The 144,179-nt window shown below is 42.6% G+C and overlaps 4 protein-coding genes across 4 annotated transcripts; all 4 read right to left on the bottom strand.

Annotated features, from left to right (window-relative positions):
• Positions 1 to 15,713: 15,713 nt before the first annotated feature.
• C5H6orf89 (chromosome 5 C6orf89 homolog) lies at positions 15,714 to 57,656 on the bottom strand. Its single transcript, XM_054980616.1, has 8 exons — positions 57,498 to 57,656; positions 52,081 to 52,287; positions 49,200 to 49,365; positions 25,421 to 25,572; positions 25,176 to 25,315; positions 22,678 to 22,804; positions 20,840 to 20,963; positions 15,714 to 19,794 (listed from the first exon to the last, which is right to left on the bottom strand). The coding sequence occupies exons 2-8, from the start codon at positions 52,267 to 52,269 to the stop codon at positions 19,709 to 19,711; spliced, it is 984 nt and encodes a 327-aa protein (XP_054836591.1). The 5' UTR covers positions 52,270 to 52,287; positions 57,498 to 57,656; the 3' UTR covers positions 15,714 to 19,708.
• Positions 57,657 to 71,249: 13,593 nt separating this feature from the next.
• Positions 71,250 to 95,204, bottom strand: RAB44 (RAB44, member RAS oncogene family). Its single transcript, XM_054979295.1, has 13 exons — positions 94,249 to 95,204; positions 91,321 to 91,467; positions 90,301 to 90,391; positions 89,234 to 89,329; positions 88,090 to 88,277; positions 87,347 to 87,395; positions 86,563 to 86,648; positions 84,031 to 85,205; positions 80,757 to 80,838; positions 79,463 to 79,577; positions 76,982 to 77,083; positions 74,039 to 74,115; positions 71,250 to 72,162 (listed from the first exon to the last, which is right to left on the bottom strand). The coding sequence occupies exons 1-13, from the start codon at positions 94,416 to 94,418 to the stop codon at positions 72,078 to 72,080; spliced, it is 2,463 nt and encodes an 820-aa protein (XP_054835270.1). The 5' UTR covers positions 94,419 to 95,204; the 3' UTR covers positions 71,250 to 72,077.
• A 1,585-nt stretch (positions 95,205 to 96,789) lies between these two features.
• LOC129329792 (EF-hand calcium-binding domain-containing protein 4A-like) lies at positions 96,790 to 104,243 on the bottom strand. Its single transcript, XM_054979430.1, has 3 exons — positions 104,179 to 104,243; positions 97,576 to 97,804; positions 96,790 to 96,980 (listed from the first exon to the last, which is right to left on the bottom strand). Exons 2-3 carry the CDS (start codon positions 97,777 to 97,779, stop codon positions 96,855 to 96,857), a joined length of 330 nt encoding a protein of 109 aa, XP_054835405.1. The 5' UTR covers positions 97,780 to 97,804; positions 104,179 to 104,243; the 3' UTR covers positions 96,790 to 96,854.
• Positions 104,244 to 106,011: 1,768 nt separating this feature from the next.
• Positions 106,012 to 115,962, bottom strand: CDKN1A (cyclin dependent kinase inhibitor 1A). The gene is made up of 3 exons (XM_054980926.1): positions 115,906 to 115,962; positions 109,437 to 109,836; positions 106,012 to 108,717 (listed from the first exon to the last, which is right to left on the bottom strand). The coding sequence occupies exons 2-3, from the start codon at positions 109,825 to 109,827 to the stop codon at positions 108,668 to 108,670; spliced, it is 441 nt and encodes a 146-aa protein (XP_054836901.1). The 5' UTR covers positions 109,828 to 109,836; positions 115,906 to 115,962; the 3' UTR covers positions 106,012 to 108,667.
• Between the last annotated feature and the right edge of the window lie 28,217 nt (positions 115,963 to 144,179).

Below are 144,179 nucleotides of genomic sequence, written 5' to 3' on the forward strand. Positions count from 1 at the left end.
ACTGTTAAAAATGGTAACCTATAGTTTGGCCCTTAGCCCACGTTCCAGGTCAAATCATTGCCCATGGTAGCTAGGGGCATCAAACTGGTGGAGGCTTGTGACATGAGAGAAGGTTATGGGCAAGACGTGTTCCTGCTTATGTCTCAGGTTCATGCCACTACTGCCAAGCTCCAAGGTAAGCTGCAGAGGCACCATCTCTGGAGCCCCCCTTGCCTCAGCAGACATGACCTGGGAGGTGAAGCACATGAGGGTAAGGGCCATGGCTTAGTGCTAGAGCATCTGCTTTGCATGCAAAAGGTCTCAGGTTTAATCCCTAGCATCTCCAGTAAAAAAAATCAGGTAGCAGGTGACGTGAAAGACCTATATGAGACACTGGACAGCTGCTGACAAAGCAGACAGTACTAACCATGACAGACCAATGATTAGACTTAGTATAAAGCAGCTTTATGGGTGTGTTCACTCCACTGATGCATGCCACTGCTGCCAGAGTCCCAGATGGGCTGTAGAAGGGCACTTGATCTGGCCTTGCCCATTTTGCACCAAACAATGATGTTCCTGGTATATATGTATCAATTTGTTCTCTTAGCCATTTAACCTCCATTGACAGGCAGTGGTTCAAGACCTCTATGGCATTACCAGGAGATTTGGATAGGGAAATATAGAGTTGGGTGTTATCTGCATATTGATGATATTCAATTCCAAAGCTGTAAATGATTTCTTCTTAGGGCTTTACATAGAGGTTGAATAGTAAGAGGAATAAGGCTGTGCCCTGTGGAATCTCACAGGACAAGTCCCACACTAATGACAACTGGTCTCTGTTAGCTCAGTTTTGTGCACGGTTTCCCCCAGATTGGAGGGCTGTCATTCTATAAGACTGTAGCATTGGATAGAACCTTATATTGGGGTCATCTTTACCAGAGCTATCCAGACTATTAGGAGTGAGCTTGATGGTAGTAATGGACAGATGTCTTGCTTGCCGTCAGTGGCAGAAAGCAGGATGGGGGGCAGATTAGAGGCGGAGAGTTTTTGGCCTAAACCTAATCCCCTGCACACATTGGAAGTAGGGTTGCCAGCTCCAAGCGAATGCCTGGAGATCTGGTGGTGGACCCTGGGGAGGGAGGGATCTCAGTGGGATATCTAATGTCAGAGACCACCCTCCAAACCAGCCATTTTCTCCAGAGGAACTGATCTCTGTAGTGTGGAGAGAGAATTCCAGGCTGCATCTGGAAGTTGGCAACCTCAATCAGAAGACTGCTATGTGCTTAGTGTAAGGCAAGAGTGTTTATTGAATTCTGTGGAAAGAGCTGCCTTACTGTGGGGGAGGGGATCAGCCAAAGGGCCAGAAGCTACATTATATAGCCTGCCTCTTTGCTTTGTAGAGTAGAGCCTGTTGTATCTACCCTCTAACAATAAGAAAACTCACACACACACACGTGAGGTATTAAAGCATCTTGCTTTGCATGCCAAAGGTCCCAAGTTCAGTCCCTGGCATTTTCAGTTAAAAGGGTCAGGCAGTACGTGATTTGAAATACCCTAAGATACTAGCATGAATGCGTGAAACTGAGATTCTGGAAACCACTGCCAGTCAGAGTAGACAAGTGGCCCTGGTAGACCAATAATCTACAAAAAGGCAGCTTCGTATGTGTCCATGGTCGTGGGTACTTGTCTGAAATTCTGGAGTGAGGCTCCCTTTGGTGAAAAGTATAATCCCTGTGAATTTCCCTCCCGGTAGAAATGTGTTTCCCATCAAAACCAATAAAAAAAGATTACTGAATTAACAAACCTGAACATGAGATATAATTACACAAATAGAATTTGTAAATGAACAAAACAAGGTGAACTGCAACAGAGAGACTGCACATCACTAATGGATACAATGACCTCATGTGAGTATAATACAAGAAAGTTCTGGATTTCTTGCAAGACATACATTTGCCTCTACCACAACATCACATATAACTAGGCCTTTTCATTGTCTGCAGACTCACGATCAATAATATATGCGTACCTTCTGCTCTACCAGACCAGTTTTTAGAAGATGAACAGAGATTAGCGGGAGTAGTTTTAAAAGACAATATAGCAACCCCAACATATTGTACTTAGTTTATTGGCCAATAACCCAGAAGAAATTATTCAGAGTGAAAGCAGCTCAGGGAACATTTTGAAAACTCATTAACAGTAGAAAAGAAACTCGATATTCAAAAAGAGCTGCCTAAACCCTTGCTTGCAGCACTTCATCAGGAAGAGTGAACATGCCAAGGGGGTAAACAAACACGTTAGCAAGCATTCAAATGGGAACAGGAAGGATTGCGTCCACATAGTGACAACTCTCTGTTGAGCTCCCTTTACCGCTGAGAATGGAGTCATTCATAGTGACAACTGAACAGCCATGCCACTAGAGAGCTTTTCTAATACCAACAAATGATATATCATGATATATCAGTGCATGTATATTATATCAGTAGAGAAAGCCCAAATAAATCTTTCAGTGGTATGGCAGGGAAAATGGTGGCTACAGGAAAATGGCAATGATACAGACAGGACCAGCTAGCCAGCATGCAAATGCTCTTGGACTGTGTTCTCGTCAGAAACAGCATGCCAAACCAGGTTTTAGAAAGACTGAAACAGAGAAGGGGAAAACCTGAGATGTCAACAATTAGAGGACAACACTGTATGAATGCTCTCCGAAACAGCACTCCAAATTGGAAGCCAAAGTGGAGCAAAGGGTCCATGTGGAAGCAGCTTCTGTATGAGGCCTACATGGCTGCCTTGGATTCTCCAGGGATCATCCATTCAGAAATGGCTGCTTCCACCACAAGAGGATGCTTGATTTGGAACTTCTCAAATGTTGTGAAAACTTCCAGTGTTTTGTGTTTGCCTTCAAACCTGCCTACCTCCATGGCAATTATGACATTGGTTCCCCCTCCCATAACAGCCATTTAGTGGTGGTTCCCCCTACTCATTCTCAAAATTCCGTAAGTGTCCACAGGTTCTGCAAAGCAAGGGATCCTTAGGGCAGGACATTTCTACTCCTGTTGTAGCCACAGTCACTATAGGTGGCACCACGCACTTTATTCCATCCCATAAATGTTAATTACGAGTGGAACTTACATTGTGAGGCTGCAAGATATTGTATTACTGATATGACAGTTCGTTCAGTGCAGCCATGTGAATCCAGATAATATTAATATTGCCTTCACAGTGGTAGTGAACATGCATGTTAGAAATGAAAAATGATTTAGCAAAGTGGTTTCTGCACTGCACAGTCTCATCTGTAATTGTTCCTTTTGGCACTAATCTCTGTAGCACCAAATTACAAATCAACTTCCCACCCTCAGCCCAATGAACTTGCCTTCTATGAGCCTGCTAGACAAATATTAGGTAAGCATATGAAGAATGTGGTTCTCATTATTAGATTTAAATACTTTAATACAAATATATGGTCCAACTATAATAAGCCTGGTCATAACAGAGGGAAAACAATGTGGCTAAATAACAGCTGCATGTGCTTTATATTTGACACATTATCGACTCTGATCCAAAAGGACAGGCTTTCAGTGAGGCCCTATATTCCTGTACATAAAAATTTAGGAACATATGAACAGTCCGATTGGCTCAGATTTGTGATGCAGATATCCTAGTTTATCCCCTGAAAGGACAGCTACAGCCAGATGTTTCAGAAGAATGCCAAGACACCAGTGGGCAGATATAAACTAATATGTGTGTACGGTGGTTTTACCAAAGAACTTGATGTTACCTGAAGATAAAAAGCTTCATTCTTTAAGCATGAAATACTTTCTGAACATTCTTACACGGTTACCTAAATAACCAATACCTTTGTGAATCTTCCTACATCACATTATCAGATTGTGCCAGAGTGCCAACTTGTCCAGTTGTTTGGGATACTTTTCAGTTTATTGTCTGAGGATGTGGACAGAATCTTTGGAGGTTTTGAGGTCTACACCTGCTTGTATAACCTTTGCCCTTCCTGGCTAATTAAATCTGCTGGCGGGGAGAGGGGGTAGACTAGGTCCAAGAGGTGCTTAATGCTTCCTTGAAAGAAGTTGTGGTCACCCCACCCTTGAAACAGGCTGTGGTGTCTCCTAAAGAAGCTTACCCTGGATCTAGGAGATCTAAGCAACTATTGACGAGACTCAAATGTTCCAGCCTTGAACAAGAGGATTGAACAGATGGTGGCCAGACAAATTCAAGCTTTCCTGGATGAGACAAATTGTTTAGATCCTTTCCAATCTGATTTTCAACCTGATTGTGGAACTGAAACAGCCTTGGTCATCCCGGTGGATGACCTGTGCTGGGAGATAGACAGGAGGATCCAACTCTGTGGATTCCCTTAGACCTCTCAGTGGTTTTCAGTACCATTGATCATGGTTGTCACCAATATACAGATGGCACTCAGCTCTATCTCACACTCCTAACTAATCCAAGGGAGGCTGTAGAAACCCCAAACTGATGCCTGTAGGTAGTTTTGGAGTGGATGCAGGCTAATAAACTGAAGCTTAATCCTGACAAGACAGAAGCGCTTCTGGTGAGCAGAAAGTCTGACCCAGGATTTAAGATAGCAGCCATTCTAGATGGGGTTGCACTCCCCTTGAAGGAACAGGTCCATAGTTTGGGCATGCTCTTGGACCTAGGCCTACTTGCTGGATGAGGAGGTGGCCAGGGAGTGCCAGTTACCAGCTTTATCTGGTTAACCAGCTGTGGCATTTTCTGGGCAGAAATTATCTGTTCACTGTGGTCCATGCCCTGGTTACAGCTAGATTAGATTACTGCAAAATGCTGTATGTGGAATTGCCCTTAAAATCTGTTCAGAAACTTCAGTTGGTGTAGAATGCTGCTGCCAGGGTACTCAAGCTGAAACAGAAGGGAACTCCTCCAAACAGAACCGCAGAAAACAGAGAGGTAGTGCCTCACGGAGGAAAAAAAGCCAATTGTATAGTACAAAATCCTAATTTAATTGCTTTAAAGTGCAAAAGGTGCTATAGAGTGAACTATACATATACTATTTCATGGAAATAAGGTCAAAATTTCATAACTACAATAAGTAAGTCAATTCAATAGCCATAATAGGTATAAATGGAAGAGATAAGAGAATCAATCTATTACACTATACACCACTGGTAGGGTCTAGTATAGAATACGAAGTATAGAAAGTCCCATGTATAGTAACAGAAGTTTCTCTTTCTATTGTAGCAGATGTTTCCGTTGTCGGGTATGCACAAAAGGATCAACTGTGTATTCTTCCTTCTATCCAGGATGTGTTCAATAAAGCTCAATGTTTCTTAATCCAGAGTGGTCATTCCTTTACCCAAAAAATGGTGGAGCCAATGGGCATGGGCCAGCATTACAGTCCCATTTCGTGTATCACACTTGTTCACAGGCTTATAATACCACAACTATTTCTAGAAGACAACACACACTTATTTAACGTATACAATTCCAAAGACAATGTACACTCAAAGAATCTTATATTCCAATTCAATGTTAACAACTCCCATACCTTACTTGCAATGTTTGGAATCACAATTCATCCACCTAATGGTGTGGCTTTCAATGGAAAATAACCATGTGGACGTCATACATCATCACTAATTTATATTAGTGTAATAGATTGATTCTCTTATCTCTTCCATTTATACCTATTATGATTATTGAATTGACTTATTATAGTTATGGAATTTTGACCTTATTTCCATAAAATAGTATACGTATAGTTCACTCTATAGCACCTTTTGTACTTTATAGCAATTAAATTAGGATTTTGTACTATACAATTGGCCTTTTTTTCCTCCATGAGGCAGTGCCTCTCTGTTTTCTGCGCTACCAGGGTACTGACTGAACAGGTCCTAGGAACCATATCAGTCCAGTCTTTGTCCATCTATACCAGCTCCCAATTTGTTCTAAACACAATTCAAGGTACCGATGCTGACCTTTAAATTCTTATATGGTTTGAGACCACTAAAGCCCTGCTTCAGTGAGATTAGAAGAGTGACAACCCGGGAAAGGCCTTCTCTGTTGTAGCACCAAAATTCTGGAACTCTTTGTCCCCTTCTGTTGTCATCTTCTGGCAGTGGGTGAAGACATTATTGTTTTGCTTGACGTTCCCTCAGTGATTCCCTCCTTCATGCCCTATGTTTTGTTTTAAACATTTTGTTGTTTTTAAGCCTTTGCGTGTTTTTAAAGCTGTGTTTTTAACTTTTTAAATGAGGTGTTTGGGTGGTTTTTAATGGTTTTATAATGATTCTTGTATGTATGTTTTAATTTGTTAGCTGCCTTGGTGGCCCTTATGATAGCAGAAAGGGGGGGGGATATAAATTTTGTTAAATGTGCCATCAAGTCACCTCCAACCTATGGCAACCCTATGAAGGAAAGACCACCAAAACATCCTATCATTAACAGACCTGCTCAGATCCTGCAAACTGGAGGGCATGGCTTCTTTTATTGAGTCAAGACATCTTGTTTTAGGTCTTCCTCTTTTCCTACTGCCTTCCACTTTTCCTAGCATTATTGACTTTTCCAGAGAATGGACCTTTGGACACTTACCGTGAAGGGTCCTTCTGCTCTGATGGCAGGAGGACATCTTGGGTTGTTTCCTTTTACCCAATCAGGGAGGCAGGAAGTTAAAAAACAACTCTCTTCCTCTTTCTCTTGGAGACTAGGAACGCCCCCTTGTGCCAGTTCTGGGGACTCCTCTAAGCAGTTGAAAAAACTATCAAACAAACACATGGGGAAAAAAGGCATTCCGAAATAACCAACTATCAAAAAACTGGCACTCGACTAGAAAAACCTAGCCGTGCACACCTATGTACAGTATTGAGTGTGAAAAAAACAGCGGTAGGCGGAAGGTAGAAGGAGAATTAGACTCCAGACATTCAGGTGTAGTTCATGAGGGCAAAAGATAAAAAGAAGGAAGGACGAGGGAGCCCGGGAGAGGCAAGATGTCCTCCTGCCATCAGAGGAGAAGGACCCTTCATGGTAAGTGTCCAAAGGTCCGTTCTCCCTCTGAGGCGGAGGACATCTTGGGTACTCCCAAAGCAGTCATCTATCTCCGGGTGGGAGAGGCTCCTCGTCTTGAACTACATGCTGGAGAACTCTCCTTCCGAAGGATGCATCCGCCGAGTCGAAGATGTTCATTTTGTAGTGCCTCACAAACGTGGAAACGGACGACCAGGTGGCTGCCTTGCAAACCTCTTCCACGGAGGCATTATTGAGGAAGGCTGCGTTGGCCGCAGCGCTTCTCGCCAAATGAGCTGTAATTCCCTGTGGCATGTCTCTATTGCATGCTTTGTATGCTTCCACAATGCAGGAACGGATATTCCTTCCGACAGCTGCCGACGACATCTTCTTCCCTTGGTTGGGGGGAGAAATATTGATGAAGAGGGAGTCTGAACATCTGATCGATTCAGTCCTAGATAGGTATGATTTGAGAGCTCTACGCACGTCGAGGGTGTGCCAGTCCCTTTCCTTTGGATGAGATGGGTTAGGGCAGAAGGATGGCAGGTTGATCTCCTGCGCCCTATGGAATCTGGAACAGGTTTTGGGAACAAAGATAGGATCAGTCCTGAGAACCACCTTGTCCCGGTGAAAAACGCACAGGTTAGGCTTGATTGACAATGCTCCCAGTTCCGAGATCCGTCTCGCTGACGTAACTGCCACTAAGAAAATAGTCTTGAGGGTCAGCCATCTCAAGGAGATTGTGCGGAGAAGTTCAAAGGGAGACTTGGTTAAGGCCGAGAGGACAACGTGAAGTCTCCATGTAGGGAAGCGATGCACGACTGGGGGACTCAGTAAGGTAGCGCCCCTGAGGAAGCGGTGGATGTGAGGATGTTTTGCGAGCCGAAAACCCTCTAGGACAGGAAGGACCGAGGACAATGCCGCCACCTGCTTACGAAGTGTGGCCGGCTTAAGTCCAGCATCCAGGCCCTGCTGGAGAAAACTCAGGATCATAGCAATAGATGGACGCAGAGCGCTGATTTTCTTCCTCCTGGCCCAGCAAGTGAAGGCCTTCCAGGTGGTATTGTAGATCCTAATCGTTGACTTCTTTCTGGATGCCAGAAGGGTAAGAATAACTTGTGGAGGGTACTTCAAGCTGGTAAGGTACCGCCTCTCAATCTCCATGCGGTCAGACACATCCATTCCGGGTGAGGATGCCACACCGGACCCTGTTGTAGGAGATCCGGGACTGTTGGGAGCTGCATCGGAGGTGATCTTGCCAGCATCTGTATCATGGAGAACCAAGGCCTCCGCGGTCACCACGGAGCCACAAGGATCACTTCCGCCCGGCGCTCTGCTATCCGCCTCAGGAACTTGGGAAGAACCGGGATCAGTGGAAAGGCATAGAGCAGCCCCCTGGGCCATTGAGAGGAGAGGGCGTCTGTCCCTTCTGACTGATGGTGCAGGAACCTGGAGAGGAACCTTAGGACTTGACAGTTCGTAGGAGTGGCGAACAGGTCCATGATCGGGGTCCCAAACTGCTCCACGATCAGGTTGAAGACCTCCTTCTTGAGTGCCCACTCTCCCGGATGGATGGACTGCCTGCTTAGCCAATCCACCTGTATGTTGGCTACACCGCTGATGGGCTCGGCCTGTAGTGAATGAAGATTGGCTTCCGCCCAATGTAGAATTTTCATGACCTCTCTGTGTAGCTTGGGAGATCTGGTGCCCCCCTGGTGATTGATGTACGCCTTGGCAGAAATATTGTTGGTCCGCACCAGGACATCGTTGCCAACGAGGTCTGGGCCGAAGAAAGACAGGGCGAGACGAATGGCTCTTATTTCTAGAATGTTGATTGGCAGAGCAGTCTCCTCCTGCGACCACATGCCCTGTGTGGGTTGGTTCTCCAGGACCGCCCCCCAGCCTGAGAGACTGGCGTCGGTGAACAGCTGCAGCCTGGGAGGATTGAGGAACGATTTCCCCTGACGCAAGTTGGATGCAGACGTCCACCACCTGAGACTGGATTTGACCTTCCGAGGTACTGTCAGCTGCTGGTCGCATCTCAGCGCAATCAGAGACTGGAACGGTCTGAGAAAGGAGACAAGTTCCCACGTGTGTAGGCGGCCCCAGTCCAAAGCCTCGCAGTCCGATACCAGGATCCCCATCAGCTTGGATAGCTTCATCAGAGAGACTGAGCTGCAGCTCATTACCAGGGTGGCCATCTCCCTGGTTTTCTGGATCTTCTCTGGGGGGAGGTAGAAACGACCCTTCTTGGTGTCGATTAGCATGCCAAGGTGAAGCAGTTTTTGGGAAGGCTGAAGGGAGCATTTTGACAAGTTGATCAAAAAACCGTGTGCTTGCAGGAAGAGAATTGTGGTCTGTGTATCTGCCGCAGCTTCTTCCCTGGAGCCTGCTCTGAGAAGCAGGTCGTCTAAGTAGGGATGGATATGAATCCCTCTCTCTCACAGCCGGATGACGGGGTTGATGAGCATTTTGGAAAAGACCCTGGGGGCTGTTGCAAGCCCGAAGGGAAGTGCTTTGAACTGGAAATGGAGGCCGTTGACGTGGAACCTCAGGAACCTGCGATGGGCCTGATGAATTGGAACATGCAGGTACGCCTCGGTAAGGTCTATGGAGGTGAGGAATTCTTCCGAACGTAGGGATTCCGCGATAGACCTGAGAGTCTCCATGCGGAAGTGCCTCAGCTTTATGAATCAGTTTACGAACTTCAAGTCCAGAATAGCCCTCCAATCTCCGTTTCTTTTTGGTATGGTAAAGAACAGGGAGTAAACTCCCGAGACCTTGTTCTCGTCGAGGCACAGGTTCGATTGCTCTGATATTCAGGAGGTGCTGTACTGCTTTCAAGGTGATAGATCTCCTTTGAGGGTTTCGGCGTAGGGGGGATGATAGAAAACGATCCAGTGGGAGCGATTTGAACTCTATGGAGTAACCCTTTGAGATTATTTCCAGTGTCCATGCATCTGCCTCCGAGTCCTCCCAGGATTGAAGAAAGAATTGTAGTCTTCCCCCCACCGGATATGGCCGTGAGTCAGGACTTCTGATTTTTGGTTTCTAAGTCCTGCCTTTCCCCTCACTGTGGGTGCTGTCTGTTGGATCTAAAACTGGCATTGGCCCTCCTGAACGGCTGTTTGTTGGCACCCCAGGAGGATCGCTTGGTGTCTTGACGTGGTCTTGCCAGGGAATGGTGCGTACGAAAGGACTGGTTGCTAAAAGGCCGCTTATCGTATCGCCTTACCGACTTGGGCAAGGCTTTTTTCTTGTCCTTGGTCTCGATGAGAATCTTCTCCAAGGCATCCCCAAACAGCTTGTCCCCCTGGAAGGGGTAGGCCATCAGGATGAATTTGGATCTGACGTCAGCCGGCCATGCTCGCAACCAAAGAAGCCTCCTAGCCACCACCGCCAAGGCCATGGCTCTGGAGGAAAAGGTAAGCGCGTCCAGGGTGGCATCTGCCATAAAGGTGGCAGCTTTTAAGAGTCTATTCGCACCTTCTAACAGACGCTTTTGGCTTTCAGGTAGCAGTTGGATCAGCTTGCAAAGCCAGACTACCGATGCCCTGGACATGATGGATGCTGTGGAAGATGCCCGAATTGCCACGGCAGTCGCCTCATGCGCTTTCCTGAGCGCCACTTCCGCCTTTTTGTCCAAATTGTCTCTGACAGAGCCTTGACCATCTTCTGACAGAAGCCCGGATGACTGAAGAGCTGCCACCGAGGCATCGATCCGAGGAACCTGCAAGAACTCAGACGTATAAGAGGGTAAGGCATATAATTTTTTAATAGTGCTTGAGCATTGTTTAGTAAAAGCGGGGTAAGCCCATTCTGCTTTTAACTGCCTTTCGAAGTACTCCGGAAAGGGGAAGACCTTCTCCTGGGTATCAGCCCTGGGAAAGAACTCTTTGCACCCTCTGGGTCTTGAGGAGCCCTTACTTGCCCCCTTAGGCGCTTCTTCCCCCTCTTGCTTCTCCTGAAGCTCTAGAGCTGCCAGAGCCTTACTCAGAAGGTATGGGTAGTCCTCTGCTTTAAAGAGTCTATCTGACTGGTCAGGCATGAAAACTTCCTCTTCCTCTTCCTCCTCTGAAAGAAAATCCCTTTCTTCACCTTCCTCGCTGTCAGAGGATGCTCCCCCCCCCGCAAGAATAGCCCCGTCTCTGGGTGGTACAGGGGCGGATTTTTGGGCTGCTTTGATAGGCCACTGGCAGTGGGTGTGATGCACCTTACTGGGGGAGGAGGGAGGCATGGAGGAAGACTCGCTTGCTGCCTCAGTAGAGGGCTGGCACAGATTAAAAATTTCTTCCCTCATGGTCTGGCATAGGAGGGTCATGAATTCACCTCTTAGGAGGGAACCAAGGTCGCTAGGTACATTACCCGTCCCTTGAGCTTCGGTGCTGATTGATTGCAGGGGCCACCCTGGTGTAGAAGGGCCTGCTGAGCACTCTCCCAGATGGAGGTTGGTAACCACGGCACCGGGAGCAGCGCGGGATTTGGTGCGGGCGCCATTTTCGTTTCCCGCCAAAACCGCGGCTGCATCAACTGGGCTGCTGACGGCGTTCTCCCCAGGTGGTTCGGACGCCGGAGGATCCTGCTGCTTGCGGCGAGATTTTTTAGATGAAGTACGCGGCTTTGCAGCCGGAAAGGTGCCGGGATTCCGCTCAAGCCTGGGCGGCAAGACAGTACCGGTTACAGCAGCCAATTCTGCCACCGATGCGGCCGTTGGTGAGATTTCCTCCTCACCCTCCATGAAGCTGTCTTCGGAGTCCTTGGACTCCATGGACTCCGATGGCTTGATGTTTTAGGACAGAAAGGTAGAAGGAGTAAGAAAAAAAGCAAGATACAGTGAGAGAGGAAGAGGGAGGCTAGAAGAAAGAAAGAACAGTAAGGTTAGAGAAAAGAACTATGGGCTGACAGAGAAAACTGTAGGCCCAACTGCTCTCCCTGGAGGCAGGAAAAGAACTGGCACAAGGGGGCGAGGAAGAGGAAGAGAGTTGTTTTTTAACTTCCTGCCTGCCTGATTGGGTAAAAGGAAACAACCCAAGATGTCCTCCGCCTCAGACGGAGAATCTTGTCTTCTCATGATGTGACCAAAGTATGATAGCCTGTTTTGTCATTTTAGCTTCTAGGAAGAATTCAGGCTTGATTTGATCTAGTACTCACTTATTTGTCTTTTTGGCCCTCCATGATATCCACAAAACTCTCCTCCAGCACCACATTTCAAATGAATCAATTTTCTTCCTGTCAGCTTTCTTCACTGTCCAACTTTCACATCCATACATAGTAAAGGGGAATGCCATAGTTTTGATTATCTTGATCTTGGTTCCCAGAGAGACATCTTTATTTTTAAGGATATCTAGCTCCTTCATAACTGCTTTTCCAAGCCTCAGTCTTCTTCTGATTTCTTCATTGCAATTTCCCTTTGGGTTGATGATTGAGCCAAAGAATAGAAAATCTTGAACAATTTCAATTTCCTCATTTGGCAACTTTAAAATTGTGTAATTTCTCAGTAGTCATTATTTTTTCTTCTTGATGTAATCCTGGTGTGGCGCTTTCGCCTTTAACCTTCATTAGTAGTTGTTTCAAGTAATCAGGTTGCTCATGATCTAGCAACCTGAAATTTGGTACAAGAGTAGTGCAGCATACCCTGGTCATGAGAAAACATTCAGTATTGGATATTTTATTTATATAGGTCTCTCCCAAAACAGGGGAGAAATGTCTAATACACACATGTGAATAAAATACACACATACATGAATAAAATTGGTACATACAGGGTCCAGAAATCCTCATTCCTAGAGCAGTATATAAGATACATGTGTTCCTTCCTGAAAATGTGAGGGTGAGAAGAAAAATACCTCAAAATGTGTTTTAGGATACCTAGAAAACTGAAGGTTGTTACACACACAGCCCAGCAACCTGGTTACTTTAAATCTTCAAAAATGAAAACTTTTTTACCTCTGTCAATACTTGGGACATGAATTTACCTCAGGACAGATACTAGCATTCCAGCACAAAGCAAGCTAAGCTTGAAATGTGGATGCAACACTGGGAGAGTTCCACTGGCTTTTCAGACAACTATTCTCGTGAGATATGTAGTTGAGCCATTTAAATGTTGTCTAAGCCACACATAAGAACTATTCATGAATAAGTGGTCCATTTATGGTTGGAAAAACAGTACAAAGACCCTTTTGGTGTGGAAGAGTCCAATATGCAAGTTTTGCATGTTTGCTCTACCCATACATGTGGCCTTTAGATCTCTTACAGTGCAATCCTAAGAAGAGTTACTCCCGTATAAGCCCATTGATTTCAATAGACTTAGACTAGAGTAACTCTTCCTAGGATTGCACTGTTAGTAACTTTTGACGTGGTTGACCATCAGCTCCTTCTGGATGACTGAAAGGCATGAGAGTTGGGGCATCAAAATAAAGTGGGTAGTTCAGGTCTCCTGGAAGAAATTAACAGCTTCAAGAAGGATGCTGTTGGCATTTCATTATTAACATAGGGGCCTTTCTAGACTAAGTCCCACTTTTTGAAAAACAGGTTGCCAGAATAGCGAACAATGCCTTTTTTCATCTTCATCTGAGGCCTTCATCTCTCCTAGATAGGTATGACCTTTGTCATGTTAATCCGCATATGTGTAACCTTCAGTTCACTGTTGCTTTTGGAAACAACCCACAAATGTCAGATGGTACTAAATGCAGCTACCTGCCTTTTGTGTGGGACAAGATTCCACTATTACATTCAACCAATTTTACTGCAGTTGCACAAGTGCTTCTGGATAAAATACAAGGTGCTGATTTTATACTTTAATGGTTATCACAGTCTGAGTGTATATCTGAAGCTTTGTGTATGCCCACCTGCACATTAGGATCAACAACAGGCATTATTGGTAGTGTCTTCTCAGTATTTAATCAAATATGTAGTATTTTTATTTATTAAAACATTTTAATGCCATCTTTCCACTCAATTTAGGATCCTAAGGCAGTGAATAATCAAAACAAACAAGCTTTTAAAAATGCAGATAACAATTTAGAACAATAATTAATGAAACACATAAATGGGAAGGAGGGATCACTGAGGGAATGCCAAACAAAACCAGAAGTCTTCACCCACAGGCAGAAGACAATGATAGTAAGGAAAACCGAAGTTTCCATGATAACACACATCAGGCTTTCCTGAGCAGGTAAGGAAGGCAACTTTAACTACTAGATTTCATACAGGTTGCAAAGCATACTTTTCAACGGGCTTTTAATTCTTAGAAAGGGAAGTGATTTTTCTGGCAGCAGAATGCAGAGCTATACTATTACTGGGTTTTGTACTTCACTTGCTGCGAGCCACTCTAAGCGTAGAATGGGTAGAATATAAATATCTTTGCAAAAGATATTTTTTTTAAAGTTAAATGGGAATGCATACGTACAAACACACACTTTCCCAATTAACCATTTGGTAGGAATTTCAGAGTCAGAGAATGTAATGTAAATTAGTGGGATGCCAACCCTCTGGACACCTTCATTTTAAAGAGTGTTCAATTCATTGCTGTGATTGAAAACTTTGCAGCAGGTCCTGGAACAAGGTTGCCAACCATCTACAGAAAAAAATCCTGTCCTTTTAAGAGGATTCAGGTGTAGCAATGAGCCACTATTAAAGGGGAAGGCCACTCTATCCAGAATAACTGTTCAATAGGTCCACCTAGTGAGAACGTTGTGAGCATTTATGACCAAACGTAGCAAAACTATCACTCATACCTTAATTATGTTGAGCCTAAATTACTGTAATTCACTTAATGTAAAGTTACTAAGAAGCTACACCTAGTGAGGAAGGTAACTATCTGTTTTCAGGTCACTAGGCTATCAAGAGCACATTGTTACTGCCTCAGAATTTACAATGGCTCCCTATTATCTTTCAGACACAATCCAATGTGATTTATATCTATAAAGCATTAAACAGCTGTGGGCCCATACTTTTGAAATCACCTGCTCCCTTATGTTCTTCCAAACTCAGTTCAGGGTATCTCTTTATCATATAGTTTGTTCCTACCTCTTTCTGATCCAAACCCTTTACAAACAAGTTTCCAAATTCAACAAAGTTGCAAACACTGCAGCAAAAATGAGTCTAGCTAATAACTTCATGCAGCTTGACTTAGTTTTCAGAATGTGTTGTACACACACAATGCATGTTTCCTTGGCAAAGAAGCTGGACTTTTTTTTTTTTGGCAGAATGCACGAATCACTCTGCCTCTTCAGCACTAAACAGAAGGGTGTAGTTGCAGAGATTACTAACACACATTCCCCTCTTTCACCCCACAGGTTTTATTAACCCACAAATTAGCAAGGCATGGTTTGTGGGAATACTTTTTTTAAACAAAAAAAAAAGCCACATAGGGGAAAGTGCATCAACAGTTTATTTAATTGCAAAAAGTAAAAATACCCCACCCTCAAACATACAGATCTGACTTATTTACACTCTTTTTACAGGCATTTCCCAAGTATATACAAAAAGTTGCAATATATTAATTTATAATTGCCCATAAAACTCTGTATTAATTGCATATTTACATTCTTTCATTACAAGTGAAATACAGTTCTATAGTTTGGGGCTTATGCTTGACCAATATACAACACTATTTCCCTCTCACTTCAGTGCCATTATATGTACAACAAGTCAGCCATTTTACCCATATTCCCTGCATGGACAAATGATGTTAAAAAAATAAGTCATTTGTTCAAGAAAAGCAATAGGAAAGCTCTTCCTGAAATAACAGATTACAAGATTACTTCTTTCCTTGCAAACTTGAAGTCCTCCTCCTAGAAGAGAAGAAAGCAGTAAGTTACACAGCACCTTCCCCCATTCTTCATCAGGAAAACCCATGTTCTCCCTACAGCTTTTCAGAAAGACTAAGAAAGCCAATGATTACACTTTGCATAAAGGTTGCATTGATCTTTTGAAACTAGTCTAAAACTTGCAGTTTGAAAACACTATGATGACTTGAACACCAAATGTACATTCAAGTGAAGATGAACCGGATGTGCCTAGGCAGCTGGGGACTCCTCTACTTACATGCCTTGCAATTAATAAGCCTGTCCCCACTACACTCACCTCTTCCTGCCATCATGTCATATCAACTCAATTCACCGAAGCAAAGTGATTTGTTCCTAGGAAAAAACTTCTTATTACTAAGAGAAACTGGAAAGTAAGCTTCCTATCTTGGCTGGTGAATATTAGCAATCAGTGTGCCATCTTCAGGCATCACAATATGCCTAGCCTTGGGATACTAGTCACAAGATATAAGAATGCATTGTGAGACAAAGACATTAACCTCTACATAGTTTGGCATAGCAGAAAAGACAGTTTGCTTCTCCAAAAAGATGAAAAAGTATATAGCTATAGTCACATATGAAACCCAAAATACTTTGTACAAGAAAGCGGTACTGGCATACAACAGGAAAGCATCAAAAGATTGCAGAGATGTGAGAAACAGCAAAAGTCAGTAACTGTATCCACTTAATTTCTGCTTAGATGTTTTATAACCAAGTATTTGATGGACATTTTATTACCAAACTTGGAATTTTCCCAACTTCCTAGAGTTCACACATCATTCCTGTTGCAGATTTTGGGAAAGTTTCCTTCTGACTGTGCGTCACAAGCACCAATTACTCTGAAGGGCTTTTTAAAAAAAAAACAATGGACTTATCTGAAGATCTGGGTCAAATAATCAGACGCTCAGTCCAAATTTTAATTCATGACAACTTATCTTCCTGCAGGTTCCTTTCCAAGCTCATTCTGCACGGCTGCAGTAAATGCTTGAAAGGGCAACACTGTTCCTCTGGCCCTTGCAGAAACAGATAGGTACAGGTGCTAAGTCATGCTCTAGAATGAGAGCTGGCATTCCAGATAAGACAAGAAAAACTGTGATCTGATGAAATGCTCTTAATCAGCTGAAAATCAGAGAACCTGGCCCTCTGGTTCCTGTTGAGCAATTACTTCTGCTTTTAATTCATTGCAGCTTGTGGAAGGGAAGGGAGAAAATGTACGGGAAGTTTAAAAACAAATGATGTAAACTCCAGAGGGAATGAGGCTTGGCTACGTGCACAGTACCTCCTAGACACAAAGGCAAAAGCCTGCAGAAAGACAAAGTGCACGTGGAAAGCCAGTCGCAGGCAGGACAAACTCATTCTCTCTTGTCCAACAGACCATTTCCTGATCTGCCTTGGAAGAGAAAAAAAATTATGAGAACGCTAATACAGCATATGTACAAGCTGGCCTGCAAAGCCACAGCTGTCTCAAGATCCTGAGGTTGATAGATTTTTACTCTTTTGCAATTAAGCAGTCAGCATTACTGATACAATTCCCTAAGTACAGGGATTGTACTACCAAACTGGAAATGGTGCTCATAACAAACAAAATAGATTAACAATACAATCATCCTTGATCACATTTGATTTAGATGAACACAGAAACCAAGACAGAGTTGCTTGTAATTTTTCTTAAAAAGCAGTCAAAATAAATAAATCTCAGACCACTGTTGGTCAATCCAGAAATAGGGCTTTCAACCCATTGCTTAGTTAAGTGTCTAATCAAATGAGATCAGCATGGTTTCCTGAAAATTTGCAATAAAATTAGGTGCTCGTCTTTCGCTCAGGAGTAAAAAAAAAGCAAATATAGTAGCTTGGATCCTAACTATGTTTTCCAACGTAGTTAGAGTGACAGTTTCCAATATACAGAAAAAGAAGAGGGAAAACATGGGGTGGTGATGGCAAAGCATAGCCAGTTGGTCAAGGAAAATACTGGAGAAGGAAGCAAACTGAAAACCAACCCCCCAAAATCCAATACACCGATCTTTAAAACACTAGTCTCACACTACAGTCTACAAGTCACTGATGCATGCCTGATGAACAGCATGCTTATAAATAAACAGTTTCAGCTGTGTTGGTTTGCTGTAGAAGAGCCAGTCCAATAGAACATTAAAGACCATTTCCATGGTATGAGTTTTCAAGAGTCAAGCTCCCTTGGAAATCTTGTTGGCCTTTAAGATGCTACTGGACTCAAATCTTGCTCTTCTATAATTAAAAATGAAGCATTTGGCACAGAATAATTGGTCTCTGATTCTGACAGGGACCTTTAACTGCTATTGTAATCTATATATCCAATCTAAATTTTCTAGCAACAAAAAAATAGTCAGGCTGTTCAACCTTCTCCATAAAACTGAGCTCTATTTACAAACAAATAAACATTTTCTTCTTGTTTGGAAAGTTTTGTTGTTAACTTTAAAAAGATCCCCAATAGCATATAAACATATTCAAACAGATGCCCCAGCCCGCATTGCTCAGCTCTGACTTCAGCCTGCCTGACACATCTGTAAATTATCTTAACACAGCAGGAACTTAAAGATTCACCCATGGGAAGCACTTCTACAACTGTAGACAGTACATGCTTGAAACTGATCCTCTCTAAAGGCACTGGACAGAGCAGCCTATGAGCAGCAAGAGGAAATTCACAAAGCTTGGAAGGAGCTCAAGAATAATCAACATGCATTCTAAAACATGGATTAAGACTCAAGAAAACAACAAAACACGGGGAAGAGGAAGAGCACAAGCATATGCATAGCACAGTCCTTGTAACTGCCTGTTACAATCCTGCCTCTAATTACAGTAATTAAAGAATCCACCCATCAGCATTTTTAAACAAGTGCTGGACAAAAGCATTCAAGCAAGTATGTATGGAAATCTTTTAACACCATTTCTAGTCTTAAGATGGATATGGCTGCAGCAAACGAAAGGGCAGACTGATTTGGGGTGCCCAGCTTAAACACTTCAAAAAGGCCTAATTTTCAGAAGAATCATTCTCAGTACTTTCTGCAAAAAAAAAAAAATCAGCCCTGTAGCAAATCGTATCAAGCAGCCAAATTATTCGTCATTTTGAAAAAATCTCAGATTTGGCATTAAATTGATCCAGTCCAGGGAAACTGTAACAATATGTATTTCAACTCATTAGTGAAGAGGGATGGAAAAGAAACTTGCATAGTGCTTTCCCCTCATTAGATATACAAACCCCACCTTAACCACACACACCGAAAAGGATGACTACATAAAGTCACACATGTGGGTTGTTAGGGGAGAAAATGTAGTGAATTTTTACTGGAAAGAATGATGCTTGGATATTGTGATAATGCAAGAAGGTCATCACAACATGGCAAAGGTAAAACAAACTGCAACTGCAGATGAATTCCTTGTGCTGAGGCTGTAACACAGAACCAGGCCAGACTAGATTCCTCCTGCAGTTGTGTCCTCAGGCCTCAGATTACATTTCAGTAGCTCACTTCCTTTTGCAGAAGTGACTGAGAGACTTATAAGCAGCCCTGACAATACCTCTACAGGATGTCTGGAAAGAAGTATTTAGTGAGAATTCCCTCTGAACAGAACAGCAGTGCTCACAAAGAGTAAGTTACACATCTTCTCCCATCCCCAAACCCTTCTACTGACTTTCAAGGACAGATCTATATAAAACCAGAGAGAACTGGACTCCTCCAATTACTTCTGATACTTTTAAGGAAGGGTCAGTTATCTTGAAGATTGGTGAAGATGCCTTTTTAAAGTGCACAGCCTCCCTCCTTGCAGATGTGCAGAATAAGGGAAAATACATCCCTGGAAATTGTGGCTATATCATCCGTATCTCTTCTGTGCTCTGCTTCCTTGTCTTTGATTGTGCAGTATTCCCATATTGAAACCGGCTTTTTTCTCAAGCATTTTTAGCTGGCAGATCCATCACAAACAACAGTAGGTTCCGATCCCATAGAGTTAAAACTTGTTGTCCAATGTTTCGCATCTGCAAAGCCTTCAGGATGGGAAAGGCAAAGATACTGCATGAGTCTGTTCTATAGTAATATTGTTTTTAAAATGGCAATGCACCTGACAAGCTTTGCCCCCCATGAATTAATCTGATCTTTCAAAACATTTATTTACACCGTTTAACTTGAATGTTATCAGGTAGTTTTGTCTCTCCCATCCCACGGTAATGAACTCAAAAACCCGTACAGTCTTTTAAAAAGAATCCTTGATTAACCCTTCAGGCCTATATTCTAGGCGACAGAGAACAGAAGCATTCTCAAAACATGCCCTTGCACTACCCTATAATATGGAACTTTAAAGATTTACAAATCTTTGTCCCATCAGTCCTTTCTTTTTTTCAGTCCTTTCTTTTTTTTACCAGCAATTAATCCATGTATTTTGATTTAAGAGAGTAACAAAATTATTATGACATGAACTTTCCCTGGGCAAGAACCTACTTCATTAGGTGAAATATGGCATTGCCCTACAAAAGGTCATACCATAAGACATCTGTTAATCTTCAAGGTTCTGTAGTGCCATATTTGTTCTACTCCCCAAATGAAACCTGTAGTAGTTTCCTGTTCATTCTTCAGATGTATGCCTCTGCTTTCATGTGTGTGCAAAGAACAGCACAGTGGTTAATCAAAGAGGGGATGCCATGGACACTGGCCTAGATACATCCTGACATACATCACACCCTTTCTCTAAATAGCTGTTTGCCTTCTTGACTGCTGCAGTGTACTAAGCTGATGCCTTTCAGCAAGCTTCCCACAATGGCAAGGCATCCTTCCAGAGTGAGAAACGCCAAGTTAGACCATATTGTGAACACAGAGTTCATGTTTTTCCCAACAGACAGGGCGTGGAATACATTTTCTTCTCTATTGCCTAATGACACTTAGAACATTTAGCTGGGCACAATTACCATGTGCTTTATCTATACTAGACTTTATTTTCCCTGGTGCATTAGATACAATATACAGCACTTAACAAGGCTCAGAATACTGTGGGCCATCCCTATGCTGCAGTATACAGGGCTACAGGGCAGTACTCACCAACATCTCCAGCTTCCAGCTCTACCACCAGCATCTGGCAATGCTGTCTGCACAATGATGAAGGAGCAGCATTTAAGGTAAGCCGGCCACTTCCAACTACAAAGGTGCTCTGCAGTCTGTATGTCTGAAAAATATCCAGAAGGAACTTCAATTATCCTCTCTGTCCTTTTAGTTTCACAGGAAAATAACAACAATAAAGCAGTGCTTCCCTGAGAGACTGAAGCCAGAGTAAGCAAAGATGCAAGGAACGTGTTTATTACAGGACTGTTCCACATCAAAAGTTAGTCAAAGCAAACAGCCCCATAACCATCATCTAAGAATTTTGCATTTTAAATGGAAGAGAAATTTGATGCTGGCACTGTGGCATCTATGTGCACCTTATCTCTGCTGCTTATCACTGACTTTATCTGTGAGGAGAAAGGCACACAGAGTGATTGCCACCACCATTTGTCTGGAACTTGAGAGCCCCCAAGCATGAAGCACATTGGGGCAGTTGCTAAAAAATGCTCCATGTGCACAAATCTCTATGATATAGAAAGGGAACTGCTGGAAGCAATCCCCACCACCAGCTGTCTGGAACCCAAGAACATCCTATATCCAAGACCGGCAGTGTAAGCTGCAGGGAATGGCTCCTTGCATTCACTGGTGTCTCCAAGAAGACATGGCCTTAGATTCAACAAACTGTTTCCTTGGACAGAACGGCCTAGGAAGTGCCACCGTCTCCCTCCTGTTGCAGCCTAAATGTACCCCTGAAATGTTGTTCCTGTGGGTCCCCTGCCCCACTGGAGCAATATTTCCAAGGGACGTTTTGAGCTGCAATGGGAGAGAAAAGGAGAGAAAGTCATGATCCGCAGGCAGAAATCCTTCTGTCTGCAGAAATGCTTCGTTGGATCTAACACAGAGAATGGGCACTACCACTACTACCTAGGATCAACAGCCCCCAGATATGAGAAAGGCTACCATACAGAACTACTGTACAGAGAAATATAATGTGGATAAACCACAATATTAGCATACTCCAGTCCTGTCCCCCAGTGTCTGAGGTTTCACCACCAATACAATACACAATACAATATAGTTTTCCTTCCAATGGAGAAATCAAAGAGAATTATTATCCTATTTCACTGAATCCATAGCTAGGAATCCTGGAGTCCAAGGTCACATAGGGAGTATTCAGTGGAGCACCGAACTGAAACCAAGATCCCGAATTTGAGGGTAACACCCTGACCATCAGTATTATTAATAATGTAGGGCAGTGCCAAGGTCCCCACTCACACATAAAATGCCTACCTCATTTAAGGAATTACAAAAAAAAATTGTGGAGGAGAAGGTTAGAGTACAGGAAGACAGTAAGTAAAAAGGTAACTATCTGTACTTCAGTGCAACCTAAATAAATACAGTTCATTGGTGAAAGATGTCAACACAAGCAGAGTTCTAAGAGTTACTGTACTAAGTAAATAAAAGTACAATTGTTATGTTTAGGTGGATAGTGAGAAACAAGGCACACAAAAATCAATGCTTACAGCCTCATTCCAAAACAAGACATCAAGAAACACAAGTAGTATCTTGCATCACCTGCTTTGAACTTTCAGCAAGACATATATACTAGAATGTACCCTGGGAAAAAGAGGATACATGAATGGAGTGAATGGAGAGAGGCTAGCACAAGACCTATGTAACATATGAATGCTAATCTTTTTCACGGGGACATGTTTAACTTTATGATCTGCAAATAATACCCTGATGCCTCACTTCTGAGAATTCACAAGATACTTCCAGCTGTCTGGATACTGGAATGCACATGTCACAAAGGTGGAAATCACCTTTATAACACTTACTTTATCCTGAAGCTTTGGGTGGTGGATGAGAAAACAGCTTTCCAAAGAAACCGTGTTTGCGAACCGCAATGAAGAGAAGATAGGGAAAATCTCCTCCATAATCTGACTTTTATTCAGCTTTTTTCCCCTACAGAGTATAGAAGAGAGTTATAATATTATACACTAATATTTCTCCTCAGACCCAAACTATTTCAAAAATCTGTGTTTCTAAGTCAAGCTAGTGGTGACCCCAAACATTTGTAATCAGGTTTCCCTCCTCCCATTTTTAAATGAAGCAGCCACCAGGGACTGAATAGGGTTATGGCACTGCAACGGGGGCGGGGTGGGGTGGTTAACATTTTTCATGCCATTTCCCTAACCTAATCCCCATCTCCCACCCCGGAACTACTACATGCTCTGGGAAAGAGAAAGCACAAATATCCATTTTTCAGGAGTAAAATAAAAATTAGTGTAGTATAATTTTTACCAGTGATTGAGTTTAAGATGGGGACTCTTGAATTAAATTCAGATCACTTATCTTCTCCCAAGAGAACAATGTGATCAAGGAACCATATGGCTGATGCAACAATAACAATATTTTTTGAAACCTCTTTGGAAAAAAATGTCAAATTCATTTAGAAAATTATATTCTCAAGAAGAGAAATACAGTCACCTTGCCCAACATTAACAAAAACCGCATGGGGCTTTGGAATTCCCAGCCTGTTCATCCTTCCAGGAAAAGGGAGGGTAGAGATACATTTTAGAAATCCCAGTGCGGGGTCCTGCCATGATTCATAGTTTGATATTCTGTACCCAAACTGTCCATCATAAGTTCAAGAAGTGAGAGCAGTACTGAGTGATACAGAACATTGTATTCCACAACTACGGAATGCTCCAAGTATATAATCTTTATGCTCCTATGTGCAAACAACTGCATTCTCTCTTCCAACCCAATCATGCAAAAGGGTGCCACTGCAAGGCTCATCTACCTGACAGTACATGTGTTGGGGAGTAGAAGCTGACAGCTACATCTATCAGGATCTTCTTCACAGTGGCACCAAGATTAGGGGATTCCCTTCTGAGATTGTTTAACCCTGTCTCTAATGGTACTCCTTCAGAGAACAATTCAGGATTGCTTCTATATACAGCTTTTGTTCTGTCCCTTGTAAATGACTAAAAAATTGCAGCAGTTTTTTTGGCTGGTGTGGGGGAGAAAGAAGGCTACTGCATGATGTTGTAGGTTTCCCTGTTCACTGCATGGTTTCTTAAACCTCCAGGAAGATCATACACAAAATAGGTTTGGGATCAGTGTGCACGAAAAAGTACAAATTTCTGTGTGGAGGCTCTGTTGCCACTGTGAATGCCTTTGCGCTTCTAGGTGCAATTAGCACAACATAGGGAATTGTACCTGTGTGGAAGCAACTCAGGAGAATTAATACCTGCGCTCTTCAATACCGCTGATCTTTTGGTACAACTATAATGTTTTACTGTTTTGTCTTTCGTTGTATTGTTGGCCATGTCATAGATTCTTATAGTTCAAAAAGCAGGATATAAATAGTTAAATAAACGAGAATTTGAGACTATATAACTAACTTTCTTTAGGACTCAAGTTTAACGTGATAATTCTGAAGATATAAAATATAGTTTCACATCTTTATTGCAGTTAAGCAATCAATGCGATCGCTGCCAAGCCAGCTACCATGCAGCACTCTCATTATCAGCAGCCATTGTGGCGATTTAGTGGCTTTGGTGCCATCCACTACCTTAACTAAAAACCTTAACTCTGGGTGACTATAACATTCTTCACTTGTACTTTCCCTCTTTCTCATACGTATACAGAGAAATTCTTGAGCCATGCTCTGCCTCAGTGCAGTGATTCAGCTTCCGGCTGTTCAGTCCCAAGAATTCAGTGCAAATGATCCACGCATTTAAACTTGGGGCAGTGTGTGTGAGGGGCTAGCAGATTCCATCCATAATGGGAGACTTGCCTGAATCCATAAGTCACCTTTACCTGGTTTCAGTGCAGTCTACACCAATGATATTTTTGGTGTGTACCAAGGCCTGTACCATCCCCCTACTGTCCTTGGGAACAGGTGGAGGGCTTGAGCTACCCTTTGCAGGGCACAGGAACTAGAGAGTCCTCTAGGCCATAGTGCTCGCAGTTTGGTGACACAGAATTCTACACCTTCTGCAAAGGCAAAACAAGGCCTATAAGCATGGGTCATTCTCCAGAATAAGGTGGAAGCCACAACAGTTTTAATGAGCCCTCCCAACCCACTCTTACATATGTCATATTCCAAGCTTGAATGAAGCAACTTTGTGTCTAGATGGCACCTACAAGGCTGAATAAGACATATTTCCCCCTACAGGGCAACAAATCCACTGTGATAATTCCTAGTGTTTTCTCCCCTCTTCCCCCAGACTTCTGGCAGACTACAGTATGTCTCTCAGTTAGGTATATAGTCAGAGCAGCTCTGGAAAGAGGAAGAATATAACTTCAGAACTCTATTCAAACTCACCGGAAAAAGTGAAATGGAAGACCCTGTTCTGGATGGCTGCTCCCAACTTCAGTTGAATCTTCATGTATCACAAAATTTATCAGATCATGGTACAGGGACTGAAACCGCTTCATTTCGTCATAAGACTGATACTGTCCTGTCTTATGAGAAAGCCAGTAGATGAAATAATATTTGAACAATCTACCTTTTCTCATAAGCCTAAGGTATATCACCCTCTATCATCCATCCTACACTTAAAAAGTTACCTTGATAAGAAGAAGCTCTGATTGCAATACATTTCCTGATAGCTGTCCTAGGTTAGCTGCTGCCACAAGAGTTTTCATGGAACAGCAGCAAGAGCAATTGGCAGCCAGAGAAACATTCCGTCTACAGTCCAGGCTCCACCAGTCTTGACATTCTTTGAAGGGAAAGGACATAAGAGTTTCATGAACTCCAAGATTTCACTTAAGCAAATAGCAACGGCTTCCAAACAGTATACTTGTCATCACTAAGTCCACTGTGGAATATCATGAAATTACAAATCGCTTCTAAGGGTAATTCACTGAACAGGAATCTTTAAGCTTGATATGGACAAAAAAACTGGACAGGAAACATATGATGAACCTCAGACAGAGATCATACTAGAAACGCCTCCAGATGGCAATATTTTGTAGTCCTTTTGAATCTCTGAAGTCTGACAATATTGAATACAGGATTAAAGTAAAATAAAAGGCTTACATGTTTATTAACAGAATACATTAAGTGAGCAAGAAAGAGTGTGATACACAAACCATATCTGAAAAACAGGAGCGCAGTTCCTAATCAATTTAACTGGAACAAGGAGTGACAGCAAGAGCTCAGCTCCCTTTAAAGCAAATGGCAACACTTTTAACACTCCCCTAGAGAATCCATAAGTTTGATCAGAGGTTTATCTTGAAACCTCCCATCACAAAACTATAAAATAAGTAAAGTTTTAGCTTACATTCATTCAGTTTTTTCTTAATGTGGGCACACAGAAGGATCTGAATTAACACTAATGTCTACATCAAGCAGAGTGGAATAGCATCTTTTCTCCCAGCTTGGTATTTTCCTCCTTTGGAAAAAAATGCAGGTAACTATAGCTCAAAAGAAAATGGTGAAGCTTTTTATTGTTGTTTTACTTTTAAGAGCAGTATTCTTTCAAAAGACAAAATAAGCCACTCAGTTGTAGTACATGTGGTTTATTAATTTGGAACTTGGAATGGTGCACTTTATGTACCATCACCAAAATGTAGACAAGAAAAATATAGTGTTTGTTACTGGAAAATCTGCAGCAGAAACTTTCTGCAAAGGATGTTTGAGTCTGACTTTCTATTTCTCTTAAGTATGCAGATATGCGCATGCACACCCCATTCTCAGAACCTAGTGCAGAAAATCACTGTCTCCTCCACAGGCAAGTCAGATGCAAGGAGACAAAATTAAGAAAAAAGCATTTGCCAGTGATGAGAGGCAAAGATTCAGAGCTCTGTCAGAACAGCCTAGGACCAAAGAACGGTAATTATAGTAGCAAAGGACTATAAAGACACTTTTAACAACTTTGGCATCTCTGACAACTGTTTCAGAAGATTTACACAATTTGCCAGGCTAAGATTTAGCACAAGACAAAGCAGCACACAAACATCTCTTTGCCTAGCTGTACATTAATCACACTTATCAAATAGTGCCCAATTTTGCTTTGCTGCCAGTCATGGGTATTTGCATTCTCAGCTGCACAATTCAGATTTATGCTTGCCATAATGAAGTAAACACTCAAAAAGTAGTCTAAATGGGGTTTTTTTTTGTAAAAAAAAAAAGAGAGAGAGAGAGATTTATCATTGAGAGTGTTCATTTGTGTATTAGAATGTGTGTGACCTGCATGAAAAGTACAGTAAAAGGGAGAGTCTGGCTTGGATTTGGACACCAAGAAAGAAGGGGTGACTGATCGATGAATAATAGACTGAGCAAAGGGCCGGGACAATGCACAAGCAGTAGTACAAAAGGGAATGAATTGGAGTTTTACAAAGTATTCACCTTCCCTTCCCCCCCCCCCGCTCCCGGTTACACTCCTGCATTCACTCTTCCCAGGCACACTCAAGAATTATTTTTGCATTAAGTGCAGCAGACTTTGTATGTGATCAGCTTGTAGATTCACAGAAATGTAAGAGTCTTGCAAGTTTGCCTGCAAGAGTTTACTCATTATGAAGTGTTTTGTGACTATTTTTCTGTAAAAAATATCAGAATCTAGATGTTTATGGTGAGGCTTCTAGTAGTCAAAGTGAGAAACTTCTTCACCATAAAATCTAGTTCCAACCCATGATCCTCCAAGTCTCTGTACTTCTGCATCTCCATATTAATTTACCACCATTACAACATTTTGAGACTTAGCAGCTCTCAGTTTCTGTACTAATAGAATCATGTTGCATATAAAGTGATGAGGTTGTCTTATATGCTACCATAGGCCACCAATAACAGTTATCTCCTTCCTGTCTTTTGTTTCTTCTTATTTTCAGCAATCCTCTTTGAGAATCTGTATGGATAGTCAGTGAAAGATGTTCTTAATTTCTTAAGAGATCATTAAAATCTTCCTGAAAACAGGAAAATAATAAGAGAATAGTAATAAAACACTTCAAATAATAAAGTGCGTACACAGACTAAAATTCAGAATAGTCTTGGAGGTATGGTCACCAGCTATCCTAGCTACATGATTAGATCCTAGAAATGAAAGAGCCAGTCGAATAGATGGTATCTTTCAGATTTGGGCATTTATATAAAACCTGGCTGCCCTAGTTCTTGCTCTTCTGATCAGAAATTCACAGCATGAATGAGTGTGAGGACAGGGTGTTGCCAGAGCTCAGTACAAGGATTTGAAAGATAAGAGCCAGTGTGGTGTAGTTGTTAAGAGTGCTGGATTAGGATCCAGGAGGCTCAGGTTCAAATCCTCACTCTGCCATGGAAGCTCACCAGTTGACCTTAAAACCAGTCACATACTCTCTGCTAACCTACCTCTCAGGGTTGTTGAGAGGATAAAAATGGAAGAGGGGAGAATGATATTGTCCCCATTGGGACTGTTCAAAGGCACATAGCTATAGCAAGAGGGAATGAGTGTAGTAGAACCTCTTCCTTCCTACTGAGGCCAAAGAAAAGAACAAACAGCACAGACCCCTAGAATAGCCAATTAAGATACTATATATCGTGAAAGATCATCTTCCTCATGCTTAAAAATAGGCAGGCTAACTTGTGCCGATCTGCAGATCTTGTTTGCCAATTTAAAGAGGCCACATGCATGCAACAGATCTGAGAAATCAACCTAAAAGTTACTGTTATAAATTAATTGCTGTTGCTGTGACAGGAAAAAAATGTAGCTGAAGTCACACAATTCTTTCTTCAACAAAAGATTTTATTTGGACAGAGTACAGAGACAACGACATGAGTTAAAAATCACCATTTTCCCTCCATGTTACGACCAAGCACCACTTTTCTGGGCTAAAACACAGATAAGCGTCTCTTGGCCTTCTTTAGTCAGCATATCTTCATCCTGCATTCTGTTCTGACTCCAGGACTAGTCAGCTTTCCTGTTAGCCTCAAAGGAACTAAGATCCTTAACTTTTATTGATTCTTTTGCTGTTGCCCAGAGGTGAGTGTAGACCAAAGCTGCTTGTCACTCAGTCTTGAACTCCATTTCTTATAACACTATGGTTACCCACTTGTTTGTCACCAAGCTATTTTTACAACTGCATATTTTCCCTACAGAGTTCCCTATACAATAATGAACTTAAATGCTGAGAAGCATAATAGGTACAGTACCATATAAGGCACAAAAGAAACTATGGCCAGGAATGTACCAGAAGGATCTGAGTCCAACAGCAACTTAGAGAACAACAAGATTTCCAGGGTATGAACTTTCAAGAGCCAAAGCTCTCTTCTTCAGATATGGGTAGGGACAGAGGCCCCTTTGAGTCTCTCTACATGAGACCTCTTACACAAGGGCACTCAAGTGAAGGGAGATGCAATGTTAGCTGAAAGCAGAGTTCGAAAGGCTTTGTCAATTTCACCTCTCTAGAGCAGTAGAGATCACTCCTCATAGGGTTTGTTTATTTCATCTTAGCCTCCCAGAAGGGAGGTGAAATTGACAGAGCCTCCTCAGATCAGAATGGAAGAATCTGGGAAGAATTCCTGTTGAGGTGGAATTCAAAAGGATCCCTGCTAGTTCCAAAGAACTGTGCAACTAGTTCCATTTACCCACGGGGGCCTTGGATGTGTTTCTTAAACGGAGAGGAATTCCAAAAAGGGGAAAAAGTAAAAGGCAAACTGGGCGTGCCTAATCCCTTGTGCACGTCTGAAATAGGTCTTTGGATCTTGGCTGCATGAAGTATCTCACCCATATTTATTTAAAAATTGGATAAATCAGAATTGAAGCTGACAGCACAATCCTAAGGAGAGTTACACTCTTCCAAGTCCACTGACTTTAATGGAGTTAGAAGGGTGTGATTCTGCTTAAGATGGCACCGCGAGTGTATAAATTGTAGTCTAATAATTGCACAGACTGATACTGCCTATTCATTTTTAGATCTTTCATTTCATAGGATTTAAACCATGTAACAAATTAGCTCAAGAATGTGAAAAGTAACATCCATTTTAGAAATTCTTTTGCATGTCAGAAGCAGGGTAAGCTCAGGAACACCGTGTCTGAGCCATGTATTTTCTACAGGTTGGCTCACATTTGGATGATCCAACCTGCAGAATCTGTCATATGTATCCACCCTAAATAGCTCTGGTAACAGCTTGCACAGTTTTTTGGCATGATTAGTTGCAAGTGTCGTGCCGTTGATCAGTTAACTTATGCCAAATTACTTAGTTTACTTGATTCAAAAGGAATAAAGGTCCTTGCTAGCAGATGAGCTCACTTCAGTGGGATGTGGCTGCCTTCTTTGGATTTATGTAGTTTCACAAATTCATAACAATAGTAATATTCTTAGTTTATTTTTACAGAGCATATAACAGATTGACAAAAAATAGAATAAAAGACAACAGCTGTACAATGTTCTGCAACAGAAAACACTGCACCAAGCAACGCTTACTCCTCTACCCCACCCCACAGCACATTCTCTAATTCAAATTCAGAAATGAACAGATTCCTGCAGATCTGTCCTATTCAGGGTTTAATCCATCTCTACTCCTAAAGATTCAATCTGAAGATCTTCTTTTGAAGTCTGAACTTCAGTGAAGCAGAACCCCAAGTGTAGAGAAGGAATGTTTCTCTCCTTCCCTTCCTCCCACTCCCATTTTTCTCTCTGTCTGCAAAGATCACAGAAATATCATAATCTTTCCAAATACCGTCTAGTGACATTTACTAAGAGGAAAATCATGGGGGTATATCCACCAAGGCCACTAGATCTGTGAAACTGCAGTGAGCTTCTGTAGCATTTAGAGGTGCGGCGGGGGGGGGGGATTCCCAATGCCCACAGACTCTTCTGACACTAAGAGGGAAAAATAAGTTTTAAAATGAACTTGCTTGGATTGTTCATCAGAAATCCTGCTGGATACAGTTCAGTCCAACAAGCACTCCACGAACAGGTGGTAAAGAATTATGTTCAATTACATATGTAATCCAATCTAGTTTGATTTTGCAATCACCCTTACCCAGAACTTAAGTGTAAAATACTCACAAATATTCTATCTTCAACTTCTTTACCTACTATAGAGCCAAGAACTGTATGAACCTGTTTCTTTTCTTTTTAGGGACTAAAAGCAGTGGGGTTGGGGGGGGATTTTTCAGCATATACACACACAAAAGATTAAATTCTCTCACTTCAGCAAGTTTTCTGCTTCAAATTGCAGCCTCAGCGACTGCAGTGTATTTTCTTTTTAATTTCCCCTGCCCCAAATCATGGAACTACCTGTTATAAACTGGGAATAAGATATTTTATATATGTATGTGTGTGTGTGTGCGTGTGTGCGCGCGTGCGTGCGCGCCTTCTTACAGAGAAAATTAATTCTTTTTCTGCATGGAGACTGGTTCTAGACAAAAACTAGAATTTCTATAAATAGGTTTACCTTTCAAATCCAGAGCCATACAATAACAGGAACAGTTTCTGACTTCATTGAGACATTTTAAAAACCAGTTACAAGAAATTTTCCATCAACAGTTCCCCTAACATAACCTACAAGTTTGAGTAGCACAAAATGCCAACTTTCAAAAGCAGAAGTCTGGCGGCAATGGAAAGCTCCCAGTGGTTAAAGTACTGAACTGAGGTCCAATCTACAAGATACATTTTTTTGCAAGTTTGGTCCAGGTTTCCCAGACCTGACTTGTTTTCCCTGCAGCCACAGAGCAGCTGTGAGGAATGCCATTTTAAAAAAAGAGACTGATTCAGCTCAAAACTTGGGGAGAGGCTCCTGCATCCCCCCTTGCTGTTTTCCTGAGGTGAAATGGTCCTGGCGGGCAGTTTAACTTAAAAACTATGCAAATAACTCCCTACTGGAGCTGTTTGGGGTCAGGAAAATGGCGTGGGCAGGACCCCTCCTTTTCCCATACCACAGCTTCTGCTGATTTTTCAAATGACATTCCCTGCAGCTGTTATATAAAACCTTGACCCAACTCACCAAAAGCTCTCTGATCCCCATAGGATCAATTTCTAACTCAGCTGCAGACTTACAGACTTTGCATAACCTGAAGGGTGAGGCACCATTTATTACTCCTCCTCCTCCTCCCTCATTACTTTTGTCACTGGAAGCTTTCAGAGAAAGCTGATAAAATGTTTGTAAAGCTCATTTCTGTATGGTGTGCCCTGCCTCAGACAAATTTTGATCATATGTGCAGATGCCAAATCCATGAACAACCATCAATTTCTTTAACAGTGTCATCATGCCAGCCACACAGTCACTTTACAGCATTTCAGAATCTATTCTGCTTCCCAATTTCTCCAGAGTTCCACATGTGCAAGGAAGTCATGGGAAGGAGAAATGGTTTTTGTCCATCATTTCTCCATTTTTCCCCCTGTGAACATTCTGCGATTTTTTTGTGAAATCACTGCCCAATCACTGCTGGCGGGTGTTATGGTCGTGCAGAATCAAAAACTACGGTTCCTCCTTTCCCCCAGGAGATAATTGGTCTGTCCGCTGGTAACCATTCCCACCCTCCTCAATTGTTTGAATTCCTTTTCCATCATTTTTATCAGTAAAGTGTATTAAGGGTCATAAGGCTGCTTCTCCATTTACTTCCTTCCTCCCGGGTATGCACACACTCTCTTATATTTTTTCCAAAGCCTAACATTAGGAACAAGTCCTAACATTGCTGCTTATTCCCTGCTGGCTTTAAAAGCCACGTAAGGGTTAAATGGCTGCTTTTAACTTCCTCTCTCCCGGTGTTTCAGGCTTCTCCTAATGCCAAAGAGGAAAAAAACCCAAGTGTTTTCCACAGCAGTTTGCGAAACAAACGCCCAAGTGCCCGGTGAGTCCACCAGAAAAGTTCGCGGGCAATGTGGAGGAGTTTCCTGTCTTCCTAGCCCAGTGCCAGCTGTACATCAGCCTGCGCCCCCGAGACTTTCCTGATGATAAGACCAAGGTGGGCTTCATCCTGAGTCTCTTGAAAGGCCAGGCGGCCAAATGGTCTACCCCTCTGCTCCTGGAATCATCGCCGCTGCTGCAAGACTACACTGGGTTTGTGGAGCGGCTCCAGCAAACGTTCGCCAACCCCGTTAAGGCTGAGAGCGCCAACCGGCGCATCCGACGGCTCCGTCAGGGACGGGGGTCCGTGGCCACTTACGCGACGGAATTCCAGTTACTGGCTCAGGACCTTGCGTGGAACGAGGCAGCGCTGCAGGACCAGTTCATAGAGGGCTTGTCTGATGAGGTTGCAGATGAGCTAGCCCGAACAGAACGCCCCAGTTCCCTTCCAAACCTTGTAGTGCTGTGCCAGCGCATTGACCAGCGCCTGGAAGCCCGGAGACAGGCGCGCAGCGAAGGGGCCTGGCGGGGAAGGGTGCCCCGGCCGGTGCCTGCAGGCCCCTCCTCCACCCCCACTGCTCCTAAGGGGGCGGAAGGGGAGGAGCCCATGCAGCTGGGCGGCGCCCGACCCCATCTTACGGCCGCAGAGAAAGCAAGGCGACGCACCCAGGGGCTCTGCTTGTACTGTGGCGGGGCCGGCCACTATGCCAACGCCTGCCCGGAAAAGTGCCACCCAGAAGGTGCCGCAAAAGACCGGCCCCGGCTCGCGGCGACCCACGCGGACCGGGGTGAGAGGTTTACACCAATGGGGCCCTTGACGTTGGAGGGGGACACCTCCTCCTCCACCTAGAAATCCAGTTGCCAGACGGGCGGCGCGTGGAAACCCGTGCCATGGTCGACTCCGGCGCTTCCCGGAGTTTCATGGACCGGCAGTTTGCCCATCAGCACCACATCCCGTTGCATGAAAAACCCGTTGCTGCCCTAGTGGAGGCCATCGACGGGCGGCTACTGAAATCCGGTCCAGTAACCCACGAGACTGAGCTGGTGGAGGTAGTTGTGGAAGGCCACCGGGACCACGTGCAGTTCAATGTAGTCTGCATGCCGCACTTCTCGGTGGTGCTGGGGCTGACCTGGCTCGTGGGCAGCAACCCGCTCATCGACTGGAAGCGCCAAGTCGTCCAGTTCCCGACCAGGAAGCCGGATCCCCTCCCGAAGCTGCTCACCAGCGCAGACGCCAAGGTCCAGGGATCCCTGCTGCCACCCCGCTATGCAGAGTTCGCGGACGTGTTCGAGGAGAAGGGGGCTGATCAACTACCTCCGCACAGACCCTACGATTGTGCCATCAACCTGATTCCTGATAAACCCCTTCCCAGCGGACGCCTGTACTCGTTGTCGGAGCCAGAACGAGTGGCCCTCAAGGACTTTTCGGCAAGAAACCTAGCGCGGGGGTTTATCCGACCCTCAGCTTCTCCGACATCTGCACCAGTCCTGTTTGTCAAAAAGAAGGGAGGGGACTTGCGGTTATGCAACGATTACCGGGCCCTTAACCAGATTACAGTCAGAGACCACTACCCCCTACCTCTGATCCCTGACCTCTTAGAGCGGCTCCGAGGAGCAACCCGGTTCACTAAACTAGACCTGCGGGGAGCATATAACCTCATCCGGATACGGTCAGGGGATGAATGGAAGACAGCTTTTGGGACTCGTTACAGCCAGTTCGAGTACCTGGTAATGCCCTTTGGCCTATGTAACGCGCCAGCGGTCTTCCAGCGTTTCATCAACGACGTGTTCCGGGACCTCCTCGACCACTATGTCATCGTGTACCTGGATGACATTCTGATTTACTCCCGCAACCCTGCCAGGCATGGGGAGCATGTGCGTTCTGTGTTGGAGAGACTTAGACAGCATGGGTTGTATGCCAAGCTCGAGAAATGCGAATTTGACCGGGAAGAAGTTGAGTTCCTGGGACACCGAGTGTCCAACCAAGGAGTACAGATGGATCCCGCTAAGGTCGAGGCGGTACTCTCCTGGCAGACTCCCCGAAACCGTAAAGAGGTTCAGCGCTTCTTAGGGTTTGCAAACTACTACCGACAGTTCATCTCTGACTTTGCTGCACTAGCCGTCCCCTTGACCCGATTGACACGGCCCCGCCTGCCATTCCAATGGACCCAGGAAGCCCAACAGGCCTTTCAAACCCTGAAGACCCGGTTTACGACTGGACCGGTCCTTGTATACCCAGATCCGAGCCTCCCGTTCATAGTGCAGGCTGACGCCTCTGACACCGCTTTGGGGGCAGTCTTAGCACAAAAACGCTCCTCCCACGAGGTGTCCCAACCATGTGCCTTCTACTCCCGACAGCTCACCCCAGCTGAGCGGAATTACACTATCTGGGAGAGGGAGCTGTTGGCCATCAAGGCTGCCTTTGAGACCTGGCGGCACCATTTGGAGGGAGCTCGGCATCCGGTGGTGGTATATACAGACCACCGTAACCTAGAACATCTGCAAACCACCCGAAACCTAACGCAACGCCAAATCCGATGGGCGTTGTTCTTCTCCCGCTTTCAATTTACTATCCAATACATCCCTGGCTCACAGAACAAGTTGGCGGATGCCCTGTCCCGGAAACCTGAATTCAGCCGGCAGGCAGGAGAGAAGCCGCCAGCCACAACCATTCTGGCTCCTGAGTGGTTTGCAGCTACCAATGCCCCAGATGCCCTGCAGGATCGGATCCGGCAAGCTCAAAGCACGGACCCCTGGACACAACGCATCACCCAGGGACTACAGGACCCCGCGCAGCCAGACCCCCCAGGCTACCTCCTGCAACAGAGCCTCCTTACATATGAAGGCCGAGTCTATGTTCCCCCAGGTGCTCTACGAGGGGAGGCACTGCAGCTTGCTCATGACACCCTAGCAGCTGGTCACTTTGGGAGATACAAGACCTTGCACCTATTGTCCAGGGATTTCTGGTGGCCCCGTATGCAGGTGGACGTGTTTCGCTACGTGCAGTCCTGCGATACATGCCAGCGGGCCAAAGACCTTCCAGGGAAGCCAACAGGACTGTTACAACCGCTGCCCACACCCAAGGGGCCCTGGGAAACTGTTTCCATGGATTTTGTCACGGACCTGCCACCCTCTAAAGGGCATACATGCATTGCGGTGTTTGTTGACCTGTTCACCAAGCTGGCCCACTTCGTACCTTGCCCATCGCTGCCTACAGCCAAAGATTTGGCATACCAGTATGTCCAAAACGTGTTCCGGCACCATGGGATTCCCCGGCACCTGGTCTCAGATCGGGGGGTGCAATTTACTTCGCGTTTCTGGAAGGCCCTCCAGACACTGCTCGGAACCCAGGTTCACCTGTCCTCGGCCCATCATCCACAGTCCGATGGGCAGACGGAGCGGACCAATGCCACGTTGGAGCAATACCTGCGCTGCTATATAAACTACCAGCAGGATGATTGGGCAGACCTCCTAGCCATGGCCGAGTTTGCGTACAACAATTCAGTGCATGCCTCCACACGCCAGACCCCATTCCTGGCCACCTACGGACGCCACCCACGTTACTTTCCCAGAACAACGCCAAACTCATCAGTACCGTCAGCAGATGACTTTGTCCAGGAGCTGCAGGCCCTACACCTGGTTCTGTGGGAACAGTTAGACCGCGCCAAACGGGCCTACAAAGCAACCGCGGACCGGCGACGCCGGGAAGGGGACCCTTTGAAGGTGGGGGACTCGGTGTGGCTTTCCACTCGGCACATTCGACACAGCGGCCCTCCCAGAAATTGGACCACCGGTTCATCGGGCCCTACCGAATTACCGCCCAGATCAATCCTGTTGCCTACCGATTGGAGCTCCCGCCAACACTCCGGATCCACCCCGTGTTCCATCGCTCCCTGCTCACCCCGGTAGCACCTCCACACCCCCTCCGTGAACCTGTACCGCCGCCTCCCCCGGTCCTGGTGGACGGACAGGAAGAGTACGAGGTAGAACGGCTCATGGACTTTCGCTGGCACCGGGGCCGTCTGCAGTACCTGGTGGAATGGAAGGGCTATGGACCCGAGGACAGATCATGGGAACCAGCCGAGAACCTCCACGCACCCCGCTTCATCCGCCAATTCCATCGGACCTACCCTAGCAAACCCAGACCCTTCGGTGGAGGGGGCCTTGGGAGGGGGGATGGTGTCATGAGTCAGCCCCAGCCCCGACTGGCCACCTTACCTACTGCCTCAGAGTCCTCCTCAGAGGATGAGCAGGAAGGGCCAGCAGAATCTCCTCTGGAGTCGGAAGCCCCTGCAGAAGCTATGGGAGAGGAGGAGCAGTCAGAAACTACTGCTGCTGCTCCAGAGGGAATTCAGCAGGAACAGCCTGGAGCTTCTGCAGAGACTGTCAGGGACGAGGAACAGCCAGAAACCTCCACAGAGGCTGTAAGAGACAAAGACTCCCCCAGGGCTAGAGCGAAATCCGAGCCTCTGGGGCCAGCTGAAAGGAGGAAACTTAGAGATAAGGCAGCGTTTCTGGAAAGGCGGAGGAGTAGCCGGCTATTAGCACAACGCCGGGCAGAGCTGTTCGAGGGAGAGGCAACAGCTGGCCCTCATTAGAACAGCAATAAAGGAAGACGCTGAGAAGACCAAGCGTGGAAGCAACTCAGCTCGCCACTCCCTGCTACCTGGACGTTCGTGTACCTTGCTCTACTGCTTGTTTGGACTTGACCTTGGCCTGCCTATTGACTACTCTTCTGCCTGCCGCTCTCTCACTCCCTGACTGATAGCCTGACCCTGGCACCTGGCCTGACTCCTGGACCCTGGTTTGCTGTCTTGCAATACTGAACTCCTGCCTGCTGTGTTCAGCCCTGCAGTACCAGTGAGCCTCCTGCCTGCTGTGCCCAGCCCTGTGCGCGACAGCTGCAGGGAAGCTGCCAGGAGGGAATGGAGCAGCAGCATTCTAACCCTTTCCTGGCTTAGCTTTAAAAAATAAATGAGAGTGGAACAAGCACAAAAAGTTCATGTCTTCCCCCAACCAGCAAATATGGGTGGTGGGGAGGAATGAGTTCCAACACTGCAACATTATGATGCATACAAAAAAAAATCTTTTTTAATGATGTTAGTGTAACCCCTGTGAGGTTAATTGGTTTAGCCCAGTTGGGTGGAGTCAGAAGCTAGAGGCAGGCTGCAGAGGAGGAGGCTGTTTGCTGGGGAGCTTAATAAATTATAAGCTCTTATCGCCTTGAATAAGGTAATCAAATGTTGTATGTAAAATATGATTTAAAGTGGTGTTTGTGTCTTGTGTTTGGTTGGTGTTACTGGGAGTGTATTGTTTTTTGCAGGGCTATAATTCCCCAACAAGAAGACAGAAGCCTGGGGTACAGTTGCTTCGAATGGATGAGAGAGGACTCATCACTTCTTGGATGTTGAACTGTTTGCCTTTTCAAGGACATTGTTGATTTGGAGGGGTTTTTTTTGTATGGTTGCACTTAAGAGTTATTTTTTTAAGTTGTATTTTATTAATTGTTAAAAAGTTTAAAAGAAAAAAAGTTATTTCTTAAAATTTTGTGAAAGTTGCTTCCTAAGCCCCATAGAACCCATGAAAAGAGAAGTTACATTAGCTCTAGCCCTCACAAAATGCAGCTTCAAACAGACGCATCTCAATTCGTCAGCAGACACCAAATCGCCTCAAGATTGTGCAGTGCAGAATGATGGGACCCCAAGCCATTTCAGCACCAATCAGTGTGAATGCTCAGCATCGCCGGCTTAAAAGTGTGCCATGAAGAATGGGCCTAACAAAGCTACTCTTCAGAAATTTAAAACATTCTAACACCACTGGAATACACTGGGCATTAAGCTTCAGAGAGCCAACCTTATTCGTGATCACGAAGGGAATTTTCCCAATGAATCTCCCCCAACCACCTACACAAGGGAAGAATTTTCTGCTTTTTAGATTCTCCCAATAACGCGAAGCTGGATAGTTGGCAGAAGTTTCAAATAAATAATTCAACAGCTAAATTAGAGTAAAAAAAATCTGTATATAAAAGTATGTTTTTAAAAAACCACCCATCCCTAAAAAGCCAGTCTGGCCATTTAAAAATATGTGCCAACACGTTTCTGTTACTAGGCCCTAGTTATATTTGTAATAAGGGCTGTTTACAATGAGATTCAGTACACTTGCCAACAACATTACAGAACCCTCAAGAGAGCTTTGGGGCATCATGTTACTGTTCACACCACAATGGTGTAAAGAAACTGCAGATGGGCAGGTGCAAATGGACAGCATCCCCTTGAGGCATAGTATTTTCTGGTGGGAGAGAAAGAATCTTTGTGCACACCCTTCAGCAGACCCAATGGAGGCGAGGCAATGGATTTAGTCTATAAGGATCTGGAATCTGGCTGCAAGTCAAACATGCCTCAGGCTAAATTAGGGTGGACAGCCAAAAAGATAGAAATTGTTGCTGCAGATTTTCCAAGATGAACTGATCTTACTAACCACACCCTTGTTCATAAATTAGGACTTGGAGGTGCCATTCAAGGGTGCTGTAACACGAAAAGATCCCTTGCTGCTTCTATCAACCATATTCCTTCAGTAATAATTTATTGCTGACAAGACAGACTGCTGGTGTACCTTCTGAAACTGCCTTATTAAACATCTTTCCCAACCTTGTACATCCCTGAAATCATCTCAGGCTTTGTATCAAGTTCTCGTCAACTATGAATTTCTGTTTCTGGCTTTTCCAAACAATCTGACAGAAATACACACACCCCACAATTATTTCTGACCTGTTTTTGCCATGCCAAGGTATTCAGCAATTTGTGAGAAACTAATACTATTAGAGAGTATCTGCATAGTACTATCACTTTTTTAAAAGCCAATGGGAAAAACAAATGGAACCCTTCCTTTTAGAACACACAACTGGTGATTTTGCAAAGAACTTTCCCTCTCCATAGATTTCAAACAGTAAAATACATAGTTCATCAGGTTTTGAACCAGTTTAAATCTATAAAGGAAGGATGGGTCTAATCTCTTGGAGAAACACTGGGTTTTTATAACTTCCAAAGCTTAACTATCTACCCAGACATTTTTATCTCACTCTCTCTCCAAGAAGCCCAGGGAATCCAGGAAGGGGAATTGTACTAGATGAAAGCAAATTCTCATTCCCTGCTGCACTGCAGCCTGCTTTGCATACTCTTCCACAAAATACATGCTCCTTTGGGTCAACAAATTCAAAGAACAGTGTGGAGGACAAAATGGGAAGCTGCAGCAGGAGGGGGAATTGGCAACAATCACTCTTCCCTAGTCCACTGAAGTTTTGCCAGAGGAGCTGCTGCTGCACCAAAAGAATACCCCCATAGAATCCCAGACAGTGTTCTTCTTGCAGCAACTTAAGTGACAGGCTCAATGTGAGCTCCATGACTAACAGCACAATCCTAGGCAGAGTTACTAAACCCATTGAAATCAATGAGCTTAGACTGGAGTAACTCTGTTTAGGATTGCACACACAGTATGTCTCCCCCAATCCTAGTCCAACACGCTAGTCACGCACCACAGTCATTCTTCCACCTTCCCCACCACAATTCCTATTCTGGGACTTTGAAGGTCACACTGACCAAATTTTTCACAGTCAATTGGATTATGAGACCCATGATTTCTCATCCCAGAACAAAGTGCTTTCACCACTCTGGATGAGGATTTCAACGAACAGGAATATACAGATCCCACTGACCTAAATTAGGACAAAGGATATTCACACATCATCATCCCCTTGCATAATAATGGTTTCCTTCTGCTAATCTGGAGCGAGCCCAGAGATTCCTTTCAATGGCAAGAAAACAGCTACAATCACAGCTGCTCACTGGGGGGGGTCTGTTTTTTTTAAATTTCAACACAGCTGATGCAACTCCATACCATATTCATCTGCAAAGAATCTTAACACAAGAAGCTGACAGACCAACTGACAAAATACATGCCAGTGGAGAAAACACCGTAAGTTCGATTGGTTTAAAATATTTTGAGGTCTCATCTACTGTCATGGTAACACAAAACAGTGAAAACTTCAAGCTAGTGGACAGAACAGTGTACCTAATAAATACCTAAACCTACCTAAAGGAATATCTATTCCCATGCACATCTCCTCAGGAAATTAATTATTTCTGCCAGTGCTACCATCCTCAGATGGAAGATTACTCATGACTGGTAGAAGGGCCCTATAGGAAGCGGCCCCTCAGTATAAACTCACTATTATTAGAAATTCTCTGATTCTATTCAGCATTTTTAGGAAGACTGTAAAAACGTTTAAAAGACGTACTTCTGTACTATACTTTGCTGTGATCTGTTGTTTAAACTACTTCTTGCTTAATATTGATTGTAATTACCATTAGCATTTTTAAAAAACATTTAAATATTTATATTGTATATGCATTTCACTTATGTGGTGAAGTACTCTATGGAAATTATTTATTTTATTTTATTTATTTCAAATTTCTATTCCACCCTCCCCGCGGGTGGGCTCAGGGCAGATAACAACGTATTAAAATACAATAACAATTCATCGACATTAAAACATCATTAAAACAGCAGTGCATTTCTATTAATACACATTTAAAACAGGATGGTGGACATTATCTTTCTAAAGTAACAACATAAGAAGAGAGAGTCCTGTTGCATCAGACCAGGGGTCCATCTAGTCCAGCAACCAGTTTTACACAGCAGCCAGCCAACTGTCCTGGAAGTCCCAGAAAAAATCAGAGATTACTGCCTGTGGATGTTCCTGTTAGTCACTATGGCTAGTGGCCATGACCAGCTTGTGCATTTTGGGAAGGAGGCATGCTTCCCCAGAATTGTCCATGAGACAAAACTTAGTGTGTTTTACCATATAAGCAAAGGCTTTATAACAAAACTGGCCCAATTAGGGTTGCCATATTGCCTGGTTGGCCATGTTTTACATGGAATCTAGTCATGGTGCCCATTTGGGCAGGCCCAGATTCCCAACTTTCTTTTAAAGTATGTCTGTGGGCCTTTTAGGTCTGGAGACAGAAGACAAAGTCTGCATGTATAGACAGTCTTCTCCCTATTTTATGCAATGGAAACTTCTGAGCATCCCTTAGTTGAAAAGCCTGCAATAGCAGTTGGTACATTCATCTGTGTTTTCTGCTTCTTAGGGCTTTTTTTTAACTGGCTTCTAAAAGTAATTTTAAGGAAAAGTATCTTATATCCTCTTGCAAGTTTCCAAATTACACAAGAAAAACAACAATAATGTAATAAAAATGGAGTCTCTTTTTCTCTCTAAAAATATAAAAAGGCATTGTCCATTTGTTCGCTAGCTTTGAAAGCAACAGTAAAGGGAAAGATCTCTAGATGTTCCAAACTGGAAAATAATATTAGATGGTGCACTAGTAAGTTATCAGGAGCCAAATTTGGAGGCATTACCTAGTGGATAGAAAAATATGTAATTAATTCAGCCTTTCAAGTGCCTAAGGCACTTTACACATCCTCAAAATATTGCCCCCTTTGCCTCTCAAAACATTTTAAGGTAAAATAATCCACTTGTAAAAGTCAACGTTAGACATTATTTGTCATCAGACTAATTTGGGGGAAGCCATATAATAATTATAAGGAGATGGGCTGGGGAACCTTGTTTGTGACCATGGGTCTATGAAGACCCTGCTAAACCTGGCTTTTACCAAGACCCGAGGAATACTGTACAAGGAAGTATAGACTTTATTTGGGGGCAGGAGACACGAACAAGAACATTCTACATGGAAACATTTAGGATCAGGTACATATGTATCCTAGGATCCTTCCCCAACTTCTGTAGTAGTTAACAGGAGAAGAAGTAGTGCAACTGATACATAACGTGATTTTAAAATGCTTGATTTTCATAATTAGCCAATAGTTGCATAGTATGCAAATTCGGTCACCTAGATCCAGGGAACTTGAATATGGCTACCATCTCTCATAAGAACTTAACATTTATGAACAAATCAAGAAAGGTATAGTATTAAAAGTGCGACTGACCTTCCTACAACTTGAAATATTACTTTCTCCCCTTACAGGTGAAACTGTGAGCAAATTTTTATTATAATTTGATAAATATTCAGTAGGGCCAGTATGTGGCAAATAAAAGTTCCTTCAGGTATGCACCTGGCCCCTGGGCCACTACTTGCTATCCTCGTTTTAAGATACAAAAATTCAAGTCATCAATGCTGGATGTTTCTTTTAAATCTTAAAATCCCTTTCAAAAAGGCTACTTTGGCTTCTGAATGCAAACTGATTTTTCTTTGAGATTTCTTACCTCTTAAGGATAAGACACTGTCCTCCTGTAGTTAATGAATATTTCATATGGGTTTTCCAAAATCTGTTTTGCTCTGAATTTTTTTGCTGCATTTATATCCTTAAGAAGTATAAAACCTTTTTAAAAAACCATTTGCCTTCAGAAGTTAAAAGGTGTTAGAAACTGTATGAAAGGGACCTTTTGTGAAGACCAAAACAGCAAGATTTGAGTCCAGTGGCACCTTTAAAGACCAACATGATTTTCAGGGTATAAGCTTTCAAGAGTCAAAGCTCCCTTCATCAAATACAAGTAGGAATGGAGATCCCTGAGCCTTTCTATCCCAGGCAGAAGATGGGAAGGGGGCTGCAAAGAAGAGAATCAGGAATAGGATGTGAAGGTATAATGCACCTTGATTAGAGCAGGGGAGAAATGCTTAGGAGTAGGAAATGCAGGAAACTGTATCAGGAATCTCTACTCCTACTTGTATCTGATAAAGGAAGCTTTGACTTTTGAAAGGTTACACCCTGAAAATCTTGTTGGTCTTTAAGATGCTACTGGATTCAAATCTACTGCAGACCAACATGCCTATTCACCTAGAAGACCAAAAAGTGGCTGCCACATTTTTGGGACTTAAGTGTCATCCACTATAACAGGGCTAATTTCCTCCTTGTTTATTCCTGAACTGGATGAAGCTATATGCATCCCTTTTCTGGTCCAAACTCCTGGACAGACAGCCATATCCAAAAGTTCATACCAAGGGACAAAACATATGTCAATCCATATCAGATTGGATTCAGTGCAAGGGTCATGGACCTTCCTGGCTTTCACCTCCCCAAAGCAGTCCTTTCTGACCCCAAGAAAGTTTATTCCTATGGTCATAGGACCCATGTAGAGTAATAGCCATGTGAGCTGGAAGGCTAAAGAGGAAAGGGGGGGTGAAACTGTTCGCTTCTTCTTCTTTCAGCGAAGACTTGTTCATGTGTTTCTAGAATGACATTACTGGGTATGAATGGGCTTTACTGCAGATAAAACAGCTCTCGTGATCTTTTGGTGCCTGAGGCACCACTAACAGTAGCCACCCCCACCCCCTTGCCTTACCATTGCTACAACTGCAGCAGCACTGCCTGCCCTAGGCTCCCACCTCTGAAGATGTAGTTCTCCTTACTCCCTTAGTCTCTAAAACTAACATGTCAAGCTGTGCATACCAGTTTCTGGATTCTTGCAAAATTCCTTATTCATACAAGACTTCAATCATTGTTTTTGGTTGCCTGTGCAACAAAAATGGTCAAGCTCTTGAACAAATTAGGACTATCGCAAGAGATCAGGAACACACACGTGCACGATTTGCTGCACTATTTATAAAGAGGCCTGGGGAGCAAGGAGGTAACAAGAACTCCCTCTTCTGGCAGCTATATGGTAGAGGGAAAATAGGGTGAAAGGGACAACAGCAGGATGATGATGGGAGGCTACTAAGCAGGCTATCACTCCCCAAAGCCTACCAGTGCTTAATCATTTTCACTTAAATTAAAATGTAGCAACAGACATGTCTAAAACAGTACTATTTCCAGGACACTTGGTGCTTAGTTTGAATCAGCATCCAAACAGGATTCCTTCCCAACAATGAGAAGCTGCTTACCTACATCTTTTCTTTGTATTTTTAAAATATTCAACAGCAGCAGCCTTTGCTCCCTTTTATTACCTCCAAGCTTAAGAGCTACAGGGAGTGACTAACAAGGATGGGACCATGGGAAGGGAGTCTACAGTGATTAAGGTACATTTAAGATGGAGGTTTTGCTGACTGTGGAGATGGCGAAACCTTGATAATTGTCAGGCTGGAAAGGTTCAAAGAATGGTCTAATAAACTGACATCAACACAGAAATTCAGATCAGCTTTCTGCATGGTCTATATGCATTATCCTTAAGCATTTTCTTTAAAAATGTATTACAAGTAGGGTTGCCAGGCCCCTATACCCTTCTCGTTGAGAATCGGCCCCAAGAGAAGCGCAGGAACACTCCCATGGCAGGTGTGATGACATCACTTCTGGAAGTGATGTCATCATGCCAGCCAGGAAAGCACGTGCCACGCTTGTGCATGTGGTGCCTGCCAGTGTTGGGCAATCACCAGGTGGCCTGCAACCTCCCACCAGTTAGCAGCAACCAATGGGCAAGCAGGCAAACCACCAAGAGGTGGCCCACCACTGGGATCCTTAATTACAAGACAGCCATCAAATTTCAACAATTAAATATACAATTATACTGCTATAGAAGGTATTTTCCAACTCTCCTGGGCAGGTCTTACAACACTTAATAGTCTTAGGCTGGAGTCACTAACCTTTTCTTTAGTAAGAGCTACTTCTGAGTAATGAAAAATATTGCAAGTTGTGGGGACACTGGGGCACCAACTTTCATTCTGTTCTAGAAAACAAAACATGGACTAGAAAGAGCACCAGATATGAAACTATCAGCTAAGCTCCACAAAGAAAAATCCTATAAAACATTTTTTTTTAAAAGCCTAGAGCAGATTTTTTTTTGGTGATCTTGTTCTGGGGATGTCTGAGCTAAAGGATGTCTGAGCTACTCTGCTGTTACTGGCGAGCTACCAACAGCTCGTGAGCTACCTGTTGGAGACCCTTGTCCTATGGCTTTGTACAGCAACAAGTCTTTAAGGCACTTTCAGTTTCCAGAACTGAAGGCAATTAGTTACACTTGAGACAGCATGAAAATTTTAGTTTACCTCATAACAGTTTTTTTTAAAACTCTCCTGAGCGAATATGAGCAGCAATTCCATTACTGAGAAAGCCCCAAAGGAGAGGGCCCTTTCCCAAGGGAAAGAGTACAAGATTTGCAGGGAGACAATCTCAGATCCAGTCCCTGACATCTACTCAAGTAACAGGTCTGGAAAACCCTTGAATAGCTGCTGCTAATCAGGGTCAGTAGACAGTACCAGGTGAGATGGATTAATAGCCTATTTCAATACACAGCAACTTCACATACATTGAAAAGGAGACTTAATTCCAAATTCACATGCTAAAAATCGGAAGTCAAAGCGGCAAAATACAAATTACATGTACGTGTGGGTACTGAAGCCTCAGCATTATCTTTTAAAATAAAGAGCAGTCTTCAAATGCTGCAATGTCAAGAAAAGCACATTCAACTGGCTGGTTTTCATTCAACTCATCCATCCCTCATCATTGCCTCCCTTCCTGTTCAGGGTTCCAGATAAAGATTTAATCTTGCAAAAACAATTCTAGAACTCTGCAGAGGAAGAGGGGGTGCAATTTTGATCAGACAAACAGGCCATGGAGAAAGGACTAAGCACCGAGACTTCCGGTTTGGGATTCATGGAGGTCTAACGCAGCTCCATTTGTGGAGCTGACCGGATTGCCGTTTTAACCGGCCGGAGGGGTGAAAATAACCCGCGGCCGACTGCTCTCAGGCGGGGAGCAGGCAAAGAACGCTCAAGACCCTAGGGTGAGCTAGATCTCGGACGAGGGGGGGCTCTACACAAGGAGTCTCCCCCCCGATCCTTGAGGTCCCACCTTGCGACGGGTCAGCTATAATCTCTGCGGCAATTTTGGGGCCAATTCGGCTGGCATAAGACCTACATACCCAAGCTTCGATCGGGGAGGGAAGTCGAGAGGAGAATTTAAGATCGAAACAGCGATTACAACCCGAGAAAGTTGAAGAGAAGGTAAAGATCGCTATCTCTTGAAACGGGACAGATTGATAAAAACAGAGAGGAAAGAAAGTAGATTTTTAAACTGCAACAGACTAGTGAAAAGGAGGTGAAGACTCGGCAGGAGTTGTATTTTAAAAGAGACTAAGTTTAAAGAAGTTATTACAAAAATCGGACTATTGTTTTGAATACCTGTGGTTTTGGAGCTGTGGGAAAAAGACACCATCGCGAGACCTGCTGTGGGAAGACGGGAGACAGGAAGTGCGTAACAACAATAGAGTGGCTGGAGGGAAGCGGCCCTTGCCAAAGGACAGGAAGTGGGGAATCGCCATCTTTGAAAGTGGAAGGGTCGTGGCTTCAGCGGAAGAGGAAGTAGGCCATCTTGGATTACAATAATATAGAGAAACCATAGAGAAAAGACGCCCGACATTTTGGATATAAAAAATTAATTTTGGCAAAGATTGGGACATTTAAAAAAAAGGAAAACGTTTAATTATACGCCACGGAGCTGAGGAAGAGAGCAGATTCGTGGGAGCGAGCTAAAGCAAGCCCCACGATGTCGAAAAAAGAGTGGCAATCGGCAATAGAAAATTTGGACAAAAAACTTATAGACATGATGAAAGAACTTAAGGACACGAAATTGGAGCTTATTAAAGAGGTCAAGGAAGTTACACAGACAGTAAAGTCGGAGCTGTCAGAAGTGAAAAAAGGCGTGGAAACGATTAGCAGTGAATTACAAGGAACGCAGCAGAGAGTTAAAACAGTAGAAGACGCGATGGAGAATTTAATAGACACGCAACAAACAGAGATGAGGCTGGTGAAGGGGAGGATGTCAGTTGCAGAAACTAAACACATGGAGAAGCAGCTTCGTTTTCGTGGTCTGCCAGAAGTGGAAGGGAAGTCAGCGCAAGAACAGATGACTGAGGTGTTGGCTGATTACCTGGGGAAGGAGGAGGAGGAAATTGTGGCTATCCTAGATGTGGCGTATCGTGTGAACTCGAGAATTGCAACCCAGAGGTCCCTCTATCATATGTGGTGGTCGTGTGAGGTAGCTAGGCAGTTCTGGGGGGAAATAATAAGAGAAATGAGTGAAATTTTACAGTTTCAAATAAATAAGAACCCAGAACTCCTGCTGCTAAACTTGGGAATGGAGGGAATTCCAGCCCATCATAGGACGATGATATTTTATATGACTGCAGCAGCTAGACTTTTGTATGCGCAGAAATGGAAAGTACAAGAAGTGCCAACTATTGAAGATTGGATCTACAAATTGCTGTACATGGCTGAAATGGACAAGATGACAAGAAAACTGAGAGATCTGGACTCAGGGCAGTTTAACACAGATTGGGAGAAGCTGAAACAATATCTGGAGAAGAAATGGGAGGTGGGAGGAAAACTGTGGCAGTTTGAGAACTACTGAAGTATAATAAAAGTATAAAAGAGAGGGGTGACTTTACCGGGGGAGGAAGAGAAATGTGAATTTATAAGCAGTTAGATTAATTGATCGAGATATATATAGATATGTAAAGATTAAGTGATAGAATACTGATAGAGAATAATTAATGATAAGGTTTAAACATGAGGATTGAGTAACTAACAATATTTTCTTTCTCTGATAAGATTTATATGCACCAAACTGAATGCATAGAAGAGTTAAATTGATTGACTATGTGATAAGTTAGATAGAATTACCATAAAAAGATGAAATGAGTAATATATAGAGAATAAATCAAATTGTTTGATTTAAATGTGGGAAATTTTTATGGTTTATGATGTATAGGTTTATGATATATAGAAATATTCAAAACTGGAAAATGGGATAAATTGGTTATCTAAAGACGTACGGTTTGGGTGTATAATAAGTAAAGGAGTTAAAGATGTACTGCTTAATATAATGGAGAATGTATATTTGTTTTAGACAGATGAATTTTATAGAAGTAAGGGAAAAGGGACAGAGGGTGGGAAAGCTGTTGGAAGTCAACAAAAGGGGGGGAAAGGGAGGGGGTTAGAAACGAAAAATTAGGGGAAAATTGAATGTAATGTAAAAATAATAATGCTCTAACCCAATAAAAATTTTTCAAAAAAAAAAAAAAAGAGAAAGGACTAAGCACCAAATTCTTCCTTCTCCCCCTCATAACACACAGATCCCCCCTTAAAGAAGTGCAAGGTTAGGAAAATTTTGACCAGGATAAGATTTCAGAACAAGGATCAACAACAGCTTTAGAAAGCTGTTACAGAAATTAGGATTACAAAACCAATTTAGAGTTATCTTAATTTCTCCTTCACAAATTTGTCTTTCTCTCTCTCTCTTTGTGATTGGTCTGGGACCAGCTGTATAACATGAGAAAATTCATAGCATGTTGCCAGGCTGCATGCCATGTGGATTTCTCACAACACACTACAGCCAATTTGCTAAGACTATAGAGAGACAAAAAGATGACTTTAAGCCAGTGGATGGGTTAATTAATGTTTACTGCAATTCTCAATTTGCTCCTTACAAAAAGGAAAATTTGATTTGGTAAAAGAGTCATCAGTACATGCCATCCTCCTGTTTTAATTAGTATTTATTATGTATGCCACCATCACTGCTCTCCAATTCCTCTCTATATTTGTTACGGTTAAATAAATATAAACATTTTTCCCTTACTCTCCAGCATATACTTCTTGGTAATGGGCAAAGGCAGCAGCCGGATGTGACTGATGAGGGAGCCCCATGCATGGGCTCTGGTGAGTGTAGCCTCGGGTGGTGAAAGGGTATACGGCTGGATCATAAAATACGCAGTTAGTAAAACTAACCCCAAAGTAATCAGGCCCTGCAAAAAAAGACAGGAATTCAATTAATCACACTACAGTAACTAAATCTATATTCAGAGTGAGAAACTTCCCCTTTCAAGTATCAAGGAGACTCCTGTTTATCCATTATGACTGGCTTACATAAACAACTTTTAACCTCCGTGTTGCAACTTCTGGTGTTAGACTTCTTACTCATCATTTACATTTGCACAAAATAACAGATAAGTTTGCCAATATTTCTGCATATGCACACCTTTTTAAAACAACATAACCTTTTACTCTGTGACCATAATCTAGAAACCAGGCAATTTATTCAGCACACACACAATGCATTTTCTTCCACTCACTTGCACTCTCTCACTGCATAGAGCAGCCTTCAAAACAGCATGGCAAATTACGTAAGGTTACCTCCTACCACTCCACTCAGGTAACGGTAATACCACCTTCCAACACACACAGCTTTTCTCTAGCACAAGAAACTTTGCCTCTTATACTGGAGGAAAGTGCAGCAGTTAGCTGAGTAGTAAAACAGAATCCATTGTACATAGTTTGAAATGTTGCCGTAGTTTGCTGTGTCAACTGGCAAAGAGGCTGGGAGAGGCAAACCAGATCATAAACTACCGCACAAACTTCCTACACACATAAATAGGCTCTCAAGAGCGCAGCCTCCTGTGTCAGTAAACAAGGAACCCTAAGGAACAGTTAAGAATTCCGAACATACAACCGGAAAACTGAACAGCTTACACTCTGCTTTGTGACAGTTTGGTGGAGACTAGCAAACAGATGTTACACTGCTGTTGTGTTTTGGTTTTTTTATTGTAATGTATTGGAGAAAGGTTACAGTTAATTCAGATTTTGCTGTCTTGTTTTTTCTGAACTCCAAAATTCAAATCCAGCAAAAGCTGGGAATATAAGTCTTACCTCAACCTTCATGAGTATCAATAACAAATTCTCTCTTTCACAACATTCACATGCACCTATCAAACAGGTTTATCTGTACCAATAGTCTCTGCCAAGAAGCACAAATGAGACTTATTGCCAATTTCAACAAAATGCTTTTGACAAATCTGCTTACGAATTGTGAAATGCATACATTCTTGCAACATCATCAACTCTGTAAAAAGATTTTCAAGCCAGATGTACTCTTGCATTATTTAGCCTTCTGCCTAAGCCTTCTTCATTCTCACAAAATTTAAATCAATGATGCAGTGTAACTACAATTGAAACACACACATGCAAAAACAACCAGAGCCATAAATTAAAGTGAGGAATTGATTGTACTGATTGTACTCAGAACACAAATTACCCAAGACTGGGAAACAACTCAAAATTAAATTAATCCATCTTGTTTCATCAGTGCCAGCTGCAGTTTGGGGAGACTTTGGGCCATTTTAGCCCAGAAAGGTGTTAGAACTGTTTGGGCGTAAGGGCATGGTTAGTGACGGGCAGGGGTCATTTCGTAGAAAAAGAGCTGGAAGAACTCATTAGCATAACTTATTAGCATAATGCTTTAGCATAAGCCACACCCCATTGACATCACCAGAAGTGTGTTGTTAGCATAACTGATTTGCATATGCAACACCCCCTGACATCACCTATCCTGGCTGTTCTGGACCCAATCCTGGCCATTCAGGGCCAAAATTGGGCCCAAAATGGCAAAAAGGAGCTGAAAATGGCTGAAAAGGGGCCCAAAATGGTCAGGATTGGGCCGCTGCTGAGTGGGAGAGTGATCCACCACACATCAGAGGCCCAATCCAGGCCAAAACAGGCCCAAATGGCCGAGAGTCAGGTGGGCGGGGCCACCTGACATGTGACCTCTTTGGGGAACTGCCGGAACTGCGTCCTGTGCATTCCCCCTCAAAATGAGCCCTGGTGACAGGGCACATGAGTTACAAGAGTTCTCCAGAGATCCCCATGTCATCACATTCTTATTTCATGCATGTTTCAACAAGGTCAGAGAGAACACTTGCCATCTCTGACCAGGGTGGACTTTATCACAAGCAAGAACAAAGATGGAAGCTTCGAATAGGACAGAGAACAGAAGTTCTGGCAAAAAAATGAAGTCTGAAACCATCATGAGGAATGGTACTTTTTTTAAAGTACTTTATTTTTTGAACATTCTTATATACAAGAGTAACCATAAAATGATAGCACCACATTGGGTATACATGTTGAACTATATAACAGATCTATTATAATGGCATTAGATGTTATATTTTGCTATATTATTACCCATATTAAATAACATGATGGCATTGTGAATTAAGATTTGTAGGGGGTTTTATCATTTGTATCTGTGTATTTCTTTCAATGAGGAATGCTACTTGAAGTGCCCATCTTTTAGAACACACACCTCTCTGGAATCAGCTTGAGGCAACCAACCAGACTGAGTCAGGCATTTAGAAACTACACCCTTTATACTATGTGCCAATTCTAACATTCCTCCCAAACAACAAGTGCAACGGCTAAAAATGACTGCAGTGACTTAAGCTTTCACCAACCTCTTATATTGCGTGATTGCTGTATTTCAAAATCAAAAAGAGTCCAGTAGCACCTTTAAGACTAACCAATTTTATTGTAGCATAAATAAAATTGGTTAGTCTTAAAGGTGCTACTGGACTCTTTTTGATTTTGCTACTACAGACTAACACGGCTAACTCCTCTGGATCTGCTGTATTTCATACTCTGTTGGCCTCAACGTACTATACACCTTCCATAAGGACACAGCAATTTACCTTATAGAGAACAATCAAAAGAGGGTATCGTGGGGGCCCTCGTTGGGGTTCATTTTTCTCCAGAAGCTGTCTGATGAACTTCTCTATGGCTTTTTCAGGCATACCACACTGGTAACCAGTCTGTCTCACCAAGTCAATGGTCTCTGAGAGTTTATCATAAATGCTGAGTTCGCTGGCAGAAAGCTCCATATCCTCTGGAGAAAAATCCTACGGGAAAAGATTCAAAAGTGTTAAATATTCCATTGCCTCAAGGATGTGCTTAAAAAAATTACCACAGGGAAGCACAGGAAGTTCCCAATCTAAACAAGGTTTCTTTGTGATGGCAAGGTTGTCTGGTAGTGCTGATTAGACCAGTTCATTCAAACACAAGGAAAACATTTTAGTACTGTAACTTGAACTTCTGCAGCTACTTCAGCAGCCAATATCTGTGAGTATCAGTTGCTGGAGAGCAAACACTAGAGTAGGGCTGTTGCTTTCACACCTTGCTCACAGGCCTTCCAGAAGCTTCTGGCTGTCCACTGTGGTAGAAAGAATACCAGATTAGATGGATCCTTAGTCTGATTTTAAAAGACTGATTTAAAAAGACTGATTTAAAAATTATACTTTACAAAGGACAGCAGAGAAATAACAGATACCAAGAGTCAGGTTTTCAGCTGACAGAAAGCATGGCACCTCCTCTAATGTGGACTGGCCTTGACCCATTCTTTCCAAATGCAGATCTAACCAACAATGGAGCCAGTTTGGTGTAGTGGTTAAGAGTGCAGGACTCTAATCTGGAGAATTGGGTTTGATTCCCCACTCCTCCACTTGAAGCCAGCTGGGTGACCTTGGGTGAGCTTCTAGAAGCTCTCTCAACCCCACCCACCTCAGTGTGTTTGTCGTTGTGGGGATAATAATGACATACTTTGTAAACTACTCTGAGTGGGCATTAAGTTGTCCTGAAGGGCAATATATAAATCAAATGTTATTATTACTATTATTATTCTGATCAAGTGACACTAAGAGCAACCATACAAACAAAATTGAATGTCAAAGTCTGAGATACCATATTGTTAGCATTTGTATACCAGTATTTAGCTATAATAAAATATCATTTAGTCATCAAACTCTTTTGGTTATTGTTTCTTCCACGATGTGAATATTTGTGAAATTCCTGGCAATTTAAGCCCCAAGGCCACCCTGCTCTTGAATAATGACATCAATATGCTGAGAACAGAAAGCATCCAAAACATTACGCTATTTCTGTAGTTTCCTTCAAGGTCTTGGTGTATGATGGCCCCAGGCAACTATATACTGGAGTTTCTTTTGCAGAGATCAAAATTCACTGGATGCTAACTGGAGGAAGCAAACTATTAACGGATGCATTAAGGCAATTACTGTATCTATATTTTCCAATATAAGACAACCTTCACAATTCTTATTGTACTTTTCCTCTCAACACCACATAAAGTAAGGGGAGAAGAGGAGAGACTGGCTTGGATTCAGGCATACACACACCCAGCAGTTGATCAGCAGTTCTGATAGTGCTGAAAAAGTGTACAGCACGGAACAAATGACTCCTGACCCAGTGCTGGGAGCTGAGCACACAGCTCCAGCTACTAGATTCAGAGAACCAGCCTGGGGAATTGCATAGGTAGTGCCAGACAAGCACTTGAAGATGGCTTCTTATCTTGACACAGCCGACCTGGCCACCTGGATCCACGCTATGGTGACATCAAAATTTGATTACTGTAATGCACTATACATTGGTCTCCCATATAAATTAACAAGGAGGCTCCAATTAGTGCAAAATGCTGCAGCTAGACTATTAGCAGGAGTGAGCAGGAGCAGGAACATCACTCCCATCCTACAGTCACTCCATCAGTTACCATGCTCAATTCAAGTTATTGGTTATTACACACAAAGCTCTTCATGGCCTTGGCCCAGTATACCTACAGGACCACCTCCATCCCTACGTCCCTCCACGGCAGCTTCACTCATCTGAACAGGGTCTCTTGCAGGTACCAGCCTGCACATGGGCGAAATCAACAGCAGCCCACGGGCTTTCTCTGTATAGGCCCCTACCCTATGGAATGGCCTGCCTAAGGAGGTCAGGAGACCCCCCCACACACACACACTCCTGGCTTCCGCAAACAATGCAAAACCGAATGATTCAAAAAGGCTTTTTTCTCTTGATAGGAGGGTGGTATTGTAGGGGGGGGGGGGTCTCAGATGTTTTGCTAATGAGTTAGGAACCACAGATTTCACCATTATGTTGCCTTACATATTATCTGTTGCTTAAATATGTACTCCTATATACTATCTGTGCTTCATGTTGTTTAATGTCAGTCCTAGAATTGATTATGTTCTGTTTCAGCAATTCTTCAACCCCATATTGGATTCTTGCTAATGCTATATCTTTGTAAACTTGTACTCATTTATCTTATGACACTGTTTATGGAAATGTTCTTAACACTGTATGGAAATACCTGCCCTTGTCTTTGCTACTGATTGTACTAATCTCACACTATGTAATCTGCCTTGAGTCTCAATGAGAAAGGCGGACTATAAATGACACACACACACAAATAAATAAATAAATACGCAAGCAAGCAAGCAGGAAAGCAAGAAAGGGGGAGCACATTTACATCTCCTTCACTGCCAACTGGGATATTCAGTTTTTACAACATAGTAATTTCCCCCCTGAATAAGTGTTCATGCTACTCATGGAACAATACCATTATGAGTCTGAAACAAATGTTTATAAAGTCAACAGAGGCTGGAAATAGACGATAGATGCATCAGATGGGTCATATTGTTGCCCATGTATACGCTTGTTGCCCATATATATGCTTGTATACATTTGTACCATTGTTCCCTCTGGTACTCAGGTTTTAAAACTCTGAGAAGTACTTTAGAGATGATGCAGAGATAAGAGAAACATATGTGTATACCAACATTATACTACAACACTTTCAAAACCCATAAAAGCTGTCTTGTATTTCTAGAGCTTATTGGATGAGACTCAGCTGTCTTAATTTTAAATTTTCAAAGGCTGCAGCCACACAGCAATGATTCTCTGTTATGAATTTACTATTACTGCAAATGCAGAGGCATTGGCATCCAACCATGCATTCATTCATTATTTATTTATTATCCACCTTTGTCATTGAGACCCAAGGCAGATAACACAATACAAATAAAATACAATATAATCAACAGTTAGGACATTCCGTGAGCAAATGTAATAGGGTATTGGTTGCAGAAAATTTGAAAACAAACATAAAGCTGAGCACATCTTTCTGAAACAAAGCATAACTAATTAACATGGCATTTTTAGCAACATGGAAACTCCCTAACAAAAGCATATTTACATCAGCAGACACTACCCAAAAGCATAGTCTATAGTCCCTACCAACGCTCCTCTCTGAGCTGTTCATATGACACACTCCCACAATCTGGTTAGCAAGCCCTCCTGAAAGTAATATAACTAGGATTAGAGTTCCAGTTATGCAGCTAATTATAAACAGGTGAATTCCTGTTTGGAAGCCAAGGCAGAGCAAAACAGCCACGTGGATGCAGCCACTATGACTACTGTACACAGTATATGAGTTGGGTCTGGAATCCTACCCTGTGTCACAATCAGATGTGAGTAGCAGGTTCTCCTCAGTACCCTTGGATGTGGTGCCCAAATTAGATCACAAATGCGGTGCCAACCACAATTCCATCTCTTAATGTGATCAATTTCAGCAAGAAGTCCTTTGAAAAAGAATCTGCTTACTGGCCTTTCCAAACGCTGGTAAAGAAAGTGCTCTCTTAGCGTTCCCCAGCAGGCCATGCCACAGAATCAGTGTGGCAATCATCTGTTCACGATAAATATACTTCTCCGATAGATGGGACAGACAGCAGAAACAGACGACAGAAATGCAATTAGTATATGGGTTCCTATAGAGGGAGGCAGTCCTTCACATAAGCAGGTCTCATGTCTTGAAAGAGATAACCAGCACCTTAACTGAGCCTAACAACAAATGGCCAACTAGAGAGGCCATTTTAAAAAAGGTTTTTTTTGTTGAATACTTTTTATTTTATTGATAAGTTTAAACTTTTAAATTTAAAAAAGAAGTAATATCTTCCTAATGGCTTGTCCCCATCTAGAGATGAGCAGCCACACTTTGTACTAGCTGAAGTTTCTGGCAGTGAAATTTTAACCAGTTATTCCAGTGTTTCTAAGAATTTAAACAGGCTTAGATTGGAAGGACACTACATAGGATTGCAATATGAGTTGCCTTTAAGGGCAGTCCCATGAACAGCATATGACAGTACTCAAACCTGAAGGTTACAATTGCATGGGTTACTGAGGCAAGATCAGATAAGAACACATGGGGAAGATAATTTATGAACAGGATGTAATTGAAAGAAAGCACCCTTATCAACTAGCCAACCTGCTACTTCAGCAGCAACGTAGTCTCCGAAAGAACTTCTGATCTGCAAATACTGCAAACAGAGCCAGTGTTTCACTGTGGTTAGTGCTGGACTAGGATATGGGAAGCCAAGGGTCGAATCCCCACTCTGCTATGGATGCTTGCTGGGTTACTTGGGGCCAGTAATACACTCTCAGCCTAACCTACCTCAAAGAGCTGTTGCTTTAGGCTCATCCTGCATTGGGCAGGGGGTTGGACTAGAAGGTGTGTATGACCCCCTTCCAACTCTGTGATTCTGTGGAAAATTATGTAAGCTGCTTTGCATCCCCATCAAGGAAGAAAGGCAGGATATAAATGAGGTCAAAAATTAAACAAGAGAAGAACCCCCTAATTTTCACCAGATCAGGAAACAACCTATCTCCCGCCAGAGCTGGCAGACCGCCCCTTCCAGAACATCAGCCTTCCCAACTGCATCACCTCCATCGCTCCCAATGGGCCAAATCGGAAACCTACAGCTTTTTTTCTCGACAGCACTGCTCAGATTGTAAATGCTGGCGACGAGAGACTCGCACATCTCAGCGCACCGAAAGCACAGCTGATCTCAGATCTCTGCCAAGACTCAGCGGGACCCTGGCGACGGAAGGCGAGGCCACAAGCTCTGGCGCTGCCCGCTTCCCCTGCCTGCGCCGCCGCCGTGGTGGCCGGGCCAAGGGGCAGCAGCAGGCCAAGGCCTTGCGTTTATCGGCCTCCCCCGCTCCCGTGACTCCTTTCCTCGCACCAGCTGCACAGGGCGGCAGCCATCCACACGGGCGGAGCGGCGCGGCCGAGGCTGGGCGGCCACCGCAGTGGGCCGCGACCGCTAGGCATTTTTCCGCGGCCCAGCCGAGCCCCAGCCGCTCTCCCGCAACGGCAGGAGGCGGCCTAGCCCCGTTGGACGAGTGGCGGGCCCCCTCCGGCTCCTCGCCGCCCCTGCCGTTTTCCCAGCGGCGCCTCCCGCCCTAACCCTCAGCGCCTCACCCCATGAACCGCCCGGACAGCTCCCGCAAGCCCGCAGGGACCGAAGAAGGGAGCCGATCAATTGAAGTGGAATTCGCTAGCAGGCCCGGCGCTTCCTGCTTCCGGGGCGAGGCCGCAGATTTACCGCGACGGCGCCTCCTCTTCATCGGGGCTTCAGGCCTCTTTCCCGCTTGCGCCTTCGTCGGCAGCCTCGAGATGTGCAGGCCGATCGCGGGGGGCGGGGGGTACTCGGGTGCTCCGAGGTGCCGGGCAAGGCTGCCACTCTGGCCAAGGAGAAAGGGCCCTTCAACTTGCTTCGGAAACGAGCATACATCAGGCTGTGATTGTTACATCGGATTGCAGCGATGTAGTCCAACCCTGGACATGTAAAATTCAGTTGACTGCTTCCAAAGCGCACAGACTACTGCAGCTGTAATTGCCAACTTCTGGGGTGCTGTTGCAAAATTTCCAAAAGTATATTTGCTGGAAGTTGTCTATGTAGTACTCTGAAGCAGTACTATCAATAGTTCTATTCCAGGGAGTTAATCCATATTCTTTGTTTTAAAGTATCACTTTAAAAGATGGGACTTCTGGTACTCTCTGCATGGAGGTAAGGAACAGGTGAAAATACTGGCGTGAGTCTAAAAATAAGTGCCAGAACTCAAGCTTAACCTTCTAAAGTCCCACACACTTTGTTCACACATCCTGAACAAAAAACATGAATTTGGCACTATCACACTTCCCACTGCCTCTATGTCTGGTGACCTCTTCATGAAACAGGTTCTTCCTGAGGTATGCTAATGCCACAATAGACTGACTTAGCTGTTGAGGTGCTGCCAATCTTTTGCTCTTTCAACAGCGGTTGGCGCCCTGGCACTTTCCACTGCTCTGTCTGTATCACTGGATCGATGGCAAGGTCTCATTTCCTGTGTGCAATTCTAGCCATCAGATTTTCAAGAAGAGACTGCAGAGCTAGAAAAAGCACAGAAGAGGGCAACCAAGATGATTAAGGGGGTTGGAGCATCTTTCCTGTGAAGAACGATTGGAGAATCTGGGATGTTTCATTTGAGAAAAAAAACTACTGAGGGGAAACATGATAGAGGTCTACATGGATAGCCCAGATGAGCCTGATGTCATCAAATCTCAGAAGCTAAGCAGGGTTGTCCTTGGTTAGTAATTGGATGGGAGACCTCCAACAAAGACCAGGGTTGCAGAGGCTGGCAATGGCAGACCTGTAGAGTGTGGTATATCTTGTTGGAAATACAATGTCTTGTGTATAGAGAAGGCAGAAAACACAAAAAATACCTACAGGGGGCAGCAAAATAAGATCCTTTTTTCTGCCTCTATTCTGTCCTTGCATGTCTCCAGATTGGTATTCTTAAAATACTTCCTGTTTCTTCCCAGAAGTCCCTCTCTCCCAGTTTAGTGAGGTAGTTCGTATTTATTCTGTTTCTCTGCTTTCTATCAAAGTTGTAGTTCCTGAATAAACTCTCTTCATCCACTTCTTAATCAGACTCAAGATCGTTCCTAAGATATGTAGGCTCTGGTATAGCTTGCAGCTTGTTTGAGCCCATATAAGCTCTTTTGCAGTTTACACACGAGAAGCCTGTCCTGGGATTGTTCGAATCCTCGTAGTTCTTCCACGTAAACTTCCTCTTTTATTTCACCATGCAGAAAAGTTGATTTTATGCCTAGATGCTTCATGTGCATCTTTTGCACTGCAGCTATACTCAGGAGTACCCTTATTGAAGTGTGCCTCACTACTAGTGCGAAGGTTTCATTGCAGTCTTCACCGTATTTCTGAGTGTAGCCTTTGGCAACCAATCTCACCTTGTATCTTTGCACTTTGTCTTTTGCATCGTGTTTGGTCTTGAAAATCCACTTGCACCCAACTGTTCTCTTCCCTAGAGCGAGTGGATCCGTTTCTGATTTCTGAAGAGAGATTCAATCTCTTCCTCTGCAGCCTTTCTCCACTTCTCTGGCAGGCATTTTTGTTATGTCTTCCCATGTGGATGGTTCAGGCACAACTTTTGTCCTTGCCAGATTGGAAAGTCTTTTTGGTGGTATGCTTTTGTTTACTTTCCCTGATTGCCTGATTCTTGGCTCTTCAGTCCCTTCTGGCTTTGCGGCCCCTTCTGGCTCTGCGGGTTCCCCAAATGTGTCATGTGTGCAGTCCATGATGGGTAGTTGTACTGCTCTTTGTTGCTGTTCTTCATTTTCACCTGTTGGTGCACTCTCACCAATGTCTGCTATCTTCTGTTCATTAACATAGACAATGTGGTAGATTTTTCAGTCTTTGGGTTAAGGATTTGGTATCCTCTACATCTTTGTGCATACTCCATAATTCCTTCTTCTGCTCGGAGATCCATCGTAGGCCTTTTTTCTTTAGGAATATAACTGTAGGCTTTTGATCCAAAAACCTTCAGTTGATTCACACTGGGTTTGTGCCCATACCATAGTTCAAATGGGGTACTGCTTGCACCTTTGGTGGGCAGGCTATTTTGCAGGTAGGTAGCAGTGTTAATTGCTTCTCCCCAGAATTTCTCAGGTAGCCTTGCTTCAAGGAGCATAGACCTACTTATTTCAGTGAGAGAATGATTCTTTCTCTCTGCCACTCCGTTCTGCTCTGGCATGTATGGCACTGTGACTTGATGTTGAATCCCCAGCTCGGGCATGTAATTTTTTCATTTCATGTCCTACATATTCACCTCCATTGTCAGTACAGAGTGCCAATGGCCCTCTCTGGAATCTGTTAACTGACCATTGCTACATAAGTTTTAATTTTTCCAGCACTTGATTTTTCTCCCTGATCATATATGTTACAGTATACTTGTTTCCTGTGGATAAAGTGTAGATGACTGGGGAAGGCAATGGCAAACTACCCCATAAAAAGTCTGCCAAGAAAACGTCATGATGTGACGTCCCCCCATAGGTCAGTAATGACTCAGTACTTGCACAAGGGGCTACCTTTACCTTTTTTATACTTGGAGAATGCATCAATGAAGGTGAGAATATATTTGTTGCCACTAGGTGTTGCTATTCTTGTTGGACCACATTGGTCACTGTGTATTAAATCTAATGGCTGCCTTGCCTCATTTTCCTCAGCTCCTTTCCCTCTAAAGCTGGGTCTGACTGCTTTGCTTTTAATGCAGCATATACATTTTTCTTCAAAAGCATACTTAGTAAATTGCATGCCTTTCGTCAGATTATTGCTTTGAAGTTGGCTCATTGCATTTACATCTCAGTGCCCAAAACACCTGTACCAAATTAATGAGCAATTCTTATGTTCACAGGTCTGCTTTACATTTGCAAAGTCAGCTACTTGCTGGCACGTTTCCAGGACATACAGACTGTTCTGCTTCTTAGCTACAGCTACACCTCCTTAAATAAGACATTGTTTACCAAAAGATACTTTCATGTTTTTCTCTGCAAGCATGCTTACAGAAAGCGGGCTAGTTTCCAAAGTTGGCACATAGAAGCACTTCGTTAGCAAGATTTCCTGGGCCTGTTCATTTGGAAGTTTGCATCTTAATGTTCCAGACCTTAAGCCTGCTATTTCTACAGATCTGCTACACGCAACACCTCCCTCTTTGCTTCCTTTAGAGTTTCAAAGAAAGCTTTATTCCTGTCATGTGAGCTGCACATACAAAGTCAATATACCAAAATTGTTCTCTAGGTTCTCTTTCTGCAGATTTTGGTTTGTCATGTTGGAAATTCCTCCCTGCTCATCTCCAGGAGGAATCCCTTTGAAGAGATGGCAGTTCCTTTTGAAGTGCTGCTTTTTCCACATTCATGGCAAAATGCACCAGCTATAGCACTTTCACAGTCCCTCAGTACAGGCTGTCTGTCTGAGTTCTGGAATTCCTTATGTCTCCAGCATGCTTATGGCTTGACTCAGAGTCAAATCTTTTTTAGCTTCTACTTGATTTATGAAACTTTCATACTCTGTTTGCAGGCTGTTCAGCAACAGTACTATCAGATCTTCGTCAAGGAGATCTTTTCCAGCTGAGCGAAGCTGCTAGATTAAAGCCAGAAAATTATCCAGGTGTTCATGCAAGCTCTGATGCTTTCCCATTCTAATACCGAACAACTTCCTTTGTAAAAAAATTCTACTCTTAAGCAAAGTATCTACAAAGTCTTTGAACTTCTTCCCAGATATTTTTAACTTTATCAATATGAATAACCCATAAAGTATCCCAGCCCTCCAAACCTTTAAACAGGATCCCTTTGGCTTTGTCTCTGTGTTCATCCCATTTTCTTTGCTTTTCAGGTTCCTCATTTGCCAGTCTTGGATCCTTAATTGCATCCCAAACTCCTTGTTCCATGAGGTGGGTCTGCATGCAGGCTTTCCAGATCACATCGTCTCTTTCGTTCAGCCTTTCTATCACTGCAACTTGCTGAATGCTATAGATAGCCATTTTGTCCCTCTGTTTTCTCTCACACACAGCTTGTGAAGGGAGCCTCTGGTTACCCTTATTCCTTTAATCAGAGATCAATCCACAAACCATCCTCTGCTACCATGTATGCTCTGGTATATCTTAGGAATGATCTTGAGTCTGATTAAGGAGTGAATGAAGAGAGTTTTTTCAGGAACTACAACTCTTGACAGAAAGCAGACAAACAGAATAGAAACTAACTACCTCACTAAACAGGGAGCGAGAGGGACTTCCAGGAAGTAGCCAAAGAATACCAATCTGGAGACATACAAGAAGGACAGGCGAGAGATAGAAAAAAGGATCTTATTTTGTTATCTAGCTGTCAGATTTGCTGCCCTCTGCAGGTATTCTGTGTCTTCTGCCTTCTCTGTACACAAGACATTGTATTTCCAACAAAACCACCTCTGTTAATCTCTTGTCATGAAAACCCTGCCAGGGGTCACCATAAGTCAGTGTTTTGAGGGCACTCTTTAACACCACAGAGAAAGTGAGTAGGGAGAACTTTTTCTTCCGCTCCCACAAAACTAGCACTCAGGGACAACCAATGGGGTTGATGGGCCATAAATTCAGACAGGCAAAAGAAAATAAGTCATTCAACAGTAATTAAATTGTGGCATTCACTGCCAATGGATGTAGTGATGACCACAAACATGGATGTGTTGGGAGGGCAGATTCAGGGACAAGCCTAAGGGAACCTCCATATTTATTTATTTATTTATTTACAATCCGCCTTTTTCACTGAGACTCAAGACAGATTACACACTGTGAGATTAGTACAGTCAATATTAAGGACATTTCTATAAACAATGCCACAGGATAAATAAACTCAAGTTTACAAAGACATAGCATTAACAAGAATCCAAAAGAGCTGAAGAAATGCTGAAACAAGCACAAGTAATTCTAGAGCTGACATTAGACAACAAGAAACACAAGTAGCTCATAGCATGTATTTAAAACAACAGATAGTACTTAAGGCAACATAGTGGTAAAGCCTATGGTCCCTAACTCATTAACAAAGCATGTGAGACCCCCCCTCCCTACAATACAAAAGCCTTTTGAAGTTTTGCATCGTTTGCGGAAAGCATAAGTGTGGGGGATCTCCTGACCTCTTCAGGCAGGCTGTTCCACAGGATGGGGCCACCACAGAGAAAGCTCGTGTACAGGCTGCTGTTGATTTTGCCCATATGCAGGGTGGCACCTGCAGGAGACCCTGTAAGGATGAGTGAAGTTGTTGTGGAGGAACATAGGGAGGGAGGTGATCCTGTAGGTATGCTGGACCAAGGCCGTGAAGAGCTATGTATGTGATAATACCTTGAACTGAGCGTGGTAACTGATAGGTAGCCAATGGAGTAATTGCAGAATGGGGGTGATGCACATGCTCCTGCTCACTCCTGATAACAATTGCGCCACAGCATTTTGGACAAATTGGAGTCTCCCTAGTTAACTTAGATAGAAATTGACCAAATGGTAAATTAGTTCTTAAATGTCCGGGATGGAATGATCTATAGTGCAAAACAGAATTTTTGTCAGTTTTTTTCTTGTAGGGATGCACTGCTAATGTGCTATCATCTGCTCGGGAAACTGTTACATCTAAGTAGTTCACCATTTGCCCACTTGATTGCCAGGTGAATTTTATATTTGGATGAATGCCATTCATCCAGTCCACCAGTTCAGCAGTATTTATAGTTTCATTCACCACCTAAATAAATCATCAATAAAACGAACAAAGATAAGGATGCCATTCCAATGAGGATTATTATCAGGATTACAAAAGTAGTCGCGTTCTAATCTGCCCATAAATAGGTTTGCGACGCTTGGGGCCGCAGAGCAGCCCATGGCAACGCCCCTTACCTGTAGAAAAAAATCTATCCTCAACTTGAAAGTAATTATTTTCCAGTACTATCTCCAAAAGAGATATCAAAAAAAAGGTAGGTGGATGGCCAAGTCTGCAGTGTCTTTCATATTCTTTTATTCTTGTCTGGATGCTACGCTGTGTGGTCCCAATGTAAACTTGTCCACAGCTGCAGGGTATACGGTATACTTCTGCAGAGGTGAGGGGGTCTCTACTGTCTTTTGCTGAACGTAGCAACTGTTGTATTTTTCGGGTGGGTCTGAATATTGCTTGAAGCAGTACCAATCTCTGTGAGTTGGTGAGTTTTAAACCACCTCAACAATATCCACCTGAACCTACAATTCACCATGGAGAAAGAAATTGGAGGGAAACTTCCATTTCTAGATACCTTGGTCATCCGCAAAGCAAACTTTCCATTAGGTCACAAGGTCTACAGGAAACCAACTCACATAGATGGGTACTTACACAAAAACTCCAATCACCACCCTCGACAGAAAAGAGGCATAATAAAAACATAAGTAGACCATGCTAGACGGATATGTGAACTGCACTTTCTCAACGAGGAAACTAATCATCTAAACCACGCACTTCAAGCAAATGGCTACTCCAGAAATGAAATCAGAAGAGCAATTAAACCAAGGATAAATCAAACAACCAAGGAAAAACAGTCTCTCACAGGAAAAGTGTTTTTTCCATATATCAAAGGAATCACTGATCAGATGGGAAAGATTATGAAAAAGCACAACCTTCAAGCAGTATTCAGACCCACCAGAAAAATACAACAGATGCTACGATCAGCAAAAGACAGTAGAGACCCCCTCACCTCTGCAGGAGTATACCGCATACCCTGCAGCTGTGGACAAGTTTACATCAGGACCACACAGCGTAGCATCCAGACAAGAATAAAAGAACATGAAAGACACTGCAGACTTGGCCATCCGGAAAAATCAGCAGTGGCTGAACATAGCCTAACTCAAACAGGACACAGTATCCTATTCCAGGACACTAAAATACTGGATAACACTTCCAACTACTTCGTCAGATTGCACAGGGAAGCCATTGAAATTCATAAGCATAAGCACAATTTCAACAGGAAAGAAGAGACCTTAAGAATGAATAGAGCATGGTTTCCAGTCCTGAAAAACACCAAGCTAACAAAATACTCTATACCCGACAATAGCCCTGCAGAGAAGATTAGTACATCAAGCACCAATCCATATGCAAAAGAACATCATCAGGATACAGTGAAGCCTCCCTTCATTAGCATTCCACACCCTGGGAAACTCTTACAGGATGACTCAGCCCAACCCTACCTTCCTGAGTAGATATACCTGCCAACTTCTTTTCCATACTGTGACACTGAGAGATCTCTGTCTTTTGGTGCTACACCTCTGAAGATGCCAGTCACAGCTGCTGGCGAAACGTCAGGAACTACAATGCCAAGACCATGGCTATACAGCCCGGAAAATCCACGACAACCATGTCTGATTTAAATGTGATGCTGGTAGTGTTACCCAAATAGGAGGTCTCCTTAATTAGTTGGGGGTATTAGTATTAAGGAGGTAAGTGAGAGGGGGTAACTAGGAATGTCTACCAATGTGTACAAGATTATTCCCTTAGAGAACTCTCAAATGAATCAGGCAGATGTTCAATAGGAAAGGAATTTTTTTTATTAAAGAGAAATAAAAGGGCAAATGTACAGAAATTACACACAGCACACATACAACGCTAACTAAGAAAATCGGAGAAAAATAGGAGAAAGCCGTTTCAGGGAGGGCGATAGTTACCAGTCTCGAAGAGCAGAGGGGTCTGGGGAGGCAGCAAAATGACCAGGATTTCATGGAGAAGAAGCCCAAACAGATTTGGGGGAGTGTAGATGGATCAAGAACACACACAGCACATGGCTAGGGAGCCCAGTTATACGGTAAAATGCTCCCTGGGACAAGCTGACACCTTTGCCCCCAAAACAATGGCTTAATGGCTTGTCCAGAGGTTGGACAATAAGTTGGGAGAGGTTTAATGGTTCCTATCTGAGGTAGACTGTAGGTGAAAAAGTGTTTGATGACCCTTGAAGGACCAGATTGGAAAAGCTACCAGACATTGCTCGATAGCTTTGATTAGGGCAGGTGGGTGCAGGGAAATGATATTGGGGGCACTGACAAGTTAAGAGTTTCCTGGGAGCCTTATAATTTTAAAGTTGTGTGTCTATCTCTGGGATGTCAATCAGCTGTTCTGACTCACACTCGTTTTTTAGGCTCCTGTTGGCTGGCATCCACTCTTGTAGGTTATAGAAGGACTAGTAGCTTGAGGGATTTATTTGTACATTTGGATATGAAGCACAGGGATAAGCCAAGAGATCTGCCAAAGGGATATTTTAGTTGCAGACCTTGTAATGTCTGCACTTTGGCATGGACAGAAAGTAACAGAAACTTTGAACAGTTAAGGGGGGTTATAACTCTCTATGATTTCTTGACGTGCAATACCCAAGGTGTAGTATATTTGATTGAATGCCCTTGTAAGAAAATATATATTGGTAGCACAACACAGGCAGTGATGATGAGGATACAGGTACACCAGTCTAAAATTAGAAGAAAAATTATAGAAGCACCCTTCCAAAGGAGTTAGCCTTGTTAGTCTGTAGTAGCAAAATAGTAAAGAATCCAGTAGCGCCTTTAAGACTAACCAACTTTATTGTAGCATAAGCTTTCGAGAGCCACAGCTCTCTTCGTTAGATGCATGGAGGGTATGAAGAAACTGGCTAGAGATATATAGGTGGCGATTAACAGCGCATTGTTTACAGTAACAGCGCATTGTTTACATCATGAGAGGGAATTAAGGTTTTGTGTGCTAGAAGTAGTCCTTGATAAAGAAGGTAGAATTTGACTCCAACGGGAGTCATTCTGGATCTTTTAATTTACAGTCAAGTTCACCCATCGGTCTTAATCAAGACTGGGACTTGTTATTTATGAATTGTTTTACTGCATGAATTGTTTGTGTATGGTCACTTTAAATCTGATATTCGAGTGGTCTTAGTAACCAGTAAAAAAGCCTGTAAGGGGACAATATATAAGATGGAATTTCCTCCATGTTCTGTGGAAACATCGTCCGTTGTTCTGCGAAATGGGTACATCTGGTGTGTGAACAAATTAACATTAGTATGTGAATAACAACAGAGATGTAAGATGATTATTTATTGTATTAGGCAAGGCATTATTAGGGCTGTTTTTGGCTTTACAGACTACAGCCTTTGAAAAAGCTCTAAGAGCGAAACAAACGCGGCTAGCAGTTTGTTGGGTGGAGCCTTCAATGGTGGTGTTCCACGGACTGATTCCAGGAAATAAGCGATTGTGATTACTCATAAGATACTGTCTTTATCAATTTTTCTTGAACACTGAAAAAAACCAATTGATGTAACTACTCTGTGGAAGCTACTGGAAAGAAATGCCTATGGTGTTTTTGTATAAGTATATTCACACAGATGGGACTGGAGAAATCATATTTATGAATTGTATTAATGCTATTTATTGTATTTGAGCTATTTATGGTTTGTTATTTATACTATTTATTGAATGTATTGTTGGCACATTGCAGTTTTTAACACTAAACAACTGCTTATGAATGGTTATTAATTAGAAGTGGTGGAAGACTCGTGTTTTTTGCTTGGCATCCACTCTGGGCGAAGCAGTGTCTTAGACTACCCTCTTAGCATGAGGAGGGGGCCTGACTGCTAACAGTAGGTCATAAAGATCTTACCTGTGTAGTCTTTTATAAACCCAGCATTGCATTTAAACTGTACTTCCCAAGCAACTTTAGCATGTCAGACTGAGCCTGGGTGAATATTTCACTGATGTGCTAATGTTATGCACATAGCAACATTGCGCACAGAACAGTTAAATTTAAACGAGATGCTAAGAATATGCAGGATCACACTGGTAAGTTCTTGCTCATGGCATCTCATTTAAATCAGACCTTAATTATTAAAAGTGAGAGAATATTTAAAATGCAGCATGTTTGGTACTATTTATGCTTCAATGATTTTGTTATATCCCTGAGTTAAACACAGTTTCATTCTTGTTTATAAGCTGATTTTCAATTAGTGTGTGTGTTTTCCATAAGAGTGTAATTTGCTTATAAACTGCTCTTTTAATTGGAAAACTAATTTCACTCTGTGTTTTTTTTAAAGTTGTTTACAGCTTTACATTCTGGAACACATTCAAATTGGCCTGATGAATTTTAAATTGTGTTTGCTGCCATCTTGTGGAGAAAGTTCTAGAAAGAAAAAGCAACATTCACCTTTTGCTTTATTTATTTGGTGAATGGTAACATTTTTTGATAAGCGATGCCTTCTGTGCACAACTGAAACAGCATTTAAGAGAAACCCCTTTTATTTACGTGCCACATTGCAGCTATATAGTAATTTTGGATGATCTGGCTTATAGCTATTACATTTCAGTTTTGTAACCACCTTTGTTCAATTGAATTTCCGGTGTGCTTACTACATATCATTCCAAATTAATTTTGAATTTGGCTATCAATCTGGCTGTCCTACTTTTTTGAACAAAAAAGACTCTTGTGGCAAAGAATAATAGTTTTATAGGATCATAAGCTTTCAGGGTCTTGAGCCCATTTCATCAGATGCATGAAATGTGTTCTCTGTTAACTGGTATATTTACAATGGACACAGAAAAAAATGTAAATAGTGGAGTCAAAAGGCAGTTAAAGATATTTCACAATAGCAGTAAGGTAAGAAATTTTGAATTGCTACGCTAATTTAAAATTTGTCACAGGATAAGAAATCATTGTCCTTTCAGAGCCATAATTTCAGTGGGATTAAACTTGAGTAACTCTGCATAGGATTGCACTGTCGGGGCTTCACAGGACATAGAAGAGGAAAACTGGGTAGCAGAGCTCTTTGGGGGGAGTTTCTCTACATATTTGGGATGAGAGTATGGGCAGGAGGCAGTTGGTAAGCTCTTTTAAGGTTTCTGACTATAATTGCATATTTTTACAGAATCTAACAACTCCAGTACAAATGGTCTTGGTTATTCTGTAACCTATTTTTGAAGCCCTAGCTTGATTGCAGTTGCTGTTTTCTTGTAACCAGATTCTGCAGTTGCTTATTTGTTTTTAAAATAAGAAATGAGAGATCCATCTGCGTTACTTGGAAGAGGCATAGAATAAAACATACAGGCAGAGATGGTTTTTAAAGGTTATGCGAAGCACTCTCATAGAAGTTATCTGTTATTGCTAACCATGCCGTTAGAGAGTCTGCTGCAGCACCTGATAGGAATTACTACCTTCTTTGTTGGCCTTGTTCCTGTGCCTTCAGGCAGCAGACTAACAGAAACTAAAGTAGATTTATTTATTTAATTTATATTCCGCTCTCCCTGCAGAGCACAGATGAATAGTGCAATCCAACACAGAGCTTGTTTCGGTGGACTTACCTAGAGTAACTCTGCATAATATTGCATCATAACTGTGGGAGTGCGATTCAGTATTCCCAGATAATACTAAATAATTGCTGATTCAGTATTATTCAGGTATATGGAATAACATTAGAGACTCCCAAATAAAATCAGGATACTGAATAAATCAGTGCCAGATAAACGCAAATTTATTTGGGTTTATCAACCAAAAGCAGCCACAGCTTTTTTTAAAGCTGGCCAGCTGCTCTTACAAGCTCGCCTCCACCCCACAACTTTCCAAACCTTTCCTGGGCTAGTTTGATGTAGTGGTTAAGAGTGGTGGGACTGTAATCTGCAGAACCAGGTTTGATTCTCTACTTCTCCACTTAAAGCCAGCTGGGTGACCTTGAATCAGTCACAGCTCTTCCAGAACTCTCTCAGCCCCACCCACCTCACAGGGTGATTGTTGTGGGGATAATCATAATATACTCTGAGTGGGTGTTAAGATGTCTTAAAGGGTGGTATATAAATCAAATATTATTATTATGCTATTATTTGTCCCCCAAGGGAGAGGGGAGTGAGTGAATTAGTGAGGCTTCTTCCCCTCACAGGCTTTCCAGACATGTCTGGTAATGGTTTGATGTTGGTTGTTGGTTCTGTTGAGCTTGCAAAACAGTCCTTCCTTGCTTCAGTTTGGTTTTTTGACATTGGTTCTGTTGGGATTCTGTGGTTTGGGGTTGGTTCTGTTGTGCTTGCATTAGCCCTGGGTTTGGTCTGCCTGAGTTTGAGTGACACTGGTTCTGTTGGACTTGCAACAGTGTCCTTCCTTGCTTCAGTTTGGTTCTGCTAATATCCTCTTGGTTGACATTGGTTATGGTAGGATTCTCTGTTTTGACATTGGATCTGGTCTTCTCTGGTCTTTGGTACAGTATTGGTCCCCTTGCTTCAGTTTGGTTTGGATGGGATTTCCTTGTTTCATCTTGGTTCTGTCGGGTTTTGTTGGTTCAGCTTGCATTGGAAAGTGGCTTTTGGCCAAGGGTTGCACCTTCACTTAAGGTTTCTTTGCCTGGATAACCTTGGAAATGTTTTCCCCATAGGAAACAATGGAGAGTGGCTGCAGGCACCTTGTTCAGTAGCCCACAGAATCTTCTGAAATTCGGGGGGTCTCTAGTGGACCGGCAGGACTAGGTTACCTGCAAATTTGGTGGTGTTTGCTTGAAAAATGCTCCCCCCAGGCCCATTGGGAATAATAGCTGAATATGTTCTGTATTTCTGGTTTAAACTGCACCCGAATCTAGAATCTGACCCGGATTTCAGGAATACCAAATATTTTTGGTATTCCTGAATACTGGATCTGAATTCAGCCAATATTTTTTCCTAATTATAACTTTTCTAGCTTGGAGATAAATGGTAGAAAAAACTTCTCGTGCAAAATTTCTGCTCCTCAAGTTGCTGTAAAGGCATAGGAACAGAGACTGGGGAAAGTGGTCATCCTAAAGAAGAATATAATGCCAGTAGGGTGTAGTGAGCACACCATTCAGCTTGGAATTGAGGGCCACAGCTACACTATGAGGTTTTTAAAGAGTTTGGTCCAGATTCTCCAGACCCAGCTCAGACTCTCTGCAGCCAAACAGCAGCTTCAGGGAATGGCTCGTTTAAAATAAAGAATCCAAACAGGTTTGAAATGCTGCTGTGGAGGGAGGAAGGACTCCTACCTCCCACCCAACCCATTTTCACGTGCAGAAACAGCAATAGGAGGGGGGCATTATTTCATCAGCTTTGCTGCTCCACATGCACAGAATACTCCACGTGGATATAATTAATTACACATGAAATATAAATAATTCAAAACTTCCCTGTACTACTGACATATTGTTTGGTTATGGCTCTGTTCATCAACAAATGCTTTCTTTAAAAACATACTCCAGCCACTGATTTGAATGACTAAAGATACATGTTTGTGTGCTCCAGTAAAATGGAAACAATAAGAAATGACACCATATTTTTATTCATAGTATTTCTTAATGCTTACTTTTATTCTGTTCACATATCTATAGAACAAGAGAGCAATGAACTGGCAGATACCAACTGATGATATTGCAACATGCATAGTAAATATAAAAAATGTGCCACAAACATTCAGATTTTCTTCACAATGCCGTTGAAATTAGGGAGGCTCCATAAATCTATCCACAATAATAGGAAGAACTCTGGAGAAAGTTGAATATTGTCTTCCAAACCATGCATAGATAAATCCCTCAGTAGTTCAATAAAACAAAAGGGCCCTAACATGCATTTGCGATAGTGGGCACATTAAAGAAGCCCGGCTTCCCTTCCCCAATATTCTGGGACTGAGGGATCCTGGAAAGACGAGGATAACAAGAAAAGTGTAGGAAGAACTGGTAGAAGCAGTCTGTGAACCCTCAAGAAGAGGGTTTTCCCAGCTTTTTTTCCCTACAGTTATTATGCATTTAATAGTTTTATTAATACAGGATCAGCCCTGCCATCAAACAGAGTGATGCAACCTGCATCATTCAGCAGATTAAGGTGTACCATTAAAAGGAGCATATTATCAATTTATTATTATATTTTTACCACCAGAGAAGGGAACTATTTGAATGTTCTGCCTGAAGCATCAAAATATTTGAGCCATTCTTTTTCCAACTTGTAGTTCAAGGTATGTACAGAATAATGAACTGTGATATCAAGGTATGATACCTGTGGTATGACGTCAGACGCCACTGTGTGAAAATTGGTCATGTGACTTAATTCTGCAGCAAACTTTCCTGGCTACATAAATTGGGTTCAGCAAAAGAATCCAGAGGATATTTTAAAAAGCACAGCTGGCATCAGGATCTGTTTTTAAAAACCTTTTTGCTCTTACTTCATGTTCATCTTCCATTGGTCATCAGCAGCACCCTCTTTTTTTTGTAGGTATGGCAGGTAACTCCAGAATCTCCTGTTTTAATTTGTCTTCATGAGCTTTCAGCAACCTGGTACAGTAAATATTCAGTGAAACAGCCTGTTTACTATTTTGCTGAAATCTAGAAATATGTATAATATTCCCAAGCTTCCAAGACTTTTAAATTATAGCTCTTAGATTCAGAGGATGCTTATTAACCCAATTTACTAGAATATAGGAGGTCACATATTTCCTATACAAAAGGTGTATCTAGGAGCATTTATCATTACATCAGAAAATTCTGGTCCCTCTGCTAAATTTGATTGATGAAGAGGCTTCACGTGATCTTTCCCTAGGGTTAAATAAAGACTTGGGACTTCTTATTTGCTATAGATGTTAACTACCTTATCAAAACTCAGAACTCCCCTCTCATGACAGGTGTTAACCTGCTGAATAAAACTAGTGAATGGACTCTGTTCCTTTCTTGATTAGATTTGAATTTTACATAATTATATTTTACCCAGTACTTCCTGAATTTCATGAACCTTGAACTGGCTGTATACTTTTCATATTTCCTATCATAAAATGTCTGTCTAATGAGGACCCACTACATTACATCTGAAAAGGTGGGCGCTAATCCATGAAAAAAAATGCTGTTAGCCTCCTGTTTAATTTAACTTATATTGCTTCTCTTCTGTTGAGGGAGGTGGAGAATTGAGGTTCTCCAGACTTCCCTTGGTACTCTCCCTGCCCAAGAACAAGTGCCAAGGAATCTATTATCTCAGGACTGAGCAGAGGAGTGGCCAGCAGAGGAAGAAACCAAATCCACATAATTTTTTTTAAATAACAAAAATAGCCAAAATAACAAAATGTTGGACAAGCTTTTGAGTTCATCAGGTAGATGATACAAAAAAATTAAAAAGGGGAAAAGGCAGCTCTGGTGGTGTTAAAGGCTGGTAGTGGCACAAATTAGTTCAATTGCTGTAGGTGTTAAATTCCAGCACTTGCATCATGAGAAGAAGTAAAAAACAGAGGCACGTCTCAATTGAAACAATGAGGAAGGAACAGTGCTCCCTCCCTAGTCAGTCTCTCTGCAATTTATCACAGTGTCTGGCAGAATCCTAGATATTTTGCTGCCCATAGAGAATGGTAAAACTCTTGAAACGGGTAAAAAGAAGAAGGGGATACTTCTCTCCCCTGCAATTCCTTGCAGGTCAACAACATAATGAATTACCTATAACTGAATCTGTTTCTAAAGATATCTCAAGGACCCTGAAATGTCCTGAAACCTCCTTGATCTACCAGATTCTACAGACTTCAATTGAATTACCTGTGTGTAGACACTCGTGTGCTGGGAGGGCATTCTTTTTAGCACCCAGCAAACTGCTGCTTTCTTCAGAGTGCATCTATTGCATTTGTGATTATTATGATGCATATGGCTGCATGTCTGCCATAGGCATACATATTATTCTCTGGATGTTCATGACAAGCAGAACAAATCCCTCCCATGCCCATACTAATTGGTGAACTTCTGTTTTTAATGTGATGTACCCACTGTGGCTAATTTTAACAATATTTTGAAAAGTAGCAGGACTTCTGCTTTTCTCTGCCATACCATTTCAAGAACCGCTCCCTTGCTATGCCAAGCCACAGCTTTTTTAGAAAGTTGCTACAAGTATGACAGCTATCCAACAGTAAAACCTTCCTCACACAAATAACGTTAGGCCCCCGCTTCCCTGATTTTTTTTTATTGTGTAGAAAAGCCTCTAGACAAACTTGTGTCTAACAGCTCCATACTTATAGGTAGATCCTCAGCTTCTGAATAAACAGGCATAGGAGGCTGCAGTCCTGAATGTGAGACTCTTAAGGTGGTCAAAGTTTTGTATGAGATATTTCTTAATTCTCCTTTCCTGTCGTTTCCTGTAGGGGATATGTTGGTGGGCACATGCAGAAGCCCAGCTACTCACCTGACGAACTTGACCATGGATTCAAGTACATTGTGACCTGAGGCAGCACTGCATTCATAAAATGAGAGTCCATACTCCTAGTATTTAAACATAAGATACCATAATATAAGCAATACATATCCTTAAATTAGTTTCAGTTACCAGCCTTTGTACTCAACCAGGGGCTATTGGTTGGCATTCCAGACACAACCACCTGATTCAGAATTTATACATTCATGCATTCTCTGTTCTTGCTTTAGAGAAGAGAATGAACTAAAGGTATTTGTATTCCATGTGTGTATTCTCCACTTTTGATGGAGGTCATCTGACCCTTGCAGACTCGGTTAAGAACCTAGGGGTTATACTGGATCCAGCACTACTACTAGAAAAACAAGTTAAGGCAGCCGCAAAAAATGCTTACTACAATATATACACTCATAGTCTGATCACTGTATCATACAAGCTCACAACTAAACTAGCACAAAAAAATCCTAATCCCCAGGAAGCTAAGAAAAAAATAATTATATTGTGCAACTGGTTTATTGCTAGAACTACCATGAGTAACGACATGCTTATAACAAAATCTTACTTTCCCATTAGTGTTTTTACTTCAATTATATCCATACAGGAACAATCCAACACTTACACCTCTTCCAAAAGAATTCACTGGAGCTTGCAAGACAAAAAACCATAAAAATACTAAGAGCAGTGATTCAGGTATTTTTCTCTTCTTGAGCCATCAAATCCTGGATGGAGAGCCTTTTCTTCCACTTATTGTGGTATTTGTTGCCCTATCTTGGTCTATATAAGAAGAAGGGGCTATGGTGAAACCATTCTTCACCTTATTTTCAGCAAAGGAAAACTGACACAAGTAAAAGAGTAAGCACCAGGTGATGAGAAAGGGTTAGTCAAAGTGAACAGGAAAAAATTAGAGTTATTACCATCGAGATAAAACAAATTGCCCTACCGAAAAAGAGGTTAATGTAATAGCTCTTCTTCTAACTGGGGCAATCCTACCATAATTGGAGGATGCTTGCAAAACACACAGGCTGGAATGTGGCAATTTGAACAATATTCCTATTGTTACATGGGAGATTATCAGTGCCACGCTAAGCAGACCTACACCCTTCTAAGTCCATTGAAGTCAATGAGTTTAGAAAGGTACAACTGCTTAGGATGGTATTGTAAGAGAAAGAGACATGAGATGCCAGGATATGAGAGTGGAAATAATATATGAGTGCTTTTGCCACCTTAGTCTTTAAATGCTCCCCACCACATCTCCTCAAGCCCCATAGAAATGAAACTCTTTAAAAATACTCAAGGGAATCAGCAGCTTATGCACTGCCGTTTCATAGAGTTATGATGTTCCAGACACAGTGATGAATTAAGGAGAGCTGCCACTTTTTATCTCTCTATGTCACTGGCAAAGTTTACCCATGTAATCAGGGCCGAATCCACACTTCCCTACCTTCCACTTTTCATACGCAATGATTGCGCTGGATTCTATCCCGCAATGTCCCAGTCTGTGTTCACATCCCCTCTCTTACAGCAGCAGCATCGCGCTATACTCCACATCCCTGGGAGAATCATGCGATATGGGGCAGGTTTAGATCTGCCATCGCTGATGACGACATCATGTAGCCTTTTTTAAAAAAAAATTAATGCTAGATTTTCGCTATATCGATTTTCTGCTCAGTTGCAATGGCAGGGCCACACCCCCATTGATGCCTGTGATTGGTTAATGACCGCTCAACTATAATCATAGGATAGCGATTTTTCGGTATACCAATAATTTTAATATTTAAAAAAAAACAACCCGGAAAGAGTCAACCTTTGCAGGCACAGTCCAGTTATCACAAATTACCTAGACTCTCCTTCAGCCGTGAAACATTATTTACTGTAAAAAAAAATGGCGCACACACCCCCGATGCCTCCACGGACTTTTTACAACACCACTTCTCAAACCGCTTGTGGGTGATCTTCATGAACAGGATTGCGCAATAGCACTAGGAATGCCCCCCTTTAAAAAAAATAAACAGTGCGGGCATGCCTTGGACAGAGTTGGGACCATAAGAATTGCTTGGCAAAGAGGGACGGTGTTCTGGGAAGGCAAGAAACAAAGAAGTGTGGGTGGTTAAGAGGGGGCAGTCTCTTTGGGAACCGTTTCTATTTGTTCACATCCATGGTGAGAACTGTGCAAGAGAAGCATTTGAAAGCGTGACAACCTCGTCTGAGGCACAGCGCAACAGATACAATAGAATGGCAGGATTGAGGTAAGAGTATGTGAACAGCCCTCTGCGAAGCGCATAAATGGTGGGAAAATAGTGGCAAACTTGAGCCGTGTGGATTCGGCCTTGGCCACAAGTTTGCCTCCCAAAAGCAGGGATGCTACAATTTCCACCCTCTCTGCCAAGGCACTTCCTACTCCATCTTCCCTTGCCATCACCCAACCAAAGCCCCTCCTATCTGCACTATCACATCTCCATTCTGACAAGGTGCTCCTGTCAGCCCTGATAACAAAATAGAAATTTCAAGCTGAGAGGCAGGAATCCCAGATACTGAGGATAAAAAAACAGAAATCATCACCTTCCTGAGGCTTTAGGCTGAGTGTTTCCAGACGCATGGGGTTGGCTGCCATGAGACACAGAATGCTGGGACTAGATGGATCTTGGTCTAACCCATTAAGGTCTTCTTGTGTTCTAATGCAGGCAGCAGACCCTGAATGATCAATTCTGTTTTCTTTATGGACTAAAAATATTGTCCCTCTGAGTACAGTTAATAATTATGTGGTCATTCCTGGGTCATTAAATGATGTATAAAATATGAGCCTTCTATTTTCCCACATGGGTAGTCATTATTCACCTGTCCAACTCATTGCACTAGTTAAGATTTGTTTTGGCTTTGGTTTATTTACTGTCAGCGAACAAGGAATTAAAATTATGAGACAGAAGATGATGTGGCTACCTTGGCCAAGCAGGAACCATCCTCAACAGATACTCTTCTGTATGCAGTGTGGTCTGTTTTGTTACCAAGGAGAAGAATAACAACACCGTTTCCAGCTCCTTCCTATCAAGAAATGTAGATTCCTCCAAAGATTAGTTCAATCTAAAATATCATTCATGAACTTCATGTCAGCAATAAGGGCTCTACAGTAGCTAACTCAGGAAGAGTGTATTAAGCCAACCCTTTCTAATTTATTTTTATTAAAGAAATCAAACTGGATTGGATCCTAGAGATGTTTCACTGATGGAAGAGAGTGGAAGGGTGATCTCACCTGATTCCCCTCCTCACTGCAGCCCACCCAACTTATGTAGCTTTTGTTTAAGCAATACCCAGTAATACTTGGAGGGGGGGGGGTCACAGCAGAAGGAAAGGGCAGGAAAAGATTCTCTTCTGCCAATGGAACATCAGTAGGGCCAAAACTAGTATTTCTTTTACTAAATAGGAAATGTGAGATGAAATGTCCTGTTAACTCCTTTCTGCATATATTCTTTGAAATGGAATTTAGATTTGTAGACCACTATCCCTTAAGATGAGCAACAACCATATACATCTTAGTAAACTTCACAACAACCCTAAAGGTACAAATTCCTTCAGAATTAATAGTAATTATCTTATAGTTTAATTATAGAAAAATCTTGCTATTATGGATACAACCACAGTTTCCACTTATTTTTATAAAAATATGTACATTTTGGTTGTTGGGGGTTTTCCGGGCTGTATTGCCGTGGTCTTGACACTGAGAAATCTGTCTTTTGGTGCTACACCTCTGAAGATGCCAGCCACAGCTGCTGGCGAAACGTCAGGAACTACAATGCCAAGACCACGGCAATACAGCCCGGAAAACCCCCAACAACCATCGTTCTCCGGCCGTGAAAGCCTTCGACAATATGTACATTTTCATTGCAAAAATAATTCCTTAGGCCACAATGGATTTACCACGTCTTGTCTACACAATCAGGAGATATTAAATATTACTACAGTATTTGTTCATGATATTGAATAAAGAGGATACGTAGCCAGGGCCGGATCTAGGGGGGGCAGGGGGGTAGTCTGCCCCCGGCGCCGCCAGGGAGGGGGCGCCGGAAGCAGCTCCCAGAGCACACAGGCGGCAGCATGGGCAGCTGCGGTGCCTTTTGCTTGCCCCGTGGGACAGGGCGGCCGGCTTGCCGCACACACCCTGTCCTGCAAGGCAGGAAAAGGGCAGTGCAGCCACCCACGCCATTCGCTTGCCCCGCAGGAGAGGGGGCAGCTGGCCGCCCCCTGTCCCACGGGGCAGGTGCATGGCACGGGCAGTCTCACAGGCTCCCGCACTGCCTTTTGCTTGCCCCGCGGGACAGGGGGCAGCCGGCTTGCTGTGCATCCCCTGTCCTGCAGGGCAGGCAAAGAGCAGCACGGCCGCCCACACAACTTGCCCCACTGGAGAGGGGGAAGCGGGCTGCCCCCTGTCCTGCGGGGCAGGTGCATGGCGTGGGCAGCCTCGCAGCCCCCCGCACTGCCTTTTGCCTGCCCTGCAGGACAGAGGGTACACGGCAAGCCGGTTGCCCCTGTCCCACAGGGCAGGCGAAAGACAGCGTGGGGGGCTGCAAAGCCAACCGCACCATTCGCTTCTGAAGCGAATGGCGCGGGCAGCTTCCCAGCCCCCCACACTGCCTCCGGGGCGCGGTGTGATGACATCATCAAAATGACGTCATCACACCGCGTCAGGAGCATGCGCGCGCTGTGCACGAGCACAAGGGCCAGCAAGCGTTGCCCTGGGCGCCAGGAGCGCTAGATCCGGCCCTGTACGTAGCTCCTGTATTTAAAACAGCTGTCTTACTGTTTTCTTTAACAATACATGTAGATGTATTGTAAATGTAGTGAGATCTAATAGTGAGATAGTGAGATAAATAGTGAGATCTAAATGTAGATCTCACTATTATGCGACAAGATTGAGTCAGTAAATATATCTCATGGTGACATACCCATCCTATTGATTTGCTGTTTAATCAGATCCCTGATTGTGGCTGCGCTGGAATAAAACTATGGCAACCAAAGAAATCTATAATAGACAAAGGAATTTGTTTTTCAGATATTGTTGCACCCATGGGAGAACATCTTTGGATACAGTAGGACAACTCTGTGCTTTAGCTTTTCTTCTTCAGAACATGGTAACTGTGACAGAGCAGAAGAAAAACTAAAGCATAGAGATGTCCTACTGGATCCCCACTGATGCAACAACACAACAGTAGAACAGCACATCTTTAATGAAGTGGGGCAAGTTTTTGCTAATTCCCTACTGCAAACTTCCATTCTTCCCCTCTCCCCACCATGCTGTTTGTCAGAATCCCTTGACTCCAGGAGGAGAATTCCAGGAGGCTCCAATAGGAGACAGGAAAGTCCTTTTCCTGGAGCATCGCTCCACTTGCAGTACTTTGGAGCCAACCCATTATCCTTGATTCTTACCTGGATACAACTTAGCCAGTACTGCACATCTGCAAAACTATGTTCTGAGGTGATGTCATACATCAGCACCACACCATCAGCCTTTCGGAAAAACTGCTTAGTGACACTGTGGTACCTGTCAAGAAAGATTTCTCTGTGTAATTACAAAATTCCTTCCCACTATTTTATCTGCCTCAGGAAAAGTCAGTGTGTTTGTTTATTAACTCTGAAAAACATCCTGACCTTTCAAAGAAATCAAGATTGTTTGTTTTTATGTCAAATCTTACAGTGGATTCACACAGCCCAAACTGTGGGTTTCAACTCCTGCTGTAACCAGTCAATATATTGGCTGAAAACCATCTTTGAAGCACTACAAACAATGACTTCTTTGAAAACCTTGGCAATTTCACATGGCAAGTTCCACCTGTGGCAATAGTTTTAATGGGACTGAATTTTCAGCATGCACCCTGGCTGGGAAGAAGTTCATGAAAACAGGTGCTAGGGTTTGGCAAACCACCCAAACCTTCCTGAAGTGCGCCGGACATTGGGGATGCAAAAATCACAACCTGGAAATTGTGAGGAATAATTCAGGTGACATTTTTGCCATATAATACAAGTTGAGAAGCAAAGCCCTGTGCAGAAGAATGTCATATGCATCGTCTAATGGGTTGTAAATATAAATTTTTCTTCATGAATCTCCTGCAGAATTTTGTAGTTATGATAGAGATGGTATAATGGCTAGGGGAACAAAACCTTTCCCTAATTTTTTTTAATTACTTAGCTATTTAATATCAAATGCCTTACTGAACTGCCTTTAAAAAGATCTAATTCTCAATGTGTATCACCAAATATTTCTTTCTTGGCTTTTTCCTCTCCAGCCTCCTAAGATGCTGTTGGGTAAATTTAGTAGAGAATTTGCACAGCAGATAAAGAATCACAGGCACATCTGTGTTCAGCTTCTAAAATAAATGTTTACTACATATAGGGTAAAAATAATTACATTGGAGATAAAATAAAGAAGAGCTAACTTAGTTCCTACATCTTTACATGCTGGAGATCACTGGAGATTACATCACTGGAGAGCAATGGAGTCCTGAAAGGAAATAATGTTAATTGCCCCCCAAAAAACTTGGTCAGCCAATAATCAATCCTAGATCAGTTCATTAAGCATGCAACTCCCCTTTACCCTGGCGGAAGAACAACGCAACATCTAACTGGCCTTATGCTAACTAGCTGTATCTAACTAAACAAACAGATTAACTCTTTCATGACAGAAGAGAATGACACTTGTAAAATCCCAACAGATGCTTCGTACCTTTCCTGGCCAGCTGTGTCCCATAGACGTAAAGCAAAACATTTATTATCCACAAAGAGATTTGTGATCCGATAGTCCATTCCTAGGGAATACAATGTAGTCATTTACAATGCAGTTCTGTTCAAGCCCTGAACAGCTTTCAAGAGCTAAAGCGTGCTGAAGAGCTACTGATAAGAATGATCCTGAGGAGTTAGCCGTGTTAGTCTGTAGTAGCAAAATCAAAAAGAGTCCAGTAGCACCTTTAAGACTAACCAATTTTATTATAGCATAAGCTTTCGAGAATCAAGTTCTCTTCATCAGATGCCTGATCAAAACTGGGCAGATACAGAAGAGGAGGGGGAAAGAGAGAGAAAAGGGAGGGGTCATAAATCACAAGAAGGCAGAATGCAATTAGCATAGAGGCAATCAAAACATTCCTTTGCTTGGAAATGTAAACATCTCCTTTTGGTGTGCAGTCAGTTTGTAGCAGTGAAGGTGTCCAATTCCTATGTAGTATAAGCCTTCGGTAACCACAGCTCTCCCTGCCAGTTGCATCTGACAAAGAGAACTGTGGTCCCCGAAAGCCCACACCAGGCGTCACTGGGCTCCCCCAGATCATGCCTCTGTAAAGAGAATCTGTTACCTGTGGTAATGTGATAACCATTCATAGTCTCTATTCAGTCCTCTGTACAATTACAGGACCCAATGGCATCAACTACACTGTCTCTGGCTCTTACAGCTGCTCATCCTCCAATCTGATATATGCCCTCATGTGCCAACAATGTCCTTCTGCTCTGTACATTGGACAAACCAGCCAACCTCTACGCAAAAGAATAAATGGACACAAATCTGACATTAGAAATGGAAACGTCCAAAAACCAGTGGGAGAACACTTCAATCTACCAGGACATTCCACCAAAGACTTAAAGGTCGCTGTGGTTCAACAGAAACCTTTCAAAAACAAAATCCAACGGGAGGCTGCTGAATTGGAATTCATATGCAAATTTGACTCTGTCAAGCGGGGACTGAATAGAGACTATGAATGGTTATCACATTACCACAGGTAACAGATTCTCTTTACAGAGGCGTGATCTGGGGGAGCCCAGTGACGCCTGGTGTGGGCTTTCGGGGACCACAGTTCTCTTTGTCAGATGCAACTGGCAGGGAGAGCTGTGGTTACCGAAGGCTTATACTACATAGGAATTGGACACCTTCACTGCTACAAACTGACTGCACACCAAAAGGAGATGTTTACATTTCCAAGCAAAGGAATGTTTTGATTGCCTCTATGCTAATTGCATTCTGCCTTCTTGTGATTTATGACCCCTCCCTTTTCTCTCTCTTTCCCCCTCCTCTTCTGTATCTGCCCAGTTTTGATCAGGCATCTGATGAAGAGAACTTGATTCTCGAAAGCTTATGCTATAATAAAATTGGTTAGTCTTAAAGGTGCTACTGGACTCTTTTTGATTTTGATAAGAATGAAACACTGCACTTCTTTAAGTGCTTCCATCACTGAATTTTACTGAGGTGAATCAATCAAGGCTAGTGCAACACTAAGGAAGTTTATCAATATTATTATGTAGATGTTGCCAGCAAAAAGCCTGACACAAAGAAGTGCAATTGACTTCTTCCACGTAGAAGCTGATTAACCATCTTGCTATATATATGCTGCAGAACAGCCCCACAGCCAAATTGGGAGACCCGGCTATTATAAAATGAGCTGGAATTTCCAATGGATTGGATACTTCCAGCTTCCTCACTTGCATAACAGGGAGGAGGGACCCATTTTAACTCCAAAATATTAATTCTGGAGCTTGTGGGACCTATGTGAACAAAAAGCCACATGGGACAAGGTTGCAGTGAGGAGGGGAATTGGCCCAAATTCTTCACTTCTCCATTTTGAGCCAGCAGAAAAGCTGGTGGGATCCAGCCCTCTTGTGTAGAAGGTATGCTCCTCAAACATCTGAGCTCTAATTTTAGCACATTAAAGAATTTATGAAAAATTATGCCACAAAAAAAATCTATTAGCCTCATGCCAGATTGCACTTTGTTTCAGCACCAACGGACTAGCCTTGCTATCCTTCTGGAATTTATCATTCCAGAGACAGAAAGTCATGAGCTGTCAAAAAGCCCTCTAAGTGGAAAAAACACAAGACAGATAGGTCATGCTTCTCTATGGGGTCAGACCTATTTGTTTCAAAGTTGTCCCCACCCAAAGGACCACTTCAATTGAATCTCCAGACAACAGCAATCAGTTCCCTTGCAGGAATTGGCAGCTTTGAAAGGCAGACAGTATGACATCACATACCTACTGAATGCTCTCTCCTACATAAACATCACCCTCTCCAGGCACCACCCCTCTCATCTCCAGGAATTTTCCAAGCCAGAGTTGGCAACTCCAGTGGCCACTCTGTGGAGAAATTTAATGTGGTTTGCTGGGCAGGGGAGAGCATGAATAAAAGAGAGACTGTGACTTTTTCCATATAGATTGTTTGCCTGTGTTTGTTTCTCCCAACTTCCCTACGGCATTGTGGTGCATTTGTGCTCCTAAGTTTCCCCTAGCTTTTCTCCAATCTTTCTCAAACCTGTTTTGCTGCAAAGTTTTGGGGAAGCTCACAGCCAAGCCTGGATGGTTACTGTGTTGGTGAAAAAGTTCAGATTTTTCCAATGCTGCCCATCCATTTTCCTTGTCTGATAGGGCTGCCCGGTCCTCCAGGGCTGAAAGTGGATGGGGGGGGGGGCGGTTTGGGGCATGCTAGTGGGGCCCTGTGTTGCATGCATGCATAGCATTCACACACTCTGGAAAGCTCCTATATCAGACTGGGAACAGTGTCATTCCCAGTGCAATGCAGAACTGCCGGGGTGTGCTGGGGGCTGACTCACTAAAAATTGGCCCCAAACACTAAATTTAGGGCAAATTTTTACTGAATTGGTCCCTAGCACGGCCCAGCACTTCTTTGTTGTGCTGTAAATGATATCATTTCCAACATGATGCAGGAGCATTCCAGAGTGCTCCAGAGTTTTCAGCCCCATTCCTGCACCTCTCCCACCCACCCACCCCCACTGGCCTGGTTAGAGATGGCTGGGGGTGACGGCTGACAGTAGAGGATCCCCCACCCCCACCCCCACTGGTAACCCTGTCTGTGATAGGCCTACAAAAGAATCATTCCGCACCCATTTTGGACCACCCCCAAACTATGAACTTTTGTTAAAGAAAAAGTAGACGACGTTTAATTATGGGATCGATCTACCCTGGAACTATATCTCATTCTGCTTGTAGATGACAGATACATACCTATGGTAGCAGTCAGATTTGCTGTAAAGGAATCATCATGTAAACGGCACAAAAAGGATGTTTTGCCAACATTAGAATCTCCTACAAAGAGCACATTATACAGATGCTCTGGACAAGAGCAGACATCTTTATTAGTGCCTTTTGGAGTTTCTTTTGTTCCAGCATTCACTTGGCAGTCCTGATCATCTATCTTGACATTTGTTTCCTTAACCATTTCTGTCCCAGCCTCTTGATTCTTCTCACACTCAAACATATCAGCCAGTCCTTCTCTTCTCTCTTCTGCTAAAAGTTCTTCTCTCTCCTCAGGGGTTTGAATCTGCATCTCACTTTTGGATACATTCTCCATTTGGCTGTTGTGCACAAGTGATGTTTCTGCCCCATGTTCTACATGCAACTTGGGTTGAACTGTCCTTGGAGGAAAACAAACCGGTAGCATACCTTTTATTGATAGTATCTCTTTGCCTGTTTTTCTTTCCATAGAGTTTTTCTTTACCAGTCTCTGTTCATAATCAATAGAAGGCCACTGAGTCTGAATTCTCTCTCTCATCTTTAAAACTTTTTTATGAAGTTTGGGTTGGGTTACCTGTCCTAAAGAGAGAATGTCCTTCAGTACTGGGCTGTTTGGGGGGTTACTGACTTGTGATGTCAACTTGGAATGACAATGAGAACGAACTTCAGGGGGGGAAATCCCTCTCTGCATTGATACTAGAGCTTTAAAGTCCATTTGTGGCTCAAAATTGTTAGTTTTTTTCATCTCCAAAATGTTATCTTGCACATAACTCTGTCCTTTCAGAAGACTCTCTTGCTGTAATGCACCCTGGTCAGTTTCAAACGTTCTCTTCCCTGGACCATCATTCCTGAAGAGAGCTTCGTATTGTGCTATTTTTTCCTGAATGATATAGTACTTATTACTTTCGCCTTGACTTATTTGATTTGAAGATTCTTGTCCTTGCAAACCAAGATCATGCATCTGTTGCTGGTGTGATTCAGGCACCTTGCTCAGGCCTGCTATCGCATCATTCAGTTCTCTAAGCAAAGAACTTTGACCTAAAGGCTCCTGTAAAAAATGCTGTTGTTCTTCAGTAAACTCCGCCAAAGGATCCCATTCAATGGAAATCACCCTTGTTCTGGGCTCTGACTCAGCTTTGGTAGTTGATGCATCGTCCTCTGGTGCTCTAGGGGGACACAAAGCACAGGGCAGCTCTTATTTAATACCCTAACAGTGCTATCCTAAGAAGAGTTACTTTCAGTGGGCTTATACTGGGGTAACTCTTCTTAGGATTGTGCTGAAAGAGGTTTAAAGTGACACCATTCTGGAGCGTCAGTGCATGAGATGTCAAGAACCTATTTCATGCAAATTATCCACCCACCAGGCTTCCTGCATTAGTCACTCAGCAGGGTAAACAGCAAGTACATCTTTTGCTAACATATAGTACATAATCATACAAATGCTGCAAGGGCCAAGAGGGGGAAAGATCATATATCAGAAGGCCAATAGAAAATATATTGGTAAACAAATGTTAGCTCCTCTAAGAAACACCTAGCCAAATAATGCAATAGAAGTCTTAAAATACATTGTGTTTATTATTTTTACATTTTAGAAAGCAATGTTGTCCGGCAATGCCATCCTGTCCAACCCCCTGCAGCTGCAGACCCCTTCTTCAGGCCCTGCAACACCACCTCTGGCAATACCTCAGCTGCAGGTGCCTCTACAGGGCCCCAGACCTCCTCCACCATTTGGACAGCAGCAGCTGACACCCAGGCACAGCTCCAAGGATCAGCCTGCAGCCACCCAGCTGACTCACCCTTTTCCTGTATTTGCCCAGGCAGCTCCACCTCAGTCAGGTTCACAGGGGATTGCCAGCAGCTTCAGCCAGGCAAGCTCAGGCCCTACGCTGCCAAGGGAGCCACTGTGGAGGATCCAGAAGCAGCAGGGGTGAGCCAAGCAGACAGCAGACCAACTGCCCTGCCCTAGGTGGAGATGGAGTGGGTGGGACCAAAAGACTGCAGAGTCTACCCTGCCTGCCCATCAGATAGTTTGGGAGCAGGGCCAGTCATGGAGGCTGGGTGGAGACTAGGAGAAGAGCCAGGGAAGTGGGGCATGGGGAGGCCTTTAAAGTCAGGTTCCTGTGAAGGCTGAGGGGGAAGCAAAGGGAGAGACAGCTGGAGCGTGCTGTCACTCCCAGGGCAGGAGAAGGAACAAGGTGGTGCAACCCCCTTCCCTGCCCATCTGAGGCCAGAGGCCATCCACCTGGGGAGCTGGCAGGATGGCAGGCTGTCATGTGGGGGTGCCAGTGAGGGAGGATCCTCACACATGTCTGAGGAACAACTGTGGGCAAAAGCCCTGTTTGGCCTTGGAGCTTCCCCCTTTTTTAGATGCAGCACTTGAAAAAGTTCAAGAAAATACCAGAGCCACAGAAAGGAACAATGAAGCTGGAAAGATCCCAGAGCAGGAGCCCAGCTGCAGAGAAGACCACTGCCACCTCTTTCATCTTGGCTGATTTAAGTTAATGTATTCATTTCAGTGCTTACTGTTGAACAGAACTGTCCTGTGTATCCTCATTCAACCTATATTCAAAGTTCATCTTCAGTTCAGAGGTGACCATCTCATTTTCATCCTTAGAAGACCCACAAGAGTAGAGAAAGAAATACAAAAGGGCAACAGTTAACAACACAAAAATTCCCAAACTGTGAATAGGGACAGACTTGTGTGCTGTATAACTGGTAGTGTTCTAAGAGAAGCATATATTAAACTGCTAAAGGTGCTTGTGGGACCAAAGTATGTACTCAGGAAGTAGGCTACCAGTTGCACTTCTGTGTGATTTGTTCCCCTGGCCTTGTCTTCTTCCAATCAGCCCCTGTTGAGATGGGTAATTCTGCTGTGTACTGGCATGATGTATGACTTTGATCATCCCATTGCTCCTGATACAGACATACAAAAGAATTACGTTATCTTTTGCATGTTGAGTCTCTTCATTAGTGCTCTTTCCTATCAGAGACATGCCTCCAGAAAAATAATTTACACAGAGGATGGATAATTATGGAAGCCAGCAGATTTGGCATCTACCTACATTCACAGTACACTTTTTTGGATGTACAAGTGGGGGGGGACCCTCCAATTTTAAATAATTTGACCCAGGAAAGCTGATATTCTCCCATCAGCCTTCCTGCTGTTTGAACAGCACTGTGTCACATGGTCAGGAGCCATAACACACAGCTCTAGTACACAGCCAGCCTTACCCCTGGTACACCTAAGCCTGTAGTTGTGGCAGCATTTCAGGGGGAGTGAGGAGCGGTGAGCTGAGTAAAGTTGTACCTGTGGAGTTGGAGGTGTCTTGCTGGAGACTTCCTCCAGTAGTCCATCCCTGCAAGGAGAAAGTGGTACACTAAACATATTTACTTTCCTCTCACATAACCCTGTGTTGATCCTGTGCAGCTATGCAAACCAGGCAGCTGTGATAATCCTGCAATTGATTGAATAGCATGTTGGCAGTAAACAACAGAGCACACAGGAGATGTATGTGATCTTAAAGAAAGCAGACTTGCCACACTGACATCATGCTGCAGTTTTAGAAAAGCAACTCCCACCCCTCCAGAGAGCTCTACAACCAGACGTAATATACTTGCAGGAACAGTGGGTGGGAACAGCATTCCCAAACCTATGCTTGCTCTTGCTGAAAGACTCCTTACACAACCCTTGCCTGGAGACAAAGAACCCTCCAGTGTTATGCTACTGTAATTGTTCTGCCAGATCTTGTACTCCCCTGAGCATTTTGGAGGAAGAGCATAACAACAATATACTAGAATCAATAGGCAGATAACTAATTAATGCTGGTGGCAGCAGAAGTTCGAATGAAGCAAGCTCTTTTCCAAGAGAAGGACAGATAAAGAGCAATTCCCTCCTTTCCACTAAACAGAAGGAGGTCTAGTTTATTCGACCTTGGGAAGCATTCTAAAGATAGACCCAGATTCAAACTAGAACTAGACCATAAAAGTTGTTTCCTGCAGTATATTCTTCCCAGGGCATGGAAGTATTGTGAATATGGGATTAGGACTCACCTGCCACCTTCTTTGAGCATCTGTGATACTTTCTTTTTCATGACATCCAAATGTCTTTGAGTTTCTTGAAGCTGGTGGAAGGCTTTTTGTAGCTGGTTTTTCAGGGCAATGTTGGCTTGTTTGAGCTGTTGGTTTTTAGTACTTGCCTTATACTGCTTTTCTTGGAGGCTGAAAAATTCTGTCTCCAGCTGAATAAGGATTGAAAATACTTGAGCAAAACCCCTGCAGAAAAGTGTTTGAATCTGCTGTACAGGTTCACTCTTCTACAGCAAGTTTGCATGTATATCATCTGTTTCTAGAGAGCTGACAAAGTTCCATCCTTTTGTGCTGCTACACACCCCTTTTATTAAAACAAAATCTTCTGCACCTTTAACAGCTGTAGAACATGATGGGAAGTCAATAGGTGTCATTTCTCCTCAATATAAAGTGGTAGAGAAACTGCCATAGTTGAATTTTTGTCCTGTAATAGGAAAGGCGGCAACCCTAACTTGAACACACTTGTCCCTGTTGAAGACTGTTTTGTCACTTATTTTTAGAAATGGGTCTTAAAGATGGGTCCCAGTTGAACTGCAGCACAGGAATAGCAATGACTAACTTGTGATCTGGGTTTTTTAAAAATTTTGAAATGAACATTTCTTTGAACAAAAGCTGTGAAAGATTTTTCAAGAATCCACACAGCAAAACTTTTCCAGCATATTCCAAATGAATTTCATGGGTGTATTTTACTTTAGCATTAATGAAACAAAAACAGGAGACTGCAAAGAGTATCTCCACTGCCAAAGTAAGTGCCTTTCTCTCAGGGCATCCAATATTGAACCGCATCGTACCAGAACAGCATTCTGATCAATTCATCAGGCCACTGTCCCTGGGATACTCCTATAGCAATCAGCTGGGCATGAGTGATGATTTTATTGGTTGATTGTGCAGCCAATCCTATCTCTGCTTGCAACTTTAGCTATAATTAGATGCTTCCAGAAGGTGGCACCATTTCCTTTGCATTTAGGCAAGAAGGCTTGGCCGCTATTGCCTTTGAAGGATGCAGTCCAGCAATCTTTGGCCTTTTTATTAGATGCTCTGCAGAGATGTGAAAACTGAAGATAGATCAGACTTGCCTGGCTCATGCCACACCTGGCCTCTAGCTTACCTGCTTCTGAACACCTAGGAAATGAAGTATTTCCCTCTCCCTGACATCCAATACTTTCTGCATCTCCACACTGTAGATCTGGCTTCTGATTTCAGTCTGAAATAGTAAAGATAGTGAAGCTGTAGTTTTATATGATGTATCCAGGAAATGGCAATTACTAACTGCGATTTGTATGCTTACACCAGTTTATAATACATTTTAACCCACATCAGCATTTACGCTGGTACATATAGCTTAGCAGAGACTCGCATGCAATAGCGTCTCACACGAAAGGAGTATAAGGCCACTTTGTTTGTTTGTTTTTAATTTCCCATGTCTGTGCAATGTCTTCATGCTGTCCTCATACCAACACACATTATGCACATTCAGTTATAAATGGTTTTGCCTTTAAATAAGACATAACACAGAAGGCAAAAGGCCAAAATAGTGTGGCTATAATCCTTGAATATCTGAATATCAAGACACTGCAGGAAATCTGGTGCCTGAGAGAAAGTCTGGGCTTTTTTCCTGACTTCAAGGTACATTTTCCCTCCCCCCCCCCTGCAAGCTCCAGTTCTAGCATTTGTCTTTTCCCCGTGCTTTAAGCTCTCCAGAGAGGGGGAAATCTACTGAGCTTCTTTGCTCCTATATTGCACTTCCTTAGGGCACAATCCACAGGCAAGAACTATTTGCTGTTTTCCCAGCAGTGAATGCCTCCAAGTATATTGCTGGAGGAGTATATTGCTCCTCTTGGAAGAGAAGGCAGTACAGGCTTTGGGATTAAACTAGTCCTCCCCACATACAAGGGCTCTAACCACGCGTTCTAGAGAAAGACAATTATTTTATTTGTTACGCAGCTTTGGATCAAAGTCCTTTTTTTTCTCCTGAACTTCTCGTATTTGTCACAAGAAAGACAATGAGGCATCTCCCCCCTGAAGTATAAAACATAACAATGTGATGTTATGATTATTTAGTCATCTATCCTGAGCCTCCAGAAAGAGGTGGGATAAAAAAGACTAAGTAAACAAATACAACACACACCTTCCCAGAAGTCCCAGGAATTAAGCTTGATTCAGCTGGGAACCTACCTCTCGCTGCAGCTTCTTTTTCTCCCTCTCTATTTGCTGTTCCATTTCCTCATACAGCTGCTGCACCTCCTTGTTGTGATCAGCAACACGCCTAGTTCAGAGGACCAAGAACGAGGGCTTTAATGCAGATTGTACCATGTGATCTGTTACTAAATTAGCCAGCAGCACATAAATTATAAGGAACTGCTTTACCTTTGGTCAACTATCAGTTTTGTGAGACAGCCACTTTGAAGAGGGAAGAAACATTGTAAGCCATCTCCCCATCCTCAAAGTGGACTACTGACAAGTCACATTACCCTAATCACCACACTCACCACCACACCCCTCGCTTACCTCTGTATTGGTGACTGGGATGGCCAAGTAGTAGTTATCAGAGGAACGTATTTGGCTCCAGGGCGTTTGCTGACTGATGAACAGGTGGTTTACCTGTAACTGGTATTCTTCAAGCAGTCATATCTGCAGTCACACTGATGGGATTTCAAGTATGTGCAGAGTCCACCTTCAGAAGCTTCCAGAGCTAAAAAAAAATTTGGTACAAGATGCTTTCACTCCAGTAGAGAACACAGAAGAGTTTACTGCTGCGGGAGTCAACAGCAAACTGAGAGGGGGATGTGACTCCACCCATTCCAACCATGTGCAGCCTCTGTGTTTGTTGGTGGAGTGGGTGGGGCTCATGCCAAAAACATTTTAGCTCTGGAAATGTCTGAAGGCGGACTCTCACGTGCTTCAGACCCCATGGTATGATGCAGAGACCTCACAATGAAGAATCTGGTGTCAGACCATTCACCTGTCTAGGGCAGGATCAGGTCTTCCTTCTCTGAGATCTTTTAACTGTACAAGCTAGGGATTTATCCTCCACCCTTCTGCAGCCCTTTGTTCTTGCTATAATCACTTAAACCATTTCTTGCCTTCTCCTCCTTGGGTCCAACATTCCCTTTTTATGGCTTCCCCCACCCCCATTCTTAAAAGCTACATTTGAGAGAACCTTTCCATATGACCACCTTTTACTCCATGACCTACATGTTGAGCATTAGCTGTAACTTCTTTTTTGCATGCTTAGCTTCCTTGATCAAATGCGTCATCTTAGCCAACAATTCCTTTAGGTTCCCTAGCAGATGAGATTCATCTTGCTGGAGCTGCATCCAAATGGTCCAGATTTCTGACTGACTATAACAGAGAAGTTTTTATTGTTTCCTGGTGAATTTTCTGAACAAAAATCAATCTCAAGTCAAGTTAGCTTTTATTGGCATATATCAGCAATTCAAGTTATTAAAGACAGGCGCAATAAAAGGAAAAAGCAATCATAACTTAATTCTGTGATAACCTTTGACGCCACTTCAAAGCAGCATGGAGAAACTTAGCCACCATCTCGGTTACCTTGGGAAAAGAATCATTCAACAATCTATAAACTTTGAGCGAATCAGGGCAGTCCGTCATACTAGCTACAATAGATTTTAAATATGTGTGACATATATCAACATACAGATGACAATGCAGAAGAACATGTGTAATTGACTCAACACAATTTTGTTTACATAGGCAATATCTGGTTGAATAGGGTGTCCTGTAAAATCTGCCATATAAAATGGCAGACGGCATAGCATTACACCTAGCCTGGAACCTGTAAGGAGGATAAATATGGAGCCATCCTCCCTACAGTGAGAGGGATCTCAAAGCTCAGGGGGGAGCAGATTCTGGTAGCCAGACTAGATAACTTCTGACACTCAATGTCCAACATCCTATTCTTAATTTGTAAGCATTTGATGTTAACATTGATAGCACAGAAATACCCATAGCCTTAATTTTCTCCTCAATATGTGTTAGCCAAACTGAGAGATTGGATTCTGAAAGCATTTGGTATATAAGGCTCCTCAGATCACAGTTATAATGAATATGAAGCCAGTATTTGAATGGCATAAAAGCCAGGCCCTCGTTTCCATTAAGATTAAACCCATTTCTATCTAGGCAGAGAACTGCATATGGAACACACTTCGGATGACCCATAATTTTCCACAGAAATTTGGATTGAACATATTCCATGACCTGGTCAAAAGCCCTAATCCATATTGGAATTCCATACAATAGTTGAGAAATCACTTTGGACTTGAAAATCTTTATGGCATCTGGAACGAATTGATTGCCTCTGGAATAGAAAAAACTTGCTATAGCTGATGCACTGTCAGCTGTCTTTGCTGCATACTTGTGATGGATAGACCAAGTTGCATTGTATTGAAAATAGAACAAGTTAAATATTTCAAATATCTGGGTATCTATCTCCTTCCTGTCAATAACCCATTTGTATGGACTCCAGGTTTTAGAAAAAACTAAGATTTTTGATTTATCATAATTCAACTGGAGCTTATTGGAATCGAAGAACCCAGTACAGTGAACCAGCAAGAACTAGACCAACTCTGGAACAAGTCAACAGAACTGTGTCATCAGCATATAGAAGCAGAGGTACATGAATCGCCCTGAGTTTTGGGCTGTGACAATCAGCACCAGTCAGATGATCAGCCAGATCACTAAGGAAAAGATTGAATAAGAAGGGAGCTAAAACACAGCCCTGGTTTGACACCCTTGACAACAGGAATCTTCAAAGTCAGTTTGCCTGCTAATGAGCACTTAATCTGGCAGGTATTGGAAGTATATAGTTTCTTAATAAGCATAAGAAGTCTTTTGTCCATATTTAATTGATCTAACTTAATCCAAAGAAGATCCCTGCTAACTGAGTCGAACATTCCCTTTAAATCTGATAATGCCACGAATAATTTCAAGTTAGTTCTCACAGTGTACTAGTTAATTAAATGAGATAGGGTGATACAGTGGTCAAAGGTGGTCTTCCCTTTACAAAAACCCAGCTGTTCAGGATCTTAAATTCCCTTCTGTCTCATCCAAAAATTGAGCTTAGCTAGTAAATGCTTAGTATATAGCTTACCCATTACAGAGAGTAGGTTAATCGGCCTATAATTAACAGGGTTAGTATGGTCACCCTTTTTATATATTCAAGATCACTGAGCTTTTAATGGGTCTCTTGTTTAGGACCTGATTGAGAGTCAAACTAGAGTTGATGCTGCTGGAGTTCCATCATTGGAACTGTTATTTGGCCCTAAAAGCAGACTTGGGAGAATAATACAGGCCAGGGCCATTGGCACTGGGGAAGGGAGATTACTTCTCTCCCCCATTCCTGTGTCATTTCACCAATCAGAAATTCCACCCATCCCCAAAGGCAATGTACATACCTGTTGTTGTTGCTTTCTCCCTATCAGGGCTCAAAGTAACCTGGGAAGTCATTTCCATTGGGGAAGAATTAACCTCATCATCTATGATCCCAATCCGGATCAAGCACCCCAATCAAAGGGTCAAAGTTACACACTGGGTGTTCCATTCAGAGAACTCCAGCATCACGTATCATTTGGACCTTTTTACTTCCCTCCAGTCCCTGAAAATAGATGTGTGCAATTCTCCTGTCTCCCTAGTGAAGAGAGCTACAGGATTTCAGGGCTGCTGTTGCCAAAGCTGGAATACCTCTATTGAGCTATCCACATGTAGCCTTGCAAATAGTTAGTAGATCAAAGAGAAAACTCCCTAGGCTGGGTTAACTATTGCACAATGAATGCTATTTAAGTACAGCTCTGGCGAGACAGAGGAATAAATGTTCTTCCATAAGGATCCCATGAGAAACATTTACTAACCAGAAATGTATTTGTAAGTAAACAATTCTAAGCTAACCCAGCTACTCCCTTAGTTCAGGCCAGGGAAGAATGGTCCTTAAGATCTTAGCCTAACTTTACCCCCGGCAGTTTCCACCCATTGACTTCTAAGGCCCAAGAGCAGCAGCCACTGTGTTCTGCACCAATCTGCTTCTCTTTCATCTGTTCCCATTCCCCCTCTGCCTGCGTCTATCTGTGGGGCTCAGTCTGAAACAGAGTGAGGTTAGCCTGTCCATACTCTTCAAAGATGCTGTCAGCTCCCAGTTGGTCGATGAAGGCCTCAAAGCACTTCTGCTGTTCAGTCTCAACTTCTTCCTGTGACAGGTTGGCAGGAGCCTTTAACAAAGTGCCTTTCTTCTTTCGATGCCGTCTCGTTACAGTCTGGGAGCTCAGGACATGCCCTGCCATATGACAACCAAGATCACACCTCTGGACAAATGTGGTACAATATGGAAGAGCTTACGCCAGTATTTGACTATTCGGGATCAACTATATAACTACCCGTGGCTATTTACAGCTTAATTGTTTTATGTGTGAAAGGCATGCTAAATTAGGGCACTTAGCGCCTCCAAGCCTCACTGTTCGCCATGCTCATCACCACATCCAGGCAAATTATCATCATTATTAGCATTAGCATATATGTCTTGCCTTCTGAAACGGAATCCTCAGGGCAGGTTATGATAAAGCTAAAACAGTATAAAATATAAAAATAAGAACACAGCTTAAGAAGAACTAACAAGCCAAAAACAACCTCCTATCTCCAAAGACGATAGAAGTCATAATCACTAATGACATTAAACACACAAACAGTAACAGCATAAGATTCTTGCTGTGAGTATTCAAAATAATACATTCAATAATACATTTAACATGCAACAATATTTTCTTGCATGCTAATTGCAATAAGAATGAAACATTCATTGCAGTCAAGGCTGCTTCCACATGGCAAGGGTTTTCTATGATAAAAATGTCGAAGCATTCTACACTGCAAATTCACTGCAAATGTAGAAGCATTCACAACTTCCCTGGCATCAGCCCCTTATGGACACCATTTCCCTGCCATGCCGCCTGAAGACTTTTTAAAAAACGGAGTAATTGCTGTAGGAACAGGAGGGCTGTATCCACGTATTACTGGATATCGCACTATAGCAGTTGTTTACAACTGGGTTTTCCTGTGTAGAGAAGAAAATCTAAGTGCATAGCATTGCAACAATAGTGCAATATCCATTAATGCAGATTGAGCTCAGGAAAATGGCATGGATTTGGGCAATACCTTTAAAAATGTGTGCATGCCTGTTCAGATAGCATGATAACATGCTTGGACTGCATTCTTTCCTTTTAAAGGGAGAGTAAAATAGATTTGAGAAAGAGTGTCTTATAGAATTCGCTCAACAGATTCTTGTGATCCAAGAGAACTTTTAGGTAGTCTGCGAGTTTCTTTTGCAGGACAGCAAGATAAAGCCAAGCTCTGCCTCTTCCAAGTGGGGTCTTTAGCTCTGGCAGATTTCTGACACTTGTTAAATCTAATGCTTCTGGACAAAGTTTCTCCACCAGTTCTAAAGGTCCAAAAAATGATTTGTGCTGCCCAATAAAACTTTCCTTAGCTTTAAGTTCATGCTTGAGGCAGTGCTCCATCACCACAAAAAACTGTTGAAGAGGAGGGAAGTCAGAATCCAAAGTCCTGCCCAAACTTTGAGCTGACTGGATTAAGACTTTAATGCTCAGTTTCATCATGTTCATGAGATTTGAACATTCTTCCATTGTGTGGTATTTGGTTGCTTCACCTGAGTTACCAGAGCAACACTTCCCTCCCACCTCTACCTCGAGGATGAGGAAAACCTGGGAAGAGGGCAATTAGAGGATAATGTTGTAAAGGTACTCTGAAAAAAGCACCCCACTTTGGAAGCAAAGACAAAGAAAACCCTCCCAATGAAAGCAGCCTGGTAAAATTCTAGTACAGAATGTGGCTACATGAGGAATAGGGGCACCAACATAATACTGTCACAGATATAATGGTGAGAATTCCTGTCATCCATGGCTCTCCCACTGATTCTTTTAGAGCTGCTTTTCTATTCTTTCAAGCTTACCTTACTCATTTGAGATTTTTGGTGTTCTTCACAGGAGCTTCATGCTTACCTGGCTCTAAAACACCATCACCAGACAACTCACCTAGCCAGAATTTTTAAGAGAATAGAAACAAGACTATTTCCCCATATACACCCCACTGTGACAATGCCTTGTGCCATTTAAAAAGCCATGTGTTTTAGTCTGATTTTAATTGTGGATTATTTATCCGGAATTTTGAGGCTTTGTACTCCCCCTTCCTGTATAATTTCTGCACAGGCGTACACATTGAAGAGAAGGAACAACAATTTAGTCATAATCCCTCACCTTCCCCCTCCATTAAAATGGCTATACTCCCTAGATTATATATGGACAATATCCCCCTTTGTCACTAAAACATCACTGGTGGGAGTATCATGTAAAGGCTAAAATGTGCTTATGAATTTCAACGATTGTATGAAAAATCTCATAGTGGGCAGCTGAATGGCATTTTGAACAGATGTAGTCCTAATGAAATCAACTAGATTACACCAACGTGGATGGTAATTGTGTGGTTCTTCTGTGAGCCAATAGAACCCTTGTGTTCTGAAGCTGGACAGTTTACCCTTAGCTGTGGGCTAACGGTTTGGTTAAAGTGCACGATCCAGTCACACATTGCAAAGTCGCGTTTTACCCTTTCTAATTTCCTTTGCAAGTGATGGCCTGCATGCACCTCAGCTCAGAATATGGACCTTACTACCTTAACATTAGCACAACCAGTCCACTATGTAGCATTCTAAACTAATGCATACTGAGCCCTGCAATGAACTCCTGAATGGTTAGGTATCCCTGGCCATCAGAATCAAGGCCATCAAAGACCAGCTCCAGCTCTTCTGTGCTCCAGGGTAAGTCTTCCTCTTTCAATTTCTGAAAACAAGACAAATGTCAAATTAGATCTGAGCTATATTTCTTTCAAACCACTTATAAAAGCAGCCTCATGACACCCAAAGAGCTGTAGCAATCCAAACCAAAGTTGTTTGCAACCATGCTGGTCCAAATCAAAGTCCAAAACCAAAACACAATCTGTATAATACTTTTTATTGGGACCAACTAAAATGTGTGCAAGCTTTCTAAGTTCACTAGAACTCTTAATCAGGTTAGATGGCACAATATAGAAAAGAAGTGGAGGAAAAGGGCATGATCTTAAGATCTGTTCTTGCCAGCATTCCTGTGCATAATGCTGGTAGACATGTAGATTTAAAGTGGTGCTGTTGGTACCTGGTAGCACCTGTGTAGAAATCCACCCCTCAAAAGCACTGAGGCTCTTAAGTGCACTATGGCAATGGGTTCCCCCTCTCATTTTCACAGAATGGTCCAATCTACGGCAGCCAAGATCAGGATTTTTGAAAGGTACTTGCTCATTCTTTACTAACCCATGTTATGCCTGGTGCTTCCCCTGGAAGGCTCTCATTTATTGCTTCAAATGGCCTACCAAAATAGATAGTCCATACCACCAACTTACCTGCATATCCACACGTGTAATAACACCCTTTTTGTTCTCATCACATTCCTGAAAGAAGTCCTGAATCTTTTTCAATATTTCAGAAGGGAATAGCTCTTCTTCCAAAATCGGAGACATTTGCATGCTTCTGTATCTGCCTTTTCTTTTCTTCCAATGACTTGATCCAAACTTTCTGTTTTTAGGAAGCATTCTCTGCTTATCCATGGCCTTCCCAGAAGTTGTCTCAGTCCTTTGAAAAAAAAGTGTGGGGGGGAGGGCATTACACTTTTTAAATCTCTTCAGTGAGCTCAGATGCATTGATAACATCACACAATATTTGCAACACTGGATTGCATAAACACTCTCCTCAGTTATCTTGAAGTAGTAGACATTTATTTAAGAATTTCTATCCGTGCGTTCAGCTTAAATTACAAAGGTAGCTAACAATAAGAGATTAAATAAGGATTAAAAAACCCAACTAATATACAAAATACAATAAAATTCATAATGGCAGAAACACCACAACTAGCAGAAAACTGTGCAATCCATTAAAAAACACAGGAGAATACAATTGGTTTCATAAATGGAGTCAAAGTGGGTGCCAACTGAGTGTCTTTGAATTTCATTACTAGGGTGCCGCTACTATGAAGACAGTTCTACCCAGAGGAGCAGGGCTTCTGCTATGAATCTTAAAGTATGGGCAGGTTCATATAGGAGTAGACAGAGCTGCAACTCTATACAAAATTGGTATATTTCACTTCTTGTTTGCTCAGAGACATGCTCTTCTAAACCAGCCTTGTAAATATCTCACACCAATGTCACAAAAGAAAAACAAGAGAGAACCATTTCCCTTCCAGTTTATAAAGTCTTCACTATCTGATCATTTGTGGAAGACACTTGCCTGTTACTAGCTGCCTAGCTCTTTCAGATTTATACATTGTTCCTAGTTAAACTTGGTGTCTTAGATCATGCCTTTTCTCACAACACAACACCAAGAATCCTCTTCTGCCCCGATCATGCTGGTAAAAGAAAATGGGAAGAATCAGGCATCCTGATGACAACCTCTGCAGATGCAGAGAGGAGAGGATACATCTCTGTGTTATATTGTACTATTTCCAGGATTCTTTAGGGCTTAAAGGTAAAGGTGCAAGCACCGAGTCATTACTGACCCATGGGGGGGGGCGTCACATCACAACGTTTTCTAGGCAGACATTTGTTACGGGGTGGTTTGCCATTGCCTTCCCCAGTCATGGCTTAAGAGACTATTTTTTAGGCTTGTAGTGGTAGGCTAAGATTTAAAAAAAATTCCAATTGTACAGAATTTTGCTTTAGAAATTAAGTTTTGTGCAGCTCAAAAGCATACGACTGCCTTTGCTAACTAAGTGGGGACCAATCATCATCTTATATACTGATAGCCAAGTGGCCCTGATCTGTGGATACTTAAATCCAGAGACTGAAACAATGAACAGACAAAAATCTTTCTACAAATGTGAAAAATGCCCTAGGTTTACAGAAAAATCTGAAATCTAACAATAAAACACACAGGCACGCATGCACACACACACACACACACACACACAGAGAGGAGGGTTTAAAAAACTCCAAAATGACAAAACATCTATACTGGTCCCAATTTGTTTCTGGGACCAATTCAAGGTGTTGGTATTGACTTTTAAAACCCTGTACGGGACCAGCATTCCTTGAGGGATGCCTTCTACAATATGAACCTACTTGTTCACTCCAGTCATCTTCAAAGATCCTGCATCAGGTGCCCCTGCCATCTGAGGGTAGACAGGTGGCAACCTGAGAAAGGGCCATCTCAGTCATGGCACCAAAATTTTAGAACTCCCTCCCCAGAGACATTCACCTGTCCTTCTCTATAGCTGTCTTCCAACAGCAAGTGAAGATTTTTTTGTATACCCTCTATAACTATTATCGGCCCTCCTCCTTGTTCTTGGTGTTGTGTATTTGTGTGTGTGTTATCGAATTATTTTATACTGATGTATTGTCGAAGGCTTTCACGGCCGGAGAACGATGGTTGTTGTGGGTTTTCCGGGCTGTACTGCCATGGTCTTGGCATTGTAGTTCCTGACGTTTCGCCAGCAGCTGTGGCTGGCATCTTCAGAGGTGTAGCACCAAAAGGCAGAGATCTCTCAGTGTCACAGTGTGGAAAAGATGTTGGCAGGTCATTTATATCTACTCAGGAGGGGTGGGGTTGAGCTGAGTCATCCTGTAAGAGTTTCCCAGGGTGTGGAATGCTAATGGCGGGAGGCTTCACTGTAACAAAACACTCTATACCCGACAATAGCCCTGCAGAGAAGATTAGCACATCAAGCACCAATCCATATGCAAAAGAACCTCCTCAGGATACAGTGAAGCCTCCCGCCATTAGCATTCCACACCCTGGGAAACTCTTACAGGATGACTCAGCTCAACCCCACCCCTCCTGAGTAGATATAAATGACCTGCCAACATCTTTTCCACACTGTGACACTGAGAGATCTCTGTCTTTTGGTGCTACACCTCTGAAGATGCCAGCCACAGCTGCTGGCGAAACATCAGGAACTACAATGCCAAGACCACGGCAATACAGCCCGGAAAACCCACAACAACCATTATTTTATACTATTTTAAATTCTGTTTAACTGGTTCAAAATGTAGCTCTAAGAAATGGATGCCCTTTGTGACCATTGCTAGGCAGCCACAATAGTTTTGTCAGTTGTGACCAACTGCACTTGAAAACTGGTTTCCTAAGTGCAGCAATCAGAGAGCTGGGTGAAGCAAGTGGTGGGGTGGGGGTGGGGTTTGAAAGCAAGCCTTTCCATGCCACTTGCAAGTGGCACGAAAAGGGTGGCTTTAAATTTCAAATGCCCCGCCACTTGCTTCACCCCATGGGAGGGGGAGGAGGCTCCCCCTCCCATCAGGTGAAGCAAGCTCAGGGCATTTGAAACTTAAAGCCACCCTTTTCGTGCCACTTGCAAGTGGCATGGAAAGGCTTGCTTTCAAACGCCCCACCATTTGCTTTGCCCCATGGGAGGGGGAGGAGGCTCTCCCTCCCATCAAGTGAAGCAAGCATGGTGCGTTTGAAACTTAAAGCCACCCTTTTTGTGCCACTTCCCTCCTCCCCCTCCCACTGGGGAAAAAAAAGCAGCAGGACGGGAAGTTTAAAGCAACACTTTTCTTGCCCCTTGAAAGCAGCAAGTAAAGTGTTGCTTTGAGCTTTGGTGTGCTCTGTAAAGATTCCCGAGTGTCCTGTGTGCTAGCTACCAAGCACGATGGACGAATGAACTGGACAATAGCTAAACTCACCCCTACCCACAACTAGAGATGGGCATGAACCGGGGGAAAACTGAACCATGCGGTTCGTGGTTCGTCATATTTCATGAACCACAAACTTTCACAAACCTGCCCCTGGTTTGCAAACCAGTGTGTTTGGTTCGTGAAAACCAAACATCCGGGTCAGAAAATCATCATTTCTGGGTCAGCGGAAGGTCTGCAGGAAGTCCATCCCCTGTTGCCTAGGAAACTGATTGATTGGCACTAGGCTGTCTGCAGTCACGAACCAAAAAACGAACCAAACAAACCAGCCTAAAGTTTGTAGCGGTTCGTCAAAAATGTGATCTCACGAACCGCGGTTCTCGAACCATGAACCAGCCTGGTTCATGCTTAATTTGGGTTTGTATTTCGGTTCATGCCCATCTCTACCCACAACAACCACACCTCAGAGGATACTTCACTTACGTAAATGTACTGTTGGTATATATGAACCTGCAATCTACTGGCAAAAAATGCTAATTGGATAAATTTGCTGAAAACTGAATTAACTTTAAACAGAAACTGTGTTTTTAAACCCAAGGGTTTTTAAAAAAAATTATTTATCTTGTAAGCTTTGGGGTACAAAATCAACTCATAAATATTTTAGATAAATAAAATATTTGCAGGGGTGTCAATATTTGCAGGGGTGTCAAACAGCTCTCAGGGGGCCCAAACAGGCTTTGTTAACCTGACATTGAGAACATTATCCATGATTAATTAGTTTCAGATTAAGCTTTCTTAGTTCATTTGAGAATGGAAATTAAAGCATGAGAGGCCAACTGATACCTTGTTGATAATGACAATCATCATCAAAACCTTAAGATGACCAAGCCCATAGCAAACAGTTTATTACTCAGCTTTCAAGCTGTTTGCCAAGAGCACTGGTGATCTGGAGGTTACGCTGATGTGATAGGACTAACTCCAGGCTAGAAAATCAGAAGCTTTTGTTTCTAGTTGTAGCAAAGCCTTAAGCTTTTTATTCCATATGTTCTGTGGCTTCATTATGCCTTTATTTCTAGAGCTTCCACAGCCAGACATCCCACAGGAAAAAAAATTACTGAATTGTCCATGCATTTTTGATGATACTGCCGATGTGCACTGTGCTTTGCAGGCAGAATGACAATCTTCACAAAACCCTTTTATGATGCTAAAGTCAGCACAGAAGGATGTTTTCCCTTTTCCTCCATTCCAGGTGGGCCAGTGGGTTTCTTGAATAGATGTCTGAAATTATCAGTAGACTAGAGGGGGGTAAATAAACAAACTGAATCTAGACAAGTCTAGCAAGTGATGGGATAGCCCACTGGGGATAAACAACATAACAGCTGACTGGGAAAATGTCCATCCTTGATGGTATCACACTTTCCCTTAAAGGAAATGGGGGTTGGTTAAGGTTATTCCTCTACCTAGCATTGCTCCTGAGCTCTGGCATGGCAGCTGTGGCCCAGAATGCATTTTACTAACTGCAACTGGTTCATAAGCTGCACCCCTTTTGGAAGCTAGAGATCTGGTGATTGTCATTCATGTCTTAGTGACTTTCAGATAAGATAAACAATGCAAGGGGTTATTCATGAAGATGGTTTAAGCAACTGCAGCTTGTACAAAATGTTCCATATACTCATTAACCAGTACTAGTTGGCAAGAACATATTACATCTGTGCTGATATCTGCATACCAGCTTGTTTCCAAGCCATGGTGTTGTTCTTGATCTTTAAAGCTCTAAATATCTGGACTTTCCGAATTTCAGGGAGTACCTTCTCCTTTTTGATAAGTTTTTGTTCCGACTGGCATCTGAGAATTAATAGGAGAGTTTTACTGTTGCTTTAACAGTTTTAAATTGCTACTGCATACTATTTTAATGGATTTTTTTGCTGATGTAATGTTTGTAACTTACAAATTGTGAGTGATTGTTGCTGTCAGAAAGCAGTCAAAAATATTGTAAATGAGTACATTTCCTTGACCAGAGGCACAGATGGAAGAAGCAACGGACCCTAAGACAGAAACCAAACAGGAAGCAAAGCCAGAATGTTACTTTAACCCCTCACAGGGTTCTGCTAATTCTCAACATCCATGAAATTTCAGAAGCGAACATCCCTGCTAAATACTGTTACCAGGTTACTAGAGTAGATAATGCAATATGGACTAAAAATGCTCAACAACCTGAACAAAAACGAAAGTTCTCACTTGCCACTTATATGAATTCAGTTACCAGCCCAAAAGGAATGCCCAAAGAGCACCTATGAACTTTCTGTAAATGTGATGCACAAACACTCTATATGGCACTAGGTTTGTCGAATTTTTTTTCTTAGTGGGAGCTCTGTGCTTTTGACAGCTGCATGACAAGCAGAAATTCAGCAGGTAAAGCTTTTCCTGGCATGGAGACAGTGATAAAAATTACACTTGCTGATGTTCTGCTTGTCAGGCAACTATTAAAAGACTGTTAGTAGGAGCTTCTAGCACTCAGTATTTCCACATTTAATAATTAAACCCATCTCCCAAAAGATAAACAGAAGCTTATATAGAAGACAATATGTTTACTGGTAAAGGAAAAAAGCCTGCTTAGATGATCCACTGACAGAAATTAAGTATTTGCAAAGTTATAAAAAGCAGCAAAAGACAGTAGAGACCCCCTCACGTCTGCAGGAGTATACCGTATACGCTGCAGCTGTGGACAAGTTTACATCGGGACCACAAAGCGTAGCATCCAGACAAGAATAAAAGAACATGAAAGACACTGCAGACTTGGACAACCTGAAAAATCAGCAGTGGCTGAACATATCCTAACTCAAACAGGGCACAGTATCTTATTCCAGGACACCAAAATACTGGACAACACTTCCAACTACTTTGTCAGACTGCACAGGGAAGCCATTGAAATTCACAAGCATAAGCAAAACTTCAACAGGAAAGAAGAAACCTTAAGAATGAACAGAGCATGGTTTCCAGTTCTGAAAAACACCAGGCTAACAAAACATTCTATCCCCGACAATAGCCCTGCAGAGAAGATTAGCACATCAAGTACCAATCCATATGCAAAAGAACCTCCTCAGGATACAGTGAAGCCTCCCGCCATTAGCATTCCACACCCTGGGAAACTCTTACAGGATGACTCAGCTCAACCCCACCCCTCCTGAGTAGATACAAATGACCTACATCTTTTCCACACTGTGACACTGAGAGATCTCTGTCTTTTGGTGCTACACCTCTGAAGATGCCAGCCACAGCTGCTGGCGAAACGTCAGGAACTACAATGCCAAGACCACGGCAATACAGCCCGGAAAACCCACAACAGCCATTATAAAAAGCACTTACCATTCTGCAGCACTTGAGAGGTTTTCAGTTGCTGTAAAGTGCAGGACACCTCATCTTAAATAGTTTCCCTTAATTGTCCAAGCAGAAGTTGGCAAACTGCACAAGAGGGAGGTCACTGTGGTTTCTGACAGATTTCACCAACACAAAGAAGGCATCTTCCTTCTTGCTCAACTCATCTGTCTGCTGTTGACTTAGCTAGGATTGTGTTCTGAGAATTCATCTGTTTATATATCCAAGATTTTCTTAAAATTCTGTTTGCTTTGTGACTTTTATGCAAGAAAAAAAACTACTTTAAAAGGTAACGTTTGTGCTAAGATGAACATCAAGACCAGGTATCAAAAGGGATTTTTATCTTAAATGCTGAGAGTTAACCACTTTTTAATTGTGTAGATATGTTAAAGCCAACAAAGTTAGTGTTTTGACTGTTCTACAAATCTGGGACAAATTCAACTCATCCCATATAAAGTTTAATGGTTTATGGGACAGTGAGAGATGCAGAAATACTATTACATTAGCAAGATTAAGGCCATCTTGAATATAACCTTCTTTGATGCAAACCAGAATCAGGCTAAAGGCCTGCCGAATAAATAGGTTTGAAATGCCTACTGAAAATATTTTGCATTTTCTATAAACTGCTGCAATCTCATGTGACATATATACAAATATTTGGCAACAAAGATTAATTCATTACCAAGCTGTTACTTGTCAAGTATGCGTTATTAGCCACTTCTGCTGAGCAAACATTTAAATAATTGCAACGGTGTTCCAACTAACAAGGAGGATGTATAATCAGTGGTGCATTCTATAGCATCAATAGTTCCATGGTTTCACCATCTGAACCTTGTTCCTAGATCATGAAAGAGCTGTATTTGCCAGTGCATATCATCATAACCCTGGATAGTATTCCTTTTGCCCTCCAAGCTAGAACAGGGTGTCATTTTATGTGCTTGCATGCCCTCCTCCATTAACTTCGCTTAAGTCCTTTGACATGCCCTGGAATATTCAGAAATATACCTGATTCTCACGGATTCTTCCTAGCTATCTCCCAAATCCAACCAGGCAAAATGAATTTTCTACACAGAACTAGGGCACTAAGAGAAGCTGCACTTGATAAAATGTTCATGCAAGTGTGTGATCTTACTTCTACATAGACACTCTGTCTTTCTCTTCATTTCCTGTTCTGTCAAGCTTCCAGTTTCTCATGTCTTTGCACCCTGCTCCCTGCCCCACAGACATCCCTGCCTCTAAGTCATCTCCCCTTTAATTTTCCTTTGCCCCTCAGTTTTTTCATATATAGCTTGTCAGATTTTTTAATTTGGCTGCCCTATCAGTTCTTGTCCCTAGACCTGTTTTAAAGCTTTTTCCAGCTGCACTTAAATTCCATTTCTTGACAATTAAGGTTTGCAAACTACCAAGAGAAATTATTTCAGAAGTCAGAATGCTTGGGGCTATTCCATGACATCACAGCAATCCAATGGATGGGAAGGCTTTACTGCTATAGAAGTTGTTACCCTGGAGAAGACCATGGCTAATGTAGCACTGCCATGATATTCCAATAACTATTCTATTGAGAATATACATCCCTGCAGATAAGGTAATGTATTTTAATATGCAAATAGGACCCATGTTAAATAATTACACATGTCCTTTCCTCTGCTTTTCTACATATACAGTAACAGAAGGAATACTACAACTATTCTGTCTACTAAAAAAGCCATCTTTATTTTTTGGAACCAAACCCTGGGCAAGAACCTGTACTGTTCGTAGCATTCAAATTTTGTTCTCCCTCACATGAAGATCATATGAAGTTAATAATGCACAAACACACACAAGTAGTACTCCACGGTGAAGTCATTTTATTTTTACACTATTTAATACAGCAGCATTATATTCACAAACAGATTAGTGCTGACAGTATCATAGCATTACCCTGAATGCAAAAGTGCAATGGTTAAAGTGGCCAGGCCACAGCTGCTTTAGCCAAAATGCTCAGGCAGCCACAGGAAAATTTAGTAGCTTTTTTTTTTTTTTAAAAAGTGCCCATGTCTGTACTTCTGTCAGGATAGCTCTTGCGCCATACACTGTTGTGTGGTATGGAATGCCACACATTTCTCCATCCAAACCCCAATGGGCTTCTGTATTGGAAGGGTACTTGCAAAGCAACCTTCTGAACCACCTTACAAACCCATCCTTCATGCTCAAGGAGTTGCATGAAGCAGAGCTACTTTTGAGATCTTGCTCAAAAACACAAGGTATTTTTATATGTTCCATAACATATGTCTGGTAGTGTTTCAGCTCCAGCAGCTATATCATTCCCTCCACCATTCCCCCAGCAATGCACAAGATGCTTGACCCTGTCCCCCATTTCACATCCTGCCTAGACTATGAGAAGGGGGCACACTGCAAAAAGGAGGCAAAACAAAGCACACCTGTATTGTCTGTCAAAGATAAAGCTGTACAAATCAGAAACTGTTATCCCCCACTATTTTTCCCTGCAACATAAAAGCAGTCAAGTGGAATGTACCTTTCAGTAACCACAAAAAGGGGGAGGGGCTTCAGAGGTTTACAGTTTGCTTCCGACTTCCAGCTCCTCCTCTTTTCATTAAGGAGGAAGTTCTTCATAAAGCACAGCCACTGATAACAGAGCTTCCATGATATGGACAGAAAGGAATACTGCCCCATGCTGCAAGCATGAACAACAAAAACAGCCTACTGCAAACAGGCAAGACACAGTTAACAGTTGTGGCTTGCACTGTGCCACTTGAGATGTGGGCCCTCAATTTCTAAAGCCTTCGTTTCAAAGGTCAGTATTAAACTCTGAGATTTTGACAATCAGACACCAGCAGCAAACAAAGCATCCACCTCAAGCTCAGAGTGAAACACTCTGAATCCACTTCTCACATTGAGAAAATAGGGCTGGAGTGTAAGAGGTAAGTGCCAATTTCCTCAATAAGCTTAAAATGCCCTGTTCTTTCAGCACAGCTGGCCAGAATTTAGGTAACTCTGGAAGTTAATGAAAGCCTCTAGGACTAAACGCTTTATCATCCCAAGCATAGGGGTTTTGGAAGGGGATAAGTCATGAGAACTGAAAGCCCTGGCAGTGCCACAACCACCCCAGCTGCCATCCATTGTGTTTTAGAGTTTAAAACAATTAAGGCCAAAGGATACATTGGTAGAGATCTGTACTATACAAAACCCAGGTTGAGTGACTACACTGGAGAAACTATCCCAATACTTTTTAAACAAAAGAAGCTCAGAGAGGGTATTGAGGTATATTTGAGAGACGCATGGCTACATGGGCTAGTGTTACCCATACAAAGTAGGTAATTTGCTCCAAGATTAGTATCCATGATCATACAGAGTTTTGCCTATGAAAAAGCAAGTTCAGGCTGCACAGTAAACAGCATCAACATTATAATGATTAGGTGCTATCTAGTACTGTCTGAGCAAGGAAACATCACCCAGGTATCTATTTGCAAACTATAGCTGTAAGAGTGACTCTACCGCTCACCATAACATGGTTTCTACCTTCAGGAGAGGATGAAATAGCTTGCTAGACTAAGTCGGTCCTTCTCTTCCCTCCCTGCCCCCGTGACAGCTATCATACTAACATACAAGGATAAAGGAGAGTATTATCTTCTAAAGATATTGGCCAGTATCCTACCACCCCATGTATGAACACCTCATTTTCCTACATTCCTCTCTTTGCAGCCGTTCCCCTGAGAAGATCATGCCCAGGGTTATAGGACCACATGGAGAAACAGCTGCATGAGTTGGGAGGGGCTGGAGCAAGGAGAACAAGAAGATGAAATCACTCCTCTTCTGCAAGCCCTGCTCTGCTACTAGCTAAAGAATGGGTCAATTTCATCCATGAGACCAGCCCACTGACCCTCACGGCTCTTCTTCAGCACAAATCCTGCAACCCCAGGAAAGGCTATTCCAGGGGTCAGAAAGCTTCAGAAAAGAAAAAGCACATAGAAAAAGAAGGCAAGTGCCTTTGGTAGAATGCACTCTAATGGTAGAATACAAACAATCTTTTACCTGAGGCAAATATGAAAAACAAATGGCTACTGTGCTAGTAGACAGGATTCACAGCCAGAACTTGCACTGATCCTTCATTGCAAGCATCATGGTAGCTCTCTGCAGTCAGCACATTAAACACATTTCTTCCTCAGCCACATTAAGTCTGTTTTAAAGATAAGGCTTTACAATACTACATTGCACATAAGTCTCCAGTGCTATTCATAAATAAGAGAAGGAGATCTACAATCTTCTCAGGTGTTATATTCACTAAACAGTTTTATGAAATACAACAGATTGGCAAGAGTCTTCAGAGCAAACGTCCCAAATTCCGATTAACTGCTCCTTCAAACACTCATCTCGGTGATTCCACTGGATGTTGAGCCCAAGTAGGCCATTTCAGCTACTAATAGCAAAAACAGCATCTTCAACAAAGAAACTGTAGAAGGATTTCGGTTGCTTTGCAGTATCATGGATTTGCTTTGTATGGGATAGTTCTCCGCTTTGAGCTGTAGAAGTCTGGAAATGAACAGAAAGAAACTGAACTTATGAAGCAAGGTGCCCAACAAGTATTGATACCTGGAAAGAGCAGATTTAAGGGCACCTGTCAACCAGCCAAGGCCTTGAAAACTTCAACTACGCCCTGGATGTAGTATGACTTTCAGGTCATCCAATGGCAAAATCTTATTTTCCTTCCTATAGAGAGTCCCCCACCACACATACTCACTCTTGTCTATTTCGGCTGCATGCCATCCACAATCCTCACAACTGAACTTCTATCATCTCACCTGCTAGCATCACACAAGGGTCTTTGGGTAAGAATAGTGAAATGCTGCAGTATTCCTTTAGTACACAAGAGCCAGCTATGGTTACAAGCTGAAATACCTTTGCCCCAGATATTCTCCTCAGAGAGCCAATATTCAGTGTGCACTTAACCACCTTTGAGTATTTCAATTTTTACACTTATTGTAATCAACAGTGGACATGCACCAATGCTCAGTATATGGCAGGAGTCACACAAGATACTGGCTTTTGTAGGCATATTACTAGTCAGGAAACATCCCTTTAAGAGATGAGAAAACATGGAATTTGCATATCGAATTCAAGGCTTTAAAATCTGAATTTGAAGCCGACGCATTTCAATGTCTTTTGAAATTCCAGTTCAGTTATAGATATTGCCATTGATAATGGTTAGCTCCATGAACAGCTGAACACCACCAAAGCTGGCACCCTCTTACCTTTAATGCTCGTCTGCTTCCGTTTCAACTGTCTTGAGGACTCAGCCTCAAGACTCCCCTGCCCAGGATTGTCCATCTTCTCATGCCTCTTGAGAAGCACTGGGGCGCTCAGGCTCTTGTCTCCAGCACAACTGTTCTCCTTCGAATAGCTCAGCAGATCTTGAGGAGACAAGACATTGATATGCGAGATCTTCTCCCACCTGTAGTCCCCTTCAAGTGGGGTTTCTGTTTCAAAGTCAAAATTCCACCTTCGCTGGGCCTCCTCCCACTCCGCCTTCATCAAGGACTGGAAGTCATTCTGGAGCTGCTCATGATCAACTGGCCCAAAGAGGTTCCTGCAAGCCTTCCTGCTGCAGGATGGCTGCAGGATGTTACCCTGAGACAGAGGCATCTTCTTCAGCTACAAGGAAGAGAAGCAACATATGGTCACTAGGCAGTTCCTTACAGGACCTGTAGATACATTCCTGGCAAAGAATACACTACGGAACCAATCACAACTAGTCAGACAACATTTGAAACTATTCAAGATTTGTCAGGCTAATCACACAGACCATGGAAGGTGCTCTACAGTGGATATGCCAGTGCTAGCCTGGTTACTCTCTCAGTAGCCTCCATCCCAACAAAGAAAAGTATACTAATAGGTTACAGGATCAAACACCATCATATCTCCCACCCCTATCCTAGACACAGCCCTGGCAAACTCCTCTATCTTGTTGGGAACCATCCCCAGAGTAGAATCGCCAGGTACCAGTCATCAAGAATGGGTTTAATCTATTCAGAAGGGGAAAGGCCCATCTTTAAGATCAAATCTTTTGCCAGGTGCAAAGCTCTACTCTGTATCCTGTACTTACTTATTGCAGGGCTGGAATGCTAATCAATTGACCAAATATTCTCAACTCACCACCAATTACTTAACTGTGGTCGAACACTCTCAAATATTTCAGGAAGACAAGAACTCTACTATTCAGACAACAACTTTACAAAAGAGAACTTCCACCATGGTTCCCTTTCTTTACAAGGCCGCAGTACCAGCTGCCTCCTAGTCCTGTAGCAGGGAGAAGCAAATATTTAAAAATTCTCCAAATGACCACCTATTCTAATTATTTTAATGGTAGCTGTTGCTCTGTTTTATTTCTATTTAAAGTACTGATGGTTGACCTTGATACAGCAAGATGAAAATTGGAAGACATCTATAAACATGAACAAATACTATTTAGTTTCAATCCATTCGATTTTCAAAGCTATCATTTTATTGTTCATAGTAACAGTTAACTTGGTTTGATGTAAATTAGCACAAGTATCAACCCTATTTTATATACTTATTCTAAATAAAGGTAATTCTTTAAAAATGATTTGGCCAAGTATTTTAATCAGTCAAATGCCAGCCTCTTGTTTTTAAATCTTAAAGCTTGACTGTTGCATTGTATCCAAATATTTAAAATTCCGACTCACTCCAAATGCTGTGGTGTTAATCTTACTGTTTGAGCAGTGGTTCTTAACCCACTACTGCCTACTAAGTATGCACATCATCACTGGATGCCCTCCAAGCCACAAAAAAAAAGGCAACTTTATTTGAATATCAAACACCTCAGGCATACAATTTTTATTTGAGCCTGACTGACACTTTGAGAACCTGTTTCTCCTTGTTTTGTTGCTATTATAGTATCCCCTCTTATTTCTGGAAGCTTATCATACACATACTTGATCTCAGGGATTGAGGAGTGTATTTGTTTTTTGCCCCAGCTGGGAAGAAGTATTGCTGTTTGATTCCCATTTCTTAATGGCCTACAGGAGAAGTCAGAGTTTAATCTTCAAGGCAGAGTAAACACAGGCTGCCAGAAGTCATGCAAATGGGAAGAAGCTCCCCCAAACCCCTTTTGCCTCCATTTGTCCCCCAACATTCTGAATGCCCATCAAGATTTGTAATAACAATTAAGAGCAACAGTTAAGAGTTACTGTGCTCGATGTTAGGACCATGCAAAGGCTAGTCTACATCTCCCCAGAGGCACACAGAAGAGACAAATCTATTAACGCATCCGCCTATAGTTATGCAAGCTCTGTTATGGCAGTGTTGGACATTTTGTACTAAGTATCTGTTTAAGAAGCATAAGGTTGCTTAGGACAACTAGTTTTGTCACATTTCCAAGCAAACTTGTAACATTAGCAAGTTAACACTACTTGCTAAACAGATATCGCCTAAATCATCCTGTTTCAGTATGCATCATAATTGTACCAATCTACAGAGAGCCACTAAAGGCTTCAAAGGGGCTTAGTGTACATAATTTAAATCTACACAGGTAGATGGAGAGTGAAACACTGGTTTAGCATACCCAATGCACTCAACCTATACAGAACTAGTCTTTTGATCTCTACTGCACTTAATTTTTGCCCATCTGCACTACAGACAAGTGTGAGCACAAGGCTAATATGGGGGGGGGGGAAACAGTTTTCACTACCAGCCCAAAGATCTCTCACACCATTATCATCTTTCTAAAAGGAAAACCAATGTTCTTAACCAAATGCAGTTGAGAAATCAGGTATCCCATCTAGGCAATCATATAGTCACATTACAAATTTAAACTCTTGAGTGAAAATTGAATGTATGACAATATAAAGTGTTTGGGAGGAACCGTATAGCCTTTTGGAGAATAGCCATCTCTCGCTTCATTTGGGCAATAAGCTTCTAAAATGCACGCTTATAATGTTACCTTCCTCCAAAGTTCAGGTTAGGAAGAGGCAGCAAAGGTTAAAAATAGCAGCATCCTTCATGCTCTCTTTCTAAAGAGCTATGCAGGATGACATCATTGTGAGTTTCTGGCATACCAGAACATGCCCTGGCAGGTATTGTTGATGCTGAGGACAAGCCTCAACTTGAAATCTTGTTAAGTCAACCACTTCAAACCACTGAAGTAGAGTGCCTGCAAAGCAACTGCAGTTTCCACATTCTGACGCCAAGCAAATTTGCTTTCTTAAGAATATGTCACTGGCCAGCCATTGGAATCCACTAAGCATGAAGGATAATACCACAGTTTAAAATGTGAAGTCCCAGTCCCAATCTTGTCAAGTGACATCTGCCCAGTACCTCACCCAAGTTTACACTGTGGAAGAGAACACCACATGACCACTAAAGCAAACAGTAGCTGCAGAAGGTCTCAAACATGCTGAGTCCTAGACCTTAGCCAGCTGGTCTTGTGTGCTGTCATATGCTTCCAATTCACCACTCCAGAGCTAAAAAAAGAAGTGGAGTATCCGTTTTTAATCCTACTCCAAAACAAGTTCTGGCAGGTAGAGTTTTGATGCGCAAGACTGGCCTCAGCTTTCAGTCTGATGCATAATGTGTTGTGATGTATGTGTACACAAACACAGAGACACACAGTCTTTGGCTAACCCGTCTATACAACCAATTTTCTTGCAGTATCTCTGATGTTTCATGGTCATTTGTTTCAGTGAAGTTCTTTATACTGTGGGTATTTGATATCAGAGTTTGGATTGTTCTCTCCCTCACATACAGATACACACATACACATCAAATTCTATAGGTGATTTCACAATTATAACCTCCCAGGAGAGGAGGAGGAATCAGTCTGCCATACAAACTTTCTTTCCTGCTTTCCAGCAGAAGAAAGTAGCAGTTCAAAGTCCAGGGCAAGTTTTAACTTAACATCTTATTCCCAATCACAACTGACCTCTAGCTCCATCCAACTTTTACTCAGATAATAGGGAAGTATTGTTGGGGGGGGTCTCAGATGCTTCGCTAGTGAGTTAGGGACCGTAGACTTCACCACTATGTTGCCTTGCATATTTTCTGTTGCTTTGATTATGTATCCTATATACTACTTGTGCTTCATGTTATCTAATGTCAGTCCTAGAACTGATTATGTTCTGTTTCAGCAATTATTCAACCCTGTATTGGATCCTTGCTAATGCTATGTCTTTGTAAAATCCTATGACATTATGGAAATGTCACTGATACTGATTGTACTAATCTCACACTAAGTAATCCGCCTTAAGTCTCAGTGAGAAAGGCGGACTATAAATGACAAATGACATAACTGTACTTGCCTGTATTCATAGGTAAAAAGGCATTCCTCCCAATCTAACCTTACCTCTAAAGCTGCCTTATACCAAGCTAAATCCTTAGTACAGCAGGGATAAGTGTTGTGTACTTTGGGATCCTGGAGAGGCACTGCTGGTCAGTTACAAGTCTTGTGTATCAACAAATTCCTTAATCTTTATAGATGATGCTGTGGATTGAACCTGGGACCTTCTGCACATAAAGCGCTGAGCTCTACAGGCCCAACCCTTGGCCCACTTTAGGCTAATCACCCTGGAGCAGATACCACTCTATGTTTGACTATATATGACTTTGTATTGGGCTGCATACTGTGACAGGCCTGCAAGATCATCCCCACCACCTTTATGGGTTATCCTAGAACCCTGCAAGGTCTTGCCTTAATAGAACCAACTAGCCACCCACCATCCAGGTGAGTCGACTAAAGGCAGCAGCTTAACTTTCCACACTCCGTGCGGCCGAGTCATTAAATCTCTCCCTGCTGCCATCAGCGCCAGCGAGTTCCCGAAATAAGCGCTAAAGCACGAGTCTCCTCGAAGCCCAAGCCCCCGCCCCAGTCGCCGCGCTCCCCCCCCCCCGCAGCTGCGTCACGTGCCGTGCTGGGAAGTTGCGAAACGGCGCTTGCCACACAGCCCAGAGATACAAACAGCGCTTACTACAACTCCGCCCCACCCCCGTATCCCGCCCAAACGCAACAAAAGCGGTTTCAGGTGCGGGGGGGGGGGGTTTAAAAAGAGTGACGGGGGCTAGCCGGCAAACATGAGGGGCCCGGACCCCAGCGGCGAAGGGCGACTGGAGAAGCGCCTCCGGCGTCCTAGACACCCCCGGTGTGGCTTCTCGAACTCGCCTCGCCGGGCGGAACAGCCAGCGCACAAAAATAAAACGCGGCTCGGAACAAGGAGTTCCCAGAGAGGAGAGAACATTGGCGGGCGCTGCCGACTGGGCAGAGAGTCAAGGTCCGTCCCACCCCGGCAGGGCTCTGCCTTTCCTGCCTCCGAAAGCTCCTCGGGGGCAGGGATCCCTCTCGCCCCCCTCCCCGCTCTTCTCGCAAGGAAGTCACTCGCCCCCTCCGACAGGAAAGCGCCCCGCCAGACGCGTCCTGCGAAATGCGCCGAGCCCAGCCTGGGCTGGGCCTGTCCTCTTACATCAGCCCCAGAGTGACTGTCACTGAGTCACGGCCGCCTGACTCCTCCCGCCGAGCGAGCCCCACACCGCTCGCTCTCCCCGAGGCACGGGCATGCCTCGACAAGCTCCCCTTCTCTGCGAAGCCACCGGCTCCACAGCACCCCTGCCGTCCGGCGCCGGGAGGGCTCCCCGGCCTTTTTCATCGCAGGGCATCGCCCCGCTCCTCTCGCTCACGCACCTTCCAGAAAGGCGCACGGGGACGGCACTCATCCCTCCTTCTCCCCTATTTCTCTTTCGCTATCGGAATCAGCCCCTCGCCGCCTCGCATTTCAGAAAGGAAGGAATCGCGCTGTAAGACGAGCAGCCCCTCTCTTCGAGCCACCCCGAAAGGTTACGTTTCCGTGCAAAAGCGGCAGGTCCCGCGCCTGCTCACGAACGCCCGTTTTTCACCCCAAGAACAACCCTAGTCGAATAATGGCACTGCTGTTAGTCAAGGATCGCTGCCGTTCTCCAAGCTGTGCCCGAAGAGACCAGGCTCCCCGGCCTCAAGGAGCATCATAACTACAGGCACTCTGGGGAGGTGGGTAAAAGCACGATTCCTACATGGCCGCATCAAGATTTGGATCCCCCTCGAAGCTGTTCTTACCATCTTCTGCCTATGCAGCAGATACGAAAACCTCGAACGGAAAGAAAGGAGAATCCGTCCGCGGAGTTCTGCCCCAAGGAGGGGCTAATGAGGGGAAAACAGGTGGAGGGGACGAAGACGCTCCCTTAGAAAAACAAATTAGTCTCAACACCGAGATGAGGATACCGGGGAACCCCGCAGCGATTCGGACAAGCTTAGCCTATTACTTCCCTTTCTCTGCCCAAACACTAATCCCATACTCTCCCATTCTCTGCCCAAACACTAATCCCAATCTTCATATATGGAAAATTGGATAAGCACGGAGAAAAATGCGATACACCACACACAGTGGGCGCGAGATTCCCCCGTAAAAAGGATCAAGAGCATCAAAACAGGTTAGACCCAGACGAGAGGGGCGCACAGCGATACCGCGAAGCGGTATCAAGAGGACTTTTTACCACCACCTGCGAGGCTTTGAGCAACGCCTAAACAGAATTCTACCAAACTACCCAAACGCCATCAATCCGGTTCAGGTGTACTCTCGATAGTTAACCAGTACCACAGTTTTACAAAAACAACCCGAGGGAAAAGGGCCAACAAAGCGGGAAAGAGAGACCGGGAAACCCCAGAGAACAAACAGCGCTCACCTCCCCTGCTGGCGTTCCTCGGCTACCGTAACCAACCAACCCTCTCTCTATAACCGCAGTTCTGACTCCAGAAGGCGGTGGCTGACTACATAAAGCCTGCAAGACTCCTCCCCTTCATGAGTAGGGGGCGGGGCGTTGCCTCCCCTTGCTAATCTCGTCTAATTGCGAGCAGTTGAAGAGAGGAATTTCCAGTGCGTCTTTTTCTTTTCCCTGTCTGCGGTTGACTGCCTGTCATTACTCTCCCCAGGCTCCGGCTTCTAGATACACAATCAGTGCTTGGACAAATTCATTTACGAAGCTAGCAGCGCGAGTTTCTAGCTGTGGAAAGATTCTCGACTCCAACGCAAAGCGTTTTCTCCTGCAAGATTTACAGGGGAAATTTGTTGCCTGGTGTCTACGGTGTTCAGAATCCAAATTCAGTTTTAGTAGCTGTCTTAATACTGTTGAAAGGTGGCAAGACTCGTTCGAGAACAGCTGGAATAAGCGTTTTAATGTCATGTTGAAGACCCCCTAAAGTTATATTGACATGTCCATTGGAAAGGATCGCATCTCTACTAACCAGTGTGTCCTGAACCTCTAAGAGCTGTATGGAAAGGCAAAATTTAGCAGGTGGAGCATACAGGTTCTGTTGTGGGACAATCTTTGGGACTCTTTGAATGTTTGTCACATTCCTGAAGGTGTTTCATTTCAGAATTGGGAAGCAAACTGTATCCCACATTGCTGGATATTGTGTTGTAACAATCAACTACAACAGGATTTTTGCTGATTTTCCCCCAATTTAAACACCATATAAAAGCAGATCATAGGCACTGTTGTGATCTTTCCTCCCTGGCTCTTATCCTTCCTTCGTCTTTCTTCTTGCTTTTCTTCCTGAGTATAATGGGAAGACTAGACCAGAGGAGCTAACTACAGAAATGTTAAAAAGTAAAATTTTCAAACACAAGCAGTGTCAGAAACAGCAGTTATACCCAGCTTATTTAAAGTTGCTATTAACTTGCCTGACTGGAGCCGTCAAATTATAAAACTCTCTAGAAATATAATGCTGAAAGGGACCCCAAGGTTCATCTACTCCGATCCTCTGCACAATGCAGGAAATTCAGAGCTACCTCCTGCCCTGACCCGCAAGTCCCCCATTTACCTCTGTTCTATGCCTAGAGGAAAGGGGGGGGGAACTTCCAGGATTTCAGGGCCAACACAGCCTGGAGAAAAATTCGTTGCTGACCCCAAAGTGGCAATCGGCATTACCCTGGCAACATAAGAAAGGGACACAAGAGCCAAGCACTGGCTCATCCCTTCCTGCCCACCCTCTCACAATCTGCCTAAATTCATACCAAGTCATAGAATCAACAGTGCTGTCAGGTGGCCATCTAGCCTCTGCTTAAAAACCTCCCCAAAATAAGAGAAACTACCACCTCCCTAGGAAGCCTGTTCCACTGAGGAACTGCTCTGTTAGGAATTTCTTATGTTTAGCCCCAAACTCTTTCTTTAATTTTAACCCATTGGTTCTAGTCTGACCCTCTGGGGAAACAGAAAACAACACCACTCCATCCTCTGTGCCAGGGGTCCCCAATAGGGTTGCCAGGTCCCCTGGAGCCCAAACCAGGGAATGGGGGTCATGGGGGGCACATGGGGAACTTGCTTCACGCACAAAGTGCATACGCTCTGGAGCTCTTGTCACACCAGGAGTGACGTAATTCCTGGCTTTACAAGGAAGAGCTCTACACCATGCGGGAGTGCACTCCAGAGCTCCTGGGCTCATTTCCAGCACTCCCCACCCCTGCCAGCCTGGTAGTGGAGGCTGGTAAACCTAGTCCCCAAACCTTTTCAGCTTACGGGCACATTTGGAATTCTGACACAGTGTAGTAGACACAGCCACAAAATGGCTGCCACAAAATGGCTGTTACAGGAGACAGCACCAGTCACAAAGTGGCTGCTACTGCTTACCTTCTGTCATACAATGAAAATCCTTGTGCTGTGGAAACACTTTCTGCCAAAGCAATGTTTTTAAAAATCTGCACAGCCAATGAATACTCCAATGGCCAATCAGAAGCCATGCTTTGCAAAAGCCCCACTTGGTAGAGTCATAGGGTTGCCAGCTCCAGGTTACGAAATTCCTGGAGATCTGGGGGGGGGGTGAAACCTGGAGAAAGTGGGGTTTGTGAGGAAAAGGACCTTGGCATGGCATAATTCCATAGAGTCCACCCCCAAAAGTAGCCTTTTTCTCCAGGTGAACTGATCTCTGTGGCCTTGTAACGAGCTTTTGCTCGTGTCTGAAACTAAGCTTCTACTAGCCAAAAGAAAGATGTATCTTTTCTCTTGGAAAGCTTTCAGCAATTAGTTCTCAGACCTGTCAAACAGGTAAGTTCTTTGAACCACCTGTTTATCAGTACATTTATTTATATAGGGTTCAATATTGTTTTGCAACTCTTTATCAAACACACAGACACCTGTCTAGAGTTTATTTCACTTTATTGAAAATACACCCTAGTTTTTTAATGAAGCAAGTAATCAAAATATAAATGGTTATTAATATAAATCCTATAAAAACAGAACACAGAAAAGCAATAAGAAATAAGTTTACTAACATTTCTTAATAAATTCCAAGTTTAACATAATCAACGTTTCTATGAAATGCATAGGTAAAAAATAAGTTCTCACCTAAATTCTCTCAAGAGATTTCTTCCATCAGAGCTCTGCCATTCTGAGTTTGCAATTTTATAAGTCATCATATGCAATTATTTAAGGTCTATTCACATGATAGCACAAACAAACGATAATTGGTCTGATGCTTCACTGAATATTCATAGTTTCTATTGTACAACCTTCCAATTAGTAAAGAATTACGTTATACTCAAACTTACAAAACAAAACTATAAATCTCTGAGAAGTGTCAGAAAAAGTTGAGAGATCACCATTGGTTGAATCTCTGATAGAGGAACATTAATCTCGATAGAGTCCACTATTTTAATTAACTGTCAAAAGATTAAAGCACACCTGTTAGAATCACCTAACACACAGAAAAAACACACAGATGGTTCATGCAAAGTCTGAAAATTCATCTAGAATACAAGTGCTTGGCCTAGTATTGCTCAGTACTAATTATTGTCATGTGGTTTTATCTATATTGGTGCAACAGCCTGGAGACCAGTTGTAATTCCGGGAAAACTCCAGCCACTACCTGGAGGCTGGCAAACCTATAGAGTCACCAGATGGCTTCCTCCCCTCAACTTACCCTTTTCCCCCTTTATGCGCATGCTTCTGGCCCCAGTGTGGAGTGCAAAAGGCCAAGTGGCCCAGTGAGCAGGGGTGTGCACCATGTAGCAGGCCGGGCAGGTAAGTGGGCTGGCTGCTCTCTAGGCACATGGCATGCTGGCCCACTCACCTGCACAGGCATGCCTGCAGGTGTCCAGTATTTGTTTCCCCTAGATAGTCTGACAAAAAAAAATGGACTGTCTGGGGGAAAACCAGACACTCAGGCCGTTTCCATATACCCTTAAAGGGATGGCACACTAACAGAATGCTGGCGAAGGCTCCGTTTGCAGAACGGATGTGGGCCATTTGGTTTCCGTCTTTTTCTGGGACCGCAGAAAGAGTATTCCAAAAAAAGGCACCCCAAAAATTGTGCCCATGGACACCATGTTGGGGACCCCTGCTTCATGTGACAGTTCTTTAAATACTTAAAGATGGTTATCATATTACTCATCAGTCACTTTGTCTAAAAGCTAGATATATCCAGCTCTTTCTATCTTTCCTCATAGGACTTGCTGTAAAATTATAAAGCAAAGTTACTCCAGTCTAAGCCCATTGAAATCAGTGAGCTTAGATTGGCGTAACTCTGTTTAGGATTTCACTGCTGTTCTCCAGATCCCTCACCATCTTTGTTGGCCTCCTTTGGATATGCTCCAGCCTGTCAAAATCCTTCTTAAACTGTGGTGCCCAAAAGTGTAACTAAAGCAGAGTAAAGTGATAACTATCACTTCACATGATCTGGACACTATACTTCTGTTGAGGCAGTCCAAAATTGCATTTGACTTTTTATCCACTACCTGTGTGATATATTAATATTTAAAGTGTCAGGAAACTGCTAGGCAAATGGGATAGTATTTCAGAAGTCTTAGCCCTGCTTTCATCATGGCTGCTTCTACAGTCAGTTGCCATTTTTTTCTGATTGGGCACCTGTGCATTTAACAGCTGTGCAACAGGCAGAAATTCATTAGGCAACTTTTCCCCCTTTGCATCAATATGCCATGGAAAACTATACCAGTTGCATTTCTGTTTACCAGCCTCCCATTTTGGACATTCTATGATAGTGTTATAGACTGAGAGGGTAAAGGTCTTTCAAATCTTTGGAGGTTAGAATGTGGCAACAGAATTATTTGGATTAACTTCAGGTATTTTCATACCTATTATGCTTAAATACCCTATTATCCCCTAGTAGGAACATCAGCAAAGTAAATTAAAATAGCTGCTATCAAATAACTGTTGGTCCTAAGGACAAAAAAAAGTTGCAGAATCCCTCTGAGTATTCACAATAATTGTGCCTCAATAAACAGGTTTTTAGCTGATGTGTTGTAATAAGTAACATGCTTGGGCATGTTATATTTGAGAGGTTACAACCCGATCAGATGCAGAGTTACTTTCTTCTAAGTTAATAACACTGGCTATTAAAAAGTAGAATTATCACCATCTAATTTGCTTAGCATTAGTTGTATCAGTTGAAGTTTGTTCTCTCTTCTGATCATTAAGTACCTTGTTGGTCAAATCTGGGCATGCTACAACTTCATTTGGAGTCAAAGAAACTGCTGCTAGGTTGCCAGTTTTGTTTCTGGCAGAGGACATGTGTATTTTAACAGCTGTGGGATAGGCAGGAATTCAACAGATGCTGCTTCCCCATCAGTACATTTCTATTATGCTTTGGTATCTTTTGAATCTGTGTCCATTGTACAACTCTTTGAAGCGTAAGTGCTTTTCCAGGGAAACAAAAGTGGCAATATTCCATATCTAGATGAAAGCAAACATTGATTCAAGATGACCATTGTCATCTTAAAACAAAATAACCTATATATAAAATATATGATGAGGCACATGATCCTTAAACATTTCATGACTGTGAAATACCTTCAATTCATTGTTCCTGTCACTGCTCCCTTGTATCCAGTGACCACTCAGACTCCATGCCGTGACTAGCTGTTTCTTGGATTCTGCTCCTGTAGGCCCCCCCTTGGCACATGGCCATATAGAAGAGAGTTCCCTTGTTATGCCGAGGGCTCTCCTTCTGCTAAACAGAGCAGATAAATTGTGTGTGCGTGTTTTTAAATTTGAGTCGAGGGCATGGGAAACCATTGCTTTCATGCTGGGATGCCGTTATTTCTGAAAGTAGCACTGAATAATTTGAAACAAAAATTCTCTATATATTTTTCAAACGCTGTTGAAAGAGACATCATTTCTACAACCAGAACAGCTGCAGCAGCTCTATTTCTTTTACTGTCACTTGCCTTTTCCCCAGTAATGTTCATGGAATAACAGTATGCAGTATGCAGAGGATGGGGTGGATGTAACTGAGCAATATGTTTTGCATTCAGGTGGTCCCAGATTCAATTCCTGGCATCTCCAGGTACAAGCAGCAGGTGTTAGGAAAGAGCTCTAGCCAAAACCTTGGAGAACTGCTGCTGATCAAAGTAGACAATACATGCTAGATGGAACAATGGGCTGACTCAGTATAAAGCAGTTTGATATGCAGATGTGTCTGTCCTGAAAGCTAGGCCAAATGATAAAAACCAAGTATATTTACAGAAGCTGCTCCATGATTCACCATCACTTCCTAGCACAAGAGAAGCTGGTATAGGATTTTCTCATACTTCCACTGTGGCTTTTATATCATCAGAGTAGGGGTGCTTAAACTGTGGGGTAGCCTCCCCCCTTTAGGAAAGATTATGTTTAACAATGGAGATGATGTTGCAGCAGGTAGTCAGGATCATTTTCCTCCCAGCTGCAGAGGTTAGCATAGCTGCCACCCAAACTGGCATAGTATTTTATTTATCTATTAATTAATGCCATTTATACTCCACCTTTCTCGCTGAGATGGCAAGTTACATAGTGTGAGATTATATCGAGGAGATTTCAATAAACAATGCCATAGGGTATATAAATACAAATTTACAAAGACATAACATCAGCAAAATCCAATAGAGTTGAAGAAATGCTGAAACAGAGCACCAGTAATTATATAATTGACATTAAACAATCTAGAACAGAGCACTCTAGCCATCTCTTACAGAGAAAGTCACTAGGAATCATTGAGTTTTGTGACACATTTAAAGACCAACAAAATTCTATTCCAACATATGCTTTGGTGGAAGAGCCTTCTTTTCCAGATACAATGCTGCAATTTTATGTAGTGAGTCATGTATTTATTTATACCACACCTTTCTCCCCAGTGAAGACCCCAAGTGACTTATGTCATTCACCTCCATTTTTCCTTACAGCAACCTTGCGAGGTAGGTTAGGCTGAATGTGTGTGACTGGCCCAAGGGCACCCAGCAGGCTTCCATGGAAGAGTGGGGATTCAAAACTCAGTCTCCAAGATCAGATACTCTAACCACTACACCACACCAGCTCTCTCATAATCAAAGTGACTTCCCACTGAAGTTTCTTTCACACATGCATCTGCAGAGCACTTATCCCAGGAAGCAAAACAGATGTGATGTTCAGAGATTACTCCAGAGTTTTTAAAAGACTAATAGCTAGAGCACAGAGGGTCGGACCCAGATTAAATGTTGACCAGCAAAATGGAAATTTCCTACCTCTCCCTGTGCCCATAGATCTCCAGTGCTGCTTCTGGGATATACAGGATCCTGAGGAATGACATGAGAGGGGGGGTCTGCAGCAGGAAGATCCAACCTGGGTTTTGATTTGCAAAGGGGGTGCAGCACAGCTGGGGAGAGGGTTTAATCTTTCCACCTCTGAACATTTTTACCACCTGAAACTTCCCCACACAGTTATTAGTCCTGGAAATTGCTCATACTTTTTTGCCTTTTCGAGGCTAATAAAGGGCAGGAGACCAGCCATTGGCTTTATGCACAGATATCTCTGTGTTAGATTGCAGCCTAAATTATGTGGCTTGTGTATTCAGCTTGCAATGGACAAGGCAGTCATAAAATCTCCTCGCAGCTTGCTTTAGGCTTCCAGAATATCAGTATCCTCAAGACAGAAGTTTACAGCATTTTGTGCCCAGTCCAGATTCAGACTGTTTTGGTTGTGTAAATTTACTCAAAGAAAAGGTTCTAGTTGGGTTCTAGTTGGGTTCAAAAGACAGTCTTCTGCAAAAGCAGCTCTTAGATCCTCAATCTGCAGTCATGCAAAATATGCCTTTATGCAAGGATAGATTATAAAGAGATTCCAACAATGGAAGCACTGGAATCCCAAAGGGAGTGGAGCAGGCAGGCGCCACATTAAATTTCATATCCAGAAGGACGTTGTGGGTTCATACAGCCAGATCAGTTGCGGCTATTTGACCCAGGGTGTACTCAGTAGCACCCAACTGTGGGAAGTAGATTTAATGAAGGAAAATATTTTATGTGCCTTTACTATTGCTATGCATTATTATTCTCAGGAGCTAATGTAGTACTTGTAATGCAACTTGCAAGAGAATGAGACTTGAAACAAAATGACCAAAGCAGAATGTATGTTATATATGTTAGTCACTGTGAAGATTGAGACCAGCCGCTGTGAAGCTTGCTATAAGGTAGTTACACATGCATCTGTATTCACTATTAGCCAGACACTGCTCCTAGATTGATACAGAAACTACTTTGTAAAGCTGTTCATGGCAAATGTAGCAATAGAAGAATGGACGCTGTATCTTTTCCGGTGGATACGGCGTCTGTCGGAAAAGGAGTACGTCCGGTGCTCAAAAAGACATTGATATGCATTTGCAGCCGTGACTGATTGGTTGAAACAGAGTCGACTGAAACTGAACCCAACAAAGATGGAGGTCCTATACTTGAGCCATGGAGGACTGGATTCGGGACTCCGGCTCCCGACCCTCGATGGGGCACAGCTTGTGCCTGTTCCGAGGGTTAGGAGCCTGGGGGTGATCCTAGATACCTCCCTGAAAATGGAGGCACAGGTCACAGCGGTTGTCACGTCTTCTTTTTTCCATCTGTGGCAGACCAGACAACTTGTCCCTTACCTGTCTACCTGTGACTTAACTACAGTGATCCAGGCAACGGTCATCTCTAGGTTGGATTACTGTAACGCACTCTACGCAGGCCTACCCTTGTGCCTGACCCGAAGATTACAGCTGGTGCAAAATGCAGCGGCGCGCATCATTATGAAAGCACCGAATAGGGTGCATATTACACCAATATTGCGCGAGCTGCATTGGTTGCCAGTGGAGTATCAGATCAGGTTCAAGGTTTTGGTATTGACCTATAAGGCCCTGTGCGGACTGGGGCCAGCGTATCTGAGGGACCGTCTCTCCCCGTATATTCCCCACAGGACCCTCCGATCAGGAGAAAAGAAATTACTATCAGTCCCTGGCTCCAAGGAGGCCCGCCTGGCCTTGACTAGACCAAGAGCTTTCTCAGTCTTGGCTCCTACCTGGTGGAACACTCTGTCTACCGAGACCAGGGCCCGGCAGGATTTACTATCTTTCCGCCGGGCCTGTAAGACAGAGTTGTTCCGCCAGGCTTATGGCTGAGGGTGGGCCTCCACTGGCTGGAGGATATAACATCTACTCCCCTCCCTATGAGAGCTGTCCACCACTGTTCTGAAGCTGCTGCCATGTTTCAGTTGCACTGCTGCACTTTCTGTAATCGCCACTAAAAAAAAAAAGAGTGCTGCTATTTTTAATATCTTTATACAATGCTTTTAATGTTTTATGATAATGTTTAATGAAATGTTTTAAATGTTTTTAATGCTATTATCCAGCCTGGGCCTGCTTGTGGGGAGGGCGGAATATAAATATGATAAAATAAATAAATATTGTTCTTATTGCCCCTGACAAAGCTCTTGTGTGTGTGAAACAAACCAGGCTAGCAGTTTGTCGGGCAAGTTTGGAACCATTACCTCCCCACAAAGACTGCTTAGCTGGACAACTGGCTTATTACGTCATGGAATATAATCTAGCCACATTGACGTAATGGGAGTACAACGGGCAAGTGGAATTAGTAATAATTGATTGCAATTTACATGGACTGTACTACACATAGACTACCAGACATACCTCAGATGTTTGAATGTTGAATGAATTATTACTGTTTTGATTATCTGTATGAAATATTTTTGATATTTTGATACATTGTATTTATCTTTGTATATTACTTGATTCAGTATTCATAAACAGCACTGAGCACTTCAATACACTTAAAATTCATTGCTATACATTGTATTCGAGAGAGCTTTTACTTCTATTTTGGCTTTGGTTGCTCTCCCTTTAAGAAGTCTCTCTGTTCAGTCAGCAATCATTGTATAACTTGATACCACATGACTTGCATGACTTACGTAGGACTGGCTGCTGGGATGGCTACTGTTCAACAGCAGCCACCCCATGAAAGCCAATGTTGTGTAGTGGTTACAGATTCAGATTCAGATATGGGAGAGCCATGTTCAACTCATCACTCTGCTATCAGTGTCCTTGGACCAGTCACTCACTCTCGACCTAACAGGATTATTGTGAGGATAAAATGAGAGAAGAATTATGTAAGCTTTGGGTCCCCATTGTGGACAAAGGCAGGATATAAATGAAATAAATAAATAATGAATATAGCTAAAGATAAAGGGTAGGTTGGTTGGTGAGTGCATGGGAAGGAGAAAGGGAAGCAGGAAAAGGTGAGGATATGTAGGTTGTCAAAAGAATAGGAAATAATCTGGTAAGGGAGGTACAGGGGGAAGTTAAGTGCCCCACATCCTTCTTGGTTTCCCAGTATGCAACTGGGCTCAGCCCGGTGGCTATCACCATGCAGAGAATTCCCAGAATGAGGCTGCTACGGAAAGAGGAGGAGGAAAGCTGAATTTGGGGGGGGGGAATTAGGTTGGCCAGTGGGAGGGAAGGAGAGAAAGAAATGGGAAAGGGGCAGAACTTAAGTGGGAGTAAAGGGAAAGAGAAAATAGTAAGGCAGGAGAAAATGAGATGGATGCTAAAAGTGGTTTACAAAGGCCAAAAGAAGCACTACAAAAATTTAAACATCTTATATTGGTGGTTGTCAAACTTTTTGAATTAGGATCCATTGCTAACCTCACTGCCCTTTAGGTGGCTCAGTTACAAAGCAGTTCCACACTGCTTTCATTCATATACATATGCACACACACACACACACACATAATTACAGACACACAGGCTGTATTTTATGGCCGTTTCACACATTAAGCAGAACAACCCCAAATTTGCCACTGAGCCTCTTTCAGCCTCCTCTCCCAACTCGTTCTTCCTCCTTGCCTTGCAACTCACCTGTAAGAGAGCGGCAACTCACTTTTGGATCTCAACCAACAGTTTGAGAACCAGTAACCCACAATAAAGTACAGTCTAATAAAGAAATGACCAGTACCAAATCTCAAATACTGTCCTGAAGAATAAGGCCATTTCATAACATCACATGCTCATCATGAGAGTAGTCACTTGTGTTCAGGTGATTAAGTTTTGCAGTCCTGTTTGCTGATCTAAAACGTGGAGGCCTGATCACAGTGTCTGCTTTAGCACTGTTGCAGTGTGTGATGTGAGTAATCACTCACCAAGAGAACTGTCAGAAAGGGTGGAACTGACTTCCGGTTTGGGATCCATGGAGGTCTAACGCAGCTCCAATAGTGGAGCTGACCGGGCTGCCGTTTCCAGCGGCCGGTGGGGCAAATTCAGCCCGCGGCCACCTGCTCCCAGGCGGGGAACAGGCAAAGAACGCTCAAGTACCTCAGGGCGCGTTGATCTCGGGAGAGGGGGGGTTCTGCGCTAAGGATTCTCTCTCGTCCCTTGAGGTCCCACCCTAAGATAGGTCGGCATAAATCTCTGCGGCAGATCTGGGGCCAGTGCGACTGGCATAAGATCTTCATGCCCAAGCTTCAGCAGGGGAAATTAATTTCGGAAGAAAATTTGGAATCGAAGCAGTGATTACAACCCAGAAAGACGTGTGAAAAGGTAAAGATCACTATCTCTCAAACCGGGACAGACTGTTTAAAGTAATGAGGCTTTAAAGTGAACTTTTAAACTGCAACAGTTGGACTATATTGAGAAAAAGATCCGGCAAGAATTTGATTAGAAAAAGGACTAAGTTAAAGAAAGTTATTGAAGAAAATAGATAATTGTTTACCATACCTGTGGTTATAAAGTGATAGCAAGCTGTGAGAAAACTTCTACCATCGCGAGAGCTGCAGTGGAGAGTCGGCAAACAGGAAGTGCGTAACAGTGATAGAGGTGCCTGTGAGAGAAGGTCCCCATCGAAGAACAGGAAGAAGGGAATCGCCATTTTTGAAAAGGGAAGGGCATTGACTTCAATAGGAGCGGAAGTAGGACATCTTGGATTATAAAAAGACTATAGAAAAACCATAGAGAAAAGACGCCCGACATTTTGGACTTTGTAAGTGTCTCTTGTTTATTTTAAGAACCGGGACATTTAAATTATTTCAAAGGGATATTAATTTAGACGCCACGGAGCTAAGGAAACGTGCAGACTCGTGGGAGCGAGGTAAATCAAGCCCCACGATGTCGAAGAAAGAGTGGCAAACAGCTATTGAGAATTTGGACAAAAAATTCCTGGAAATGTTAAAGGAACTGAAGGAGACAAAACAGGAGTTGGTGAGAGAAGTTAAAGATGTTAACGAGACAGTAAAAAACGAATTGGCAGAGGTGAAGAAGGGAATGGAAACAATACAAACTGATTTACAGGCAGCGCAGCAGAAAGTTAATGTTGTGGAAAAAGCGATGGAGAATCTTACAGAGACACAACGAACAGATATGAGAGTGATAAGGGGGAGAATGGCGGTTGCGGAGAGTAAATATATGGAGAAACAGCTGAGGTTTCGAGGTCTGCCGGAAATAGAGACAAAGACAGCACAAGAACAGGTGACTGAAGTGTTAGCTGAATACCTGGGAAAGGAGGAGGAGGAAATTGTGGCTATCCTGGATGTTGTGTACCGAATAAACTCCAGATTCGCAGCCCAGAGGAAATTACCAAGGGACGTGATTGTGCAATTCACGACAAGGAATATAAGAGAAATGATAGTGAGTAAACAGTTTCAAGATCCATTGGTAGTCGATGGCAAGACGATTATCATCATGAAGGAGCTACCCAGATCGGTGTTGCTTGATCGGAAAAAATATAAAGTGCTTGTGCAGAATTTGAAGGATATGAAAATAAGATATAGATGGGAATTACCGGAAGGGATATCTTTTGAATTTGGAGGAATGAAAAAGCGCATCAGATCTGAATTTGAGATGGAAAAGTTTATGAGGGACAATGAAAAGGACTTACCAACAACAAGGCTAGGAATATGGAGTGTAAAGTTTTATCTTGGAATGTAAATGGACTTAATTCACCCAAAAAGAGAAAAAGTACTTTCCACTGGCTAGTAAAACAAAAATGTGACATTGTATGTTTGCAAGAGACCCATATCAGAAATCAGGATGTAAAATATCTTAAAGTGAGTAAGTTGGGCATTGATTTTGTAGCGGCCTCAAAAAAGAAAAAAAAGGGAGTGGTACTATATATTAAAGAGGAGCTACAGCCAAAATTAATGATTAGAGATGTGGAAGCCAGATTTATAGCAGTGGAATGTACATGGAATTTAAAAAAAGTGTTGGTTATCGGAATTTATGCACCAAACGGTGCTAAAGAAAGCTTCTTTGAGGATTTAAGGAAGCAACTAGATGAACTTACATATGATCAGATAATCCTTGCAGGAGACTTCAATGGAATTACAAATTTGGAACAGGACAAAAAATCAGTAACTGCACAAAAGAAAAGAGGACTTTTGCCAAAGACGTTCTTTGCATTAGTGCAGCAGGAAACTTTGGAAGATGTATGGAGAACGCGGAATCCCACAAGTAGACAGTATACATTTTTCTCCGCAAGACACTCTACTCTATCACGTATTGATATGATCTGGGCCTCAAAGGATTTAGTGCTTTGGACTAAGGATGTTGAAATAATGCCCATGGTAGGCTCAGATCATAATCCAATTATGTGGAAGTTCGGGAAAAGAAATAAGAGGAAAGGATGGAGAATAAATGAGGATTTGCTACAGGAGGGAGAAAATATGGAGATGCTGAGAAGGGGAACTAAGTTCTTCATACAACATAATATGAATCGAGAAGTACCAACCAATAAGGTCTGGGATGCATATAAAGCAGTGATTAGAGGCATACTAATGGATTTAAATGGAAGAGCACGAAAGAAACGAGAGGAGAAGAGACAGGAGATTATGGAGAAAATAAAAGCCAAAGAAATACAATTAAAGAAAAGACCAGGTAAGAAGAAAATTTATCAGGATATTAAAATTTTACAAGAGCAGTTGACGGCAATGAACAATAGAGAATTGGAATGGAATTTGAAAAGAATGAATCAAAAGTCGTTTGAAGGTGCAAATAAACCTGGGAAATATTTGGCATGGCAACTGAAGAAGAGAAAAGAAAAAAAGATAATAAATAAAATATGTGAGGACAATAAAGTGCATCTGGAACAGACTGCCATTAGTAGAGCCTTTTACAAATTTTACGCCAAATTGTATGGGAAAAAAGAAGTGAAAAAAGACTCAATAGCGACATATTTGGGAAAAGTAAAACTCCCAATAATCTCGGAAGACTGGAGAGTTAAATTAAATAGTGAAATAACAGAGGAAGAAATAAAGAAAGCAATACAGTCAACAAATTTGGGGAAAGCGCCAGGGCCTGATGGACTTACAGCAAAATTTTATAAGGTAATGGCCAATGAGCTGGCGCCATTTCTAAAAGAGGTGATCAATGGGGTTTTGAGAGACCAAAGAACTCCGGATACTTGGAGTGAAGCTAATATATCATTGATCCCTAAAGAGGGACAGGACTTGACAAATGTTAAAAATTACAGACCTATTTCTTTACTTAATAATGATTACAAGATCTTTGCGAAGATCTTGGCAGAGAGGCTAAAGGGATGGCTAGCTGAGGCTATTGGGGAAGAACAAGCAGGTTTTCTTCCAAACAGACAAATTAGAGACAATTTAAGGACAGTTATAAATGCTATCGAATACTATGACAGGCGTTGTGATAAAGAGGTTGGGTTCTTCTTTGTAGATGCTGAAAAAGCGTTTGACAATTTGAACTGGGACTTTATGTTTGCAACTATGGAACAGCTACAAATGGGAGAAAGATTCATAAGAGCAGTTAAAGAAATTTACAGAGACCAGAGTGCAGCAATTGTGGTGAATGATGAGGTGACTAAGAAACTGACTATAGGGAAAGGTACAAGACAAGGTTGTCCGTTGTCTCCACTGTTGTTTATTTTGGTATTGGAAATACTGATGATACAGATCCGAGAAGATGATGCAATCCATGGAATAAAGATAAAGGACTTTTCCTATAAGGTCAGAGCATTTGCAGATGACATAATGTTAATTGTGGAAGATCCAATTGAAAACATGCCTAAGGTAATAGATAAAATCAAAGAGTTTGGAGACTTGGCAGGTTTTTTTGTAAACAAAAAGAAGTCAAAGATATTGTGTAAAAATATGACTAAACAAAAACAACAGCAACTTATGGAAATAACAGACTGTGAAGTAACAAGTAAGGTAAAATATTTGGGAATCGAACTGACTGCAAAAAATATAGAACTATTTAAGAATAATTATGAGAAATTATGGACTCAAATAGAGCAGGACTTGATTAAGTGGAATAGATTGAAGTTGTCATGGTTGGGAAGAATTGCAGCAGTTAAGATGAATGTTTTGCCAAGAGTGATGTTTTTGTTACAGACAATACCAATTATTTGGGACTCTAAACAATTTGAAAAATGGCAAAGGAAAATATCGGAGTTTGTGTGGGCAGGCAGGAAACCTAGGGTGAAAATGAAAGTGTTGCAGGATGCAAGAGAAAGGGGTGGAATGCAACTGCCCAACCTGAGACTTTACTATGATGCAATCTGTCTGGTATGGCTGAAAGATTGGATGACACTGGAAAATCGCAAATTGCTGGCCTTAGAGGGATATAAAAAACTGTTTGGATGGCATGCATATTTATGGTATGACAAAGTGAAAGCAGATTCTATGTTTCTACACCACTATATTCGGAGAAGCCTCTTCACAGTTTGGAAGAAATATAAAGATTACCTACAGGAAGGAACTCCCTCCTGGGTGGTTCCATATGAAGTAATTGATCCAAGAACGGTCAATAATAAGCAACAGGGTTTAACGTATAAGGAGATAACTTAAACAGAACTTTCTAAAGCTAGAATAAAGACACAACAAGAGTTGTCCCCAAACTATGATTGGTTTCAATATAGACAAATCAGAGATCTTTATTATTCGGACTGTGCGAAGGGAGGAATAAGAATGGAGAATTCAGAATTAGAGAAAGTAATTTTACAAGGAGATAAAAAAGAAATTTCAAAGGTCTACAAAGTGTTGCTAAAATGGTATACTGAGGATGAGGTAGTTAAAGTGCAAATGGTGAAGTGGGCTATAAACTTTAACAAAGAAATAACAATGGAGGCGTGGGAATACTTGTGGAAAAATACGTTGAAGATTACGACATGCACTAATATTAAAGAGAATGTTTATAAAATGATGTATCGTTGGTATCTGACACCAAAGAAGATAGTGCTAGGGAATTTGAACATGTCTAACAAATGTTGGAAATGTAGAAAACATGAGGGTTCTTTGTACCATATGTGGTGGACTTGTGAGGTAGCTAGGCAGTACTGGGGGGAAATAATAAAAGTAATGAGTGAGATTTTACAATTTCAAGTGAATAAGAACCCAGAACTCCTGCTACTGAACTTGGGAATGCAAGATATGCCAGCACAATATAGGACATTGTTATTCTATATGACAGCAGCAGCTAGACTTTTGTACGCGCAGAAGTGGAAAGTACAAGAGGTGCCAACCATTGAGGATTGGATCTACAAATTGCTGTACATGGCGGAGATGGATAAAATGACAAGAAAATTGAGAGACCTTGACCCAGGGCAGTTTAACAAGGACTGGGAGAAGCTGAAACAATATTTGGTGAAAAAATGGGAGGTGGGTGGAGAACTGTGGCAGTTTGAAAATTACTGAAACATAATGGAAGAAGAGGGAAGTGACTATACCGAGGGGGGGAGAGTTGACTGAATAATTCTAAGCAAATACCATATTGGATTATTATATAGAGTATTAGTAGTGCTATTATTATAAGAAATGTAAGGATAAAAGCTAAACTAAATATCTTTCTGACGTAAATAATAGTTGCAAAAGGGTGAATGGATACATATCAGTAGGTGAAATGTGGAAATAATAGATTGACTTATGTTAAACGAATATATGAATGGATTACTCTAGTTAAATAGCTCTATAACGGAGAAATTAGATAATTATATTGGATATAACATGTAAAAGGAAGTAAGGAGCAACATATATAGAATATAAGTCAAATTGATTGATTTATTATGAATACATGCAAAGTTTATAGAAGTACTAGAAAATATGTATAAGGTGGGGCAAATTGCTTGTCCCATATTGAAGAGAGTAGAAAGAGTAAAATAGAGTATAGGTGATCAGAATGAATATTATTGAAAGGAATCAGAAATAGCACAAATATGATAGATAAGCTTAGAAGAATTTGAAAGTATATTATAATAAATATAGTAAAATTCATATGAGTAAAGGGAAAATAGATGAGGGGTTGGAAAACTGTTGGAAGTCAACAAAAGGGGGGGAATGGGAGGGGGTTAGAATTGGAAATTTAAAGGAATGTGAGTGTAAATGATATGATATGATATATTTCTAATCCAATAAAAATTTTTACAAAAAAAACACAGAAAGGGTGGAACTGCACTAGAGGAGAAAAGGATTCATTCTGGCATGCCTAAACATATTCCCTCTACCTCTCAGTTTCTCCTTTGGTCATTTTTTAATAAGCCTATCATTTATTATGTGATGGATTGCCATTCATCCCTTAGAACCTCGGGAAGCTTTGGATAAATTTTTATAAGAAGAGCCTTTCTGGTTCAGGCTGTTAAGTCAAGTGCTACCAGCTCAAGGTGTAAGAATTATATACTTTTTGCCAGGGTCAAAACTGATCTGATTTATATCCAGATGGTTAGGTCTTTTTTTCTGGTGGTACTCAATGAGTACTAGTACCCTTCAGGGGGCTTTCTCAAGTCTTTAAGGGGAAGGAATTCGTGGAAATCACTGCAACCATATCTATGAGTTTAAACTGGCACATTTTTCAAAAACAAAAAAGCACTGCATATAGTAAACATGCAGTAAAGATAACGCTCAACTAGAAACCAGCCCTAGAACGTATTTACAATGCCAGGGCTAAGGCGCAATTTAAACATGATGTATGAAACAAACGTTCTCATGCTTCGTTTCACAAGGCAGATTTCATGTTTGAAATGGGTACCCAGGGACAAGTGGTCTACTTGCAGCATTAGCAAGCTAGTGCAGTGCCTATCTGGGCTTTGGACCACTGGTGCATTAACAGGCAGATACTGCCCTGCAGTTGGCCAAAATCAACAGCTGCCCACACACATACTTTTTCTGTGGTAGCCCTCGTCTCATGGAATGGTCTGCCTGAGGAAGTCAGGAAAGCTCCCACTCTCCTGGCTTTCTGCAAATTATGCAAAACTGAATTATTCTGGAGGGTTTTTATAGGAGTGTGTCATAAGTAGTAGTTCAGAGAGATGTCTTGGTAGAGAAACAGACTATACACTAATCTGCTTGGTACTGTCTGTTGATGTAGACTAGGGAGTTTCCACGTTGCTAAACATGCCATGTAAATTCAGAAAAAAATCTCTGTGCTTGGCTTTATGCTTATTTTTCAAATTTCTATTACCATTCCCTACGGTTCATTATTGTACTTTGCTCAATGAATGTCATAGCTGTTGATTATATTATCTTTTTACTTGCACTGTATAATCTGCCTTGGATTCAGTTTAAACAAGGCACTGGCAACAAGGAATACTACAAGTCTACGTTTTTTCTTACACATCTGGCATCACCTTTAAACCGCGACCTGGTTCTGGAACATGTGACAGTATAATTTTTAAAAATTCCTTTGAGAGTATTTTTGTATCCACAATGAGAAACCACAGTCTACTCCAGACGTTGAGGAATGGAGACTGGGGGGCTATCAGGTCAGAGGGTATGGCTAGATAGGCTGACATTCTTTTAGAAATTAACCACTGCAAGTGTGTTGTATTTGCTACTGTGGGCCTTAAGATTCTTTCCAAGCAGGCAAAACTAGAAACACACAGCCACTTGATGGAGATAGACTGTCTAATAGCAGTTTGTTCAGGAGGCAGAAAACAAACACCTTTATGGTAAAAACAAAGAGTTTCCACTCACAGCCCCTGAGAGCTTCAGCCCTCTTGGAACCATTCACAGGCTCATGTACCTGACACTGGCTACCATGCAGCCTGTGTAAACCACTGCATAATTCAGGGGGTAGCCATGTTGGTATCTGATGAAGGAAGCTCTGACTCTCAAAAGCTCATATCCTGGAAATCTAGTTGGGCTTTAAGGTACTACTGGACCCAAATCTTGCTTGACTCAGATAACTGGGTATTAAATGAGTGGCCTTTTTTGTTCAAAACTGGGAGATGCCATGGGCACTATCAATACTACGAACTGTTCAACAATTAGTAAACTTTCTTTAAACTTATAGTTTTGACTCTTAAAATAAATTAATTTAGCTGTCTTCTACTGTCTGCCATCTCATCATCCTTCTGTTTAGAAATACCCAAGGAGGACAGCAGAGCAGCAGGATTCTAGGCACACTTACGTCCCTTGCAAGCAGCAGTGCTGTTTGCTAGGAGTAGATTGTCTGTTTTGCTATGAGAGCACATGCTACTGTGTGCTACATCAGCTAAAGCATATCATTAGGAAGAAGCTTGCTAAGGTGTGATCCCAAGCACACATACTTGATAACAAGGCTCACATCAGTAATTTAAACTTGTTTTCAGTAGGAGACATATTACAGTTTCCTGCTACTGATCTTGGTCTCAGGAAGTTATCATGCTGTAAAGAAACCACCAATGGAATTTAATGTTTATTCCAGACTTACCAGTGGGTCACTGGCTTGATCTGAATGTCAGTCATCCATTAGTCCTTGAGTGCCACTTTGTCAGCAGAAATTGGGCTTTTAAAGTCTGCAATCATATGCACTCATATCTCTGTTTGAATCTCATTGTATTCTTGGAGGCTTACATCTAAGTAAACATGCATAGAATTGTGTCATAATTTTCTGTTAAGTTTGTTGTCAGTACTGACATTCTTTTCTGAAAGCAGGGAAATGTGAACACCATTAACAGAACTCATGCTCCAGTAAGAGCCTAAATGAATGGCGCTTACAGCTGAGGGAAAAATGTTTCCCTATCATCTCTTTGAAGTGCCCCTATTAAGTGATTTTATACTAATAGAATTTTCCCATGAAAGAAAGACAAGAATGACAAAGCACTGAATGCTTGATTAACTCTGCCCCTGTACTAATTTGGATCATGTTAATTGATTCCCTCCCTACCATGCCATATTCAGCCATTGTCTGATTCATTTATGAAAGCATCTTGATGAGACCCAAAATGCAGCAGTGTGTAAACACAATCCTGCCAAGCACAGGGTGGATGAGACGTTTTCTGAAACAAGTTCTCTTTGCTCCTGGCAACAGTACCGGGTCCAGGCAGTCAGCTTTATGCATTCACTGAATTGCTCATTTCATTCTTCTCCCCCTCCTTTCACCCCCCCTCATTTTCACTCAAACTTGTTTCTAGACTCATTCACAGTCATTAACATAATTGCTTTAGGAACTTTTCATTTGTGTCTGGTGGAGCTTTTTGGCTGACAGAAAAGGAACCTCATTGTTCTAACGTGCTGCATTCAAGACAGTAGAAATTACCTGTACTTTTTCCCCCTCCAGTAGTTTTGGGGTTCATTATTTGCAATCTAGTTCTGATTGAGCAGGTTGGCTGCCTCTAGGCTGTTATAGGGTGAAGAATTTCTTTTTCCAAAATTCATTTTTTAGATATAGCCACTGATTCCTCTTACTCTCTTTAAGAGCAGGATTTCGCTTTCATTCCTCTTTGAAGAGAAATCAAGGCAGCCTTTTGTAACTTCAGCCCTTGAAGTTGTTTTATGTTATACACCTCAGGGTGGTTCTCTATCAGGAAGATAGGAAGGCTTGGGAAGACATTGCCTGCCTCCAAGCATCTACAGAGTGAAATTCTGAAAATTTGTAGAGCCACCCTTTCCTGCCCTCTTCTCTTCAAATTTCATTTTGGTTGAAAAGGAAATGGTTAGAAACTGACTCCAGGTTCCTAAAAAGAGGGTAAGAAAAGGCTGGATTTCAGGAAGAAACTGGATAAAAAGGAATTAAGAGAATTTCTCTTAACAACCCTAGCTACATTTCTTCAAACCCAAGACTGAATACTTCTGCATTTCCATTTCTACTTCCACTCTCCACATCTCTGGCTTACTGCCATCCAATTCACACTTATTTGTATATGTATAATTAAAAACAATGTGACATGTCCAAGTGGGTGAGGCTAGGACTGTAGCCATGTTTAAAGGAGTCTTAAGGTGCCAGTAAGCAGGTTTGACTCAGTTACTGTTAAAATCCAGAAAATCCAGAAACCACCAAGACAGTAACATACTTTAATACAATGCAAACAATGAGTAACTGTATGAAAAAGCAGCAGGCACCCTGACAGAATTTTTCACTGGAATGAAAGAGGCCCTGCATAATGGGGATACTGAGCAAGAGTACTGAAAGCTGCAGGAGAGTTAGCATTCATTTAATTTCTTCAAAAAATGCCAAGTTTATCTGTTTCAGAGAAGGATTCCAATCCACTCAACTGTTTCTGAGGAAATTATTCTGCCAACAGAACGTGGCTTTCTCACCTTCCTCCTCCCTCTGCAACTCAGTTTGTTCCCTTGAAATGCTACTTGTGGGGTCAGGGGATAGTGACACTCAGTGTTACTTTTATATTGTCCTTTTATATAAGGATGGTATCCCAATAGTGTCCTTCATCATGTGTCATCATGTAGAGGGACTCTTAATGGAGAATCCAGATCTAAGACTAATTTTTGGAGATCCACCAAAGTCATGAGCATTGTTGGAGAGGAGGAATACTTGTGGGACTTACTCCTTATGTTTAAGTGACTTGTATTCATCTTCAACATAAGGAACAGGATAAGATAGAAATATAAAATTGTCCTTCATCCATAAGGTTTGTGAGCAAGATCTCATGATTTCTCTGTTGTGTTTTGGAATGGACTACTGGTTGAAATATTCTTGAAAGTCTGTTAAACCATGTTTTTTACTGGGACTTTGATCATGTGTTGTAATTGATGCCATTTATTCTTGATAGTGGATTTCTTTGTGTATGCTATCTTGATTGCTGTTAACTATTTTTAAACATTGGCAACAGGCCCACTCTGGACAACAGGTAGCTTATTAGGATAAAGAATGTAAGAGAGACAGTTTGGTGTAGTGGTTAAGAGCAGTGGGACTCTAATCTGGAGAACTGGGTTTGATTCCCCACTCCTCCACTTGAAGGCAGCTGGGTGACCTTGGGTCAGTCACAGCTTCTCGAAGCTCTCTCATCCCCACCCACCTCACAGGGTAATTGTTGTGGGGATAATAATAATATACTTTGTAAACTGCTCTGAGTGGATTTATTTATTTATGTCATTTATAGTCCGCCTTTCTCACTGAGACTCAAAGCGGATTACGCAATGTGAGATTAGTACAATCAGTTTCAAGGACATTTCCATAAACAATGCCGTAGGGTAAATAAACACAATTTTCCAAAGACATAGCATTAGTAAGAATCCAATACAGAGTTGAAGAAATGCTGAAACAGAACATAAGCAATTCTAGGGCTGCCATGAGACCACATGAACCACAAGTAACTCATAGAAACACATATTTAAGACAACGGGTAGTACGAAAGGCAACATAGTGGTGAAGTCTATGGTCCTTAACTCATTAGCGAAGTATCTGAGAGCCCCTCCCTACAGTACAAAAGCTTTTGAATAATTCGGTTTTGCATCGTTTGCAGAAAGCTAGGAGAGTAGGGGCACTCCTGACTTCCTCAGGCAGGCCATTCCACAGGGTAGGGGCCACCATGGAGAAAGCCCATGTACGGGCTGCTGTTGATTTCGCCCATGTGCAGGGTGGCATCTGCAGGAGACCCTGTTCAGATGAGCGAAGCTGTCTTGCAGGAACATAAGGTGGTGGTCCCATAGGTATGCCAGGCCAAGGCTGTGAAGAGCTTTGTATATGATAACCAATACCTTGAACTGAGCACAGTAGCCAATAGGTAGCCAATGGAGTAACTGCAGAATGGGGGTGATGTTCATGCTCCTGCTCGCTCCTGATAGAAGTTGCACTGCAGCGTTTTGCACCAATTGAAGTCTCCTAGTTAATTTGGATGGGAGACCTACGCATAGTGCATTACAATAGTCAAGTCTGAAGGACAGTATATAAATCTACTATTATTATTATAAACAGGAATGCCTTCACACTGTGCTGTAACAAATAATATATTCTGCACCAAGACGATGCCTCCTGTAATCTGTATGAAACATCACTTTAAGCAATTTGCATAATTTATTACACTTCTGATGCTCTTGAGGACAGGAATAGAACTAAAGAACTTTTAAACTGAATCTTGGGGGAAGGCCGACAGGAGACAGAATGTCTTTGGTTCAGGATGGTTCATCTCAAAGAGATGAAGGGATAGCTGTTACTTTTCTACAGGGAAATGGATTAGAGTTGTCCACTGAGATGGTGACAAATATGGACTGCCTGACAAGGTTTCGAGGCAGCAGGAGGAAGGTCGCAGGCCGAACGTGCCTGAGAAATTATAGATGTTTATATACGAATGCTAGAAGTGTCCGAGGTAAAATCGGGGAGTTGGAATGCTTAGTGTTGGGGGAAAACATAAGACATTGTGGGCATTACAGAAATTTGGTGGGATGAGGAAAACCAGTGGGATACAGCAATTTCTGGATATAAATTATATCGTAAGGATAGAAAGGGAAGGGTTGGAGCTGGGATGGCTCTGTACGTCAGAGAGGGTATACAGTCCAGTAAGACTGAGAAGGCAAGAGAATTAGATTTGCTTCTGGAAATGCTATGGATTAAAATAATGGGCCCAAAAGGAAACTTAACTCTAGGAGTTTGTTATCACCCACCGGATCAAAAGATAGAGGATGATTATAACATGATGAAAGAAATAAGGATAGCAGCTAGACGAAATAACTGTGTAGTAATAGGTGATTTCAATTATCCACACATTGATTGGGTCAACGTGTGTTCAAGTCAGGAGAAAGAGACTGAGTTTCTAGACACTCTCAATTACTGTGCTATGGAGCAGATGGTTGCAGAACCTACCAGGGGAGAGGCGATCCTGGACTTGGTCCTAAGTAATGCCCAAGATCTGGTGAGAGATGTAAAAGTGGTTGCACCGCTTGGGAACAGTGGCCATAATGTTATTGAGTTCAGCATTTGCATAAATAGGGAGTTGCCCAAAAAGACCAACACAACCACTTTTAACTTTTAATAGGGGTAACTTCTCTGAGATGAGGGGGCATGTGAAGAAGAAACTGAAAGGAAAGGTTAAAAGAGTCAAAACCCTTGGGGAAGCTTGGAGACTATTTAAAACTACAATCCTAGAAGCTCAGATAAAATATATACCACAGGTTAGGAAAGGCACAAATAGGTATAAAAAGGCCTGCATGGTTAACAAACAAAGTAAAGGAAGCTATAAAAGGTAAGAAAGTTTCCTTTAAAAGGTGGGAAGCTAGTCAGAGTGAGGTATATAAAAGGGAACACAGGCTGTGGCAAAGAAAATGCAAGTCTGTGATCAGGCAGGCAAAAAGGGACTATGAGGAACACATTGCAAAAAACAAAGACCAACAATAAACATTTCTTCAAATATATTAGAAGCAGGAAACCAGCCAGGGAGGCAGTGGGGCCCCTGGATGATCAAGGGGTAAAAGGATTACTGAAGGATGATAGGGAAATGGCCAAGAAGCTAAATACATTTTTTGCCTCTTTCTTCACTGTAGAAGATGAGAGGTGTTTGCCCACTCCAGAACCGCTGATTTCAGGAGTATTAAAAGACCTATCAGATTGAGGTGACGAGAGAGGAGGTCCTACGACTGATAGATAATTTAAAAACTAACAAATCACCAGACCCGGATGGCACACATCCAAGAGTTCTGAAAGAACTCAAATGTGAACTTGTAGATCTCCAAAGATAATTAACCTTTTATTAACATCTGTCTCCATTCCTGAGGACTGGAAGGTAGCTAATGTCACCCCCATCTTTAAAAAGGGTTCCAGAGGAGATCCGGGAAGTTACAAGCCAGTCAGTCTAATGTCAATACTGAGTAAGTTGGTGGAAATTGTTATTGAAGAATTAGTAGGCACATTAATGAACAAAAGCTATTGAGGAAGACTCAGCATGGGTTCTGTAAGGGAAGATCTTGTCTCACGAACCTGTTAAGAGTTCTTTGAGGGAGTGAACAAACATGTGGATAAGGGGGAACCAATAGATGTTGTCTACCTGGACTTCTAGAAAGCTTTTGATAAAGTTCCTCATCAAAAGCTGCTAAGTAAGCTCAATAGTCATGGGGTAAAAGGACAAGTCTTCTTGTGGATCAAAAACTGGGTTATGAATAGGAAACAGAGAGTGAGTGTAAGTGGGCAATATTCACAGTGGAGGGTGGTAAGCAGTGGGGTACCGCAAGGCTCAGTATTGGGTCCAGTACTTTTTAACTTGTTCATTAATGATTTGGAGTTGGGAGTAAGCTGTGAAGTGGCTAAGTTTGCTGATGACACTAAATTGTTCAGGGTGGTGAGAACCAGGGAGGATTGTGAGGCACTCCAAATGGATCTGCGGAGGCTGGGTGAGTGGGCGTCAACATAGCAAATGAGGTTCAACGTGGCCAAGTGCAAAGTAATGCACATTGGGGCCAAAAATCCCAAATATAAATACACAATGGGGTCCAAACTGGTGGAGACTGACCAAGAGAGAGATCTTGGGAGTCGTGGTGGATAACGCACTGAAATTGTCAATACAGTGCACGACAATAAAAAAGGCCAATGCTATGCTGGGGATTATTAGGAAGGGAATTGAAAACAAATCAGCTAGTATCATAATTCCCCTGTATAAATCAATGGTACGGCCTCATTTGGAATACTGTGTACGATTCTGGTCACCACACCTCAAAAAAGGCATTATAGCACTAGAAAAAGGGCAGAAACGAGCAACTAGAATGATTAAAGAGATGGAACACTTCCCATATGAAGAAAGGTTAAAGAGCTTGGGGCTCTTTAGCTTGGAGAAACGACGACTGAGGGGTGACATGATAGAGATTTACAAGATTATGCATGGGATAGAGAAGGCAGAGAAAGAAGTATTTTTCTCCCTTTCTCACAATACAAGAACTCATGGGCACTCAATGAAATTGCTGAGCAGTTGGGTTAGAATGGAAAAAAGGAAGTACTTCATCACCCCAAGAGTGATGGAATTCACTGCCTCAGGAGGTGGCGGCAGCTTCAAGCACAGACAGCTTCAAGAGGGGACTGGATAAACACACAGAGCAGAGATCCATCAGTGGCTATTAGCCACAAGATATAGATGGAACTCTGTCTAGGGCAGTGATTTTCTCTGTATTCTTGGTGTTTGGGGGGGGGGCAATCGGTGGGTTTCTAGTGTCCCTTCCCCACTGGCAGACCTCCTGAGGACACCTGGTTTTTGGCCATTGTGTGACACAGAGTGTTGGACTGGATGGGCCATTGGCCTGATCCAACATGGCTTCTCTTACGTTCTTATGAAGCTTCACTACCCAGCACAGGAAAGCCTATTTAGCCCTACTTCTGTTTTTGGAAGTTTCACTGGGCATCCCCTTCATCCAAACCCATAGTCAACAAACCCATATTGGTTTACCTGCTGAAACTGACTAAGCATGTGTAACAGGAATGAATGCATACTTTCCCTTTATTCCCCCCACCTTCCCTCACTGCCCCTCTTTAGTGTGTAGCTCTTTGGTGCAGGAACCAGGCATCTTGTCCTCTGTAAGGCATCATCCACATTGATAATGTGAAATAATGCCCCCAGCCATCAAAACTCTTTTTAAAAAACAAGGGCTGGAAACTTTTTTTTAAAAAAAATAAGATTGTCTATAAAGCAGTCATCATAAAATGTTATGGTTTCTCTGTACTTGCACAGACCATGCAAAGTTCTGAATATGGGAAACTTGAATAAAACCATGCTTAGAAAGACCCCTTCACACAGTTTCCTGTTAATCTTGCCAACATCTATTTAAGGACATGTGTATGTTTTCTTAGAAAGCCATTCTTAGGGTTATAAATCATTCCCATAGAAAGCTGCAGCTCATTCCCTCCCACTGAGCTTGTCCCTCAAACTGGCAAAAATGGAAAATATTGTTCATTGTATCCTATGAAGCTCAAGAACCGTTCATTCCCAGCCCATTTTGATTCATTAACAACTGATAGTCTCACGGAATTCATCTGGAAAAAAGTCCGGGTGAGTTGGAGGCTCTCCCTCTCTTCCGTACAGCCTTCATTGCATGATCTGATGTTCCCACAAGACCCCTAATTTGGGACATTAACTTTTTGCAAGTTGGGAGGGAATGTAAGGAAGACCTGCACCATGACTGCCTTGATAAGACTCAATCTTAGGGTTTCCAAATCCAAAGTTAAAAAATAAGGCACTTTATAAAGATGTAGTATTGATTTTAGAAGTATCTACCTCTACTGGCCAGAGCTGGCTCCATTGCTAAGCAGCCACGGTTGGTTACTGGGTGCTGTTTCTTCCGATAATCCAAAAATGCAATAGAATAAACTAAAACACCACTGACATTTTCAGATTCCCCAGAATTCTTTAGGGCAGGATGTGCAGTACAGAAAAGAAGGGTCAAAAAATGTTTCAGAACATGATGGAAAAGCCCACTACATAGCATTGTTAAAATACATCAGCGCCATTCAAGTTAAATATGCAATACAAAATCTACATACTTCAAGGTTTTTCACACCCTAACAGATCTTTTCATTCCCTTTCCCCTTTTCCGGTTACGATCTGGAGCTTGAAATGCTCCGAAGAACTCACAAGCTCTCTTATGTTGTAGCTGGTCCTAATATAAGCTATTACACTGTCACTTTTGAATTTTTCCTCCTTATGGACCAAAACAGCTACCAGAAATTCTTGTTTTGATAATTTCAGCTACTGGCAAATCATCACAGCTGCATACTGGCTAGCTAGGACAAGCTTTAACTTCACCCGCCCTGTTATTCTTGCTTGCTGGATCATGCTGTGTCACAAGGCTAGGTCACAGACCAGGTTCCTCTGTAGGAAAGTAGATAATGTCATCCCTAAATGGTTTCAGTCTCAAACCAGTGGGAAAACTGCTCCCCAATTTCCATACTGGGCTGGATTTCTATCCTGGCAACTCCTACTCTTTGCTACGGATCTATAGCCAAATAAACTTTTAATTGTATTTTTAAGGTATTGAGCAAGATTTTTTACCAAGATTAGTAAATAGTAACTAACCTATTAGTAACCTAACCTTTGCGTTTTGTACTTGGGGGAGTTCAAGTCTTCTTTCAAATGTCCATTCACATCTTCTCTTTTTGGTTCTGTATTTTAGGGAACTCTGTAAGACTACAACTCTTTGTTCATATTTTTGTCTTTTTGGTCAAGTATCTACAGTATAACAATCATATGAAGCAGCTGAATGCTTACAGAGGGGAAGCTGGCAGTCATAACGCCATACCCAAGATCTCTGCCACAAGATCTCTGCCACAACTCCATTCATGTGCTTTTCAAGTTAACCCCCTAAATGATCAAGCACAAGTCTTCAGTCTGTGACTTCATTGCTTTGCAGATACCTTGCTGTACACGTTTGATAACATGTTGGATAGTGTAAATGTAGAATACTCACGGAGTAGCCCACAGTTATTTTATTTCAATTGTTGCCACCTCAGGAGACAATACACAGAGAGGTGATATGCCCCACCACTTACATACTATCTAACCTGATAGTACATCACCAAGAGGCAGTGGCAGATGAAGGAGGCTGCTATA

Source organism: Eublepharis macularius, chromosome 5, assembly GCF_028583425.1.
Source record: "Eublepharis macularius isolate TG4126 chromosome 5, MPM_Emac_v1.0, whole genome shotgun sequence".
In the NCBI taxonomy this organism is placed as follows: Eukaryota; Metazoa; Chordata; class Lepidosauria; order Squamata; family Eublepharidae; genus Eublepharis; species Eublepharis macularius.

What these genes read in the sequence shown, in the direction of transcription:
- C5H6orf89 (XM_054980616.1), bottom strand. Translation starts at nt 52,269, where the DNA reads ATGGAGCTTTCTGCCAGCGAACTCAGCATTTATGATAAACTCTCAGAG. An exon ending in TTTTGATTGTTCTCTATAAG is followed by an intron (nt 49,366 to 52,080) that starts GTAAATTGCTGT and finishes CTTTTTTTGCAG; the next exon opens with GGCCTGATTACTTTGGGGTT. An exon ending in CAGAGCTTCTTCTTATCAAG is followed by an intron (nt 25,316 to 25,420) that starts GTAACTTTTTAA and finishes CTTTCTCATAAG; the next exon opens with ACAGGACAGTATCAGTCTTA.
- RAB44 (XM_054979295.1), bottom strand. Translation starts at nt 94,418, where the DNA reads ATGGCAGGGCATGTCCTGAGCTCCCAGACTGTAACGAGACGGCATCGA. An exon ending in AAAAGAAGCTGCAGCGAGAG is followed by an intron (nt 89,330 to 90,300) that starts GTAGGTTCCCAG and finishes TTACTATTTCAG; the next exon opens with ACTGAAATCAGAAGCCAGAT. An exon ending in AGACACCTCCAACTCCACAG is followed by an intron (nt 86,649 to 87,346) that starts GTACAACTTTAC and finishes GGGTCTTCTAAG; the next exon opens with GATGAAAATGAGATGGTCAC.
- LOC129329792 (XM_054979430.1), bottom strand. Translation starts at nt 97,779, where the DNA reads ATGGATAAGCAGAGAATGCTTCCTAAAAACAGAAAGTTTGGATCAAGT. An exon ending in TTACACGTGTGGATATGCAG is followed by an intron (nt 96,981 to 97,575) that starts GTAAGTTGGTGG and finishes TCTTGTTTTCAG; the next exon opens with AAATTGAAAGAGGAAGACTT.
- CDKN1A (XM_054980926.1), bottom strand. Translation starts at nt 109,827, where the DNA reads ATGCCTCTGTCTCAGGGTAACATCCTGCAGCCATCCTGCAGCAGGAAG. An exon ending in GAAGCAGACGAGCATTAAAG is followed by an intron (nt 108,718 to 109,436) that starts GTAAGAGGGTGC and finishes GTTCATTTCCAG; the next exon opens with ACTTCTACAGCTCAAAGCGG.